The sequence below is a fragment of the Rhinatrema bivittatum genome, chromosome 3 (assembly GCF_901001135.1).
Source record: "Rhinatrema bivittatum chromosome 3, aRhiBiv1.1, whole genome shotgun sequence".
Classification (NCBI taxonomy): Eukaryota; Metazoa; Chordata; class Amphibia; order Gymnophiona; family Rhinatrematidae; genus Rhinatrema; species Rhinatrema bivittatum.
In genome coordinates, this window is record NC_042617.1 from 118,400,630 (window position 1) to 118,544,808 (window position 144,179).

The 144,179-nt window shown below is 44.0% G+C and overlaps 1 protein-coding gene across 1 annotated transcript; it reads right to left on the reverse strand.

Moving 5' to 3' along the window:
- Positions 1–21,323: 21,323 nt before the first annotated feature.
- On the reverse strand, positions 21,324–89,567 carry CEP68 (centrosomal protein 68). The gene is made up of 7 exons (XM_029593623.1): positions 89,311–89,567; positions 65,358–65,763; positions 62,629–64,116; positions 61,242–61,364; positions 50,098–50,194; positions 28,602–28,746; positions 21,324–25,028 (listed from the first exon to the last, which is right to left on the reverse strand). Coding segments are annotated over exons 2-7 (2,214 nt in total). The 5' UTR covers positions 65,718–65,763; positions 89,311–89,567; the 3' UTR covers positions 21,324–25,027.
- Positions 89,568–144,179: the final 54,612 nt, after the last annotated feature.

A 144,179-nucleotide genomic window follows, 5' to 3' on the forward strand; every position in this document is an offset into this window, starting at 1 on the left:
AGGGAAAAATAACCATTGCTATAGTTACATGATGTTAGGTTCCATAATAAAAGCTACCACCCAGGAAAAAGATCTAGGCATCATAGTGAATGAAATAGTCAGCTCAGTGTGCTGCAGCAGTCAAAAAAAAGCAAACAATGTTAGGAATTATTAGGAAGGGAATGGTTAATAAAACAGAAAATGTCATAATGCCTCTGTATCGCTCCATGGTGAAGACCGCACCTTGAATACTGTGTACAATTCTGGTTGCCGCATCTCAAAGATATAGTTGTGATGGAGAATGATAAAGGGGATGGAACAGCTCCCCTATGAGGAAAGGCTGAAGAGGTTTGGGCTGTGTTTGGGTGGTTTTTTTTTTTTTGGGAGAAGAGACAGCTGGGGTGGTGGATATGATAGAGGTCTTTAAAATCCTGAGAGGTCTTGAGTGAGTAGATGTGAATTGGTTATTTACACTTTTGGATAATAGAAGGACTAGGGGGGCACTCCATGAAGTTAGCAAGTAGCACATTTAAGACCTAATCTGAGAGAATTATTTTTCATTCAGTGCTCATTTAAGCTCTGGAATTAGTTGCCAGAGGATGTGGTTAGTGCAGTTAGTGTAGCTGTGTTCAAAAAAAGGTTTGGATAAGTTCTTGGAGAAGTCCATTAACTGCTATTAATCAAGTTGACTTAGGGAATAGCCACTGCTATTAATTGCATCAGTAGCATGGGATCTTCTTGGTGTTTGGGTACTTGCCAGGTTCTTGTGGCCTGATTTGGTCTCTGTTGGAAACAGGATGCTGGGCTTGATGGACCCTTAGTCTGACCCAGCATGGCAATTTCTTATGTTATATCCTTGGCTTGCTTGCATAGGTGTAGGGCCCAATGGCAGCAGGCCACCTAGGACTTACATATGTGCATCCATGTTGTTCTGCCTCTCCAGGCCTCCTTGTTGTGGTGGGAGAGCCTGCCCAATTGTACTCATCACAGATGTGTTGACCCTGGGGGGGGGGGGGCCTATGTGGAGGCCTCTGCTCACATGATCTGTTGTCTGCTTAGGAAGCTCAGTGCCAGATCAACTCCCTGGAGCTTTAAGTGAGCTGTTACTCTCTCTGGGCATTCTGGGATTTCTTGTCCCAGAAGGTGGTCCTGATCCAGACAGACAACCAGGTGATGTGGTACATCAACAAACAGGAAGGTATTAGATCGTTCCTCCTGTTCTGATTTGGTCATGGGCTCGGTCTCAGGGCATGCTGCTCCGAGCTGTGTACCTTGCAGGGGTGGAGAATGTGGTGGTGAACCACCCGAGTCAGGTCTTCCAACCACAGGAGTGGTCTCTGAATCCAGCAGTGGTGGACCAGATCTTCTGCTTCTGGGGAACTCCAGACATGGATCTCTTCACCTCCCCCCTGCAACAACAAGGTGAAAACTTCTGCTCCCTGTACAGGGGGATGGCAAATCAGCCACACACTCCTTTGCATGCCATTAGGGCAGGGGCCTTCTATACACATATCCTCCACTTCTTCTGGTGATGACTCTCCTGAAGCTTCAGTAGGACAGGGGAACCATGATCCGTGGATCTAGTTCCTGCTCCTGCAGGATCCCTATCTGGGACCCAACTGGTCTGGGCAGACTATGCCATCCCAACCTCAGGGCATTGTCCCTAATGGCCTGGATATTAAGTGGATAATTTTGCAGTCACTTGACCTGTCTGATGTGTCTCGGGTTCTTCCCCCTAGGAAGTCTTATGGCTTGAAGTGGAGGAGGTTTGCTGTGAGGTGAGAGTGTCATGGGTTAGATCTGTTCTGCTCTACACCAAAACTGCTTGACTATCTGCTACACCTGTCTGAGCTTGGCTTGAAGACTAGCTCCATCAGAGTGTACCTGAGTGCCATTAGGGCCTACCACCAGGGGGGGGTGGATGGCTTACCCATCTCTATGCAGCCCTTAGTGGGGCATTTCATGTGAGGTCTGCTTCAATTAAAGCTGCCTCTGCATCCTCCTGCTGTGTCCTGAGACCTTACTGTGGTGTTGGCTCAAATCATAAAGGATCCTTTTGAGACACAGCACACCTGTGCCCTGAAATACATGGCCTGGAAGGTCCTTTTTTTTTTTTTGTCATGGTCACTTCAGCATGCAGTGTCAGTGAGCTTCAAGTGGTGTTGTACCCACCATACACAAAGTTCTTTCATGATAGGGTCATATGCAGAGCCACTCTAACTTCCTGTCTAAGGTGGTGATGGATTTCCATCTGAACCAGTCAATCGTCCTACCCACCTTTTTTTTCCCAGACCTCATTTGCACCAGGACAAATGGGTTCTGCACAGTTTGGATTGCAAGAGAGCCTTGGCCTTCTACATGGAATGGACAGCAGGCCACAGGCAGTTCACGCAACTCATCTCATTTGATAAGAACAGGTTGGGAGTTGCGGTTGACGAGCAAACCCTATATAACGGGCTGGTGGATTTCATCTTTCTGCTATGTGCCAGTGGGACTACAGTATGGGGGCCATGTCAAGGCGCATTCTGTCAGAGCTATGGCGGCTTTGGTGGCCCACTTGAGAGCGATCCCTGTGATTGAGAGCTGCAAGGCTGCGATGTGGAGCTCCCTCCACACTTTCACTGCTCACTACTGTTTGGCTGACACGATAGTAGCTTCTGCCTGTCTGTCCTCCAGAGTCTTTCAGTTTAAAACCCAACTCTTCCCGCCTAGGGTCCTTTGTTTGGGTTCAGGCTGTTTCCCCGCTGTTACCAATAGCACCTGTGTTGTTGTGCCTGTTGGCACCTGGTTGGGTGCCTGTTGGTCTTGCTTGTTTGGGAACAGCCTTTAGCTAAGGATTCACCCATGGGTGAGGACTACCATCCTGCTTGTCCTCACAAAACCTGCCCGCAGAGTTGGGTTTCTCAAATGTTATATTTTTTTTCATAATTCTGTTATGAGACTGAAGAGGGACCCCACATGGATGTACAGATAGTGGCATGCTGGCAATGCTCAGTGTGCACATGTTTTCTGTGCCGGGCTCCATCTGATGTCACCTCTGTGTGAGGATTAACATCCTGCTGTCCTAGAACACCTGTTACAGGTAAGCAAATCTGTTTTCTTAAAGTTGTGTATGGTAGCAGCCATAGTAATAAAGGAAATGGACTTGGTGGTAGCCTGGACTTTAGTCTGTGGCTACAGGGCAGTATATGATTAATTAGAAATATTCAATTACATATGATGGAATATTTATTATAATTTCACAGAAACCTAATGGCTACATTAAAGAAGCTCAGCCTAGCTGTGCTTGGGTCTTGCCCCGAGCAAGATTTGAATGTAGAAGTCCTGCATCGCCAAGGCTCCAAGCAGAAACTATAGTCAGCAGTTAGAGAAACTGGGGATGAGATGCCACACTGCATGAACACCTGACAGTTGTGTTGGATGCAGGCTACCAGGTTTTGTTTTGTTTTTTTGTCAGCTCTTGACTAGAAAAACATACTAAAAATCTGAATTAAATGCCATATATAACAGTCTCCAATATAAAAAAAATGACTTTGCCTAGTGCAAAGCTCAATGCCCTGCGTCTCTCCATTGTGGCCTCTGCCAAAAAAAAAATTTTATTCAAATCCCTGACAATGCTTGCTTGCATGGTTCACTATTGCTGGACTTTGGGAATCAAGGCTGCTGGTGGCACTGCTGAAGGAGACTCCTGCAATCGGCTAGCCCACACAGGCAATGAGGCTGCTGTGTAGGAAAAGGCTTTTGCTCTCAGCTGGCCCCATGCGGGGAATGAGGCTGCTAGTATGTGCTGTGCCCAAAGAGACTACTGTATTAGCCATGCTGTGCTGCTGAAGAAAGAAGGCTTCTGTTGTCTGCACTGCTGAAGAAATGAAGTTGCTGCTTTCTACATCCTGCATATTTTGGGAAGTGAATGTGATCATGTGAAAAAGAGTATGTTTGTGTGAGATGCTGGCCCAAGGAGTAAGCTGCCTTTTTTTTTTTCTTTTTCTGCATGTTCTACAATGAGCATGTTTGTGAGAGACAATGTGTGTATGGGGGGGGGGGGGGAGAAGAGCATGTGTGTACTCTCACACTTGCATGTTGTGCAACCCCCCCCCCAATATTCACTAATCCAATCTCCCTGAGATTGTCATGGAAATCAGAATTCCCAGATATGGAGAGTGGGGGATCTTTTTAAATCCTTATTTGTTTTAATTATTGTATGTTATTTGATGACTGCTGTTTTGAAATATTTTATTGATGTTTGGGAATTTTTTTTTAATTGACTTTTTCATCAGCTGTTTTGAAATAAATTGAGTATGGTTTTACTGTTATAACTTGTATGTATTGCTTTTCTTGTTTCATGTGGAATGGTGATTCTGTTTTCCATTGTTGCACTTCATACAGTCTGGCTTGTAGTTTCTGCTCCAGTTTTTGTCTGTACATTTTTATTTATACTTTTGGTTTCTTCTTTGCTGAGGTTTTATCTATTTTCTGCATATGTGACTGAGGTGCGGCATTCTAATAACATGTAGTTTCTGTGTAGGGAGCTATAGCAGTTTGACTTGCCTCATTTTTCCCAATTGGAGATGTATTGGTGTTCCAGGGTCTAGTCTAATATTTGCAGTGTTGTAGGGTTGTTTGAGTGCTTGCTGTTAGTAAACTTCCCATACTAAAATAGCACTGTTGTAATCTACTTTTTTTTTTTTTTCTCAAATGAGTCATTGCAAATTTGGTTTCAGCATCCCATTAACATTTTTTAAATATCTATAATATTGTAACCCAAAAGCTCTATGTAAGTGACTGTGTGCTATACTGTGTGTGGATCTCTCTCAGCTGTGAGAGATCCATAAGTAAATATCAGTGAAGGGTATGGATAATTGAACTCCATAATAATTCCACAACACTGGGAAAATTAAGCAATGCACCCATTATACACATGCATGCACATATAGGTGCCAAAACTGGGAGATAGATGCACAAGTTGGACCAGAGCAGATTTTAAAAGCCACCTAGATATGTGCCTACTTGCTCCTATATGCACAAATGAAAAGTTAAAAAAAAAAGTGAGGCATGGGTGTGCCTGGATTTTAACTTGAAATTAGTGTGTAAATTCTTATGCATGTAGGCGTGCACCGGCATCCCCTGCCACATAACTTCTGCTAGGGCTGATGTGCAATTTTATATAATAAAGATAGCCTCATCCCTTTAAAACACTGCAGATCTCTTTAATGGGAAAAGAGAGGATATTACCCCGGGGGAGGGTGTGGAAATCTTATTCCATACCTGGGTGAACTGGCAATGGGGTTGGTGTGTGTCTGTTTTAAAAACAGCTCATGTGGTAAAGCTGCAAATGTGCACCCACTTAAAATTGTGCATGCAGTCAGGCTATTTTATAATGTGCGTATATGCGTGCATGTTCTGTTATAAAATGACTACATCCCTGGGGACAGGCAGAGGACAACGTGGACATGTGCCCCACCTATCTGTTTAAAAGTTACAATCGTCTTAATGGAATGCATATAGCTGCACATTCTGCTCAGACATTCCTATGCTTCATATTGATTCATGAGTGCATCACTCATCCTTAATGCACTGGTTGGTTCTGTTGATTGCTCAGTGCTATTGTCTGGGGTATGCTAGAATAGAAGAAACAGGGATGAGAGAGGGGAGGCAGGTTCAGGGGCAGTGTCAAATGTATGCAAATTAAGTGACTGTCAGGTCATCCCCTCCCAGTCCTCAAATGAGCATCCTGGGCTATGGAAAAGTTATCTACCCTGATGCGTAGAGAGAGAGGATATATGGGCATGTACCCTAGATCTTTCAAACACCTAGCAATACCCTTGGAGTAAGCTCAATCAAAAATGGAATAAAGGGTTGTGTGAACATACCACATGGCAGTCCACACACAGTCTAGTCACGTTAAATTAGTTTAAATGATTTATCATTGCTTTATCTCGGTGGTTCCCCAATCAACAACCCCCCCCCCCCCCAGCCAGTCAGATTTGCAAAATATCCACAATGAATATAATGAGAATTTGCATGTACTACCTTCATTACTAAATGAACATGTGTAAGCATCAGTGGTTCTCCATGAAAGCCTATATGGTGAAACATGGACCCTGTGCTGAAGAACTGATTACATTGCTGTGCCAAGATGTGAGTTTCTGAATGAGTGATAGTATGGTCATTCTAGGACAATGGACATATATGATTGCATTACAGCAGAAGAGTGGAACAGTTTATTAAAAATGCTTCTTTTAAGATACTCATGTACTCCAAAATTTGGGATACATAAGCTGTATTTGAGCTAACATGACTGAAGATTGTATTACATGAGCTAAGAACATGCCATACTGGGTCAGACCAAGGGTCCATCAAGCCCAGCATCCTGTTTCCAACAGTGGCCAATCCAGGCCATAAGCACCTAGCAAGTACCCAAAAACTAAGTCTATCCCATACTACTGTTGCTAGTACTAGTAGTGGCTATTTTCTATGTCTCTTATAACAGAAATCAAGAAAGACATCAGAAAAAAAGAAGAATGTTCCTTATTTAGTATAAAGAAAAAAAAGAGGTCCAAAAAAAAAACTCAGACTGTAGGGTAAAGGAAAAAGCAGTATGTGTTTCAATTTCTGAAAAGATTTAAATTAGCTTTCTTTTTTCGGGGGGGGGGGTTAAGTATTTTTTTCCTTTTATCTCTTGTAATTTTTGTTCTCATTTAATTACTTTTTGAATGCAAGTTTTACATGTATATTATGAAATCTACAACTAGTTAAAGAAAAAAATAAAGCTTTATTTTTCCAGGGCAAGGAAATACTATAAGTTTTTGGGTGCTTAGTAATAGATCCAACTGGATCCCTTCCAGCCCTATGCTCGCAGTATTTGAATGTTTAATTTGGAGGGATGTATGGTTAATAGAATAGATAGTGCCTAAGACATATAACAATCACTGAAGGGTGGAAGCAAAGGTTTGTTCAAATTTGGCATCTGACACAGACAGCAATTAAGAGAGCAAACAAGGGTAGAGGTAGGGGTTGTGCTTAGACAGAAAAACATATGTAATGGAAGTGTATAAACAATTGTTACATGAGGACTTCTGTAAACTTCTCTCTCAAGGGCCTATTACACAGATTTCCAAACAAGTTCAAACTTTGGTGCTCTAGGGGTAAGCCATAGGTTTTTTGACACCTAAAAAAAAAAAAAATCACATTCTTCAAGCTGAACTACATCCAAAGCACCTATTATTTATTTTGTTCCTAAAATTCACATCTATGACAGTACCACCTGGATGTCCCCATAGTCTCTGGTTTAGGTTCCCTCTCTATTTATGTTGACAATTTGTGAGACAGCTGGTACCTAGGATCCCCTCAAACATTTGTCAGACTGCAGCTCTGTTGTTAATTTAGATTATAGGCCAGAGTGGATTCTATGAACTATTCATACAACAGGAAAATTGGTTCTTACCTACTAATTTTCATTCCGGTAGCACCACAGATCAGTCCAGACTCCTGGATTTTTGCCTCCCTTTCAGCAAATGGAAACAGAGAAAGCTGCGTAGGCACCACCTCTTAACCTGGGGTGCCACCTGCATCTCCTCAGTATTAATCAGTACCCAAGCAGAAAATACTTAACCAAAAAGATTTCTATCCAATTAACTCTTACTATATCCCCGGAATGAGCAGAGGACAAGGAAAATTCTTAATTAAGAGCTATAACTTTAGAATGTGTCTTAAAAAGACTAATGAAAAACATGCCATTCTTCAGATTTAATCAGAGCTATTAAAGAAGACAGATCGCGTGGACTCTCTAAAATTCCTCTTCCCATGGGGTGGGACTCTGGACTGATCTGTGGTATTGTAGGAATGAAAACTAGCAAGTAAAAATCAATTTTCCTTTCCCTCTACATACCCAGATCAATCCAGACTCCTGGGATGTACCAAAGCTTCCCTAATCTGGGAGGGCCTGTGAGAGTACCGCTTGAAAAACACTTCTACCAAAATTGCCCATGGCTGGGGCCTGGATTTCCAAGTGGTAGTGTCTGGCAAAGGTATGTAAAGACTTCCAAGTAGCCACCCTGCAAATATCTTATGGCGAAACCTGTTGGCACTCTGCCCTGGAGGCCACCTGCAAATAGATAGAATGAGCTCTTAACCCCTCTGGGATAGGATGACCACGACAGATATACGTGGAACCAATAGCCTTCTTCAACCAATGCGCTATAGTGGCCTTTGACATTGTTTGACCCTTTTTTGTACCACTCCATAGCACAAAAAGGTGATCTGACAGCCTGAAACTATTAGTGACCTCTAGATACTGCAGCAAGGCCCTTCTGACATTCATATGTCTCAATTCCCTTGCATGAGGGGTAACAATCTCCAGCTTTGTAAAGGCCAAAAGCTCCACTGACTGACTTAAGTGGAATGCTGAAATTACCTTCGGCAGAAAAAGACGGCACCGTCCTGAACAAAAACTCCGCAATGCAAAATCCATAAAATAGGTTCCCTGCATGACTTGGCTTGAAGCTCGGACACCCTTCTGGCTGAACTAATTGCTACCAAGAAAACCACCTTCAAAATCAGATCTTTTATGGTGGCCCTCTTAAGAGTCTCAAACGGTGCCTCATATGCTTCTGAGGCCCAAATTAAGGCTCCCAGAAGGGCATACCTTATGAACAGGGGGGTGCACATGCTTCACCCAGCGAAGAAAACGCACCACATCAGATGCACAGCCAGAGTTGCTCCATGAATCTTGCCCCGCAAGCAGCCCAAAGCCGTCACTTGCACTCTCAGGGAACTAAAGGATAAACCTTTTGTTAGGCCTCTTTGTAAAAAGGCCAGAATTTGTGCCACCGATGCTCGCCGAAGAAAAAACCCCTGCTCCATATACCAAGACTCGAAGACTCTTCAAACCTGGACATATGCCAAGGAAGTAGAGGTCTTGCGAGCTCGCATAAGAATAGAAAGAACATCCTCCGGACATGCTTTTTTTCCTTAATTGTCTCCTTTCAAAAGTCAAGCTGCTAGACAAAAGCAATCCACTTGATCTGAAAATATAGGGCCCTGTCAGAAGATTTTGTAGATGGCCCAGCTTCAGGGGCTGGCCACCGCTAGGTTGACCAGATCCGCAAACCAAGGCCTTCGCGGCCACTCCGAAGCCACAAGAATCATATTTCCTGGATGGACTTCTATTCTCCTCACAACCTTGCCCACCAGAGGCCATGGAGGAAACACGTAGATCAGAATGTCATATGGCCAAGGGAGCACCAGGGCATCAACACCTCCCTCCTCCCCCAGCACCATGCTCTCTTCTACAACTGAAGAAATGTGGCATTTTGGCATTCCTCTGAGTTGTCATCAGATCCATATGAGGAGTGCCCCATCTGTGAGAAATGAGGGTCATTGCATCCTCCGATAGCTCCCATTCTCCAGGATCCAACCATTGCCGACTGAGAAAATCCGCTTGCGTGTTGTCGGACGCCACTATCAAGGCCAAATGCTGCTCCGCCCAGGACATCAGCAACTCCGCTTCCAGAGCAATCAGCCGACTCTTGCTTTCTCCCTGACTTTTGATGTAGGCCACTGTCATCACATTGTCCGACAGGACTCTGACAGCCTTGTTATGCAGAAGGGGAAGAAACCTCTCCAGAGCCAATAGCACTACCCTTGTCCCTAGACAATTGATGGACCAAGTCTCTTCCTCTGCTGACCATTGGCCCTGTACAGATTGGGACTGACACACAGCCCCCCAACTGGTGAGACTGGTGTCAGTAGTCACTACCATCCATTGAGGCACCTTCAAGGTCCACACTGCTTTTGAAATGGTCCTGGCCAAGACTGAACCAGGCGAACTCTGTAAGTGGCAACGGGAAATGAAACTGCTCTGACATCAGATCCCACCGGGATAGCAATGCTTTCTGTAGAGGTCTCATATAAGCAAATGCCCATGGGATGAGCTCCAAGGTTGAGGCCATGGTACCAAGGATCTGCAAGTAATCCCAGACCGTGGGCACTCGGCTGTCCAACAGGTTCCGAACTTGTGCCTGCAGCTTGATGATCTCCTCCATGAGAAAGACCTTGTCCACATGGGTAGCGAGGAGCGCGCCCAAAAACTCCAGAACCTGTGAAGGAAAAAGGTGGCTCATGGCCAGGTTCACGACCTAGCCTAAGGATCTCAAGTGGTACAAGACCACTTCCACTGCCTGTCTGCAAAGTTCCTCTGATTTCACTCAGATGAGCCAGTCATCCAGATATGGATGAATTTGAAGGCTGCCGCTACCACCACCATCGCTTTAGTGAAAGTCCTTGGAGCAGTGGCTAGACTGAATGGAAGAGCGCAAAAATGAAAATGTTTTCTGAGAATCATGAATCTGAGCTATCTCTGATGATCCTGGCAGAAACCGATGTGCAGATACACTTCCGTCAGATCCAGGGAAGCCAAGAACTCCTTGCTGCGCACCGCTGCTATGACAGACCTGAGAGTCTCCATCCGGAAACGTGGAACTTTGAGAGCCATGTTCACCTTCTTCAAGTCCAGAATTGGACGGAAGGTTCCTTCCTTCTTTGGCACCACAAAATAAATGGAATAACGACCCATCCCTTGCTCTTCCCCAGGGATGGGAACAATGGCCCCCAGAATTCTCAGTCTTTGAATGATCTCCTGAACTATCAGTTTATTCATTGGCGAAATACAGGGAAATACCATGAACAGGTTTCTTAGAGACTGAGCAAATTCTAAAGCATAGCCACGTCCAATCACACTTAGAACCCACTGGTCTGACCGTGATCTTGACCCACTCCTCTTAAAAGAGAGTCAACTGACCCTGATGACTGGGACCAAGGAGTGGGTCGGCCTCATCTCATTGTGTGGATTTGTCTCCGCTAGGCCCTTGGCCAGAACTGTCTTAGTTTGCTCTGTGTACGCGAAAGGTCTGAGACCAGGCCTAAGACCTCCCCAAGATTTGTCTCTCACCTGCGCCCGGAACCCTACTCTGATAGAAACGCCTTTGAGCCCGAAAGTGAGAGCAAACCAGCAGAAAACCTTTGGTGCTCTTAGCATTGTTTTCCGATAGTTTGTGCACCTTATCACCAATCTGCTTTATCAGCTGTTCTAAGTCCTCTCCAAAAAGGAGCTTGCCCTTAAAGGTGAGTGCACTAAGCTGAATCTTCAGTGAAACATCTGCTGACCAGTTTCGCAACCACAAGCGCCTCCTAGCTCAGACCGCAGACACCATCATCCTAGAAGAGGTACGAAGCAGATCATAGAAGGCGTTGGCCCCCGTAAGCCACCGCTCACTCTAATCGTTCTGCCTGCTCAGATTCCTGGGGCGAAAGATCTCTGGCACTCTGTAACTGTTGTACACATCTCAGGCTTGCTTGAAGCATAAAACTGCTGCACACTGCAGCTCAGATGCCCAGGGCAGAAACCTCAAAAATCTTCTTGAGGTACACCTCTAGTTTCCTATCATGGAGATCCTTCAGAGCCACTGCGCCAGCTACTGGGATGGTGGTTCTCTTTGTGACCGCTGACACGGAAGCATCCACCTTCGGCACCCTCAAGAGTTCCAGAGTCTACTCAGGCAAGTGATAAAGTTTGTTCATAGCCCTACTAACTTTAAGACCTGTCTTAGGAGTATCCCACACCCTGACCGTCAATTGCTTAACCATCCTATGGAAAGGAAAAGGCCAGGCCCCATAAACCCGCCATGACCAGATCTACCATGTCTGGGCCTGGCTCCTCCTGCAGAACTGCTATTCCCAACTCTGCCAGGACATGTGGGATCATAGCGCCCAGCTCTTATCTCTGAAATAGGTGAACAACTTTAGGATCGTCCCCTTCCATAGAAGGAATCTTCCCAGCCTCCTCCTCTTGATCTTGACCTCTGAAAGGAGGGGGGGGGGGGCCACTGGGAAGACTAGCCCCCAAAAGGGCACACTGTGGTCAGACTCCTCTAAGGAAAGGTCATCTGTGGTACCCCACACTCCTGGACCTCTGACTTTCCGGATCCTCGTGGCCCCCAGCAATCCCAATTCCTCAGTAATCCTACACCTGAGGGAGCAACTCCTCTTGGACTTACTGAAAGATATGCTTTGTGCAATAAAAGCACAAAATCTGGGGAAAAACAAGAAGGATCCCCCAAATCTCCCTCCAGGGGATCAGGAACCTCCCCCGACTGCTCTTCTGGGCCTCGTCAAGGCTCAAATCCGGCTGGCGACTGCGCTGGCAGGAGATCCTCTACCGCTCTCTCAGCAGCCTTAAAACAAGATGGCTACCATTACCACACAGTGGGAGCGGGTCACCCTCGTCCTCCAGAGCAGCTGGCAACCTGCCAGGGCTGCACTACTTGATCTATGAGGCTATAGCACCCTGCAAAGAACCCTCTCTGCTGGAAAGGCAGCAGGAGCATCGGCCGGCCCTGGAGAGCTGCGAAGATGGCTCCCCACAGGCAGAGCGGCGGCTCGCATCCGGCATGACACTGACTGTATGACAAGCACTGACAACAGCAAGCAGGATCAGGAGCCGCAATAACAATACAGCCTGAGCACCCTGTCTCAGGCTGCCTCCAGAGAAAAGGTGAGCAGCAAAAACCAACCATCACTTCCTGTCCCTTCATTTTTTTTTTTTTTTAAACTTCATGAAGAACAAGTGAAAAGATGACCTCCCTGACGATCAATGGCAGAGGCTTCTCACGATCCTTGCTGAAGGGGAGGGAGCCAGACCACCAGCTGTCACCCCTGCTGCACCAGAAAGAGCAATTTTGGGTTCCCAACCCCTGCTAGTCCTTAACCTACTACCAGGGGGGATGGTCCCACCAGGACCTACCAACCCCCTTGACCAAATCTCTTCTTTTTTTTTTTTTTTTAAAACTATAATCTTTCACTTCCTTTTTTTTTTTTTTTAACTCAGGTACAGAACCATAGGTTTTGCACCACCTCCATCTGCTGGAGATAGAGAAATACTGAAGAGATGCAGGTGGCACACCGGGTTAAGAGGTGGTGCCTACGAAACTTTCTCTGTCTCCATCTGATGGAAGGGAGGCAAAACCCAGGAGTCTAGACTGATCTGCATACGTACAGGGAATGCTCTATACCAGCGGTTCTCAACCGGTGTGTCGCGACACCCTAGTGTGTCGCCAAGCACCGGCAGGGGTGTCGCGTGTTCCCGGACTCTCCCGCTGCTCTTTCTTCCCTGCTGCCGTTGCCGCCGGGCTATCAGCACGTTCAAGCCCAGCGGAACGGCAGCGGTGCAAAAAAAAAAAAAAAAAAGCTGTGGCATCCGTGGCTGCCCTTTTCTTCTTCCCGCGCCGGCGCCCCCCGTGACCCGGAACAGGAAGTGATACGCGGTGCGCGGGAAGAAGAAAGAGCCGTGCCGTGTGAAAGTAGCAGCGGCCGCTGCAGCATCGGCCCCCGAGCAATTGAAGCAGCCGGTAATCGGGAAAGGAGACAGCAGCAGGAGCCTCCCGCGGCCGATGGGATTCTTCTTTCTTGGCCTGCGGGGACTGGAGGAGGCTGCGGCAGCTACCATTTGTGCTCGGGGAGGGGCGGGGAAGAGGACGTGAGTGAGAGAGAGAAGCAGCCAGCCTGCGTGTGATTGAGAGCATGTGTGTGAGTGAGAGAAACTGGTCAGAGAGCTGATGTGTGTGTATATGTGAGAGACAATGAAAGTGACCGCTCAAGGAGATGACTTAAGTGTATGTGAAAGTGTGAGACATTAGTCAGGGAGGTGACTGATGTGTGTGTGTGAGAGAGAGAAAAAGCATTGAAGTGAGAAATCTGGGTATGTGAGAAAGCATGGGTGTAAGAAGCCTGGTGTTACGGGGGGGGGGGGGGGGGGGGGGTGAAAGAAAGCATGGGAGTGAGAAGCCTGTGTGTGTGTGAGACACAGCATGTGAGGGAGAAGTCTGCATATCTGAAAGAGAACATGGAGTGGGAAGCCTATGTGCATGTGTGTATGCATGAGCGAGATCAGGTGACTGGTGTGTGTGTGTGTGTGTGTGAGAGAGAAAGAAAGCAATTATGGGAATGAGAAGCCTGTGCATGTGAAGAGAGCGAGCATGGGCGTGAGAAACCTGGGTGTGTGTGAGACACAGCATGGGAGTGAGAAGCCTGTATATCTGAAAGAGGAGTGGGAAGCCTGTGTGTGTATGCATGAGAGAGATCAGGTGACTGGTGTGTGTGTGTGAGAGAGAGAGAGAGAGAAAGAAAGTGATTATGGGAATGAGAAACCTGTGCATGAGAAGAGTGAGCATGGGAGTGAGAAGCCTGTATATCTGAAAGAACATGGGAGTGGGAAGCCTGTGTGTGTGTATGCATGAGAGAGATCAGGTGCCTGGTGTGTGTTTGTGTGTGTGTGTGAGAGAAAGAAAGTGATTATGGGAATGAGAAGCCTGTGCATGTGGAGAGAACAAGCATGGGAGTGAGAGACTGGTGAGTGTGTGTGAGACAGAGAAAGTGATTGAGAGTGAGAAGCCCGTATATGTAAGTAGAACACGGGAGTGGGAAGCCTGTGTGTGTGTATGGCATGAGAGAAACTGTTCAGGAAGGTGACTGGTGGGTGTTTCAAAGACTGTTTGGGAGATGATTGGTATGTGAGAGACAGAAACTGGTCATGGGGGCATGACTGGTATGGGGTGTGTGTGAGAGACATGGGCACTAAGGAAGAGGTCCATGAGTATAGAGCTTAGCCTCTACTGCTGCTTCTGCTGTGTGCTACGGCCTGCATGGAAGAGGAGTAGGAGAGCTGCTAGAGGGGGTAAGTAAAGGTGGCTTTTTAAGTTTATTTTTCTTGATTGACTGCCATTTTAATTATTTAATATTATGTGATGTCTGCTTTTTTTGAAATATTTTATTAGTGTTTGGAGAATTTTTAATAGTTTTTATGAGTTTTTAATTGTTGGATGTTATTCTGTTCATAGCTGTTTAGAAACATTTATTCTGCTTATTAGTATAGTTTTACAATTATTTCTGTTTGGGGATCTATAGCTGCTTGTTAGTTCTGTTTTCCTAATAAGAGGTGTATTGGTGTTTAGGGTCTGATGTAATATTTGTAGTGTTGCCTTTTCATAGATAGGGTTGCTCCTGTTTGAGTGTATTCCATAATACAGGTGTAACTGTGTGCGGATTAGTTTATGTGCATTACTACAGATCCTGGGAGTATGTTAGGTCGGTTCTGTGTCTGTTACCGAGATGAAATATTTTACTAGCATGTAAGAGTTTTATCAGTCTTATTTGTTGTGTTTTCTCAAGAGGACATGCATTGGTGGTAAACTGCTGTCTTTTCATAAGTAGGGCTATTGAGCCTGGAAGTAGGAGTTTGAGTTGCTGTTACTGAGATGACACCAGAACCAGAATATCTTTTTTGTAGGGTGAGTTGTATGGGGAATGTCATAATTCTGCTTTACATCCATTATTGTGGGTCAGGGGGGGGTTCCCGTGGATGCAAACTGTACTTTTACATCTAGCCCCGTGACGATCATGGGTCAGTGTGTCACACATGTGAGAACCATCTGTCAGGTGTGTCCCGACAGAAAAAAGGTTGAGAACCACTGCTCTATACTCTAACATCCCTCAAGAGCAGGCTTTACATGTAGTTAAGGATAAGTTAAGGATATATGATTTTGCAGATGATAAGAGTTTTTATGGAGAATGCCAGAGTTGGCATTAAATTACTTCTGTTTTCAGGACAAATATTACCTACATTTAAAGGGGACTTTGAGTGGCATGATGGTTCCTTCTATAGCATGCCAATACATGACTAATTTTGAGGCTACTTACATGTCAATATCCCCATATTGGAATAATATCCAAATGTGGAAACATTTCATAGATGACATTTGATATATGAAGCCATTTTGAACTTTGTGCAATGGCTGAAATTGTGTAAGCCTTACTTACAATTTACTGTGCAGATGAGTCGTGAGGAGATAGCCTTTCCGGACACCAAAATCATTGCTACTGCACATGGATTACAGACTACAATTTACAAGAAGCCCACCGATCATAACAACCTTCTTTAGTATTGGCGTAGTCATCCCAAGTTTAAGACAATAGATCAGTGGAGCAATTTTTGCACCTCTATAGCAAAATTTAAAAATATATCACAAGATATGTGACAATGCTTTGTGGAACAGGGGTACCCACAAGTTATACTGGAAAAAACCATAAGAGGGCACTATGCACACACTGTGAATGGCTGCTTCTACCACAATCCAACACTTCTATTGGACTTCCAGTGTGCATCAGCAGATTTTCATCTAAGTCATACTTAAAGTATATTTAAACATTTGCATATTTTACAAGAACATCCTGTTTATCAAACTAGACCTCAATTTGCCTTATCAATGAGGTAGACACTTAAGGGACAAGCTAGTGTCTTCAATGATAACTCTGGTGATTGATCAACAGGAGGCAGATACACAATAACAGTTCTTATGGCCAGGTGCTGTGAGTTATATATGGAGGTTTGGGTGTTTACATACCCTTCTTTAAACTTTTTTTTTTAACACTCTACAATGTACAAGTCTGCTCCTGTGATCTATGTCATAACGTGCCCCTGCAATTTATTGTGCATAGGACAAACAAAACAAAGTTAAGATTTGCATGGGAAAGCATTTAAGTTGAATCTGCAGTGCTCGCAGAGAGGCACCTATAGTGGATGATTGGCTTAGTATGGGGCATAATGAATGTGATCATCACTTCAGTTTTGGAGACCATATCACTACTTTATGGAGATGATATATCCGTCTATCCCATGCCCTCTTATGACAAGAGCAGCGTTGGATCTATGGCTGGCATACCATGTTACCTGAAAGGTTAGAGAGGTTGAATAGCAGACATTTCACTAATCACCACAACTGGTGCATAATTTATTTGAATGAAAAGTTGAGCTATAAACATTTTTCAGGTCTGTTTACATAGCAAAGGTTTATACATGGATGTGCTATTTGAAAGCTGTAGTTTCAGGAAAGCTTGGTATCCAATAGGGCCATAATAAAGTATAATGATACTATTTTTTATTTTGTCTTTTATTGGCTATTTTTTTGTGTGGTTTATTCCAGCTTATCTAAAATAGGATGTTTCTTCATGATGCATGCTCTATAGATAGCTAGAACAACACACTGGGGCGGATTTTAAAAGCCCTGCTCGCGTAAATCCGCCCGGATTTACGCGAGCAGGGCCTTGCGCGCCTATTTTCCATAGGCCTGCCGGCGCGCACAGAGCCCCGGGACTCGCGTAAGTCCCGGGGTTTTTTGTCGGGGGCGTGTTGGGGGCGGGGCCGATCAACGCAGCGTTTTGGGGGCGGGACGCAGCGTTTCAGGGGCGGACCCGGGGGCATGGTTTCGGCCCGGGGCGGACCGGGGGCATGGCCGCACCCTCCGGAACCGCCCCCGGGTTGCGTCTCGGCGCGCGTGGATTTACGTCTCCCTCCGGGAGGCGTAAATCCGTGGACAAAGGTAGGGGGGGGGGTTTAGATAGGGCCGGGGGGGGTGGGTTAGGTAGAGGAAGGTGAGGGGAGGGCGAAAGAGTTCCCTCCGAGGCCGCTCCGATTTCGGAGCGGCCTCGGAGGGAATGGAGGCAGGCTGCGCGGCTCGGCGTGCGCCGGCTGCCCAAAATCGGCAGCCTTGCGCGCGCCGATCCTGGATTTTAGCAGCTACACGAGTATCTACTAAAATCCAGCGTACTTTTGTTTGCGACTGGTATGCCAACAAAAGTACGCGACCGCGCATTTTTTAAAAATCTACCCCACCATGTTTAAGCTTCAGCGGTTGCATTGAGGCTCCCTGAAACAGCCAATATGGCAAACATGGACTATGGTGAAGTGATGAATAATTGATTACATAGATGTGTAAAGATGTTTCTGCATGAGTGAATTTTGAGAGCATAAAGACTGACAGCATGGTCATTCTACAACAATGGACATTCACCAGCACATTACAGCTGACAAGTGAACCAGTTAAAGAACTGGTTAAATATACAGCTGTTAAATAATAGTTAAAGTTATCTTAAGTTTAGAACTGTAGGGGTGCTTTGAAAATTTTTACTATGAAGCTATCATTACAAACACTAAGAAATTACACTGATCAGATGCTAGAATATATGTAAAAAGTATGTTAAGGTTTAACACTCAGTTATGATTTTTCCTTCTGGCTCACTTTACATGAAATCAAATGGCTTACAAAAATTCAGTCTCATTAGCATATATGCCAACAAATTAGGAAAATATTATGCAGATTCATTGGTGTATAGAGGTGACCTATTGAACTTGCTGTATCAATAACATTTTCTGAGATTGCTCCTGAAGTGCCTTGCTAGTAATTGCACTCTCCTGAAATATTCTTATAAAGGTCTTTCTCTTTTAGCTGCTGGTGGTGGGTGTTTATTTATAGCCCACAACACGAGTGATTGGGATACATAAGCCATATGTGAGCTAACCTTAAGGAAGATTGTATTACATAAGGTTTGTGGTTGAGAAATCTTAATTCCACCATTATATGAGAGTTTAAGGACTGCGTCTGACCACATATAAATTATTTTACAAACGTTTTTTGCATGTGATGATTACATCCTTAGATCCTAAAAAACCTCAAATTGCCATTTGAGCTGTGGATTTTATGAACATACTTTTTCACTTGTCTTAAATCCACCCACACTGCAAAATTTATACTTTTATAAGAAAGTGTAGATGCTAATCTTTGGATCTTTTTGATGGTAGGGTCCTGGTGATACAATATAACTTCTACTGATTGACCATTGTCTTGACTGCACTCAGAGGGATATTAAAAAGAAATGTAATTTTTTTATACCTATCCCCAAGCTCAGTGTCTTTGCATTACTTTAGCCTTGGTTTTCTTGGTTAGGTCTTTGAAATGCACTACCCAGAAGTACCAACAAACTGCTGAATTTATCTTATCATGCGAATCAGTAGTTTAACATAGGTGGGACCATTTACTTGGTGTGTTCTTTTGAAGGCAATTGGTTATACCAGAGCTTTAAGGATTTAGAATTGGTATAGAAGTACAAAGGGGGGATGGACCATTGCCATCTGAGCTAGTCCATGGCTTATTTATTTATTTATTTATTTATTTATTTATTTTTAACTCTACTTCTTTTGCTAAGGAATTCTGGAATATATTTTCACTTGTCAGTTGTGGAGTAGGATGTGTGGTTACATGGAACAAACACGGGTTTCATGCAGTTTACGTCCAGGCTATAAGGTAAGAAAAGATGAACATTTTGGAAGAGATTGTACACCTTCTATAGTCATGGTCTTCACACACTTATGGGGCAATTTGCAAACTTCACACTTTCAAGTATATTTTCAAAATACGTGTGTGGCAGTGCTGAACACATTTTCAAAATGGCCCGACCACACGTGTAGCTCCCATTATGCACAGAAGTGCCAGGGTTTTGAAAAGGGGCAGGCGGGGGCTGGCTGGGACAACGCCATTTTGCGCTGTTCCGGTACCTCGTGCTTCAACTCCGAAGAGGAAGTAAGTATGAAAACAAATAAAATTCAGGTAGATAAGGTAAGTTTTAGGGGTTGAGGAGGAGAGGGGAAAAGGAAGGTGGGATAGGGAAGTTCCCTCCCAGGCCTCAATTGGAGTGGACTGGGGCAGGCCTGCTCATGTCACTGCGTGGTTTTTACTAAAATTCCCCCCCCCCCCCCCTTTGCACATGCAACTAGGCTCCCACGTGCATGTTATTTATTTTAAAACTTTTATATACTGCTTATTCAATGTAGGTAGGCCTAAGCAGTTTACATATCAAAACATACATAGTAAAAACACAATGTAACATAAAATAGGTAAATATATATACAGTACATTAAAATATGGAAACAGTAAAAGTAAACGTTTCTTGAATTCCATAAAGTTAGGTAATAGTCTGAGATTGTCGGGAAGGGAGTTCCACAAGAGGGGCCTACAACAGAAGAGGCTCGGCATCTGGTAAGGTCCAATCTGGCCATCCATATAGTTGCTACCTCAAGTAAGCATTTGCTGGAGGATTGTAGTGGTCTCAAAGGTTGATAAACCCAGAGAAGGGTGCATTGCCAAATAGCTGAAGATTGTAAATTACGCTGTAAATAAGACAGAATTCGAGGTGCAGCATTTTGTGCTAATTGTAAAGGGTGAAGAGAAGAATCAGGTAGCCCTAGAAGTAGACCATTACAATAATCAAAACCAGAAAAAATTAAAGCTTGAAGGACTAACCAGATGTCATTATAAAATTTAAAAAAAAGTTTTAGATTTTTTAAGAGGTGAATTTTGTAAAAAGAATTTTTTTTTTACTACAGAAGAGATGTGGTAGGTCATTGATAATTCTGAATCAAGTAAGACACTGAGGTAATGGACCTTAGAGGAAATCAGAATAGGACAATCGTCAACTAGATGATGATTTGGAGGTTGATATGGTGATGATGGAATCGTAGAAAGATGTAATATTTCAGTTTTTGCTGTATTTCATTTCAGTCGATTGTGAGAAAGCCAGGTTTTAATAGAATAAATGCAAAGAGAAACAAAAGATAAGGTGGAAGACCAAGAATGGTTCTAAGGAATGAAAAACAATGTCATCTGTGTAGAGTTTTTAAATTTAACTCTAAGACCATCCAGAAGATGAATTAAAGGTAATAGATATTGAAGAAAATAGCAGATAGCGCAGAACCTTGAGGAACGGTGGAGGTGACGATATACCAGTCAGAATGAGAATGGCCAACGTTAACTCATTGAGGGCGATTAGAAATGGAAGAAAATGAAACAGTTGAGTGCAATGTCTTAAATGCCAATGAATTGAAGACCTCTTAAGAATTGATGGTCTCTGGTGTCAAAGGCCACAGAGATATCAAGTAAAACCCAAATGTAATCTGTGTTTGTGTCAAATCCGTGCATTATAGTGTCAAAGGTGGACAAGAGAAGGGTTTTGGTACTATGACCTTTTTGGAATCTGAGCTGGTTGGAGTGTTATAAAACGGCACTTCTTTTAAAATCTAGCTTTTAGCTGCAAAATCCACATTTTTTTTTTTTTTTTTTTAAACTTATGGTCTTTGTCCCGGGGCCACACTCTCTGCAGACAGTTGCACCTGCTTTTCCCATGGACAATGATGTGCATACAACTGAAAGATGCAATTTCTACACATTACTTTACTTTCCTCCCCCTACACACACCACTTTCTACTGTGGCTACAAATGTGTGAACTTTACCCTGGGAAATGTGCTACCTGAAAGTAGCCCAACCTGCGAAGTGGCAAACTGCTGTTTTCTCCTAGAAATGGTTTTTATATTATCACCCTTGGAGTACAGTAGATGGTTGTCATAGGAATAAATGCAAACTCCTTAAATATGTTCAGAAAGATAATAAATAGAAACTGGAAACTAGTTATAGAATACTGTTTTATATTCATCTCCAGCAACTGTTACAAAAATAGAAGCAGTAACACCACACAGAATGAAAATCATTACACACCAATTTTTCAGAAAAACATGACTTCATGATACAATAATTGTTTATATTATGGAGAATCTAGGGGATAGCTTGTGAGATCAGTTCACTCTACGACAGCTGTGTTCTGTTTTACATAAAAGTGAATTGCATTCACCTCAAATCACCCCACTGCAAACTAACCAATTTTTAAACAGGAAAAATGCAATATCTTAATGTGGAGCAATACTACTTTCACCTAGACAAGCACTTCACAAATATTGATACATTTTAAAGGTAGATCACATTCACTTTGCAGAAAAGTTAGTGTTTTTTCCTAGAACCTCATTTTTGGAAGCTGGCCACATCTGTTAGATTTGCTTTTGCTGTATGACACACTGCTTTTCTTCTCAATTGTTCTGGGAATGTGGTAGAAGCAGGCTTGCTCTTTCTGGTGATGCAGAGCAAGCAGACTAGTGGCTAAACCAATGAAACTTCTGGAAGTCTTAGCTACTTTGCTAACTCACACAAGAGGGACAAATCTGGTCCAAATGTAAAACTGAAGCTCACTCCCTCATCCCAGTATGCACTATACATGACTTTTTATATGACAGTAGAGAACATGTCAGTCGTTTTTGCTGCACAGTTAATATAGCAACATTTAGTCCCTCTCAGGCTTGCTGGTCATGTAGTCCCCTACTAATGAAAATCGGTGGCCAAATCTGCTTTTATGGATGCTGCTAGGCAGAAAGTTTGTTACATGACAGTGATTTTACTAACAGAACAAATATTTTGGCAGAAATTTTGTTTTAAAGAATAAAGATTGATCAAGGACAATCAAACTGCCCCTGCCTTACCCAGCTAAAAAAAAAAAAAAAAAAAAAGACACAGGGTCACAAGTAGATACTTCCAGGGGGCCATGGTTAGGTCAGTAAAGGGAAAGAACATACACAGATTACATTTTTAAATCTACACCTGTTATTGCTGGAGCAATTTTCAAAGCAAAAGTATACTTGTACTTTCCCTTTGCGAACAGGTGAAAAGCTCAAGTGGCAGAGTACCCACCCACTCTGGCTCACTGTGGGTACTTTTGAAAACTGCCCCATGGTGACTTTTGTACATAAGAATAAAACAATCTACACACAAGCAGGTGATGAGGAGCCTCATGAAAAAGCCTGTGGCTCTCCCTCTTAGTATTTGTAGTTCTCTGAACTATTTCAAATACATATTTTAATACATCAGAGTTGGTCTAAGCACAACAGATAGTGAGTGTATAATGTCTTTACACGACACTCTTCCTAGGATGGTCGAGTTTCATATACACCACATTTAAAAATATAAAATGGCATGCTGGGTCAGCTGCCTAGGTTTCTGTCTAGACAGTGGCCACTCCAAGGCACTTAAAAGGACCCAGCCAATCCCCTTTCTGTTGCTCACACCTAAAACCTTTGAAAGACTTTATTAAACAAAACATTTTATACGATACATTTCCAAAACGCTCCTATGTATGTGTGAACACAGGCCAGTAAAACAAGCTCAGGCATTCCAATACAGAATGTGTTTTGGCCAGGCCCGTCTCAAGCAGGCTGCTCCCAGGGAATTGTTTGGCGCAGAGCGGGCAGCCTCTCCTCAAAAAAACGTCTACACTGCCCCCACCCCTCTCTTTGCAGGATAGGCCTGGCTTGCCTGAAATGCCATTTGCATCAGATGGCCTAGGATTAGGGTGAAAATTCCCTCATCATTACTTCCACCAACAGAAATGACACTAAATCAGTTTCTGAAACCTGCTGCTCCACCTACTTAAAAATAAATGTGAATTTTACATCTATGTGATGAGGAGGAAACGTTCACGGACCGCTCCCGCTCCAGTGCTTCCTGCTTCTTATTCAGTGTTCACTTTTTCTATGCCTCAGTCATTTTTTATCGTATTTTCTTAAATGCATTTAAAAATGCATCTGTTGCAACTGCAGCAGTCAAAATGGTGGGTATTACAAAGCCCCACGCTGGCCATGTTGAGTACATCTTCCTCAGGGGTTCACGCCCTTCTTCTTACTGCTCAAATCACTCATGATGTCAGAAGTGCCAGCGTCGGGCTTTGTAATAATCATCATTCAACCACTGCAGATGCAACAGATAAGTTTTTAAATGCATTTAAAAAAAATATGATTAAACTATGATTGAGAACTAAAATGTGAACACAGTAATTTGAGTCACTAGTGGTCAAGGGATGTTGATGGTATAACCTCTATACCAAGTTGATTAAGTGGGAGCTGTGAATGAACGTTTCCTAGGCCGATGGATTTAATTCATATTTATTTTTAAGTATGGGGAGCAGCAGGTTTTAAAAAGTTGAAGTGACTTGATTAGCTGCTAGGATACTGTGTGCACATTTATAAACTAGCATTTTTTAGATTTCTGTATAAAACCTTATGTGCTGAATACAGTGTTTTTGGTGGCTTAAGTGTGTACAAGACTGACAACCAAACTCACATCAGCTCATTTCAGATGGAGCTATTTAAATAAAAATGCCTTTATAGCTAATGAAGGTAATTTTCATAAGAAAATATGTACATAAATGGGTTTTTGAATATTGCTACGATATGCCATTTTTTACACACATAACTCCTTTGAAAATTCACTCCTTTGTGTGTAGTCCACCCCACTATTTTTTTGAAAATGTGTATTTAAAATATTTGAATTATTTTTCACAAAGTTTCAGTGCTCTAATCATTTTGAAAAACCTTTTATGTTTCCTAAAAGAAAGATATGCACGTAGGTTTGGTTTATAAAACTGCAGCTAGAACTGCCTGCTAACCCAACAATACCTGTGAAGCCTATATTTACATAACCTGCCTTTAAAGAGTGCCAGTTGTATGCACCAAATTACTTCCTGTGACTAATAATATACACACTGTATGTGAACTCTGTGTAAAGAGTACCTAGCCCCAGACACTAACTAATTCAGCTCGCTGGGACATCAGGTGTTGGCTATGGCAGAGAACAGAAGACCTGACCAAGCTGAGGGTCCTAACTTGGCCCTGCGTCTCTGAAGGCCATAAATACATAGGTATGAACCCAGGCCCCAAAAATGTCTAGCTCAAAATCAACAGGTTTCCACCTTTCTTAGCTAATAACACAAGTTCTGTTCAATTCAGTATCTGTGCAGAGCCTACAGCTTGATCCCAGGGAACGCCATCTGAGCTGCATCTCTAAACTCGCCACATTTCATACCTCACACAGCAGAAAAGATGAGCATTTTGGTACGTGACTTCTGGTTCAACTGCATGCATCCAGGCCGCCTATCCAAGAACAGGAGTAGTGCTTCACCCCGATCAGGATTACTGAGTGCCTGGAACATGTGCACTCGGTTCATCAGTTCAGACACACATTGTAAACAAACATGGAACTAAAAGATAACATCCCCCCATGTTTGGGGACATTTCCCTTAATTAAAAGCTGTCCTATTTATTTAAACAGCATTCACCAAACCCTTCAAAAATAAGTTTGAAACTGTTTGCGTGGAGTCTACAAAGTTTTCAGTTAGAGTTTTGTTCATGTAGTTTAAAACCAATTCATGTGGCTGGGGCTCCAAAGGTGGAGCTCATCCGTCACACTTTCAGATTTGTTCTGACAAGCTGTGTGTCCTCTAGAGGCAGCATCTGAAAGAAGAAAAAAGAAAATTCATGTTTGTGCTTCTCAGATTCCTGAAATAGGCTGCTGGCTTTGTTCTATAAGTGAATATGTACCGCGAAGCACCTGCAGCAGTGAGGCCACTGGGACACTACCTTTGCATATAATAATAAAAATGGAGGCTTCTTGAAAGGTCTCTTTTTAAAACCAAAGTACATGAAAAACAAAATTCACACTTGAAACAAAAATTACTAACACGCACACACCACAGAAACAAACGTGAAAGTATGCCCCAAGCAGTTTCCTCCTGCTCCAATTTTGGGCTCCAGCTCGATCAGAACGGATTTTTATTGGGATGCAGCGGCACGGGTATTCATTTTCCCCGTTTTATTACCACCCCAGCCGCTGTAGTGAGAGTCCTCGAGCAGAAGCCACCTACTGGAGCACTCTCCACAAAAAAAATCATTCTGTCAGGGAGCTGCATCCATTCACCCAACTCCAGGACAAAATGTTAAAAGCTCCTGCTCAGTTTTATTTTGTGTTTGTTTAGCACAGTGTGGAAATCCCTAATCTAGTGGATAAAAAGGGGTGAGAACGTGCATAGAAAGCAAAATATTTAGTGCTTTCTTCTCATGACTTCTGGCTTCCACCAATAGATTTATTTCCATTCTGATGCCGGGGGCACGATTACCCCTTTGCTCCAGGAGTGCTGTAGATCCCACTTCAATGATGGCAAACTTATGACACGCGTGTTAAAGGTGAAATGCCACGACGTTTTGGGTGATACGTTAGCATCCGCTAACACCCAACTAAATTATAGGACCCCTGTAAGCCACCGGGCTCAACACTAGGCCCCATAGCAGCTATGCTAGAACGGGAGCCTCCCTCGAGGCTCTCTGCTCATTTCTCTTGCTGTTTCCTGCAGCTTCATAGGTTTCTGCTTCTCTTCAGCCCCCCCCATGGCTGCGAGCGCGTCTGCATTTTTTTTTTCTTTTCCCTGTGGTATCATTGATAGCTGGGGGACTGGCTCCTTCTTCCCATCACCACTAGAGTGGTGGGAAACGCTCCCATGGCCTTCCCTCATACCAGTCCCGTCTCTCTTGTTGCTGCAGGAAGCAACAGCAGACGTCCCACTGCTATTTCACCACAGCTGAAGGCCCCTCACTGATTTCGTCCCCACATCAGCTGATAGCCCTGCTTTGACCTCTCCTGACATCAACGTAAGTACATTTTTTTTAAATATATATCTAGAGGCTGCTTAAGAGGAGAGAGAGTGGGAGTGTGCAAGGTACCATGTTGCATATTTGACAGTGGGGACGAGGAAGAATGTGTGTGTGTGTCCGCAAGTGCAGGAGAGCGTGTGTATATATTAGTGGGCGCAAGGGTGCATGTGTGTGGATGTGTCAGCGGGTGCAAGGGAACGTTTGTGTGAATGTCAACGAGTTCAAGGGAGCATGTGTGTGTGGATGTCAGTAGGTGCAAGGGAGTGTGTGTATGTCTGCATAATTGCTGTTTTCATCTTGTTTGATTAATGTGCTGTATGAAACTTTTTAATAATGAATCTGTTTTTTTCATTATTAGCTTGTTTTACTCATTTTTCACTTTTTTATTTGACTTTTTTTTATATAAAATACATAGCATCATTAATGATAGGACTGCATTTTTTTGTAAATAAATGAATATATAAAGAATTGTGTCTGTTTTGTTCTTGGTGGGGGAGGAAACCACCAGCCACTTCTCCTGGGGACCCAATGCAGAGCGCTAAGGACGCACAAATTACCCATTGTGTGTCTCTTTTAGCAAGGCAAATCATTTGCCTATTGCATCGAATGCCCAGGACAGGTGGATGTGCGCGTGTTCAAAAAATGTGTGCCCAGTTTGGATGCACGTTTTTATGCACTGATATTACATTGGCTTGAAAGTTGTGAGCTACTTTGTGGAAGCCTTGAGAGCAATGGTCTGCTGTGCAACAGCGGCATGAGAGAGTGTCATGTGTGCTACTGCCACACAACATCCAGCCTCTATTTTCTATCTTAAATTATTTATTTATTTTTTTATATTATATTAACCCCTGCATTAGACTGAATGGCATCGTGGGCATGGTTGGCAAAGCCTGAGCTGAACAAGCTATTCTTTCCAAATGCTGAAACAGGAAGGTGAACTATGACACTGACGAGAATGGCAACAGAGCATCTGCTTTTCCTTCCGCAGAGCTTTTTCTGAATTTTGGCAGTGCAAGGATTCTGCAATTCTTGCTTTGAAAAACCCCTGGATAAATTACAAGTTTCCACAGTGAACACAACAAGATAACAGGCTATCCAGAAGAGAGGCAAACCTTTAGTACAGAAAGTCTAAAAATGTGCATGGGCAAGGAGCAATACTGTTAGCAATACTAGGTCCTGAAAAGCAAGGTGTTTTGAGAAAGTTGAAATGAAAGGAAAATGCTCAACTTTTTCCCAAAACAAAATTTCTTGGCATTACCCCCTATTGATGGTCAGGTAGTTTCCTCCCGCTTCTTTAAGATCTCAGTTCAGGCAGAACCAATCTCTTCTAGGACTAGAGCACCATGAGATTTCATTTGCTACTATGCAGGGTTTTCAATTTCTCTCCCCTTTACTCCAAGTATCTGAGCAACAGTCCTTCAGCTGAGGCCTCTGGAGTCCAGTAGGCAGGCAACCCAAGTCTGGCCAGTAGGGCTTCCACCTCCTGAGGCACGAGGGGGGGGGGGTGTTTCTATTAATACTGCTTTTGTAGCAACCCCATTAACAGCCAAACTTGGGTCTCAAACCCAAACCTCCTGCTTGGCAGGACATTGCACTGCCACTGAGCCAGCCCCCTAAAATTATATTTAAATATGAAAAAAAAAACCAAGGAAAAATACCATAGCAGACTCCAGACCCTCCATAAAAGAACTGCTGTACAATGGGAATAGTAAGTGTATGTACACCAAAGAAGAAAAAACAACTGATGTCAGGAGCTGTGAGATGATCTGTTCCATGACAATGTCATGACTGCTCACCTGTATGAGTACACACACTCTAAGGCACGCTACACAAAGGGAAGGACAATGGATGTTTTGGGCTATGAACAGGGCCCCCTGCTGTACTAGAATTCTGTGGCTTCAGCATTAAAGGCCATAGCCATGGTATCGCAGCAAACTATCTACCGGCCAACACTGCTCCCCCCCCCCCAGGTCTGTCCTCAGGGTCCTGGACTGAACCACTGGTTGTATATATGTTTATTAATATACCTACTTGCCTTCTACGTCTTCACTTTATTAACACCTGAACAGACATAATTAAAATTGCAGACAGGTCAGGCACTGATGGTCTAATAAGCAACTGGGCTGGAAGATGCAAAACCTGTTTGTCCAATGCAAAATCCAAACCAGAAGTCATGCATTATTTTTAACTTTAACTTTTCATTCTTTTTGCCTGCCCAACAAAAGCAGCTGACACAGACTTTGACCTAACACTCATTGTATAAAATGCACTTTTCTTGGAGTTCAAGAAATATTATCAAAGAATCACAGAAAAGCAAAAAGCTCAAACAATTTCACAAAAGCCAACCCAGAATCATATTTTAAGGATTCTGCCTCTTACCAGGCTGGATTCAGTTTCCTTGCCAGGGGTTTGCTATCACCAGAGATGGTATCCATGGCCGCTATCACAGAAGCATACAGCTGGTCCGCTTGTCTCTCAAGCTCTTCCGACTGTTTTGCAATCATTCCAAGGGCATCTCTCAGAACTAAACAATTAAGAGTCAAGCAAAAGAGTGAATTTTGTTATCAACAAACATCTGCTGCCAGTCATGAAAAGAAAAAGGTGTTAGTGATATTTCTCTTAACCTTATCCTGAGATACTTTACTTGTTGCTGAGAGCTTGAACATACAGCCTACCTGTAGATCAGAAGCCATTCCTATATGGCGTTAGTGAACAGGAACTTTGGGCCTACTACGAATGAATAAATATCTCCCAGTAAACACAGAAATACAGAATATAATGGCAGATAAATCTTACAGTCTAGTCTGCCTAATTTACTTCCTGTTATACCATAGACCCCGGATGATCTCTGGAAAAGCAGTCCAAGCCTACAGGGGAAACCACATACAGAAGCCCAAGCCCAGCAGCAAGAATAGTAATGAGACAACAAATGGGGAAGAGGAGAAATAGCAGTGGCAGTGCTGGAGCAGCTCTGATCAAGTCCCTGCAGCTGATCTCCTCCTACTTTCACAAGCTTCTGCTTTAAAATCAAAAGCGCAGCTCACAGAAAGCAGGGCGGGGAGGGAGGGGCAAGCAGATGCCAGGCCAGGGCACATGCCCTTGTTCAAGCTGTTCCCAAACTGCCATGGTGTACAGGGACAGGAATGAGAAGTGAAGGGGTGCGGATAGTGTCAATGGTGTAGCCGGGCCTGCAGCAACCTATAGGTCTGGCACTGCACGCTGGCTCCTGTAACATGCTAGTCCTCCCTAAAAGGGTGTTCCCTATGCTGCCAAATGTCATTTTTTACAAGCCTAGACTTCACATGCTCTAAACTTCTTACCAGGCCAAGCACCCGTCACATACATGAGGTATTTGTTGGAAGTGATTTGAGGGCCGGCTTGGAGGCTCGGTATCTCTGCTGCAGGTGGCCTGGATTTGATTCCCAGACCAGCCCTCGGCCTTCCTGACCCTGCTGTGGAGACGACATCCACAAGCCCCAGGAGGAAGGAGTACCAGTCAGTGCTTGAAGGCCAGCCTCAGGATCCAAAAAAACTGAATCCCGCAGGGAGCTGGGCTAGGAAAGGGATATAAAAAGTGATGGTGGAGGGGGAAGGAATCAGGTAGTTACAAATGAAGGCTCTTGACACCGTAGTCTACTAGAGACCGGTTCTGATTCAGCCTGAAGCACAAGGAGCACAAAGGAAATGCTGAGTCAAAAATAAAAAACGAAGAGAAAGAGGATTAAATTCTGAATGTTTATGAAAGATGGGTGAATGGTCAGAGGCTAAAGGTTGCAGCCTTGGCAATTGGCTCTACTGCTCCTAAGTTTCAAATATCTTAATTATTTTTCAGTTAAACATCTCAGCCTCTCTCAAAGGGAATGCTCTTTTTTTTTTTTTTTAAGATTGGAGGGCTGAACTGCAATTTTAAAAGATCAAAAGCCTACTTTTAATGTAAAAAAAAAAACAGTTTTCCAGCTTCTACTTTTTCATAAAATAAAGTATTCTAATAATAAGACCTCATTTACAAATTCTAGATTAAGTGACCAGTTTTCAAAGTGATTTCCACAAGTAAAAGGCGTTTTACCTAAAGTAAATCAACTGTCAGAAAACTTGCCCTCCCTGAATGTAACTAAAGTCTGCAAACGTACAAGCCCTTTTCCTTCACTGTAAACAGCACTGATAATAATCACAGACTTTGGCACCCAAAAATCACACTGAGATCCAATGTGGTTTCCAACTTCTTTACTGATAATTGATTAAATGACTGAAGAATATTTACAGCAATCAAATCATATTTTTAAATAAAGTCAAGGAACAAATACTGCAGAAGAAAAATTAATAAATTTGTGACCTTACTCTTTTTAGTAAAGTTTCTGAATTTATGGAAGCCAGTTCCTTAGTACTTGATCTCTTTCTCTTTCCAGTTACTCAGATTGAAATTAGTTCAATCTTCCTTCCACTTGCAATTTATCACAGCTTCTCACTATTGTAGAATGGTTAGAATAACGTCCCAGTTACTTATCCGAACATAAGTCCCAATTCTCATACCTTTCCTGAAGTCTCCTTAAATATTTTAAATCTCCTTATGACATTTAAAAGGTCTTTTAAAACCCAGCGCCTGCCTTGGGTGCCTCTTGCGCTTAGACCCCACCTCGTGCGGCCCACTGCAATCGTTGGCGACCCATTGGGGTCAGTGGAGCCCGCCAGCGTTTACCTCCACCGCATCTAGGCCCCTTCGACCGACCCTCTGCACCAGACGCCGAGGCCCGCCTCCAACCGGCGCTCCTGCACCCGACGCAGAGGCCTGCTCATCAAGCGATGACAGCAAGGTGCCAAGAAAGGTCTTTTAAAACCCGGAGCCTGCCTCAGGTGCCGTGCGCCGAAGGAGCACGACCAAGGAGCCAGCCCCTTTGCGCAGCCCCAGAGGCTCCCCCTCTCCCAACTCCACACTACATCCTTCACCACCAACCTTCTAATTTTCACCATTGTAAGAACCACCGCCCTCTCTCCCCTCCCTTCTGCCCCCACCCCCTTTCTCCCTTCAAATCCTCCCCGATATTAGCCCTGCTAACCGCCTAACCCCCCCCCTCACCAACAACCCCACCACATCACAAACACATCCCACCGCAGCTAATCATGCTTGCCCTCCCTATCCCCATTCTTAAACCTCAAACTCACAAACATAGACTACCCCATTTCTCAAGTCCTACATCACATCTCAGATCCCTTCTTCCTATCATGGTATCCCCACTCACACAATTCCTCGGCCTCACAGTCCTATCCCTCATTCTCTTCAACTCCCAATCCTTAGTTAAAAAAACTCCAATCCTTAATGACCTCTGTGCCATAACTGAAACCTGGCTCAAACCAACAGACTCAGTCCTCCTAAACCAACTTCCCATACACTCTTACGACATCTTCTCTATACCAAGGCTCAATAAAAGAGGTGGCGGTCTGCTACTTGCCGCCAAGAAAGGCCTTAAACTAAGATCCCTGAATGTCAATACCGCACCCAGATTTGAAATTAGTCTTTTCAAATCATCCAAACTATAAGTATGCTTAGTTTACACCCCCCCCCCCCAGGTCTCCTCGACAACAACCCCTCCCCCCTCATTGAATTCATAACTGACAACATAAACATAGACATCCCGGCCATTATACTTGGAGATTTTAACCTCCACTTGGACTCCATCCCTCTTTCCTCCATCTGCAAAACCTTACTAAACACTTTCACCGCCATGGGATTCAAACAAATTATCACCTCCTCTATTCACAAAGCAGGCCACTCCTTAGATTTAATCTTTGTAAACTCATGCATACTTTCCTCTTGCACCCCCATCCCTTGGTCAGACCACTCACTCATAAAAATCAATCCATAAGCAAAGCAACCACTCCCCATCCCACTCATAGCAACACCATTCATTTCAGAAAACCCTGCAACAAAGACGACCTAATTAACTCCCTCACCAATACCCTAGATAAACTAGACCTATCAACCACAGAATCGGCTCTCTCCTCCTGGAACAAGCTCACTAAAATTATTGCCGACAAGCTCTGTCCACTAATTACTAAAGAGATTAACCAGTCGCACAACTCCAAAAAGCCCAGGTACTCCTCTGAATTAAAACAACTTAAGCACAACCTCAGAACCAAAGAAAAGAAATGGCGCAAAGACCCCTCGGCCACCCAGCTGGCCTCATACAAATCCTCCCTTCACATCTACAGATCCACCATACTTAAAACCAAATGAGACTTTTAAGCTCTTAAAATTCATAACTTTCAATACAATGCCAAAGCTCTCTTCTCTTATGTTGCTGATCTTACCAAATCATCACCCCCCCCCCCCCCCAAATATCCAATGAGGACTCCAAAGCAAATGCGATGACCTTGCCCACTACTTCAATGACAAAATCACAAAACTCATTTTACGCTTTCCCCCATCCACCTCTCACTCAAACACCATCCCAAAAACCCAAATGCTATCATGAACTCTCTCGAGAACACGTCCGTTTCTGAAATAGATTCAATCCTAAAGAAATTAAATACTTCATCACACCCTTCTGATACTATCCCCACAAAATCCCTCTTAATTATCCCGAACACAATAGCCAAACCCATAGCTGAGATCATCAATTGCTCCCTCTCTCTAGGCATTGTACCAGTCACCTTAAAACAGGCCATAGTCAAACCTATTCTAAAGAAACCCAACCTTGACCCAGCTGATCCAACCAACTTCTGGCCAATTTCAAACCTACCCTTTTTAGCAAAGCTCATGGAAAAAGTAGTCAACCTCCAACTCTCAGACCACTTAGAAAAATACAATATCTTATCCCCTTCCCAATATGGTTTCCGTAAATTCTTCAGTACTGAAACACTTATCTCACTTTCAGACACCTTCCTCAAAGGATTAGATAATAGCCACTCATACATTCTAGCCTTCTAGATATATCTTCTGCCTTTGACACCATCAGCCATAACATCCTAATTGATCGTCTCACCGAAATCGGCATAACAGGAACTGCCCTTCAATGTTTTGAATCCTAGCTTGAAAATAGATACTACAAAGTCAGAATAGGTAATAGCGAATCCATTCCCAACTTAAATTGAGGCGTACCCCAAGGCTCCTCTCTATTCTCCACACTCTTCAACATCTACTTGCTCCCCCCCCCCCGATGCCAACTCCTCTCTGAATTAGGTCTCAATCACTTTATATACGCGGACGACATACAAATCCTTATCCCCATTACCAAATCCCTCTCCGAATCCCTCAAAACTTGGGAAAACTGTCTCACAGCAACCAACCATCTCCTCACAAACCTTCATCTCGCACTCAACACTTCAAAAACGGAACTCCTCATCTCCTCACACCTAAACACCGTAATCCCCCTGATATCAACTTCTTTTCCCCCGCAATATCTAGCACGCAACATGTACGCGATCTTGGCGACATTCTAGACAACCAATTAAACCTAAAAAAATGTATCCACTCCACCTTGAAAGAATGCTTTTATAAACTCCATGTCCTAAAAAAACTAAGACCCTCTCCTCCACTTTAATGATTTCCGTACTGTCCTTCAAGCCACATTATTCTCCAAAATCGATTACTCTAACTAGACTCGCTTCTCCTAGGCCTCCCCTCTTCATCCAAACGCTGCAAAACGCCGCCGCAAGAATACTCACTAACACCCGCAGAAAAGTCCATATTACCCCAATCCTAAGAGACCTCCACTGGCTCCCAATACCCTTCAGTATGCTCTACAAGAGTCTTTCCATCATACACAAGACACTACACAACCAAAATATACATTGGCTAAATGATTCCCTACACCTCCATACCTCCAACAGACCCACTAGATTGGCCTACAAAGAAACCCTACACATACCCTCCCCCTCAAACTCACACATCTTAACTCAACGAAAGAACGAGCTTTATCCATCGCAGGACCCTCAATCTGGAACTCCATGCCCCCCAACCTGGCTCTTTAAACATGCATTTGCATAACACCTTTTCTATTGCCTGCACCTCAACATCACATCCAACACTCCAGCGATTTCCCTCCACTCCACTCACACCTCATTTATTTGCTAGACTATCCACTTCCAATTCCATTTCCATGTAAACCGATTAGCATTATCCCTATCCCTTTTATTGTAATCTGTCAAACCAACCAGTTCCATGAAATGCTTTTAGCTTTGTTTCTCTTGTTTTTAAAATCTGTTTCCACTTCCATATTACCTGTTATGCTTTTTCCATATATTATTTTTCCACATAACCCGTTATGTATTCCTTTTAACCTGATATATGTTTTTATGCTATTTTTCATCATGTTCCTTGTACTACTTCCAATTGTTCCATGTAAACCGATATGATGTACAAACGAATATCGGTATATAAAAGCATGTCAATAAATAAATACATTTTCAGTGGCCACTCTTCTCTCAAATGAAGCACTTTGAGTCAGTATCAAACACAGTTCTTCACTACCTGCAGCTCCTTTCTTCTGGCAATGGACAGGGTCTATTTCTCCTCCGATGAAAACCTTTATTTCTCAGGCTAAGATGCCTCATCCCAGTAGAATGGAAACTGATTCCCTGTACCAAGGGCACTCAGATCCAGGTAGAACCAAAATTAAACTCTCTCAAAAAGGGGACAAAACAAACAACTCTTCTGGAATAAGTTAGAAAATAAATAACAGGAGTCAGAGAGCTCCTGCCTTCACAAAATCCAACTAAAAATCCTATGCTCTAAGAGGGTGCCTGGTGATCAAAAAGCCCAAGGCTACACCATATCAGTCTTCCACATGGGAGAGCAGCATCCAAAGGTTTTGTTTACTAAATCTCTCTGAACCTCCCCAGCTAGTTAGTGTGCTCCTTCTGGTAAGGAAACCTCTGGTTAGTGATACTTATTTTAATCTTGTTTTATTATGATTATTTACCTATGGTTTATTGTGTATGTTTTGTTGTGAGCCACCCCAGATAGGGGCGGCATATACATAAATTTTAACCATAACCAAAGGAATTTCCCCATCCTCCAGAGAGTCAGGATCAGCTTCATCATCAGTGCCATCCGGATTCCTATCAGGAGGACATGCTGCCAAATCTAGGTGTACTTCGGCACTTAACCGCCTGAGATTCTAACCTGACAGGATTGGATGGGGCTGAGTATTGCGCCTAAAGAAAGGATTGCAATCCTTGAAAAAATTCTACCCAAGAAAAGGAAGAAGGATCCATGCCACTGAGTTACTGTCCCCCGCTGACGAACCAGTTAAGGGAGTTCCAAGGTCAGGAGCCCCTCCAGAAATGACCTTACCCAGGCCATCATCAGGCTGGGAAGAACCAGGCTTAGTAAAAACAGAGGAAGGTCATTCTCCCTGAGCCTCTAAGCAGCGCTGGCACAAGTTAGAAGGCACTCCAGGCTGAGATGCCCAACTATGACAGGCAACTTAATCTGGTAGAATATGTGATCAAAATAACAAACTTAATAAAGAAAATCACATATGTCCAACGCAATTTGTGCAATTAGGTACACCCTCATATGTGAGCTCTTGCACATATCCGCTGCCACAGCGTTTTAACTTTTGTCCGCTTATTAGAAGTGTGACCACTCAGCCAACTTTAATCACGGGGTAACCTTCTTGGACTGCGTTTTCAAACTGCCGCTCTTTTAAACAACAACGTTAACTTTTTTTGAAATTTTTTTAAATCACTGAAGATAAATTCCATTTACTCCAACTTGAATAATGAAACTTTTTATGGAATAAAGAACTTATCTTTTTCCAGAGACATAAGCTAGAGCCCAGAGCTCGACCGCTCTGCTCATCTTTTCCTACCCACAGCACTTTTGATTTCCTAAGATTTTATTTAAACTTGTAGGTCCTCAACCACAAAACTATAGCACCCAAACCGGCATTAATTCTCTGCCAATCACACAAACCATCTGGATATCATATCACAGACTGGGACCATGAACATATTCAACAAATAAGGTGACGAGATTTGCTTCCCTCAAACATTTAACACCTTACTAATGCAAAAGCTAAAAGTTCCTCCAGCACTTTATTCTCATTCTACAGTGCACAATTTATCAATTTAACAAAAACAAACACCTCACCGATTTCTCCCCACAGCTGCTGTACCAGCTTACGCTGGCCTTTCAATACTAACACCACCCTTCCCCCTTTTCTCCCAACTCGCAGTCCAATCACAGACATAAATCCATTAGGGCATAACTGATTAGAAAGTACAATACCTTCATCATGTAACAAGGAATCAAAGACAAAGGAAGTCTGCCTCAAGTTCACTAATTAGATCATGAAGTATCTCAACTTTATTTTTTTTAGCAGATCTCATATTAATTGCCATAAAAAAACCCACTCAGGTCGTATGACTTTTGAATGGTCCCCCTTGCAAGGGAACCATTTTTAAAGACAGCCAAATCTCACCCCCTTACTGGCCCCCCTCAGAGCTACTGCCTCCAGTCCATATCTAACATGACAATGAAATTACTGAATTTTACATTACACTGGAACAGGGAGTATTTGCCATGACTCATCCCTACCAGTAGCAACTTCCTCCTAATTCTCCCATCAGCTTCCACATCCTTGCCCCAAACCACAGGAAAGGTATTATCGAATTTCCTGTCCTCCAACAGCCTCCAACACAATCACCTATTAACAATACCACAAAATCCAGAAATAAAACCACTCAAACATTTCAGTATACAGAATAAAACGACAAAGTGTAAAAGGCGCTGCTTATGCAAAACCCTAAGACTAATTAAATGACCACGATAATAAAACGAAGCAACCATACAAGCCTCTACAATCGATGCCTGACAGGATGCACACAGAGGAGCACAAAAGGGCATGGCTCCTTTGACATGACCCTTCTGTGGGTCTGCTTTTAACTCTGTGGAACTGGGGCCCGGACAACTGAAAGAAGCAGAAACATCAGGAGCAGGCCCAGACAGGCAGCTGGGGAAATTGGCAAACCCAAATTAAAAGTCCAGAAAAGGGTGCAATTCACGCTTCAGTCCCCTGGCTGAAGTACAAAAGCAGATGCAGACAGATTGGGAGGGGAGGGGGGGGGGGCTCTTAACACTGTGGACCCGGTATTGACGACCTTAAGTAGAGAACATGACAGCAAATAAGACCATAAGGCTATCTAGCATGCCTACTTTCATTCCTGGTGCAATGCCATATAAATCCCTGTTGATGTCTGGGTTTCCCTTCACTTCTTCATAGCTGTGTTTATCCAAGGCTCTCTTTAAGAACGTAAGAACAAAGAAAATGCCACACTGGGTCAGACCAAGGGTCCATCAAGCCCAGCATCCTGTTTCCAACAGTGGCAATCCAGGCCATAAGAACCTGGCAAGTACCCAAAAACTAAGTCTATTCCATGTTACCATTGCTAATGGCAGTGGCTATTCTCTAAGTGAACTTAATAGCAGGTAATGGACTTCTCCTCCAAGAACTTATCCAAGCCTTTTTTAAACACAGCTACACTAACTGCACTAACCACACCCTCTGGCAACAAATTCCAGAGTTTAATTGTGCGTTGAGTAAAAAAGAACTTTCTCCGATTAGTTTTAAATGTGCCACATGCTAACTTCATGGAGTGCCCCCTAGTCTTTCTATTATCCGAAAGAGTAAATAACCGATTCACATCTACCCATTCTAGACCTCTCATGATTTTAAATTCTGTTCCTCTGTTTATTACCACCACCTCCACCAGGTGGCTGCCGCATGCGTTGGCCACCCTTCCTACCAAGAGATATTTTCTAATATTACTCAGTTTAATCTGTTATTATGACCTGCTCATTCTGCTTGAACCTGAGGAAGGGAGCATTAAATTCTAAAAGATATTCAAGAAAAGTATTAAGTCAGTCCAATAAAAAGGTTATCGCCTTTTTTTTTTTTAATTTTGCCTCTGTCGGCCTTTTTTTCCCACAAATCTAAATAGAAAAGTATGACCTATTGGTTCATTGTCTCAGGGATATGAAAAGACAGTTAGAATGAAGGTGCTGCAATAGCCTTTGGAAACGAGTCATTCTTATTCTGCATACAATCATAGGAGGGAAGATGAATTCTCCTGCATGGTAAGTTAAGAAGTGTTAAGAGTGATACTATCACTATTTAGAGATACCCTGCATATATTAGGACTGAAACCATACATCTCAAACTGTCTCGTGCCATTAACCCTCAGCCAGTAACATCCCTGCACACGGTGCCTTCTATGTTCTGCTCTCTGCATCAGTGCTATGGGAAAGAGGATGTGGAAGAGCGACAACAGAAGGTGGGGCAGGCCACAGATTACCGACAGCCATGCAAGACCCATAGACCTTTTACCTGTTCCAGGGCAGCTTTGAATCCCTGACGTGCTGTACCTTAACCAAACACTAATCATTTATAAAAAGTCTTACACTACCTTAATTAAATCCAATTATATTCATAATAAAAACTATCAAGTAGCAAATAATTCAAAAATATGACATTTTCACAGAGAAAAGAAAGTGGCTTTTTTAAAATTTAATTTTCATTGCTTAAGAATAAATAATCTCTGTTACCACTTATCAAGCAATCCAATATGTCCCTTCACATCTCTAAAATAAGGAACTCTTTTCCTTGTCTCAGGCTTGAAAAACACTCCAAATCTTATCAACGTTTTTCATATTATTATGCCGCTTCGCCATCAACTTTTTCATCTGGCAAATATGTAAGAGTCTCTTATACACTGCTAACTTTTTGGGTGAGTTTTTGTTCTTCCAATGGGCAGCCATTTCACAACTTGCCACAAATAATATTTAAGTCACTAGACGATCAATCTTATTCAGCATCCAGCAACTGAAGCTGAAAGTAACAATACCATTGGGTCACTGTCCAAAGGTAAACTGTGTACTTAACTAAGGATGTCCCAATAAAACCACCAAATATGCCCTACTGATCTTCAATGCCCACATTCTCTCCAACAAAGATCATTGGCATCAGGAAACTGACCATAGCTTTTAACTTGACTGGGGTGTAACACCATCAAAAGTAAATTTTATATGAATTCTCTGCTAAGGAAACAGCAATAGAGGTTTTTCGAATTCTCCACTTTATGCTTTCCCAGTCTTCTTCAAGTGTACACCCTAAATCTCTCTCCTAGTACTTTTAATGTTTAAGTAGACCCTCCAGGGGCCTACTCAATACCCTGTAAATATGAGTTATAAACCCCTTTTAAAGGTAAACAGTTAATATATTTTTCATATAAAGAATATGCTCTCTCTAGCCAAGTTTTACCCAAATTCAGATGTATGTAAGTTCTTAATTGTAAATAAGCAACATGGTCCCCCTCTTCCAACTGGTATTTAGTTTTTAAATCAGCAAAACTTATCCAACACTGTGGGCTTAATATCTGCCCTAATCAAACAAGCCCTTTTCTCTCCCTAGTTTGAAACTGGTTTCTCCATTCCAACCAAAAACTCATATCGAATAGGCATTAATGGTGAATACCTGCCCCAAGACGTCATCCTATCTTTAATGGACTCCCATACATCTAATGTCCAGCTGAAAGGGTTACAGATAGCTTGAGATCGAGTTTGCCCTTTATACAACCAGGGAAGTATCTGGATTGGAATCCCCACCCGCCCCCCCGAAAAGTGCTCCTCAATATTTACCCACTGTTTTCTCATGGGTGATTTATACCATTCCAATATAGCCCAAATTTAGGCTGCTTTGTAATATTTCTCAATATTTGGGACTCCCAATTCCCCCCATTCGTTAGCTAAGTATATCACTTGCCTGGCGATTCTAGGCGCCTTCTGTTGCCATACAAATTCTAAAAATTTCTTTTGAAGGTCTCCTTTGGGAATACCCACTGGCAGCAGCTGAAACAGACAGCACAGCCTCAGTAGTACATTCATCTTTAATACTGCTATCCTTCCCAGGCAAGAAAGAGTAGATTTACCCCATTTATGGAGGTTCGATGTAATCTCCTTCACCAACTGTGTATAGTTTAATCTTGCTAATTGACGATAATCTCTTCCTATTTTCACTCCTAAGTATTTAATATAGTCTGTCGCCCATTTGAAGGGCAACTACTGCATAAACGCAATACTAAATCCTGGGGTGCAGAGAAATTGAGAATCTCTGGCTTGCTCATGTTCACCTTAAATCCCCAAACTCTTCCATATTGAGTGAGTTCTTCTACCAAGCCCAGTAAAGATATCAAAGGATTAGATAAATTGAACATGACATTGTCCGCAAAAAGCAAAATTTTATGACCTGCTTGTCCTGTATTTATCCCTTTCATATTCCCATTCTGTCTTATCCTTTCCACTGAAGATTCCACAACAAACGCAATCAGAAAGGGAGATAATGGGCACTCCTGCCTAGTACCCCTTTCCAAAGGAAACTGCTCCGAAATCCCACCATTAACTTTAACACATGCTTGGGAGCCATCACATCATTTTTGAACACACGTATGAAATTGAGATCCCAGGTTGCATTTCTCCAAATTTTTAAACTTAAACTGCCAGTGCACTCTATCAAATGCCTTCTTGGCATCAATCTCCAAAAGTAAGGCCACTTGGTTTATCTCTCCCGACGCTCATATGAGATTAAGAACACGTCTAATATTATCTGAAGTATCCTTCCCGACTATAAAGCCCAACTGGTCTTCATTAATTAATCACGGCATGATTTTTGCCAACCTATCCACTAATATTTTGGCTAAAATTTTTACATCAATATTAAGTAATAATATAAGTCGGTAAGATCCACATATAATACTCGCTCTATCTGGTTTTTGGATGACAGTAATACTCACCAGCCGCATCGATGGCAGCAACCCACTCTTTCCCAGCAAACTGTTAAACAGCCTACTAAGGGGATTAACAAGGAAGCCTAAAAATAGATTGTAAAATCTTGCCATGTAACCGTCTAGTCCAGGTGATTCATCCAGTTTTAGATTTTTAATGGCTAAGCCAACCTCCCCTTCTGAAATATCTCTAACATTTCCTGTTGCTCAGGTGACACCCCAGTTAAGTGTACTTCTGCTAAATAGTCCGTTATGTTATCATGGAGATTGTCCTCCTTATGGTACAAATCTCTATAAAATTTTTGGAATCTCTAAATTATTCAACAAGAATCATGTTCCAGGAACCCTCTTGTTTTTATCCCCTGGACCTGAGACCATGCTATCCGTTTCCTCAGTTTAAACACCAGGAGTCTTGAGGCTTTGTTCTCCTGTTCATATCAGGTCTGCTTAACCCTCATCAATTGGTAGTTAATCTGATCTAGCAACAGTGATTATAATTGGGATCGTTGCCTCTCTGAGCCGCTGTTTTGGAAGTCCCTCTTTCCTTATGTTGTTTTTCTATAATTGGGCTATCACTATTCTTAGTTCTGCCATTTTCCCATAGGAAAGCTTCATTGACTTTGACATTATCATTCAGTTGGACGTGGTCTTGTATTTCTTGTTAAATCTTTTGATACAGATGCTCATCGCTCAGCCATGTATCATTTAATCTCCAAAATTTACATGGTTGGAATGGACTAAATTTAGAAACTCAGCTCATATAGGCATATGATCTGACCAAACTCATGACTCTTTTACTTGCTCTAGTAAATTTGTCGCAGAACAAAACAGCATGTCTATGCGAGAATAAGAGTTGTTGGTATAAAAGCTGTTTGGAATAAAAAGAATAGTCTTTTGTAATGGGGAATAGCAAATGTTGCTTACCTGATGTAACAGGTGTTCTCACAGGACAGCAGGATGTTAGTCCTCACAAATGGGTGACATCGAGGATGGAGCCCACCACGGAAAACTTCTGTCAAAGTTTAAACAGAACTTTGACTGGCCCCTACTGGGCATGCCCAGCAAGGCACTGACCCTGCAGCCAGCAGGGGTCTCCCTTCAGTCTGATTTTCAAAGCTACAGGCAGTGCCTAAAAAGTAAAAACAAAACGAACCCAACACCGCGGGGTGGCGGGCGGGTTTCGTGAGGACTAACATCCTGCTGTCCTGTGAGAACACCTGTTACATCAGGTAAGCAACATTTGCTTTCTCACAGGACAAGCAGGATGGTTGTCCTCACAAATGGGTGAGTACCGAGCTGAGGATGTCCTGACTTGCACCAAATGCACCCAACGACGTGCAACAGGCAGTACAAGTGGGGTGGAATTTGGTAAAGGGCATCCGCACCCTACCGGGAAGGTGGAAGGGTGTTGGTACATCAGGTTGGAAAAAGGTTACGCAAGACAGATTGGCCGAAGATGGAGTCCTGTCTTCCAGCTTTGTCCAAACAATAGTGGGCTGCAAAGGTATGGAGAGAACTCCAGGTTGCAGCCCTGCAGATGTCAGGAAGCGGCACCGATCGAAGGTGTGCCACTGACGTCGCCATGGCCCTCACAGAGTGTGCTTTGACACGGTCTTGGAAAGGAATGCCAGCCTGCTCATAGCAGAAAGAAATGCAGTCCGCCAACCAGGAGGAAAGAGCCTGCTTACCCACAGGTTGTCCTAACTTGTTAGGATGGAAAGAGACGAATAATTGAGTGCTCTTCCTGTGAGAAACTGTACGGTCTAGGTAAAAGGCTAGAGCTCGTTTACAGTCTAGGGTATGCAGGGTCTGTTCTCCAGAGTTGGAGTGGGGCCTGGGAAAAAAGATAGGTAGTATGATGGATTGATTGATATGAAACTCAGAAACTACCTTAGGTAAAAATTTAGGGTGAGTACGGAGTACCGCCCGGTCCTGCAGGAGTTTAGTGTAAGGCGGATAGGTAACTAGGGCCTGTAATTCACTAACCCTGCGAGCTGAAGTGATAGCCAAAAGGAATAACACTTTCCATGTGAGATACTTTAACTCACAGGAGTGCAGAGGTTCGAAAGGAGGTTTCATTAGACGACCAAGAACCAGATTAAGGTCCCAGGATGGGGCCGGAGGCCGTAAGGGTGGCTTCAGATGGAGCAAGCCTTTAAGAAAACGTGTTACTAGGGGTTGTACTGAAATAGGGACACCCTGTACACCTTTATGGAAGGCGGCTACCGCACTGACATGCATCCTAATGGAAGAGGTTTTAAGACCTGATTCAGAGAGATGCCATAAATAGTCCAAGAATTTGGAAATTGGACAGGAAAGGGGATCAAGGGACTGAGAAGTGCACCATGATGTGTACCTTTTCCATTTGTATGAGTAAGACTTTCTTGTGGAAGGCTTTCGTGAAGCTATCAGGACTCGAGAAACGGAATCTGAAAGGTTGAAAGGCTGAAGGACTAACCTTTCAACATCCATGCCGTCAGGGACAAGGCTTGGAGGTTGGGATGGAGGAGGCATCCGTCGTTTTGAGTGAGCAGATGCGGGTCCTTTCCCAGAGGAATGTGCCTGCGGATGGAGAGATCCTGGAGTATTGGAAACCATACTTGGCGTGGCCAGTAAGGTGCTATCAGGATCATGGTTCCTCCGTCCTGGCGTAGCTTCACGAGAGTCTTTGACACAAGAGGAAGTGGGGGGAATGCGTAGAGCAGACCGGTTGTCCACTTGAGGGAGAATGCATCCCTCGGCCGAGAGTTCTGGCTCCGAATGAGAGAGCAGTAATCGTCCACTTTGTGGTTCTGAGGGGACGCAAAGAGGTCTATGCGGGGAGAACCCCACTTGTGAAACAGAGAGGTCGCTATCAGAGGATCGAGTGACCACTCGTGCGGTCGGAAGACACGGCTCAGCCGGTCTGCCAATACATTGTCTACTCCCGGCAGGTAAGTGGCCCTGAGGTACATAGAGTGGGAGAGGGCTTCCGCCCAGATCTGCGCAGCTTCCTGACACAGAAGGAAGGAGCCTGTGCCTCCCTGCTTGTTTATGTACCACATGGCCACTTGGTTGTCCGTCTGGATTAAGATTATCTGATGAAAGAGATGATCTTTGAAAGTGCGGAGCGCATAGCGGATTGCTCGAAGTTCCAGGAAATTGATCTGGTGTTCGGCTTCCTCGTTGGACCATAACCCTTGGGTTTGAAAATTGTCCACATGGGCCCCCCAACCGATGTGGGAAGCGTCGGTGGTTAGGATAACTTGCGGATCCGGTGGAAGAAAGGGTAAGCCCTGAAGGAGGTTGACCTGAGTCGTCCACCAAGTTAAGGATAGGCGCAGCGCTTGTGTGACTGTGATTATGGAGGACAGAGGCTGAAAAGCTTGAATCCATTGTTGTCGTAGAGTCCATTGTGTTACCCTCATGGCTAGTCTGGTCATGGGAGTGACTTGAACCGAGGATGCCATGTGTCCTAGGAGAACTAGGAATTGGCGAGCTGTGGCAGTGTCTTGAGACTGGAGCTGGTGAGCTAGGGACATGAGAGTTTGGACCCGTTGTAGCGGAAGGTAGGCCTTTGCCTGTAAGGTGTCCAAGTCTGCCCCAATGAAAGATAAGGTTTGAGATGGGACGAAGCAAGATTTCTCGTAATTGACAAGAAACCCTAAGGAAAGGAGTGTGCTGATTGTCAATTGTAGGGAGGACCGGGCAATCTGAGGGGTGGAGGCCCTGATCAGCCAGTCGTCCAGATAGGGGTATACGTGGACACCTTCCTTCCTGAGGAATGCTGCTACAACTACGAGGCATTTGGTGAAGACCCGTGGAGCAGATGCCAGACCGAAAGGCAGTACTCGGTATTGATAATGGTCGCGGCCTACGAGAAACCGCAGATATTTGCGATGGGATTGTGTTATCGCAATATGGGTATAAGCTTCCTTGAGGTCGAGGGAGCATAGCCAATCCCCTTTCTGCAGCAGAGGGAGTAACGTGCCCAGGGTTACCATCTTGAACTTTTCTTTTTGCAGATACTTGTTGAGGGCTCGAAGGTCTAAAATTGGACGTAGCCCTCCTGATTTCTTTGGAATTAGGAAGTATCTGGAATAGAATCCCTTGCCTCGTTGAGAGGGAGGAACGAGTTCTATAGCATTTGATTGCAGAAGAAGAGATACTTCCTGTTGTAATTGAGCCAAATGGCTGGATAGACTCCACGCTTGAAGCGGCGGGGAGTCTGCCGGAAGAGTTATGAAATTGAGGTGGTAACCCTGTGCGATAATCGCCAGTACCCACTGGTCTGAGGTAATCCGTATCCAATGCTGTAGAAAGTGGCACAGACGACCCCCTACAGGGATGTGGGGGAGTGGGATATGGCATGTGCTCCGAGTCGGGAAGTCAAAGGCCTGCCGCAGGCCCGGGGGGTGGGGCTACAGCAGGTCTTTGTTTCCGAGGTTGGCGTGGTTGAGGTCTGGTGGAGGATCGAGCCGGACGAGGCCTAGTCGACGGAGGGTAATAACGACGTGGCCGAAAGAATGACTTTTTGGAGTCCTTCTTAGGTGGTGGTTTGGAGGATACCTCAGATGGAACAGACGAAAGTTGTTTCAACGTCTCGTGGTGATCCTTCAATTCCGCCACAATTTGTTGAATCTGTTCTCCGAACAGATTATCCCCTAAGCAGGGTAAATCGGCTAGACGATCCTGAACCTCTGGGCGAAGGTTGGATGATTTTAACCAAGCCCAACGTCTGGCTGAGATGGCAGTAGCTGAGACTTTCGTGGAAGCATCGAAGATATCGTAGGCCGTTCGGATCTCGTGCTTCCCAGCTTCAAATCCTTTGTGAAGGAGGGCTTGAAGCTGTGGCTGGTATTGGTCCGGTAAGGTGTCAGCGTAGTCCTGCATTTGTTTAAGGATAGCTCTGTTGTACTGAGTCATATAAAGTTGGTATGAAGCTATACGAGATATCAACATAGCCCCATGATACACTTTCCTTCCCACACTATCAAGAAATTGGTTGTCCTTGATAGGGGGAGTGGAAGAGTGTGGCTTTAAACGCTTGGCTTTCTTTTGCGCAGACTCAACTACAACAGAGCGATGATCCAGTTGAGACTTCTGAAATCCTGGTGCTGACTGAACGAGGTAGGTTGAGTCAGCTTTTTATTGACTGGTGACACAGATGAAGGTGATTCCCAGTTTTTCTTTAAAAGATCCAGAAATACTTGGTGAATGGGGATGGAAGCGATGATCTTGGGGGCATCCAGAAATTGGAGCAGCTCCATCATTTGGTGCCTGTCATCGGTCTCAGATTGCAGCTGAAAAGGCACAACTTCTGACATCTCCTTTACAAAATTTATAAAGGAGAGATCTTCAGGAGGAGATCGTTTTCTACTCTCTGTAGGAGATGGTGGGGATGGTAAATCTGTATCTGAAGATGAATCATCACCCCAGGTATCATAAGGATCATGTAAGGTTTGCTGTCCTGAAGGACCTGGTAGAGGATCCAAAGGCATCGATGGAACCGGTGCTGCAAGCGGAACAGTGAACGGCATCGAGGGCTTCGGGGCCACCGATGGAATCGGTTGCCGATCTTGGAATCGATGGAGCCGAAGGATAAATCGGTGGAAAGGTATGTGAAGGCACCGATGGAACGACACCGGACGGAGGAATCCGGAACGGTGTTTCTCCTGTCGATGAATGTCCTTCCGGAGATGATGGTGTAGTCGGTGCTAATGAAATCACCGATGGAAGGGCGCGCATAAGTGCCTCCATACGATTTAGTATCGGTGCCAACGCTTCCACTATAGGCTCGGTGGTCGGTTCCATCCTCGGTGGCAGAGTCGGTGCTGAGGTCGGTGCCTGAGGCGGTGCCGGAATCGGTGCCGGAGGCGGTGCCGGTGGAGGCTGGAATCTTCGCATCGCATTCTCGATGGCCTCCTGGACCAGCCGGTCCAGTTCTGCCCGGAGACCAGGGGTAAGCATACCCGGCTCGACGGGAGAGGGAGGCTGAGGCAGGGCCGGAGGGACCACCGTAACCGGTGGGATCACGGCCCCCGCACCCCGGGAGGGTGAGGGTTTCCTCGGTGCCTGCGAACGAGACGTGGACGGTGCCAGGTCCGACCGAGGCTTTTTCTTCGGTGGCTCGGCCTGTTCAGAGGTCGATGGTTGCGGATCCTCGACGGGCCGAGACTTGTGCCGTCGATGGCGATGCTTATCCTTCCGATCTCCTCGGTCATCCGGGGAGGGGACAGGAGTCGACGGCCGAGAAGTCATCGATGGTGGACGGTCACCGGCGGGTTGGCGATGGTGGTGCAACTTCGACGGTGCCGGTTCCGATGACGTCGATGCTATCGATGGCGTTGGGGTGGGTGCATGGAAGAGGAGCCCCATCTTCTCCATCCTGGCCTTGCGACCCTTAGGTGTCATTAAGGCACATTTGGTGCAAGTCAGGACATCATGCTCACTACCCAAACATAAAACACAAACCCTATGGGGGTCAGTGATGGACATAGTCCGGGTACAATCCGGACATCGACGGAACCCCGTCGCCATGGCTTAAGGCCAAATTTAGGCGCGGGCTCAGTAAGTTCCCACAGGCCTCAAGGGCCAAAATCGACGGCCGCCGATTAAAAAAGGGAAAAAACTTACCGGTTTCCGCGAAAGTGACAAAAATTTGTCGAAGGGAGACCCCTGAGGGGCAAATTTTCTTCGGATAGAAAAATACCGAATTCCTGTCAGGAACGTGGTAAGAGAGCTCCTTTCACCGCGTGGCAACTGCTGCGCGGAAAAAAGAAGACTGAAGGGAGACCCCTGCTGGCTGCAGGGTCAGTGCCTTGCTGGGCATGCCCAGTAGGGGCCAGTCAAAGTTCTGTTTAAACTTTGACAGAAGTTTTCCGTGGTGGGCTCCATCCTCGATGTCACCCATTTGTGAGGACAACCATCCTGCTTGTCCTGTGAGAAAATATTTGCCAACTATCCAGTAAATGTATTAATTTTCCTCTATGTGTTATTGGAGACTGTCCAGAGGATTTAGAGTTATCCAGAGAGGGTTGAATGGTTACATTAAAGTCTCCTCCCAGGATCACAGAATCTTTTGCAAACTCCACTATCCATTCTATTAACATATAAAAAAATTGTTCTTGCTCTTACTTGGGGGCATACATATTTACTAAGGATACCTCTGTGCCTTGCATGAAAAAGCTGGGTACATTCTCTATCTCTCTGTACCTGTTATAATATTTATATTGAGAGAAGTGTGTAAAAGGATCCACAGACCTTTAAATTTTCTTATTATCGCATGAGAATACCAGAATAATATGTAATTCTGTTTTAATAAAGCTTCATCTTTTTTTCCTAAGATGTGTCTTTTGAATGAATGTGATATCAGTCGTTTGCCTTAGTAATTCCTTAAACAGGAGTTGCCTTTTATTGGGTGTATTCCAGCCCCTGACATTATTAGATGCTATGATAAAATGGTATCCCACCCTCTGCTTCTCTTCCATCAAATTTTCTTTGTTCTTTTTTCACCCTACCACCTCTTTCCCCCCCAAGCTATACTTCTTCCGCCCTCCATTTCCCCTTCCCCTCAACTACCCCCAAACCCAATTCCAAAACCCATCATCCCCTCTCCCTCTAACTCCAACTATCTTCCAACCCATCTCTGTCAAAGAACAGATCCCTATGGAAGAATGACCCCACCTTCCAGATGCAAAACAGTTCAATATTATGTTAAGTGTACGATCAATATAATAACAGATTCAAAACCAGTAAATAGGCATAGAAGTCTAAAATTTCCACCACATTTAGGTAATGACCATCAGACCTGAACAAGCGAACCCTTTAGTTTCCCCTAACAGGGGTTATCTTCACTAAAGAGATGCATAAAATGGAAAACATTAGCAATGCCAAATGTCCTTGCACACAAGCTGATATCCCTCAGGTCTTGAAAGCTTGATGATACTCTTTGCCAGCAGGAGAAAGCTTGTCTGGTCGCTTTTGAAACCCCTACTGATATTTTGGGATCTCCCTGAGGTATATCAGCTGTGTCGAGACCAGCCTCTTCCCTTTATTTAACTCTATAACTAGTTCTGCTCAGAGTGAATAATAAACCACAGGGGAAGATCCAGCGGTATCTCACATTCCGTCTTCTGAGTTTTGCTGTAATATTTCTTCTCCCTTTCTGTGTAGCATAGGTGGTGCCAAGTCACTACAGAGGGATAATTTATGTCCTTCCAAAAGCACAGTGCCTTGCATTATGACAATGTGCATAATTTTCTCTTTTACCGGAAAGTCATTCAGGCACACGACAATATCTCGGGGGAGATTACCCTTTGGAGGTCCCAAAGCTCGCTGTGCACAATCTATATTAATTCCAGGTTTTTCCACCTCTTCACTGCTCCCACCTGAGCAACATGGCTTTGCATACATGCTGTGTCACCAGAATGGCATCTTCATAGTAAGCCTCTTCAGGCAGGCCCTTGATCCGGATGTTATTTCGCCTGGATCTATTTTCGAGATCCTCGATCTTAGCAAAGATCTCTGGCTGGGAAATAGGGCTTTTAACCTCCAATATATGTAATTCATGCTCTGCAAGTTTCTGCTCCACCTCTTCCATACAGCCTCCCAGCTCTGTGAATACCCCCTTCCACTCTGTCTTTAGCTCCATGATTTCAGTTTTAACTGAAAAGATTTCTTTCTGAAGGTCCTGAAACCAACTTTTCCTCTCAGACTGCATAAGGGTTTGAATGGAAGATCCAGTTTTCTCTCACAGCACACTGTCAAGCTCTGCATCTAAGAAGACTTGATTTCTTGCTGCCTGTGACCTGCTCATGCGTTTTCCTGATGTGCTCCCCGAATCGGAGGAATGCTTAATTTCAGCCACTTTTTGACGAGTGCCCATGACAGTGGATTATCAGCAACCCGCACGCTTTATAAGTTGCATTTCAAATGAAGTTTAATCCATGGAAGATATATGATTTAGTAAGCATCTGATCAGAGCGCTCGTCTTATGCTGCCATTCCAGAAAATGTTACTTCCTCTTAGAAAATGGCTTTTGTTGAAACAGCTGCTTTGAAATGAGCAACATCAAGACTTACTAAGTAATTATAAGAAGAAAGTAAAGTGTTACCTGGCGAGTTAGAGGACATGCACTTTAGAAGAATCTCCCCGATCTTTAGAACACTGGTTGTCAGCGTCTGGTGTTTAGCTATGTCTTTCTTAAATTTCTGCCAAAAAAACAAACAAAACAAAAGTTAGGAGAATTTAGAACCCAGACAAGAAAAAGAGCAGGGAAGATGAACTAGTTTCTGTTCCTTAGAGATGGTTCCCCAGAAGTGGGTTTCAGGTACACTAGTAATCATTTCTATAGCACTATCAGAGGTGCCCAGCTTTTGAATAAAGGAAGAAGTTCATTTATTTGTATTTTTTAGCCAAGGCCATATATTGGATACATGGTAACAGACACAAGTTTGAAGTAGCACAAGTTTGAAACTTGTGAGCAGTAGCACTAATCGTCAAGACCTCAACTCCTATTCATGCATCTTTCATAAGCATTCAGAATTTGATTACCTTTAAAAAACAGAGTAAATCTTAAAATTTACTCACCTTGTGCTTAGACCTACAAGAACGCCTGGACTTGCAGGCTCCAGGAACCTGAAGAGTTCCCATTCAGGGAATTTAAATATCAAGAGGGAAAGGAAGTTTGCTATGAGGAAAAGTACATTTTTTTTTAAAACAAAGTAGCTAGGAAGCAGACATGAGTAGTGATGCTAAAAATCATGAAACTATAGGAAGAATGAAATATAGTCACTGGTCCTGCCACAATCTCCCATCCTCTTCCTATAACAATTTCTAAGCATGCCTTCAGCTAGACTTTTAGACTGTTCAAATTTAACAAAAAAGTACAGTTCCAGGCATACACTCAAAACAAATGACAGCCTTCAGCTCTGTAAAGAGAATCCTTGGCCAAGATCAAGTGTGAGCCTTTCTTGGCCCCTTAGACTGAAATCAAGAATCTGTACAACATGAGGTGTTGTCATCCTGCCACCCAAACCCAATGGGGAACAAGAATTTTATGACCATGGCCAAAGCAAAAGCATTAAACCTGTTAAAAAAAAAAAAAAAAAAAAAAAAAAAGGAAACAAATAAAAGAATCATCATCCTTGATACCAGATGCATGAACAGACAGTAGCTAGTGTTGAAGGCTTGACTACTGGCACTGCTGCTTAGGGATTTCACACTTATTCAGTCCTTTTCTGTTTAAGTTACTAGGCTGCAATCCTGGAACCTACCCAAAAGTATTTTTTTAAAAATATTTCAAAATGATAGCACTAAAGAAAGATAAAGTGAATGTTATAAAACAAGAAAAGCAAGTTTGCTTACCTTAAATAGTGTTTTCCATAGATAACAGGATGAATTAGGTGGCACGAGGCAGAGCTGTCTCTCATAGCTTGTATAGCTTTTAGCTCTACTGGGTATCCTCGATAGTTCCTGCGTGACTGAGTGTTCTTGAAGTCTCCTCACTCCATATCAAAGCAAAGAAATCTTCATTGTATAGAAAATTCTCTAGGGTGGGATCGCATAGTTAATTCATCCAGCTATTAACGGAAAACACAGTTTAAGGGAAGCAAACTTGCTTTTATTCCATCAATAAGCAGGCTGAATAATCCATGCTGAGTGGGGAGTCCCAAGCTAAGGGTTGCCACCAAGTGGTATCAGAAGGTTTTTTTTTTTTTTTTGCAACTCAAACTCCTTCATGGACAGCACTTTAAGTGGATGTTAACTAGAACTACACTGCCTGCCCCACTGAACTGTATGCATTTGCCAACTTGTCCAGGCAGCAATGCAATGTGAAGGTGTGCACAGATGACCAGGTAGCTGCTTTGCAGATCTCTTCGATTGGCACATTTCTGCACTATGGATGCCGCTGTAGCACGTATTTGGTGTACCCTTACTGGATGTGCCAGGGCAGGTGACTTGGAATGTAAACAGTATTGTATGCAAGAGGTAATCCAGTTTGAGAGGGTTTGTTTTGCCATCGACACTCCCAGCATATTGGGGTCATAGGAAACGAATAGTTGAGAAGACAGTTTATGCCCTCTGTTTGTAATAGGCCAATGCTTTTTTGCAGTCTAGGGTATGGAGTTGCTTTTCCCGTTCCTGTTTGTGTGGTTTAGGGAAGAAAATTGGAAGAGTGATGGCTTCGTTATGTGGAAGGCAGACATTACTTTCTTTGAGAACTTTGGGTGTGTGCGCGGAAGACCATCTGTCATGGAAAAATTGCAAATACAGAGGAAAATGAACTAATGCTTGCAATTCACTAACTCTTCTTGAGGAAGTGACCGCAACCAAAAAAAAGACTACTTTCCAGGTTAGGAACTCGAAGTCAGCTGTGTCTAGAGGCTCAAAAGGGGTCTCCATAAGTGCTGTAAGTACCACATTAATGTCCCAGGGAACTGGTGGCTTGTGTGTGATAGGATGCAAGTACAGGAATCCCTTCATAAATCGGGAGTTTAGCAGGTGCATGGAGATCAAAGACTCATTCTCTTGCTGATGATATACTGCTATGGCACTCAAGTACATCCAAGGTGATGGAGATACGAAAGCAACTGACGAGGCTCACAGGTGAAGGGATCAATGGAATGTTCTCCGCACCATTTGGTAGAAAAGTTCCACTTGAAAGCATAATTATGTCGAGTGGAAGGCTTCCTTGCTGAAACTACAGAATCTTGAATGTCCTGTGACAAATCTAAATGTGCGAGAGTCCTGCGTTCAACATACACACAGTGAGATTCATGGAGGGATTTCAAGCCCTGCAGGGATTTCATTGAAAATTGTACACGATATGCATACCATGGTTGTCTCAGCCACACTGGTGTAACAAAGATCATTCTGGTGCGATCCTGTTTGCCTCTACACGCCAAGAAATGTGACATTCTGGAAGCTGAGTTGGGCACAAAATCTGGTCATCTTTTCTTCGTATACATGTTGTGAGTCCTGAATACAACTGCTACCCAATAGCTTGAGAGGACTCTGAAGGCGTTCTTGACCTGTAATGCATCGGCTGAGAAGCCTGTGCATCGTAGCTAGACACAGTCCAATGCAGAGGCTCCTGCATCAGTTGAGCCTTCTTGCTTCATTCTTGGGACGAAGCCTCCTTGACAGAAGAGTGAGGGGGCTTGTCGAGTTCCTCCTTCGGTTTTGGCGGGACGGCATCTGGTGCTGGTCTCTTAATCGATGGAGTCTTTTTGTTGGACCTTTGATTCACATACTTTCTGGTGATGTGCTTCTTGTACCGTATGGGCCGTGGCTGTCACGCCATTTTAGATGCACCATGCATCATATGCTGAGGTGCACCGGAGTTTCTGCTCCGTGCACGGGTACCATATGTGTCGGTGGTCCTGGTGTTTGCCACTACCTCTTGGCGTTATGGCACCATGCATCTCTAGGTGCACAGAGGGAGATCATGACTGTGCTTTTGGCATGGGTGTCGACCCAGAGGAGGCTGGTCGGTGCTCTTGGCCCTGGACCTCCTTCACCCATCCAAGGGAGGAATGTGAGGATCTCCTACCTCCTTGGTCAACCCAGACAAGGAACTGCCTAAAGCAGAGGCACAGGAGGTTTCTGTGGGTAACAATGATGTACCTTCTGTCCGGAGCTGTGCTATTTTTTTCTGCCCTCTGCCTCTGGGTCCTGAGTGACATTCTGCTGCAGTCCAGACAATTAGCTTGATCACGATCAAGGCTCAGGCATAAATAACAATAGTTATGCCAGTCTGTTATGGACAGAACATGGCCACATGAGCAATATTTAAAATCTGATGCCTTATGCTGAGCCAAGGTAGCAATGAAAAGTGCTTTTTGGGGTTCGCTAACGCGAAGGGATGCTGAAGAGAAGTAACCTGTGAGAGACAGGGCTCCAACTGTCTGTACGAAAGTGCAGACAAACAAGATTAAGGAGACTTCTAGAACACTCAATTGTGCGGGAACCACCGCACAAGCCCAGTAGAGATATAAGCTGGGCAGATAAGAACTACATAGCCCATCTAGTCCCGATTTGTTTTCTCTTGCAGTGGCATATACCATAAGTGCTCTTTGGCTTTCTCTTCTCTTTACAATTAAGGATGTTTGGTTTTATTGTATCTTACACTTTTCTCTAATGGGATCATTAACACACTCACCAAGCAGTAAAATGCATTAAGACAGAGATAACAAGCAAAATCTGAAATGCCACATAGCACAATGCAAGTACGGTAAGGGGCTGCCTTGCATGCAAATCAAATTACATGGTTTGCATTCAAAGTTGGCAAGTCATCATTTAATTTAACTACACCTCAGAAAGTTATAGTTAATATTCTCCTGGGAGCATCCGAACACTAATGCATGTTCCAGAGCTCCTTGAGTTAAAGGGCCCACCTGAAATCTCTCCCCAGCCCAAAGTCAGAGTATCCCTAGGGGTTTATTCCTCCCTCACTGCTGATGGAGAAAGAGGACAGAACTCTTTAATGACATCTCTCTGGGCTAATAAAAGAAGTGTGGTTATGATCTAATCCCAGGAGCCTATTGTCAAAGCACAGTGAATATATGGAATTCCTCCAAAGCCCAATTCAGAATTTCTAACAAGGTACTGCAGAATGTTCAGAGTGTTAAGAGGTGACATTCAAGGAAAGCAGAGACATTTAATGAAGATTGATGAGCACTATTTGGCTATCTCACAAAGCATTTAGCTTCAAATTCCCTCATCGCCCTTGTCTTTCTGGGTGGGATCTGGACTAGTTTAGCAGGATTTGAGGAAAGAAAATTATCAGATAAGCATAATTTAAAATTTCTTCCTTGGACCAGTCATTATGAATGGGAATTACAAAAGCTTTCCTTTGCTGGGGCAGGAGGGAGACAGAGCTGTTTTCAGGACCCCTTACTCCAAAGTCTGCCTTGGCCTGCATATCCAGTCTAATACTTTGTGAAGGCATGTAATGATGACCATGTGGTGGCCCTGCAGATTTTATCTGGAGAGACTGAGAATGCTTTGGCCCAAGATACTGACAGTGTTATCAAGTGGTCTCTCAGCCCTACTGGGGGACTTGTTTGCCCGTGAGCATATAAGCTGAGGCTATCATCTCCTTGATCCATCTGGCTAGAGTGGACATGTATGCTGCTTTCCCTTATTGAGGAACACCAAACACAAATAGCTTCTCTGTCCTCCTAAAAGTGTTTATCTCCTTCAGGTACCTCAACAATAATGGTAAACATTTAGCCAATGAAGAGATTCATTTTTTTCTCTCTCTGCCATGAAAGGCTGGTAAAGAAACAGATTGGTTAATATGAAAGTCTGATACAATTCTAGGAAGAACAGAAGGTACTGATCAAAACATCACTGTGTCTGAGGAGAAGACGAAATAAGGATCTCTACATGAGAGGGCCTGCATTTCTGAAATGCACCTTACCGAGCAAAATGCTACTAGAAAGACAGCCTTCAGAGAGAGGACATTTACTAATGCCTTTTTATTGGCTCAAAGTGTGGCCTGATAAGGCCTTTAGGACCAAGTTATGGTCCCACTGAGCCACTAGGGGCCTGAAATGGTGGCGAGACTCGCTTTACCCCCTTCAAGAACCATTTCACATCTGAGTAAACTGCCATCTGGGCACAGCTAACTGTGCCCCATAGCAAGTGATCACTGCCATATGTACCCTCAGGGAACTAGCAGTCAACTGAAGGAAGTCTAAAATCTGTAGTATGCCCGTTTTCCAAAGGGAGATGCCCCGTTTGTTGCAAAACTCCTTAACAACTGCCAGACCTTAATGTACGCCAGCAATGTTGAAAGCGTACATTAAGGTCTAGCTTATGCTTTTAACATAGCTGAATAGTAGCCCCTGCAACCTAGCCCTTTTCAAGAGCCATGCCATAAGTGAGAATGGTTCTGGATTCTCCATTAGGATTGGCCCTTGCCAGAGAAATCCCTGCCCCTTTGGCAGGAGTAGTGGAGGACCAAGTAGCAGCCTCACTAGGTCTGCATATCAAGACCTCTTTGGACAATCTGCAGCCACCAGAAACAGTGTGGATGAGTGGTCTTCTATTTTTTTTTTTTTTTTATTGTCCTGCCCACCAGAGGCTATTAATGGGAAGACAAAGTAGGCTGGTCTGAGGCCACAGGCATAGGAAGGCATCTATGCTGCTGGAGCTTGGTTCTGCCCTTCAACTGAAGAACACCGTGACCTTGGCATTCATTCTTGTAGCCATTAGATCTACAACCAGGAGTCCCCAGTGATCCACTATCAATGGAAGGCTTTTGGACTCAACTCCCACTCCCCCAAATCCAGCTTCCTGCTGCTAAGAAAGTCGGCTTGGTAATTTTCCATCCCTATGTGTGTGTTGTCGAAAGTAGAAATCAGTCCACTTCTACCCATTTGAACAGCTGGGCTGCCTCTTGTGCTAGCACACGGCTGTGGGTACTGCCCCCCCACCTCCCTGCTTGTTTATGAATGTTTGACATTATCCAGACAGCTCTTCCCTTCAGTAATGGGAGGAAATAATGAAGCACTAACCAGACAGCCCTTGTCTCTAGTCTGTTTGTTGTACACTATGCCTCTGTAACGCTGCACCGACCGCAGTTCCCATCTCATGCACCTTATCTCAGTAGGCCCAGGCCCAAGATGCTGCATCAACAACACCAGCAGCTGTGCTGGTGCACCCCTCCCTAGTGACGTGCGCCCTTCGGATTCTTACAGGGCTATTGATGGAGAAACTTCAAGACACATGCAGATGACATCACAGAGCCAAGGTATTTAAATCCAGGTCCAAGCTTCTCTCTTTGCCTCTGCAACAGGTCCTCCTGCGGTTCGTTGCTTCGGATCCTGCCTTGCTCCAATCCTTGCCTTCTTCCTGCTCTTCCTTATCTGTCTACTGCCCTCCTTGCCTTCTCTGACTGATCTCTCATTGCCTTGACCCTTCCTTGATACTGACTCTGCTTCGATTACCACCTGCCTTTGACCCTTGCCTGGATATCACTGCCAGACTGCTCATCCAGCTGTGGACAATCTCATAAGCCCTGCCGGCTTCAGAACCCAAAGGTTCAACCTGTGGGGGAAGAGGCGAAGTCTGGGACCATGAAGAGGCGAAGTCTCTTCATGGTCCCAGCCAGTAGTGTGTCTGCCTGTTGTTGGCGTGGGCCCAGCCCGTGCCTCATGAGCTGGGTAGTATCAACTCCGCCACAGCCTAAGGACTCACATTCCATGATAGCCTCTTCCTTTGACCACTGCCTTTGGGCTACCTGGCCTTGGCAGCATATCCCCCATCCTCTTAGGCTGTCATCTGTGGTGACTACAATCCAGTTGGGAGGCTGCATTGCTATCCTTTTTAGTAGGCTGGGTTGTTGCAATTCACCAGCCAAGACTCTTTTTCACCTCTGATGGCACCTGAAGTCAGCGATGGTGATCCTGAAAAGCAGGTGACGAGCATGACAGGAGGGACTGCTGCAATGGCGTCATATGGGCTCTGGCCCATGGGACCAAGTCCAGAAGTGCTGACATAAGGCCAAGAAGCTGAAGTAATCTCATGCCCTGCATGCATCTTGCCTTTGAAAGACCTGCACTCCCTAGATCACTTTGTCAGCCTCTTAGGGGACAACATAACCTTTCCCTCCTTGGCATCGAAATGGGCTGCTAAAAATTCCACGACATGAACTGGATCCAGCTTGCTCTTCACAAGATTTATTACCCATCCTAGCTGCTGCAAAAACTAGACCACCTTTTGCAAGGACCTGTAGGTTTCTTAAGCCGACTTGGCCCTTATGAGCCAGTCATCCAGATAGAGGTGAACCATAATTCCCTGTTTGCAAACGGTTGCTGCCTCTACCACCATGACCTTAATAAAAGGTCCTGAACATGGTAGTTAACCCAAAGGGAAGCACTTGGAACTGAAAGTGCTGTTTCAACACATAAAACCTTAGTTGGCTTTGATGTGTAACTTGACTGGAAATATGGAAGTGTGCTTCTACTAAATCCAACGAAGCCAAATTCTTCCCCTCATTCACAGAGGCCATCACTGACCTTAACATCTCCTTATGAAAGTGGGGCATGTGTGGCCTGAAGAAGCCATCATTTTTTTGGTAAAACAAAACATACTGAATACACGCTCAACCCCTTTCATTTGGGAGCACCGGTGTGATGGATTAAAGGAGCTACACGATCAAAAGGATATAAACCGGTTGGAATCAGTCTAGAACAGTGGTTCTCAACTGGTGTGTCGCCAAGCACACGCAGGTGTGTCGCCATACTTCCCGGTCCCCTGCTGACCCAGCTGACCCAGCTGCTCCCCCTACCCGAGCAAAATAGGTTCTCCACCTGGGCTTAAAATGCTGATAACCTGGGCGGAACGCGGCAGGAAAGATGGAGTCAGCAGCACCGGCATAATCTCTTCCTCCCGCCCGCCCCCCGCCCCCCCCCCCCCCCCCGCGGCCCGGAAGAGGAAGTGGTGAGCTGCAGGTGTGTGCGCGGGAAGAAGAGACCATGCTAGTGCGGGCAGCGTCGACCCGAAGAAGAGAGGCGCAGACTGAGGAATGAACAGTGCAGCTTGGAGAAAAACAAAGAACAACATCAATCTCCACGGCCAATGGGACTTCTTCCTCAAGGGCTGAAAGTGAAGGAGGTTGCTGCTGCCTTTAGGGTTGGGAGGAGGCTGCTGCTGTCGAGTGAATGAGAAAGCATATCTGTTTGAGGTGCTGTGTGTGGGTGGGTGTGTGTGTGTGTGTGAGCATGAATGGAAGTGTATGACTGGGAACCTGTATGTGTAAGTTTGTGATTGAAAACCTGTTTGTGTGAAAGAGTATGCATGTGTGATTGAGATCATGTGTATGTATGCTTAAGAGCCTGTGTGTAAAAGTAAAAGAGAGACCATGTGTGTCTGTGTGTGAGTGAGATCTGGTTTAGGTGAGGAAGCATATGAGAATGTGATTGAGAGCCTGTGTGTAAATGAGAGAAAGAGAGAGCGCATGTGTAAGCATGTGAATGAGAGTCTGTGTGGGAGAGAAAAAGACAGCATGTATGTGTGCGATTGAAAGCCTGTGTGTGTAAGTGTGAAAAGACAGGCAGCATGTGTGTAAATGTGTAATTAAGAGCCTATATAAGTGCGAGAGAAAAAGCATGTATATATGTGAGTGATTGAGAGCCAGTGTGAGAGAGAGAGAAGAGAAAGTTGCAAGCAAACCATCCCTCCTCCTGCTAATTCAAAACAATCTCAGGGAACCTGGATATCAAAAGTTCCCAGGTATGCAGAGCAAAACATTTTTTGTATCATTATTGGGCCTGTGTGTCTGCTATTTTGAAATATTTTATTGGTATCTAGAAATTTTTTATATGAGTTTTTAATTATTGGATATTCCACTCATCAGCTGTTTTGAAATAATCTATTCTTTTTGTTAGTATGGTTTTGCTGCTATTGATTTTATATTTCTTGATTTGTTTTATAAGGACTGGTGATGTTTCTTTTTTCCTTTATTATACTGCATACAGAGACTCTGGCTTGTTGCAGTTTTCAATTCAGTTTTGTCTGCATGCTTCTAGTTATGTGTTTTGGTCTCTTTATTCTTTTTTAGGTGAGGGTCAGCACATGTGATTCAGGTGAGGTTTTCTGCTGGCGTGTAGTTTCTGTGTAGGGCTCTATAGCAGCCTGACTTGGTCCGTTTTCCTAATAGGAGATGTATTGGTGTCTTAAGGCCTGGTGTAATATTTCAGTGTTGCCTTTTCTTATGTAAGGTGGTTACTGTTTAAGTGCTGGAAATTGGTGCAGTTTTGGTGTGGAATGTTTACTATTTATGCAATTTCTGTTCAGACATTATATGTATCTTTCCCTTGTGTCATTCTCAACAATAAAAATAATACTGGGCCTTTATTTATTTTTTATTTCCGCCGTGAATCGTAATGAACAGTGTGTCACATATGTGAGCGTGGTCTGTCAGGTGTGTCACGATGGGGAAAAGGTTGAAAAACACTGGTCTAGAGGGTGGCTAATAAAATGGTCAGTGGTCTTCGTTTTAAAGCATATGGGGATAGAAAAAGATCTAAATATGTATACCTTAGGAAAGGCGAGAGAGGGGAGATATAATAGATACATTTAAATATCTCAAAGTTTTCCATGCACTGAAGGCAAGCCTCTTTCAATGGAAAGGAGGCTCTAAAACGAGAGGTCATGGGAAGAGGGTGAAAGGGAGTAGATTCAGGAGTAATCTTAGGAAATATTTTTTTGCAGAAAGAGTAGTGGATGCTTGGTACGGCCTCCCGGTGGAGACAAAAACAGTAACTGAATTCAAGAAAGCATTGGATAAATATAGGGGATCTCCAAGGGAGTGATGGGAACTGTAAAGCTAAATTAGATGTGTGGATAGGCATACAAGATAGAAAAAGGCCATATGAACTGCCATCATGTTTCTATAGCCCCTAAGTCTGTTACTGTTTTTGTCTCTATGGGAGGCCACCACCCTTTCAGTGATGAATTATTCTCTAATGCTGCTCCTGAATCTATGTCCTTTGAGCATCTTTTCCAGTGAAAAATGCTCGTTTCTTGCGCATTATTTCTTTCAGGTATTTGAATGTCTATCATATTTCTCCACTTCACCATCCCTTCTTCCTCAGGTATTCATATTTAGGTCCACTTTGGGCAATTTTTATATACAGCAGGCAGTCTAGATGTATTTTATAAATCTCATTTCATCATTCCCCCACACAGAAGCCAAGAGCACAGCACCAAAAATACAAAAGGATGCACCTTTCCTCTCTCACTTTGAGGTTCTTTTACCTCCCTTTGGGGTGTGCAGTATTCCATAATATATTCCCAGGCAAGCATCTCAGCTCTGCTGACAAGGTACTTTGAAGATCAGAGCTGCAAACAATCATTTTTCAGATAGAAAATGTAATGACAGCACTGATTGCTAGCAATACCGTTTACTACTAAATACTATATATAATTGTTCATTTCCAAGTAGCTTTAAACAGATACATTTTAAGATTAACCCAGATATTAATAAACAATGTTCTTATGATAAGATTACAAGCTTATTATTGTAAGGACCCCACTACACCATCTATGATCAATATTAATATTATGTCTTATAATGAATGAAGAAATTATATATGGAATTATCAATCACTAAACATTTACCCGGTATTGATACCTTCAATATTTTGTTTACCCACAGATTAAGAGTTTAGAAAACAAAACTATAGAATCAACTCTTCCCAGTTGTCAAGCACATTGGAAAAAAAAGCTGGAAGAAGTGTTTACCAGGTAAAGCTCAAGGGATGACTTGATGCTTTCAACCTCTGGCTTTGGTGGAATCCAGTTGTCTTTAACTTCTGCTACCTTATACAGCCATTCAATCAGTTCTTCCAGTTTATGGCAAAATATCTATTTAAATAAATACAAGAAGTTACATATCTACCAAAGGCATCTGAAATTCATTTACACATCTGAAACAATGACATATTCACTAGAAGTAGCTTCTGCATGCCCAGTTCACTGAGATACACTCTCTCACTTACAGATCCTTCAGCTTTCCTTACATCTCAGCAGGAAGGGATAAAATCCTAATTCCACTACTAAACACTGTGTATGCTGAAAGCTGCCTTTGCCTTGTTCCTTTTTCTGCTGCTTCCCCACCTCTCCCTCTAAGATAATTTCAGAATTTACAGAGACACAACATGCTATGTTAAACTGCCCACAAACAGACCATGGGCCTGATTTCTAAAAGATTTTTGGAACAAGGAGCAAACACTTTATATGGGCTCACGTGTTAATGCCCTGGGAGGAGAGGTATTTACTTGCTATTATTCCAACCCATTTAACAACGTAAAGAAATACAAGGGCTGCTTCGATGGTAGCAAGTGGTCAGGTCTCCCTGCTCTGTCGTCTTATGGGGCAATTTTCAAACAGTCCAGACTGGAACAAAAGACCACATGTACTTTTTACCAATTCTCAAAGCAAAAGTACATGTGTAGATCCACTTTGAAACTTCCTGCAGGTAAGAAGCACACGTGGTTACTTGCAATTGCTATTTTTGTGGGTAAAGCCTACTGAAAAAGTAGGCACGAAAATTTGGAAATGCAATCTACCTGTGTACTTGTCTTCCCCCAAACAATACATGCTGCCAGACAGCCACCTCTAACTTTGGCGAGAAGTCCATGCATCATGGAATGGCGTGCAGACTTTTAGCCGCACTGAGGGATGGCAATATTCACATGGGCAATTAACATAGGCAAGATGCTTTTCACATGTGTAAAATTGGTTTGAAAGTTGACCTCCCCGTGTGCAGTGGTTTGGCATTTTTTGGCACAGCAAATGTCAGCCAGCCAGCCATATGGATCCAAGTAGATGTTAAAAATAGTTAAAAGGTATAAAGGTTCAGTAACTGTATCAAGTATATAAGCAAAATTTACAGCTATTAAAATGTGTTTCAATTCCAGTGGATTCCATTTAGATTCTTTACCAGCAGAAAGTACATAGGCTCAATAATCTGTCCACCACTAACCATGCCAGGACATAATGCAACCTAGCCTTCTTCCACAGGTTATTCAGCTGGCCCATGAATAACTATGACTGTAAGACTCTGGCAAGGTGTTTATAACTAGACAAGCACCCCAAGAAGATGTTTCATTAAAGAATTTTACACTACCTTGATGCACTGCACAAGTGACTCATATTTTTGGTCTCGCCGAGTACACAGATGCTGTCCCTCAAATTCCGTGCAGTCCGAATAAGACATTCCATCTACCATGTCCCTGAGGGAGGAGACTGTCTTAAGTCTACTTCCTGAAGCGCCTTGTTCCAGGCCCATTTTAATTCCTTCCACATACGCCTCGTGGCCAAGAGCGCAGTAATCTACCATCTCCCCAGTGTCACCCCTGTTCTTTTTGTGGCTTTCTTTCCCCTCATGGTCTTCCACATATTCAAAGGAGAGATGACCTTTGCTACTTAGGCAGTGCGAGCGATCTTCTTCTGCATCATCAATCCCAGGATTTCGAACAGTTATCGAAATATTCATCAGCTGCCCTGCTAAAGTCTCTAACTCTTTGAGGCTTTCAGGCAGGGAAAGATATTCATCATCACTATCCCAGTCTTGCTTCAGTGGTAGGACTTGCGTTGTGGGTAATATACCATGCCTCGGTTTCTTTAATTTGTGCTCTGCAAAGCTGTCACCTGTACTACACCATCCTCTCTCTACTACATAATCTGATTGATAGGAACTCGACAGAGGGCCCTCAGCAAGAGGCAAGTTGCTCATCGAGTCTGTAGACAGATCTACTTTATCAAGCAAAGAGGAATATTCTCCCAAGGACACTTTGCCAGTAGATGCACGCTGATGATCAGAGGTTGATCTCGAGGAACCAGGTTTCTTACATAATGGCGTTGAAAATGTTTGTGGGGGGCTCATGTACTTACTATTTAAGCTTGTGTTGCTCACTGCAGGATGCTTATCCATAAAGGGAACACCTCCAGATTTCACTGTACTCTCTGGTGACACTGAAAGGCTATCAAGGTCTATGCCAGAGTCATGCAAAAAAAGGTCAGATACCTCGTTGCTCCTAGTTGTTTTCTTGGACCTCAAGTGCCTGGCATTTAAAGGATAAGTGTAATCAAGCAAGTCCTGATACTCTTCATTGGGGTTCCAATAGGGAGACTGCCGGTCTGGTGAAGGAGGTGAAAAGTCAGGTAACGCACATGCCCAGTAATTGGTCTGAAAGGATGACTTCTTTCCGTGATAGCTCATTTCCACATCGTCGTCTATCCTTTGTTGCAGCAACTGGTACGTGGATATGGGATCCCCAACAATATTAGCCTGACTATATAGGCATGGAGGACTAAGCGAGCCAGATGAAGTCGGGCATCTAGCAGCAGATAAGCTTCTTGATCTTGTTTTCTCTGGTTCCGAGGAGCTTATTTTGGGAGGTGGCACAGAAAGACTACATCTGGAAAATCTTCGCGTTAATGCTTCAGAATTGTGCATGCTTTTACTGTAAGGATTTTTAAGGTTGGATGAATAAGGTGGGAATGATGCCTGCATCTTACTGTAATCCATGTCATCCACTGTATGTTTTATAAACAGTGAGGGATGCCCATGATCCTGCAGCGAATCCCGAGTACTACCAATCTGCTCACCAAACTGGGAAAGAAAACAAAGAGGTTTCAAAATATTTAACTTTTTTCCCCGATCATGAAAATTCAGCTTTTTAGGACTTGTGCAGGAAATGCATGCACAAAACCAAGAAATAAAAAGGAGCATTTGGCTCAGAGCCCTTTGGCACATCCTGTGAATAAGTTGGCTAAGAAGGGTCTGACGTGGATGGGAGATCCATAGAGAATACCAGGCAGCCTGGGAAATGAATAAGCCATAACCCAGCAGTGTAAAGTGAATATCCAACCACCACCAAGAAATATAGGGAAGAGAGGAAATTTGGTGCAGAGGATACAATTACATTCTAAGCTTTGTAAAACTATTATAATACGTAATCATTCGGGGGGGGGGGGGGGGGGGGCCAGCACACACCATTCCAGACACATTGCACAAAACACAATGGGTTTTGGTTTATATTGGGGGTGAGCCCCCAGTGTGAAAAATCACTCTGTAACCCTGTGATCTTTAGGCTTGTGGGTGTGGCTTTTCTGTAACGAACAGCTCACATCTGATCAATTGATTGCTTTATAGTTTCTCCCCCCCTTTAATATGGCCCTTTTCCCATTAAATTGAAGGGGGAGAAAACCTAAGAAAGAGGGTAATATTTTTCATCTTTTGAAATCCGCATGCCCATGCCAGTAAGTTTGTTTATAATCTGTCATAAGGCGCGCATGGCACACGGAGTAATTTTTTTTATAGGATTCTATGTATCTAAAACCGTAGGAGTCACTGGCCCACTGCTGCTGACAAACTGCAAGAAACTGACCTGCTAGAATCTATCGCCAGTGCAGGAGAGTTTCAAAACCAAAATAGGATTCCATTTTAAAAAGAGAGAGAACATTTAAGTCTGTACATTGCATTATTATCAAAAGAGTTCTACAGACACACCACATGATTATCATGCAGTTAGTTTTCTGGTGAATTGTATGAAGGGCTCAGTGAAACATGCCAAGGTTTGACCTGTGAAGCCTGGGTTTAGACAGATTAATCTGAGATATGTCCACAAGGGCCTCCACTCTATTCTGAAGCATTTCTAGTACCCAGTATCTTTTAAATATCAACTGGTCCAATTTGTTTCTTCTTTTTTTCTTTAAAATGCACTCTTTCTACATCATTTCTTTTCACAAAGGGTTTCTGAAATAGTTCTTCCTACCCACACATGTATTTAGGAGCAACGAAGCACCATTATTCTATTAGCCAAGCACAAAGCACGGGCGCACTGCTCTCACCTGCCGTCCCCCAGCCTGGCACCACGCCTCAGTACGGCAGTCACGGGTCTCCGTCAGTGGTTTTCTCTCCAAGTAGTTTCCTTTTACTTTTAAAAATCCTGGCAAAGGTATTGGAGACACTTCTATACCATGTCCTGGCCTCTTCACACCTACATCAGTCAGCTTGTGCCACGTTCTAGGCACCCTCATACCCTGCACGTCTTCCCTTCTGCAGTGTGAAGGGTTGGCTTCCTCCAAGCGACAGCGTACGCTGTTCACCAGCTCAGGGCAGTCTGTCTCGAGCTCTGCATAGTTCCACCTACCGTAGGATTTCCCGTTTAGCAAAATGGCAGAAATGGACTTTTCCACCTCAGAGGCCATAATTTCAAAACTGCCCCAAGACTGAACAGCCAGAGCATTTGTCTCACTGAAAAAGAAAACAGAATCAGGGATTAGTTGTTCTCAAAATGATTTTACAGTGTATATTTCTTACAGCGACATTTCTGCAAAAAAACTGAAGATACCCTACTTCTTAAAATGCTTCTGTCCAAAGAGAATTTTAACCTGCAAATATCACAAGTGCCTTTCTCCCCACCCTCCCCCAAAAAGCATGAAAATATGAGCTTTCCACACTTCAGACGTGCTATATTCTATAGCAGTGATGGCTAACCTATGACACGCGTGTCAGAGGTGACACGCCGAGTCGTTTTGGATGACACGCGCAGCGTTTCAAGGACTATCAGGAATTTTTTTTTTTTTTTTAATCGGCTGCGCTGAGCCTTTTCTTTTTCAGCTGCGCCGACCCTTTAAAATGTGTTTTTTAGTTTCCCCCTACCCTCCACCAATGCCCCCGGGCGCAGGGAGGCTCATGCGTCGCAGCGATGAGGCTCAAGACAAAGATCGCGTTCAAACGCGCTGATGCTCCTCCTTCCTGCCTGTGTAAAAGTTGCCGGAGCCGCGTGGGCAGGAAGGAGGAAGAGAATCAGCGCGTGCAGAAGAGGAGGAGCCGCCGCGGGTCGCTGCGAATCCCAAGTCGCAGCGGCCCAAGAAGAGGAAGAGGCCCGGTAGCAGGGCTGCCGCGGCCCGAGAAGATCAGGGCCGCTGCAGAGCCCAACCTGCGGCGACCCGCAAAGAGGAGGCCCAGAGGTGAGAGAGAGGCTGAGGGTCCGTAGAGTGCGTGTATGAGGTGAGTTGAGAGAGAGGACCTGAATGTTTGCAGAGACAGCATGTGAGAGCCTCTGTGTGTGTGTGTGTGTGAGAGAGAGAGCATGTGCCAGTGAGAGCCTGTGTGTATGAATGATTGTATGAGAGAGAGCATGTGCCAGTGAGAGCCTGTGTGTATGAATGATTGTATGAGAGAGAGCATGTGCCAGTGAGAGCCTGTGTGTATGAATGATTGTATGAGAGAGAGCATGTGCCAGTGAGAGCCTGTGTGTATGAATGATTGTATGATGTGCCAGTGAGAGCCTGTGTGTATGAATGATTGTATGAGAGAGAGCATGTGCCAGTGAGAGCCTGTGTGTATGAATGATTGTATGAGAGAGAGCATATGCCAGTGAGAGCCTGTGTGTGTGAGAAAGAGAAATGCATGTGAGAATGAGAACCTGTGTGTTTGAGGGAAGAAGATGGAGAAAAAAGAAACAGAAAAAAAGACAATATAAAAGGAATTGGCAAAAAAATAAGAAAGGGAAGGTGAAAAAAAAGCCTGTGACCAACCAATTAGAAAACTAAGATCAGACAGCAAAGGCAAAAAAAAAAAATTACTTTTTAGTGATTGGCACATGTAATCTTTGGGAATGTGCAAGAATAGCACTTTCTCTACGGATCTCACAATGTACGAGATCAGCATGGAGAAAGTGGAAGCCCACGGGGCCTGCACAGAGGAGGCAGCAGAATGGACTTCAGTGTCAGTAGCAGCAATCGGCACCTCCCCAATAGCCACGCAGCAGCAGTGACAGTGGCAGCAGAGGAATGAGAGAGGTTCCGAGGTTGCTGGCAAAAGAAAGAGAGGGGGGGTCTGCCTTTAGTGTGTGAATGTGAATGAATGGGACTCTGCCTGGGGGTGTATGTGTGTGAATGCATAGGTGCCTGCCTGGGTGTGTGTGTGTGTGTGTGAGAATGAATGTGTGCATGCCTGGGGGATGGGGAGGGAGTGTTGTGAACATGAATGGGAGTCAATAAAAAATCAACTGACAGATGAAGTTTGTAACGCTTGCTTGGACTTGAAGTGTACGAAATACCAACCTTCAATTGAAGATTTAGCCAATGAAATTCAGCAACAAAAAAGTCACTAAGCAGGTAAGGTAAAGAATTATTTGTTTTTGCTTTATTAATAAATACAGTATATATATTAAAATTATAACTTTGTATTATTAGAGCTACAAATATCACAAAATTATGGATTTTTCTAGAAGTGACACACCACCCGAGTTATGCTCGGGTTTTTTATGAATTTTGACACACTGAGCTCAAAAGGTTGGCCATCACTGTTCTATAGGCTCAAAGGCAGTTAATCACAGAAATGAGGATATAGTAATAGAGCAAGCACAGCAGGAGCGCATCACATGCAGTCATTAGTCATTTACAAGTTAAAGCCTCTTTCAGGCTCTCCGGTTTCACTGCTTTGTGCTCCAGTGTCATGGCTACAGGCCGGCCCCTTGCCAAATTATCATTGTCATAAAGGTGGAGAGATTCTGGAAGAACAAATCTCTCTTCCCCAAGAAAAGGAGTCATTACCAAGTTCCAATATTACTGACTCAGCAAAAGGCATCAGCCACCCAAAGATTAACCAGCAACGTTCTCTAAGTTTGGATGATTTGAAATTCAGAGACATTGGTGTGGGTCTAGCATGTTGGTTGGAAACTCGTTTACCGCAGAGGCAAAGCTGCTTTGTTGCCTTCTCTTCCATATCTAATGAACAAACAAGTCATGACATGCCCAACTGCTAGCTCGGACCTAAGGAATGTGCCTTATTCCACACTCCACAGCTTCCAAGTGTCAGAGAGAATAGAAACGCATTCAAGCAATGCTGCGAGAGCAGCTGAAGACTGCTTTTAGAGCCCTGCTTATCAAGAGACATGGGAGGCCAGCTTCGTACAGAGCTAGTTTGATGGAGCAGTTTAGGCTCAGCTTACCACTGCTGTCACCTTTTAGGATTCACTTACATTTCCTGGTAATGGCATCTTTACCTCATTCTATTCTGACCTGAGGAAGAGACTATCAGGCTGATTCAGTACGGTGCACTCAGGCCGAGTGCACGTTAGCCCCCGTTTGGATGCGCGTTTTCCACGCGCTATTATTACCCCTTATACAGTAAGGCGTAATAGTGCGTGGAAAACGCGCGTCCACCCCACCCCCCCTCGAAACTAATAGCGCCCTCAACATGCAAAAGCATGTTGATGAGCCTATTAGTTAGTCCCGCGCGATACAGAAAGTAAAATGTGCAGCCAAGCCACACATTTTACTCTCAGAAATTAACGCCTGCCCAAAGGCAGGAGTAAATTTCAGCCGGCACCGGGAAAGTGTACAGAAAAGCAGAAAAAAACTTCTCTCTACACCCTCCGACTTAATATAATAGCAATATTAAGTCAGAGGCCCTCAAAAATAAAAAATCTTAAAAAAAAAAAAAAAATCTGCCCAAGGGGTTGGAAAACGGACGCTCAATTTTGCTGGCGTCCATTTTCCGAACCCATGGCTGTCAGCGGGTTCGACAACAGACACCGGTAAAATTAAGCGTCGGCTGTCAAACCCACTGTCAGCCGCCGCTTCTGCCAATAAGGAGGCGCTAGGGACGCGCCAGTGTCCCTAGCACCTCCTTTTTACCGCGGGCCCTCATTTACATAGAGAATCACGCGCCCAGGGGTTAAAGTACGCCACTGAAAAATAAATCTTTGTTCCTGTTATCACAATTGAATGGGATGCATTTTATTAAAGTTAGAGGAAAACATAGCTCAATAAAGGGATAGCACAGTATATCAACTATTGTGAGAAAAAGGGTAGGTTTGACGAGACCTTAGAGGGAAGAATGAGCAATTGGGAAGGAATGGGTGGTTAGATGTGGTTTGTGAGAGAGAGGATCCCCACAATATGAAGTAGTTGGATAGATAGAGTGTGAGGTTTGAGAATTATGTCTTGAATCATTAGATATAGTTTGTCATGTATTGGTATATATTATTGACGAAATGATTCCTCATGAATTAGTGGTGAGCAGAGCTTGACACTACGGTAACAAGGGCAGAGAGTTGGCTTTCAGCAGGATATTTCAATCCCGTGTATATTTAGTAGTTAAAGGGGATGTATCCCCAGTAAAACATTTTGTGGAATTTGTATGTAGGCGGGAATGACGTAGGATACTGGGTGGTATCAAGACAAGTGGGTGTGTTTTACATTGCTCCAATGAGAGGAGAGAAAACCGGGGGAAGAAATGATTGGCTGAGCACTGATCATATGGATGGTTTTTAAAGAACGGGTAGAAATGACTTTTCACCGCGTTCGTATACCCGCAAGGAGAGAAGAAGGGGGTAGTCTGAGGCAATATGGAGAGACGAGTGATTTGGTTTATTTTGTGTTCAGAGAGGGATAAGGAAAATCAGTGAGCAAGTATTAAGGCTCATGTTGTGTATTTGTAGATTCGATTCTTGAGTTTCATGTTCTACAAATGAAGGAAAAAGAATTATATTAAATATATGTAGGCAAACGGAGAAATACCGAGATAGGGCGATTTTGAACCTCCAAATTGGTAAAGAGAGTACTATGAGGCTTTTGCGTTTAGTCTTTAAAGGTGAGTAAGAAAAAATCCTTATGGGATTATAGGGTTTAAACAATTCTGCAAATGGTTGCAGTTAAATGTGGTTTTGTTTTCAGGTCTGTGGCCGTGAATACAGCGGTGGCTAGAAGCAAGAGTGTTTAGTAAAGATGAAAAAATGCGAGAACGGGTAGGTTGCTTAAGTATGTTTGGTGTGACAATGAGGGAAGTAGTACGAGGTATTGGTAAGGAGAGCACTATGAGTTTTTGGCGATTAGCTTTTAGAGGTGAAGAAGAATTTTCTATAGGAACATAGGGATTAATAAATTGTATAAATGGCTGCCGTTAAAAATGGTTTTGTTTTCAGATCTAAGGCTGTGGGAAAAGCGGTGGTTAGAAGTGAGAGCTCTCAGTAAAGACGAAAAATTGTGAAGCACAGGTAGGTTGCCCATAAATATCTGGGGTAAGAGGGAGGAGAGGTATGAGGAATAAAGGCTTGGATGGGGCTGATTGAAAGAGTTTTTGAGTGAGAAGAGTTATTTTTTTAAGAACCAAGGCTGCGTTGCAATGGAGTCCTTTAATGATGTGGGTAACGCATTATTAAGAATTTCTTTAAGATTAGTAATATAATTTATGAAATGTTAGATCATTAATGGGAGAGGTTAGAACAGTTACCTGTGATAAATTGGAGATATCTTGTAGAAGGAGGAATTTGAATGACAATTATCTGATAAAAATTTTTTGAATATTTTAAAGCAAACTTTTTTTGGAAGATAACGTGTCTTATATATTAATGGTGCAGATACAGAACTTGATGATGTACAACAAGAAATTTGAACCTTAAAGAAGACATTTTGATGTTTCTACCACAGAAGTTACACTTCCTATATTGAATCCAATTAAGATTAAATCCATGGTGTGACCATTATACATTCCCCTGATGAAGCCGTTAAGGTGAAACGAGGGCCCGGTTGGGATAAATGAGGTTCGGTTGGGGATCAACAAAGATTAAAAAGGGATTGCATTATAAGGTTCATTGTATTAGATTGTATGCAGATTCTATGGTATAAGTAACAATGTTTCAGTGATGTAAATTAACATTATATAAGACACATTGTGAACTTTGAGATTGTTTTTAGATATATGTATGTTTGTTGTATAGATTATTTATGCTTGGAATATAATAGAGAGAATATATAACATGAGAATGTATGTGAATGGGTGTGCTTGAGTGTGAATGAAGGCTGATTTCAGCATTATATCAAGTCAAGAAGCACTTTTGATGCAATATAAATGTTTAGTGTAGATTTTAGGTAAACTGTGAGTGAAGAGAACTGTTCACTTTTTGATATTTGTCTAAAAATTCTCAATAAAAAGATTAATCTGATTATAAGAATAGAGCTTGTATTTCACTCCAAAGGGAGTTGTTTTGGTTTATGTTTAACATTAAACAAGCATTAGGGAAAGTGCGATATTGCCTTAGAATTTGGGTATATATATATATATATATATATATATATATATATAAATAAATAATACACGCACTACTGCAAACATTAAGGGAGAAAAAGAGACAGTGATTTTTGTTTGTTTGTTTGTTTTTTTTTAATATTGCTCCTTTTTCGGTGCTCCATGAACACTTTTTTTTATTTAATTTCTTTTTCATGTCAAGCAACCACCTCCCTTTCCTCGGTCTTCCGGCTCATTTGTACCCTGTCCCAACTCTGCTCACAGCCATTAATGACAGGTCTGAAGTCCAGGTGCCATGGACTTTCACTTCTGGCAACGCAGAGAGGTTTTCACCATGTTTAATTCCTCTCCCTTCTAGGCCCTCTAACAGCAGCATAGTCCAGGGTTTCCTGCCGGAGCCCCGAACAAACAAGCCAGTAGATGCCGCACTCGTGCAACTGCCAAACACCTCTAGAGGCGATGAACGCTGCTTCCACAGCAGCCTCAGCCCTAGCCAGCCTGAGAAACAGAAGCAGATGCAGAGTCCCGGAACTGATTCTGGGTCTCCCATACAGCTAGACTAGTTTTGCCTTTTCTTTTAATGGTAACTATGAAAGACACAATGAGCAGAGAATTTATTACCCTCCCAGTCACAGACTGGGTCATACTGGAAAAAAAAGGCATTTTATTTCCATGCTGCCCAGAGATCGGTACCAGACTCTAAGCAGCTTCATTTATTACTGAAGCTTTCTTAAAAGATATAAAACGGAAGTGTTTACCAAATAAAAAAAAAAAAAAGTACAGGAACAGCAAAACTATTCTTGGACAAAGATTGCTACAAGTTAATAAAAGCTGCAACGTACTGATAGATTTTACCATAATGTGTGTTCTCACAGCAAAGTCTGCTGAATTTCCATCTATTTTTATACCCTAACCCTCACCTGCTATGGCAATATATCTGTTTTTAGCATCAAAGCGTCCACATGATTTGGAGAAGTCTCAAGAAACGCTGGAAAACATACCCTGGTGACCTCTTAAGAACTCTGCACTACACCATGGGGCAATTTCAGAATTGGGCTGTAGCATTATGTTCAGCTTGATAAAAATCAACATGATCAAAGCCAATAAAAAAAAACAAAAACAGAACTGAAGGTGATTTTCTTCAGTGATTCAGGGCTTAGTGCACGGCAGGCAAGCCCTTCTCCACACTCCCCTGAGGTTTTCAAGCCCCTGCATGCCTACAATAGTCTATTAAAGTTAAACTTACAATCTCTTATCATAGGATCTTTTAACTTCAAGGTAAAATGTACTATATCTCTCTTTTAAAAGGAGTCATTTATTTAAATTGAAAGTGATTTTTCTCTGTAGATTTGGAGCCATGCCACCTCTGATCCCCCCTGCAGAGTGTCAGTGATTTAGTTGAGAATGATGTGCTTTGTTAAGTACAGTGGCCCTAATTTTAAAACCAAAACACAATTTTAACTTCAGCCTGTCAACTAAATTAATTTAAGTCACCCTAATGTATTTTAGTTGACAGGCTAATGTTAAAATTCTGTTACATTGACCTAAGTTAAGAGCTCGTACATGACCTAGAAACAAATATGATGGCAGAAAAAGACCATATGGCCCATCTGTTTAATTTATCTAGCCCGTACAATATCCATCACTCCCTTGGCACTTATCCCGCTTTCTTGAATTCATATACTGCTTTTAGCCTCCACCACCTCTACTGGGATGCCATTCCATGCGTCCATTATCCTCTCTGTAAAGAAATATTTCCTAAAGTTACTCCTGAGTCTACCCCCTTTCACCCTCATCCCATGACCTCTAGTTTTAGAGCCTCATTTCCAGTGAATGAGGCTAGCCTCCTGTGCATGAAAATTTATTTATTTATTTATTTATTTTTTGTTTTTATATACCGGAAGTTCCTGTATACAATACATATCACTCCGGTTCACATTTAACAAAGATAACTATCGCCGGGGAGGCGGTTTACATGGAACATATCAAATATAATGAACGGATAATAATCAAAGAACAATCTATTATGAAACCACTAAGATTTAAATGTTTATCATATCTCCCCTATCTTGCTTTTCCTCTAGGGTATATGTGTTCAGATCTTTAAGTCTATCCCCATATGCTTTAAAACAAAAACAACTTATTTTAAATAGCCACTCTCCGGACTAACTCCTTTTATCCTTTTGAAGGTGTGGTCTCCCGAATTGTATGCCATATTCCAAATGAGGTCTCACCAGGGACCTATACAGGGGCAACATCACCTCACTTTTTCTGCTGACCATTCCTTTCCCCTTGCAGCCAACCATCTTTCTGGCTTTTGCCACTGCTTTATCTACCTATTTGACTACTTTAAGATAATCAGATACAGACACAATCACCCCTAGATCCTGTCAATACTGTACTGCTCCCTCGGGTTTTTGCATCCAAATTGCATTACTCTGCATTTTTTAGCAGTAAATCTCAGCTGCCGGTCTCTAGACCATTCCTCAAGCTTTGCTAGATCCCTCCTCATGTTTTCCACACCTTCCTCGCTGTCCACTTTGTTGCAAATTTTGTCATCAGCAAAGAGACAAACCTTTCCCAACAATTCTTCAAATTCCACTATGTCATTCACAAAAATGTCGAAAAGAACTGGTCCCAGGAATGGTTCCTGAGGTACACCACTAGCAACAACCCCCTCCTCAGACTAAACTCCATTCACCACTACTCCTTGTTGCCTCCCACTCAGCCACTCTAGGTTCCATACCAAGGGTGCTCAATTTATTTAAAAGTCTCCTGTGCAGAACCATGTCAAAGGCCTTATTGAAATCCAAGTATACTATATGTCTAGTGCTCTCTCTTGATTCAACTCTCTGGTCACCCAATCAAAGAAATTGATCAGATTCATCTTACAAGAGTTACTGCTAGTAAAGCCATGTTGCTTTGGATCTTGCAATCCACTGGATTCCAGTAACTGCATTATCCTCTGTTTTAGCAGCGATTCCATTAATTTGCTCACCACAGAGGTCAGACGAGCCTCCTCCTTACTTCCACGTTTATGAATACAAAACTACATCTGCCCCTCTCCAGTCCTCTGGACCTACTCCCGACCTACTCCCGACCTAACGAAGCATTGAAAAGGTCAGCCAGTGGAGCTGGCAGCACTTCTTTAAGTTCCCTCAAAACCCTTGGATGTATCCCACCTAGCCCCATCGCCTTATCTACCTGAAATTTAGTTAGATCTTCACGATACTCTGGTCTGAAAATCGATTTGAGTTTTACCTCATTTCTGTTCATTCTATGTGGTCCTATTCCAGGCCCTTCCACAGCAAAGACCAAACAGAAGTATTTGTTAAACAATTTTGCTTTTTCATCATCAGTCTCTACATATTCCTCCCCTTCACCTCTAAGTTGCTCAATGCCACTTTTGCACATCCTTCTATCAATAACATATCTGCTGCATGTTATCAGGATAAACTGTTCCTTTATACTACTCTTTAGCTCTGGGTAGTACGCTTCTTTTATAATCTCTAGTATCCACCGGTCTGTCCACTTGTGATAAAAACCTCAATCTTCCTCTCACCTGTGGAAGCATCGACTGGACCCTCACACCGCTATTGTGTTCCCTTCGGGAGCTAACCTCTACTGCTCGGGTCTCTAGAGTCATGCCTGGCCTCCAAAAGGGCTGTCAGCACTACCTGCCCTCCCCATTGTGCTGGAACTTTGTCCACCCAGACTGTCTGGTGTCTCTGGGGCATTGTCTTCCCCTAACACCTCTTTGTTGTCTCCTGCTTCGATCTTCCAGGAGCCTTAGCGGTTTGGCTTCCAGGCTCTTCATGAGAGATTCTAGGTCTTCTCCAAATAATAGTTTTCCCTTAAAGGGGCATTTACTCAGCTTGGCCTTGGATGTGGAATTTGCTGCCCAGCTTTTTAACCATAGGAGGCATCTAGCCATCACGCTTGTCGCGGCCTGCTTGGCCAAGATCCTAATAAGATCGTAGAGGGCATCAGCCACATACGCTGCTATGGACTCTTACACCATCTCCTTCCACCTGCCTTGCGGGGGTGCTACAATGTGCAGAGCAGAAACCTTGATGTGTAACCCCCAAAGATCACTGAGCAGACTATTAGGCTAACAACTAAAATTCTTTCCAGAGGAGTGTTTCAATCCTCCTATCCTGCAGGTCCCAGAAGGGCCACACCAGCTTAAACTGGGATGGTAGTCTTCCTGGTAACCACTGACACCACTGCATCCACTATGTCTCTTCCCATCTACTCTATTACATGCAATCTTTCCATATTATTTTTACTCCGTAGTCTCAAGTCTGGCATGCACCACTCTGCTGAAATCATATCCTGGATTGCAGAATGATTAGGGAAATGTATAGGGAAAGCCCTTGCTGGTTTTTTAATGCCCATGAGCATAGGGTTATCTTTTGGCTTGATGTCTCAGGACTGCTCCTCTGCAAGCCTAAGGATTTGGGAGACTTTAGAAATAAGGTCTTCTAACTCATCTGCCCTAAATAATTGGACCACAGAGTCATCTTGCTCTGGCCCTGGGTCCTCTTCCTCCTTGGTCTCTTCCAGGGAATCCCCCTGGAAAAATCTGGTTCATCCAAAAGTGGCTCGGGCATGGGCCTGATTCCCCTGGATTCCAGCTTCTTTTTCTTTTCTTGAAGGGGGGTGTCTCGGGGATTTTGCCTTTGGGGCTACTTGAGCCCATAGGTTTCCCTTTCATCTCTCTGTAGGCCTTGTACATTAAAAGCACAAAATCCGATTAGAACTCCTCCCCCTCCTCCGATGCTACTGGAGAGTGTTGGGAGCCTGAGCAGCGACAACAGATTCAGCCGCAGGCACCTTTGCTACTGGCTGGGAGAAGGGAACTTGGCAGGCCATGCCGTTGCAGTTGGGACACAACAGGCATTTCCTGCCCCTTTCCATCCTACCTGCCGGCGCAGGAGTTCAGGGGACTTCGGGCCAGATCCCACGGACTTAGGCTCAAGGTCAACTTACTGCTGCCACTTCTGTCTCTTCCTTTCGTCGCCCAGGAAATGCAAGGCCAGGGGCTCATCATCTATGTGGAGGAAGGGAAAAGTGACCCTAGGAGGGCCGTCAACCCATGGAGGCATTCCCGACCCAGCCCAGGTACTTCCCCAGGGAAAGTGAACACAGGGAGGCCGTTGCCCCTTCCCAATCCCTCCTGCTGAACCAGCTACACCTACCATCTGCTGAAGGCAGAGAACTATTGACTCCTTCCCTGATGAACCAACCTATATGGGAGAGTGCCTCAGGGAAGAGGTCTGGACCTCTGCCTCCTCTGCTGGTAGGGTGACAAAACTCACTGTGAAGACTGGTCTGGCAGGATGACAAGGAAGTTATTTTAGTTAACTAGTTAAGAAGTCCTAAGTTAAGAGGTCTTAATTTTAATATCAATCAACCAACTAAATTCATTTGTGTTAAGTAGCTCTATTAGTTTAGTTGATTAACTGATGTCAAAATTGCACTAAGTTAAAGGGTCTAATGTTACAAAATCTTAAGTAGAGCTAAGGAAGTCTTAAATTATTTTAGTTGCCCTAAGTTAAATGATCTTAAGTTAAATGCCCTAAGTTAAGTGGTCCCAACTGGATGTACATTACTTTCGCTGAGCAGTGGATAATAGAACTGTGTTAAAAAGTCTTAATTTATGTGACCCTAAATAAAGTATCCTTAAGTTAAGAAGTCTTAATTTTAAAATCAACCCGTTTACTAAAACAACATGTTCATTTAAGCAGTCCTAAGTGTTCCTAAATGGGTATAAGTTACTTTAGTTGACTAATGCGCTTTATTCTAAAAGGTGATTGTTTGAACTATTTTAAAGAATGTCAGCCATCCTACTAAGAACATAAGAACATAAGGCTTGCCATACTGGGTCAGACCAAGGATCCATCAAGCCCAGTATCCTGTTTCCAACAGTGGACAAGCCAGGTCACAAGTACCTGGCAGGATCCCAAGGGGTAGATAAGATTCCAAGCTGCTTATCCCAAGAATAAGCAGTGGATTTCTGCAACTCTCCCTCAATAATTGTTAATGGACTTTTCCTCCAGAAACTTGTCCAAACCTTTTTTTAAATGCAGTTATACTAACAACTTTCACCACATCCTCTGGTAACAAATACCAGAGTGTAATTATGCGTTGAGTAAAAAAATATTTTCTCTTAGTTTTAGAATTTAAAATTTAATATTTATTGATTTTCAATATTCACTTCCAGTAAATATAATACATTACGTAGAATAACATCCAACATAGAATTTTTAACAAACAGACTTTTCATCTCTTACTCAGTCATACATCTAGTTCTTATCTACTATTCCAAGAAATATGGGGGAGTCATTTAAACATGGCGGTTTACAAGAAATTTTTTTACATTTTTATAACATATTTGACCGTCGTGTGATCGTAGCGGGAATTACTAATAGCTTCGAAAACTACAGGTTCTGGGGGTTACTAGGCTCAAGAAACCTCTGTAATTGGGCAGGTTCAAAGAAAATATATTTCACATTTAAATGTTTAATTACACATTTGCTGGGATACCTCAGACTAAAACTGGAACCCTTAGCCACAACATCGGACCTGAGAGCCAAAAATGTTTTACGTCTCTCTTGGGTGACACGTGAAATATCCGGATATATCCAGATTTTACTCCCGTGGTATACTTCCTCCCTATTTCTCATATATCTCTTTAGTATAAGATCCCTATCTGAGGGAAAAGTGCATTGGAGAAATAACGTCATTCTACTCTTGATTTCTGTTTCAAAGGACATTTCCAGAATCTGAGTCAGGTTCAATACATTTTCTTCTTCTTGAGATGATTCTTTTCCTTTCTCTTTTTCTTCCTTACTCGGTATATAATATACTTTTGAAAGCACAGGTAGTCCTTCAGTAGGAATCTTCAATATCTTTATCATGTATTCCTTAAGCATGTCATACGCTGATATTTCTTTTATGTATGGGAAATTCAAAACCCGAAGGTTTAAATATTTAGTTTGATTTTCCAGATTTTCTAATTTCTTCACACTTATATTCTCAACTCTCATGATCTCAAATTGTGCCTTTTCCATTTTTCCCATACGTTGATCCATTTCTTGCAGGGTGTTAGTATGTTCCAGTAGGTTTTTCTCCATTTTCAATCTTATTATTAGACTGTAGAGTAATATTTGTCAAATCAATAACTGCTTTCTCCAGGCCCTTTATCGCATGCCATAGCGACTCCAGCGTTATCGTCTTCGGCAGTTCAGCAGGAGTGTATGTTCCCAAAAGAGGCCTCTGGGCGTTTTCTCCCCCCCCCCACTGTAGTTTCCCCACTCACAATCTTCCTGATAGCGTTTTCCTCATCGTCTTTGCTGGCTTGGGGTAAGTTGCCTTGCAAAGTTTGTCCAGTTTCAAAAATTCCAGGCAATAATTGTAGATTAGGTATACTCACCCCCGCAAGCACAGCTTCGGACGGAACCGGGGAGGGGGGGGGGGTTATCGGAGCGCCGGGACTAAGGGTGACCTCTTCAGCCAACGAGTCCGACATCCGCCCCAAATAGAGGCTCGTAGCGGCTGCTTCTACCGGCGTTTTTCCTGCTACCTCGGCGGCGAAAAAGGTCTCGATCCGTGGCTGGCCAGCTTCTGGGATTGGCGATGAAGATGTAGCTATCGCCTCCCGAAGCTTGGCTTTCCTCTTTGAATGTGGCATTTTTTAAAGCAAATTTTCAAGAAAAGCGGAGCGAGCGTCCTTCGCAGCCTATTCACACGGCGGCCATCTTAGACTCTCACCTGAATTCCTCTTAGTTTTAAATGTATTGCCCAGTAACTTCATTTGTTGTGTGCCCTCATCTTTGTACTTCTTGAAAGAGTAAACAACTGATTAATGTTTACTCATTCCATTCCACTCTATTTTACAAACCTCTATCATATCTCCCCCTCAGCCGTCTCTTCTCCAGACTGAAAGAGTCCAAACCTTTTTAGCTTTTCTTCCTAGGGAAACTGTTCCACTCCCTTTATCATCTTGGTCACCCTTCTCTGTACCTTTTCTAATTCTGCTATATCTTTCTTGAGATGTGGCAACCAGAACTGAACACAATACTCAAGATGAGGTCACACCATGGAGTGATCCAGAGGCATTATGATACTCTCTGTTTTATTAATAAACCTTCTAGCTATAAACTGTTCTTCAGTTCTTCCTTCCCTTGGTAAGAGATTCTATAAAAAAAAAGTCATGCTGTCACAACTGGTGGATCTTCTCAATGATGGAGTTTTTCAATGATAATCAGATTTTGAATAGCCATGAGCGCAGAAACTGCTCATTTCTGTAGTTGATTTTATGCGAGTTTGACCAGGGGCGCTCTATCATTGTAGTACTGTTAAATGTTTCAGCAGCTTTTGATTCTCTCTCTCATTCTATTCTGTTGTAGAAGCTAGTGTAAATAGAGTTCAGTGCTACGGTCAGTCATTTGTTTGCTTTTTTTTTTGAACGAGTAGTATTAGCATGTCCGGGTGGGTCTGAGAACCTCTGCCGGGGTACTACAAACTCAGGTGGGCCTCAGGGGTCATCCTTGCCAGCAAGGCTATTTAATATATATCTGCACCCCTTTGATACAGATTTTAAAAAAAATTCCCAGTTCTTGTAAAGTATATGTTGATATATAACTGCTGTTTCCTGTCACCAGAACTGTGAGGGAAACACTTGCGCAGGTTTCTAGTATTTTGCATGTTGTAAAATTAATGGATGAGGGAGAAATAAAGCACTGCAACAATCCAGAGACGACAAAATAAAGGCTTGAATAACTGACCTAAAATCACATTTATCCAAGATTTACTTAAGTCGCCATAATTTCCTCAGTTTAAAAACCCAGCTTTAACTATTGCTTTCAGCTGTTTTTGAAAAGTAAAAACTGAGTCAAGTTGAACCTCCAGATCCCTAACATCAGAATCAGAAAAGGGAACCACCAAGCCTTCACAAAACAACTGCTGAGGAGAAACAGTAGGTGGAGAACAAGAGATCCATAAGACTTCGGTCTTAGCAATGTTCAGCAAGGGTCCAATATTGGCCTGCCAGACTGCCATCTTAGGGCTTTGCAACTGTTAAATGATGCAGCTCCTTTGGCCTCTGGATGTCTGCTTAGAGTGCATATTTCTCCAGTTGTTAACAAGCCCTCCACCGGCTTCCCATTGAGCAAAGGATACAATTTAAGTTAGCCACAGCTAAGACTTGATTTTTTAAAGTGAACTTAGAGTCCAGTACAAAATTCAGGTAGTGAACTTGAGTGCTGAAGGGAAGGGTGGTCTCTTTGAGGGCTACCTTAGTAATTACCAGGTTAGGGTCTTTTAGTACCCATGCACAATACTGTATTTTGCAGATTTAGATTCAGATTATTATGGTTCGGCTAACAGGAGCTCTTCTCCCTGGCCTTCATTTAAGGTGGCTATCAATTTGTCAGGATTAAGGCAAATGTTAATTTAAAAAATATCAATATTTATTTACAATAATTAATATTCCACCTATTACCAATACTTCTGTTCTAGGTGGCTTGCAAAAACAAACAGAATAAAATACCGTATTTTCCGGCATATAAGACGACCCCCAACTTTTCCAGTTAAAATATAGAGTTTGGGATATACTCGCCGTATAAGACTACCCTTCTGTGTCACTACATAACCATACTGTATGTGGTACCCAGTATACAACAACCAGCCAATCACGGCAAGCGATGTACCTTACCGGCGATTGGCTGGTTGTTGTATACAAATCCTGCTTGGATTGGTCAGCTCTCCCTGCTTGCCCAGCCCTCCCTGTCTCCAAGACTATCAGAGTGGTAACGCATCCCTCTGGCCCACCCTTGTATCCTATTACCGGTAGCTCCTTCTCTGCCTCTCAGATCTCGCACCTGAGGACTGCAGTGAAACGGTGCAGTCGTGCATGTGCGAGATCTGAGAGGCAGAGAAGGAGGTACCAATAATAGAGATGTGAATCGGAACCGGTTCTGATTCCGGTTCACATCGTGGGTTTTTTTTCATCCGGCCCGATCGGGGTTTGTTTTTTTGTTTTGTTTTTTTTTTTTTATCGGCTGCGCCCGAGCAGATAATCAAAAAACCCACCCCCGACCCTTTAAAACTAATCCCTCAGCTTACCCCACCCTCCTGACCCTCCCCAAGACCTGCCAAATTAATTAAATACAACCCCCACCCTCCTGACCACTCCAAGACCTGCCAAATTAATTAAATACAACCTCCCACCCTCCTGACCCCTCCAAGACCTGCCAAATTAATTAAATACAACCCCCTACCCTCCTGACCCCTCCAAGACCTGCCAAATTTATTAAATACAACCCCCTACCCTCCTGACCCCTCCAAGACCTGCCAAAAGTCCCTGGTGGTCCAGCGGGGGTCCAGGAGCGATCTCCTGGACTTGGGCCGTCGGCTGCCAGCAATCAAAATGGCGCCGACGGCCCTTTGCCCTTACTATGTCACTGGGGTCGACCAATGGCAGCGGTAGCTCCTGTGACATAGTAAGGGCAAAGGGCCGTCGGCACCATTTTGATTGCTGGCAGCCGACGGCCCAAGTCCAGGAGATCGCTCCCGGACTGCTCCTGGACCCCCGCTGGACCACCAGGGACTTTTGGCAGGTCTTGGGGGGTCAGGAGGGTGGGGGGTTGTAGTAAATTAATTTGGCAGGTCTGGGGGGGGTCAGGAGGGTGGGGGGTTTTGTTAGATTTTTATTTTTTTTTATATTCGCTCCATAAGACACAGACATTTTTCCCCACACTTTTGGGGGAAAAAAGTGCATCTTATGGAGCGAAAAATACGGTAATTATTCGCCCTATAAGACGACCCCTGACTTTTGAGAAGATTTTCAGGGGTTAAAAATTCATCTTATACGCCGGAAAATACGGTAACATACAATTAAAATCCTATCAAAACAAACTCATGATTATTAAAATTGTAAAAGTCTCCCAAAACAAATAAGATTTGAATAACTTTCTAAAAGATTTATAATCCTGCATTGGATGGAACTCTAACTGACTTCAAACAGCCTTTATACCAGGAATAGTGATTGCAGTGAGTGAATGCAGTGAGTGTTTTGGGCAATACCAGGTAAACAAATCTTTCAAATAAGCAGCACACGAAATACCAAAACAAGGGTGGCAGCATTTTTTTCAATTACGCCAACTACAGCATCTTCACCCCTTTTTGTGATTGTCCTGCTTTTGCCACAATTATTCTGGCTTGCGTGATCTCCTGCCTTGATTGTCAATCAGTAGGATCCCTAAAAAATTCACTCAGTGTCTGCAACTCATACAAATGCTGTGGTGCAACTGATGCACAGACTAAAAAAAAAAAAACCCAAACAACTAAAACACATCAAGATGATTACACCCTCCCTTAAATCCCTATACTAGGCTCCCAACATACTATCAAATCAAATTCAAAAACCTGGCCTTGACCTTAAAGACCCTCAAAGGCTATGACCTGCTCAGAGTTGTCAGCTGAACCCATATAGGGCTTCCTGCTCTTTGCAGTCAGTGCCACAAGCCTATCTGTTCCATCGCCTACAGAACTGCAAGAGAGCCTTGTTAGCAGCAGTCCCAACTGCATGCAACTCTCTGCCAGTTAACATCAGGTCAAAATCAAATCTGATGATCTTCAGGAACTACTGAAAATATGGCTTTTTGAAACTGCTTTCCATACAGTATGAAATTGCTAGCTGTGCTTTCATGTGAGGCAGTCTTTGATCCTGAAAACTATTTTAATGTGCACTAAACTTTACTCCCAAGGGAGAGGGCGGGTAAATAGCAGGCTAACATTTAAGTGAACTACAGCAGAACAAAAAGAACTACAGCAGAACTATAGCAGCTATGTAACATGAGTTGCCAGCCCAGGAAAACCAGAGTGAGATTGGAAAGGTTGCCAGACCTCTTACTGTGAAGTTGCTTAAATGACCATTGAATAGATGAGTCAAAGACTCAGGTAGGGGATTTGCATATCACAGCCCCCTTGACTATTGCTAGTAACTTGCAATGAAACATCACTTTAAAAACAAAGGATAGGAAAATCCTAAATTACAGAACTTTGACTGAAAAAGTACTACATTGTAGAATTCGGACAGAAAGGGATTTGTGAGAGAAATGTACTGAAAAACAGTAATAGGAAGCAAACAGATTCTCACCTTAATAAAGAGAGTCAGAAGCCCTGGGTACCTAGTTCTCAGACAACAGAAAAAGGGTCAAGCAAGATAGAATATGTACAAGTCTTTCTTTCTCCATAATCTTGCCTGGGCCTTTTGACTGAAAGAAGGTGATCCCTCCAGGCTGGGTAATAATAAATGACTGACCATGAGCTTAGCTAAGCTGAAATCACTGAAAGCTGAGACTGCTGCGAGCCTGAATCGCTGAGCCAAAAGCAAGCCATGAGCTTACTGGAGTTGTGAACCCAAGGAAGGGAAAACCCTCTTACCAAGGAAGAAGAGCCAAAGAATAGCTTCAGATAGGAAAGTGACCCTGGGTCCCCCTCAAGGAAAGGGATTCCAGCGGTAGATCGGGAGGTGACCCCAAGTCCACTGCAAGGAAGGGGACCCTAGTGGCAGACCGAGAGGCAGAGTTGAGTCCAACCAGGAGGGAATGGCCCCCAGAGGCGGACCAGGAGGCTAAGTCAGATACCCCAGGGAGGGCATGAACTAGGAGGTGGAACTGGGTCCCTCCCAGGAGGGTGGTGACCTCAGCATTGGACTGGGAGATGGAAGTAGAGTCCTCTAAAGAGGGCACAGACCTGTCAGTGGAGCAGAAGGGGGTACAAAAGAGATGGCAGCGGTTTAGACTCAATGGAACATCCCCCACCAGCCCAGTTGCAACTTTTCACATGGGTGAGACTTGGGATAAAAGGGGGGAGGATAATAATACTTGATTAAGCGAGTATGCAAGAGGTCCCTTCTATTCTATATGGTAGTATACTGTGGGAACCAACAACCCCAAATAGCCAAATATTAAATGTTCTTGCTATCTTGTAGAAATGTATATAGCTGCATGCCCAAATCTAAGTGTGCTGTCTGATATCCTATTAGCGATGCACAGTCATGTAGAATTGTATGTAATCATAAAGTCTAATAAACCTGTACATACTGCCAGCCTTGTTCACAGTCCCATTTGTTTTCTAGGGGTGAAGGGAGGGAAATCCTGCCCACTAACATCTTCTTCTCCAGATGGAGGCACCAGGAACCAAAAACACGAGGACTGATGGAGTCTGCCCTGGGGGGGGCTTCCACCAGGTCTGTCACAGACCCAGGAACGCCCCCGCAAGGTATGAGTTTAAGCGGGCGTTACATTATGTTGCTTTCTGACCTCTAACACGCTCCAAATGTATAACAAGCTAAGTGTACTGCAAATTACTTCTCTCTCTGCTACTCTTCTATGCACCTTATACAATGTATATTGATTTGTTATAATATGCTCTAATCTCTTTTGATTGAAAAACATGGAATAAATGATGATTAATGCTGTATTGAGAAATCCTAAATTAAATGGCCTTAAATGGACGTACATGATTTTGACTGGTTGATATTAAATTGTGTTACATGATCCTCTCTGTACTGCTGATTCCTGGGGGATGGGACACGTATCTGAGCTCCTACCATTGGCAACCCTTCCACCGGTGTTTGTATCCACAGGAAGTTGGAGCTCAGATACGCATCCCACCCTCAGGAATCAGCAGGACGGGAAAGGATCAAAAGACTTTATGGCCACACCAAAATCTGTCCAGAAGAATAGCCAGCTCACATCATGCAAGATCCAAAGATTACATCTAAAAGCAGGGTGAAATAATTTGTCTACACAGTCACTAGCAATATTGAGGTGGGAACCAAGATGCAAGCAATGTGGAATTATTAATGAAGATCCCCCTGATGAAGCCTGGGTTCCGGGTGAAACAAGGTCCTTTTTGGGGCAGGATTTAATTGCATATCTTGAATGTTCCCCCGGGGGTACACCAGCAAGGGATTTCAGTGCATCAAAAGTAAAAATGTTCTGTTTTAAGACTTACTATTTATTTATTTTATTTAAAAATGTTTGTATACCACCTTTACAAATAGAGATTTAGTCTAAACGGTTTACAGATTTAAAACATACATAATCTAAATAAAGATTCATCAATAAAACGATAAATCAGACAAAAATCTAATAAAACATAAATTTCATAAACAAAGTGCGCCTCTGGGATATTATGGGGTGCCTTAACTGTTAAGGTTGTAATTGAGAAATAATGAAAAAGAAGAAGGGGAAAGAGGTAAGGGGAGGGAGAAGAACGAGAGAGGGAGGGAAAAGGGGAAAAAACTAGGAATGGATTGTTGGTTGAACTGGTGGAAAAAATCGTGGTGATATTGCGTAAGAGTGTATTGTGAATGATCATTTTAAGAAGGAAATGCTAAAAGCTTTTTGGAACAAATAGGTTTTTAAGGATTTCTTAAATTGTTGCAGCGATGGTATAAGTCGCAAGGAATCCGGTGGGGAATTCCAAAGGCAGGGACCTGCTACAGAAAAAGCTCTTTTATGGGTAAATTCAAGTTAGCTAATTTGACAGTAGGTACATCTAAGAGATTTTTTGATAGAGATTGCAGTTGTCTAGCTGGTTTATAAATACGTAGAGTCGTACAAAGCCAAGTTGAAGAAATATTATGGATGAGAATGTGAATAATTGTTAAAACTTTATACATAATTCTAAATTTTATAGGAAGCCAGTGAAGGGAGCAAAGTATAGGTGAGATATGATTTCTGCAAGATGAACCAACAAGAATTCTAGCTGCTGAGTTTTGCACTAATTGTAATCGGTGTATTGAGGAGTCGGAAAAGCCAATGTAGAGGGCATTGCAGTAGTCTAAACCCGAAAATATTAATGATTGCAATACTGTACGAAAATCTTGTGGAAATAATAAGGGACGTAAACATTTCAAAAGATGAAGTTTAAAGAAGGATTTTTTAATGACCGTAGAAATGTGTTTTGTCATGGATAAATCAGAATTGATGATCACTCCTAAAATAGTGACATTATTTTGAATCGGAATGGAGGAACCATTGAAAAATAGGTCGGAGGGAGGGCTGATTGTGGAACAGGATACGGATGTTAAGTAAAGTAATTCAGTTTTAGCAGAGTTCAATTTTAATCTATTATAGGAAAGCCAAGTACTAATTGTTGATAAATAAAGTGTAATAGTTAACAAAGTATCTGACCATGAATTCTTATAGGGGACTATTGTCATCAATACAAATCTGGACTCAGCAGCATTCCTTGGATGGTTGTCTGGGGACATACCAGTGAATTGTTATAATGTATTAAGACTAAAGACATTTTGGTCTCAGCGTTTCAAAACTGATATATGAATTATTAGCTTCAGGACTTTGCCATGTGGTGAACGGGACTATTACCAAGTTCATAGCAATGGTTAACTAAGTCAAGAAGTGTCATATGAAAGAGTAGATTAAGTATTTTTACTGTTAAATCTATATGGGTATTGGAGCATTAACAAGCATTATTTTATAATGAGGTTTGTGAGTGAGTGTGGTGTGTAAGTATAAATATTGTGATTTTTATGAATTTAGGAATATGGTTGAGTATTGTGGAAAACATTTGTTTAATAAAGTAGAACAATAAAAGGGTATAATTTTGCAGGTAGGGAGTGGGCAATTTTATTGGAAATATGTACACACACATACACACATATATATAACACACACACACACACACACACACAAAGACAAAGAAGAAGCCTGACATCAGCTCAAGGCTCCCTTCTGACATGGCTTGTGTTTCTCCAGAATCACATTAAATGCAAGGTGTTCATTTCAATCTGAAACATAGAAACACGATGGCAGAAAACTACTATTACAGTTTATCTAATCTGCCCACCCACACCAACTATTTAGCTTTACAATCCCTATCACTCCCTCAGAGATCCCCTGTTTATCCCACGCTTTCTTGAATTCAAATACTGTCCCCATCTCCACCACTCCATGAGGAGACTGTACCATACATCCACTACCCTCTCTTTAAAAAAAATATTTCTTTAGATTACTCCTGATTCTCCTTTCATCCTCATCCCATAACCCCCTCATTCTAGAGCCTTTCCTATGAAAAAGGCCCACCTTCTATGCATGGAATCCTTGGAGATATTTAAATGTCACTATCATATTTTCCCTATCTCACCTTTCCTCTAGGGTTTACATGTTCTGATCTTTAAGTCTGTCCCCCAAATACTTTAGAACAAAGATCACTGAATTTTAGCAGCTACCTCTGGAGCAACACCAACTGGTTTACAGCCTTTTGAAGGTGCAGTCTCCAGAACTGTATACAGTATTCCAAAAGAGGTCTAACCACAACTTATACAGGAGTAATATCACCTCCTTTATTCTGCTAACCAGTCCTCTCCCTTTACAGCCAAGCATTTTTCTGGCATTTGCTATTGCTTTATTTAGCAGTTTGGCCACCTTAAGATCGTCAGATCCAATCATCCCTAGATCCTGCTCTTATTTTGTGCTTAGAAGAATTTCACCCCTTATACTGGGTTTTTGCAACCTAAGAGGCCAATGCAATATAAACGTGCTAAAAAAGGGCGCTCACCTCTCCTGGGCACGTAATGCAATATGCTAATAAACTGCCATGTTAAAAAGGACACTTTAGGGGAAATTGTGTGTCCCTAGCATATCCTTGGCTTCGAGCGCCCAGGAGACATGGCTGTGTGCGGGTTAGGAAAACAGATGCTCAATACGAGCATCCGTTTTATCCCGCAGCAGCTAATGACCAGCACAATATAAACAGCCTGGAGCTTATATACTGTGGGTGTACATAGTATGCCCAGAAATGTATTTTTTCAGGTAAGCCTTTTTAATTTATTTTTCATGATGATGCTTTCTGCAGCTCCTCCTACTTTGTATTGCGATGATGCTAAGTAGGAGGGGCCACAGAAAAGCAGTATTTTTTATTCTTAAATTGAGCCCTTGACACATGCAAGACTTTACACCTGCTCCGGGGCAGGCGTAAATTGTGTGTGTTAAAAAGTATGTCGGGCGCACAGCAATTTTTTTGCATCAGGGGTAATAGCTAATAACCTCATCTACATGGCATATATGTGTGATGAGCGCCATTAGTTACGCATTTGTTTGGAATGGCATTTTTGGACGCGCTAATTCCATTACTGCATCAGGAGTTATTCTAGCGCGCTAAGCGCACTATATTGCATAACTGCATTTTTTAGCATTAATTTTAGCTATCAGACCCTTGATCATTCTTTGAGCTTCACTAGATCCAGTCTCATTTTTTCCTCACCTTCCTGTCTATCCTGTTGTAGATTTTGGTATCATCGGCAAAAAGACAAAACCTTTCCTGATAGTCCTTCTCAAATGTCGTTGAACAAAATATAAAACCAAATTTCACTCATGCCTCTTATTTCTTATTACTCTTTTACTACTTTATTATTATTATTACTACTATCTGAAGATGCACAGAGAAACCGGAAAAATAAAACTGTAATTAAACCTTTGCAAATAGTTTTCCTAGTCAACATATGAAGGCATTTATCCTAGACTGCCAGTCCTATCCACCCAGTAGCCCTTCTTGCCCAGGCCTAAGTGCACTCCTAAATCGCCTCCAGCCCCAAACCACTGGAGATTGTCACGGTCTCTCTCGTTCTTTCTTTCTTTTTCTCTCTCTGCCCCGTCCTCGGCAGCCTCCAGAGGCGTCCGACGGAGCCTACCACCGCCGGCGACTAAAAGCACTCACCCCGCACAGCCGCACCGACCGTCCTCCTCCCGCGCTCGCGCAGCTCCGCCGGCGTCCCTCACAGAGGGGCAGACTCAGAGCCCGGTTTGCGGGGCGGCCGCCTCCTCTCATCCCGCCAGACATCCCCAGCAGCACCTAGTCATCGGCCTCCTCGCTCGCCGCGCGTCCATCGGCCTGATCGGCGCTCCTTGCGTGCACTCAAGTCTGCGGCCGCACTCACCACTGAAAACTAAGAGCTGGGGAGCAAGAGCCGAGTGCTTTTTGTTGGGGGAAAAAAAACCAACCCAAGAACAGAACTTTATTGATACTAAACATACAGAACACTGCCGCACAGAGAGGCGGCGGGGGCGTTGGTAACATACCGTAATCATATTGCTCAACACAAACCAGAGCAAGTAGCATGACATCTGTCAGGCTCGGCGCCATGGTATGTCAGAGCTCCGTGCAAGTTACAACTTCCCGCTTCAGGCCATGGGGTGATAACAGTTCCCATTCCCAAGACAGGACAGGTCACAGGCCTAACTCGGAAGACATCACAGTTCAGTCACAGCAGAGAATGTATCAAGTTTGTAGACGCAGCCTGCTGTGGCTTGCCATACTTCTTTTTAGTGCAAGGGTGGGCAAACAATGGCCGGCCAACCCAGCCCGATGAAGATTTATTCCGGCCCTCCTCCTTCTCCTCAGTTTGCCCCATTAGATCCGGCCTGTTGGCATCGTCAATGTCATTAACAATAACTTATATCACACCACAAATCAGAGGGCCTAAAGTCATTATCCACACTTAATTATCATTTATTGACAAAATATTTCTTATAAATACATTCAATTTGACTGTTCTTATATTACCTACTAGGACCCTTACCAAAACACTCTTAAAATCACACTCATGCTTTACCCTTAAATACCTTCATTCATACCACACATATCTCACTCGTTCCCCAATCATTCTATACATAAAATATATAAAGTGCTAGAAATTCCTTTGCATCTAATGCAATTACAATACTAAATACATCATTTTTAATACTTATTTAATACATCATTTTTTAATACTTATTTTTTAATACTTACTAGACTAATTTACAGTAGTATAAGAGCAATTTACATCATATGTTTAAAAGTATATGGGGACTAAGTGTGTCAAATATGTATTAAAAATGATGTATTTAGTATTGTAATTGCATTTCATGCAAAGGAATTTCTAGCACTTTATATATTTTATGTATAGAATGAGTGGGGAATAAGTGAGATATATGTGGTATGAATGAAGGTATTTAAGGGTAAAGCATGAGTGTGATTTTAGAGTGTTTTGGTAAGGGTCCTAGAAGGTAACATAAGAACAGTCAAACTGAATGTATTTATAAGAAATATTTTGTCAATAAATGATAATTAAGTGTGGATAATGACTTTAGGACCTCTGATTTGTGGTGTGATATATATATTGAGTTTTCGGAGGGCATGCAGGTGTGTTGATCAACAATGACTTGACATTGGAGGTCTTTGCTGATGACTTTGACCTGGAGGTCGGTGGCCAGAGGTGATGTCCCCATCAGAGGGAGTAGCAGGGCAGGAAGAGGAGGAGTATCACCCTGCCAAAGAGAGGCCCATGCGGCTGCCGGTGGGCCCCATCTCACTGATGGCGAAGAAAAGGCCTCTTTCTTTAGTTCGCTCAGCGGTGCAGAAGCTGCGCTCAGTTTATATAGAAACATAGAAATGATGGCAGAAGAAGACCAAACGGTCCATCCAGTCTGCCCAGCAAGCTTTCACTTTTTTTTCCTTTTTTTTTCTTTTTTTCCCCAAACTTATCTGTTACTCTTGTCCCTTGTAAGTGACTTTTTTGTTCTATTTCCCTTCCATCCCCGCCATCGATCTATTTCCCTTCCACCCCCGCCATCGATGTAGATAGCAGTGCTGGAGCTGCATCTAAGTGAAGTATCTAGATAATTAGTTAGGAGTAGTAACCGCCGTCATAGCAAGCTACTCCCACGCATGTTTATCCAGCCTGTGCAACTCAGTCCTTGTTGGTTGTTGTCTGAATATAAATCATTTTTTCAACATTCCCCCTGCCGTTGAAGCAGAGATCTTTTCATCATTCCCCCTGCCGTTGAAGCAGAGAATTAAGCTGGATATCATTGAAAGTCAAGTATCAGGCTTATTTGGTTTGGAGTAATAACTGCTGTATCAAGCAAGTTACTCCCCTGCTTTTATGCGGATGCATAAAAGCAGGGGAGTAACTTGGTTAAAGCACCATTAAGCTTTAACCCGTACGCCCTATGGCATCACTTCATATTTATTTCCTGCCTTATCTTCTTTCCAGCTTGTTGCAAGCTTCCAAGTTCTCTTCCCTGTTGATTGTAACTTTGACTCATTCCTACTTACTGTTTATCTTTCGTTTACTTGAATAGTTACCCCAGTTTTTTATTCTTGTTAATTGTAAACCGATCCGATATGGTTATTTACTATGAAGGTCGGTATATAAAACTGTTAAATAAATAAATAAATAAATAAATAAATAAATAAATCATTTTTTTCACATTTCCTCTTGCCGTTGAAGCATAGAGCAACGTTGGAGTTGCATTAACCGTGTGTATGTTTATTGAATAAGGATATTAATCTCCAGGTAGTAGCTGTCATTCCCACAAGCCGCCCCCATGCTTGAGAACTGAGCCCATCTCGTCATCCAGTAATTCTCAACCGATGTGTCACGACACACCTGTGTGTTGCCAAGCACCGGCAGGTGTGTCACATGTTACCCAGACTTCGGTTGCTTTTCCCTCCCCTTCCTCCACTGAACGAAAGGCAGTCGTTCTTCCATTGCTGCTGTTGCCACCCTGGCTATCAGCACATGCAAGCCTGGATGGAAATAGCAGCAGTGTTAGTGGAAGCTGGCAATTGCAGCTGGCCTTTTCTTCTTCCTGCCCCCGCAGTCCAAAAGAGGAAGTAATGTGCAGTGGGGCACACAGGAAGAAGAAAGGACTATACTGCATTGAAAAGTAGGGGCAGGACCATTGGCCCCAAGCAGTAGCATTGGCCCGGATCAAAATTAGAAGCAGCCAGAAATCAGCAAGGGAGAAAGCAACATTAGCCCCCTGTGGCCGATGGGATTCTTCTTTCTTGGGCCACAGGGGCTGGAGGAGGAGGCTGCTGTAGCTACCATTTGTGCTCAGGGCGGGGGGAAGAAATGAGAGCGAGAGCCGGCCAGCCTATCTGTGTGTAAGTGAGAAAGAATGTGTGTGAGTGTGTGTGTGTGTGTGTGATTGAGAGAGTGTATGTGCAACTGAGAGCCCGTGTATAAGTAAGAGAGAACATTGTGTGATAGCCCGTGTGTAAGTGAGAGAAAGCATGTACGTGATTAAGAATGTGTGTAAAGTAAGAGAGCATTGTGTATGTGTAAGAGACTGGTTGGGAAAGTGACTGGTGTGTGTGTTTGTATGAGAGAGAGAGAGAGAGAGAGAGCGCATGGAACTGAGCAGCCTGTGCATGGAAGAGAATATGGGAGTAAGAAGCCTGTGTGTGTGAGCGAGAGAGAGAGAGAGAGAGCGAAACCCACCTCCCAAGGGAGACGGAGTTTAAAGAGCATGCTACCATTTAAGTGAACAGCAGAGAGAAAAAGGGGACAATGCAGCTATGTAACTTGAGCCGCCAGACCAGGAAACCCAGAATGAGATTGAAAAGTTTGCCAGATTCCTTACTGTGAAGGTGCTTAAATGACCACTGAATAGAGTCATAGACTCAGGTAGGGGATTTGCATGTCAAAGTCTCCTGGACTACTGTTGGTAACTTGCAGTGAAATATCACTAAATCAAAGGATAGCAAAATCCTAAATTACAGAACTATATCTGGAAAAGTCCTACATTAGAGAATTCTGAATGAGAGAGGGATTTGTGAGAAAACATACTGAAAAACAGTCCTAGGAAGCAAATTCTCACACTGACTAACAAAGGGAGTCAGTGTGAGAACTGGGTGCCCAGTTCTCAGACAACAGAAAAAAAAAAAAGCCAGGCAGGATGGTCCTGACTGGATCTTGGACTTTTGGCTGAGAGAAAATGACCCATCCAGGCTGGGAAACAGCGAATGACTGGCCATGAGCTTAGCAGAGCTGTAAACCCAAACCAGGGAAAAACCTCCTACCAAGGGAGATGAACTGAAGGACAGCGGCAGATCTGGAGGTGGAGTGGTCCCCCAAGAGGAAGGGGACCACAACAGCAGATTGGGAGGTGACCCTGGATCCCCCTCAAGCAAGGGGACCCCAGTGGCAGGTCGAGTGGTCCCCCAGGAAGAAAGGGACACCAGAGGCAGATTGAGTGGTCCCCCAGGAGGGTGTGGACCCCAGTAGCAAATCGAGCAGTCTCCCAGGAGGAAGGGGGCCCTAGAGGTAGATTGGGAAATGACTCTGGGTCCCCCTTGAGCAAGGAGACCTCAGTGGCAGATCGAATGGTCGCCCAGGAGGGTGTGGATCCCAGCAGTAGATCGAGCAGTCCCCCAGGAAGAAGACCCCACTGGCAGGTCCAGAGGCACAGTTAGGTACCCGAGGAGGGTGTGGACCCCAGCAGCATTCCAGGAGGTGGAGTCAGGACTCCCATGAGGCTGTGGACCCCAGCGATAGACCGGTAGGCATAGTCAGGTCCCCAAGAGGATGTGGACCCTAGCATTGGCACAGATCTTCCAGCAGAGTGGAAGCAGCATTGATATGGTAGCGGTCTAGATACAACGGACCTCCTAGGCCAACACTGCCCACCTGCCTAGTTGCATCTTTTCACATGAGTGAAACTTGGAATAAAAATGCGGAGGATAATAACATTTGATTAAGCGGGAACTCAAGAGGTCCTTTCTATTCTATATAGTGGTATACTGTGGGGGCCAACAAATCCAAATTGCCAAATATTAACTGTTCTTGCTTCCTTGTGAAATGTATATAGTTGTGTGGCCTGAAACTGTTAACTATGAGTAGGTAACTGTGCTGTTTGACATCCTGTTAGTGATGAACATAGTCATGTAAAAATGTATATACTTATATAGTCTAATAAAGCTGTTTATATTTGTACCTACTGCCAGCCTTGTTCATAGTCCCATTTGTTTCCTGGGGTGAAGGGAGGGAAATCCCACTCACTTTCACCTTCCCCAGGAGAAGGCACCAAGTGCCAAGAACGTGAGGACCGATGAAGTATGCCCTCCAGGAAAGCACCGTGAGGCAAGCAGTCAAGAGAGCATTACAAAAGTAATTATGTGAATGAGAAGTCTGTGCGTATGGAGAGAGCGAGCATGTGAGTGAGAAGCCTGGGTGTCTGCGGGGGTTGTGAGTGAGAAGCCTATATATGTGAGAGAGAACATGGGGGTGGGAAGCCAGTGCGTGCGTGTGTGTGTGTGTGTGTGTGTGTGTGTATGTATGTGCATGAGAAAGAAAAACTGGTCAGGGAGGTGACTGAAATGTATGAGAGAGACTGGTCGGATAAATGATTGGTGTTTGAGAGATAGAAACTGGTCATGGGGGTGTGACTGGTGTGTGTGTGTGTGTATGTGTGTGTGTGTAAGAGACAGAGAGACAGTTGTGGATCCTAAGGAAAAGGACCCTGAAAACAGAGTTTCAGCAGCTACTGCTGCTTCTAGTGTCTGCTTCTGGTGGGGCGACGTGCTCAGGCATTTGCTGCAGCTCCTGCTTTGGGCCTCGATCTATGCCCTAGGTGAGGCCCCATCTTCAAGCTTAGGTCCAGACTTGATGCATAACTTTAAAACGAAACAAACGAATAAAGTTTTTTCATTTGGGTGAGGCCCTGATGTTGTGGGTCTCGGCCATGGAGGACCACGACCAACCCACCCTACCTTTTGCTCCGTGAACCGCCGCTTCTCCCGGTCAGTGCGGCCCCTGCCGTGTCAGGGGCCGACCGCCCGTGGCCTGCCACACAGCTCGGTCGCTGCCATCCTGTCAGCAGTAGAGCTCTCCCTAGGCACGCACGGGAGGCTCCGCCTCTTAAAGGGCCCAGGGCGGGAAACTCCAGGCCAGCCCTCTCCGATGACGTCTGGAGACAGGGCTATATAAACCAAGCCTCAGTCCCTTGTTGGTTGCCTTTGCAACAGCTCGTCTCCTTGGAGTGCTAGTTGCTGCATTGATTCCTTGCCTGATTCCTGCCTGAAGTCCTGCTCCTGATCCTGCTCCCAATCCTGCTCCTGATCCAGTTCCGTCCTTCGTCCTCCTGCTCCTGTATACTTCCTCATCTTGATCTACTGGTACCGACTCTTGGCTTGTGTTATTATTTGTGATAATTGTGGGTGGATCTTTGGGCCGGTGGCAGATGACCACGCCCATGGGGGTGAGAGAAGGAGATCATGTGTGTATACAACAACCTCTTCCTCTCTTCCTCTCTGTCTGCTAATCCATGACAATTTCGTGGCATCTGGAAATCAAAAGTTCCCAGGTATGGAGAGTGGGGAACTTTTTAAAATCTTTAGTAACTTTAATTATTGGATTTTATATGATGTGTCTGATTTGAAATATCTTATGGGTGCTTGGAACATTTTTATATGAGTTTTTAACTATTTGATGTTATATTTATTAGTTGTGTTGAATTATGCTTTTTTTTTTTTTTGTATGTTTGCTAGTTTGGTCCTCTGACTGTGGGGTATAATTGCCAGTGTGACTGCCCCCCCTCGCTCTGCTCATGAAGTTCTAATGGGGACTCTGGCCCTCGGCTCCGATAAGCACCAGTAATGTGACCCTCTTTAAATAAAGTTTGCTCACCCCTGTTTTAGTACACTATGCAGCAAATAATTCAGCCCAACCTGATTGGTCGGTATGGTTGATTGTATTGATGGCTTAAGATGTAAGTTATTGTTTTATTGTTTATTATTAGTGTTTTAGTATAATCTGTTTAGCACAGTTGTTCTGCTATAAGTGGAATATACATTTTATTAAATAGTTTCCCCAGGTACATGCAAGAAGCAGCAGAAGCCAAGAACTAGTATAACACCCCACTACTATTATAGAATGTAAACTTTTCTTTCACCTAATACTAAAGGCTATCAGGGTTTACAAGTATATCTTCTCTTTAAGATGGGTTCTAAAGGCTAATTTGCTCAGTATATTGGCACAGTTCTTAATAAAAGTCAATGTCCACACCAGTTGAATTGTTTCTAACTTGCTGAATTCTTTTGGCAATATGGCAAGAAACATAATTCTCCTAGGACAAACAGGATTTTAGTCCTCACACATGGTGACATCATCTTATGGAGCCTGGCACAGAAAATTTATGTCAAAGTTTCTAGAACTTTGATTGTGCCCTGGGCATTCCCACACATGCCATTATACCCCGTGTCCACGCGCGGTAATGAGGGGACCCTTCAGTCTTTCTGCGGAGCCCTTAGGATATGGTTTGTGCCTCATTCTCCTGTTCTGAGCCTTTTGTGCAATTTTTTCCAGTACATGGGACTATTCATCGTGGGGGTTCCATGGTCTTCCTCCTCATAATTTCCGTAGGTAAGGGTTTTCGGTCAGATTTCTAAGTTTTCTTTTATTGCTGGTTTCCTTTCCTGGGTGGTGTGCCATCAGTGCCTGCCAGCCATCAACTCACCATTGTCAGAGTTTGATTTTGCATCCCTTTTGTTTCAGCCAAATATGTCTATTGGGGTTCAGCAATGTCCCCAGTGCAAAATGACCATGTCATGGTTGCTCATGACAGATATGTCCTTTGCCTGAGGGCACAGCATAGTGTCAAGGGGTGTTGCAAATGTGCAAACATGACCCTGAAAGAGTATCAGTTCTAACTGTAACTTATGGAGAAATTTTTCAGGCACCAGAAAATCAATTCATCGGCATCTGAGGCATTGAAACTCAGAGCGGCAGCGATAAAAGGAGTGACATTGACTCAGGGGGACCATCAATTCTCTTGATGCTGTCAGCCGCTAGGGAACCCAGAGACAGGCTACTGTCTGGCTCTTCCTGGTTGAAGAAGGCAATGTCTTCTCCCTCTTTGACTTTGGCATCAAGGTGATCTCATGCCAAGTATTGAGAGAAGCCGAAGAAGCATTAGCCTCCATCGATGCCCAATGCCAGGAGCAGAGACAGTCCAGCACATGCTGAGAAACCCCATAAGCAGTCCCAAGGAGAGGAGAGCTCATCCTCTATATAGGCCAGGGACTTGCAACAGTCTCCACTGGTTCTGTCTGCCATCAATCTGCTTCTCAGTTTTGAAGGGGATGGTGGTGTTGGCATTGGTGATCTTTGAAGAGGAGTTGGATAAAAAAAAATCCAGCAGGCCTTGTAAAAGTCACTACAGGGTCTCAGTGCTGGTGCATCGAGGGCACAGAGGCAGGCACCGTTGATCCTCCAGCCTCTGTTTGATTCCTTTTGGGTGCTCAGAGCTGAGGCACCGGTGCTTGTGCCGGTTCTGATACTGAACCCTAGAGGGGCATCAGGATTGATGACTGATACCTCATTGCTGATCTCTGGTTCCTCGAGGGAGGAAGTTTCCCTGGGCTATCGGAGCTCCTTGAGATCCAGGCTCAAACAGCCAAGCGTCTTACAGATGGAGAGAAGATTCAGACGGCCAAAAGAAGAGCTAGGAGAGTACTGAAATCCCTCTCTGTCCAACTTTCAAATTTTAAAATAAAAGGAGGTGAGACATATGAATAAAATGAAAATAAATTAAAGGGGGTGAGACATATGAATCCATCATATGCGTGTATATAGGTTATACACGAGCAACATTTTAAAATCAATCTCTATGTGAACTTCCAGGTGGAAGGATTTCTGTTGAAGAGTACATTTCTTGTGAGTACTAAAAAGAAAAATTGAAGGGAATTAATGTTATGAATTGTCTCTCAGATGTTTTGTTATACCTGAAATGTTGCATCAACTGATTATGGGATTGAGATCAGAACTGGACTAATGAAATCCTGGTCAAACAGTAAGTTAGCAACCAGTAAAGTAGAGTTGCTTATCTGTAATAGGTATTCTCTGAGGACAGTAGTATGTTAGACATCATCCGTCCGATGGAACCCAGCACAGAAAATTTATGTCAAAGTTTGTATAACTTTCAGTGTGCTTCACTGGGCATGTCCATGCGACATCCCTTTAGTTTTGTGTTTTAGCATTGAATTAAATCAGAGATGCCAACTTCAAGAGGAGGACTGACATCCTGCTGTCCTTGGAGAACAGCAGTTACAGGTAATCAAATCTGTTCTCTCCAAGGACAAGCAGGATGGCATTGGGAATGCTGCCCAATGCCATCCTGCTTGATGGCATTGGGCAGCATTCAAACAACAAATGCCAATGGGCTCAACAATATTTTTGTTGGCAACAAGCCTTATTTTTTTTATACTTAACTTATAAGGACAGCCTGGAACAAAAAGAACAGTCCTTAGGAGGGAAAAGAGTTGGATTCTAAACCTCAAACAAATTCCGAAGGACAGATTGGCCAAACCTATTCTCACATTGGCCATCCCTATCCAAACAATAGTGAGATGTGAATCTGTGGAGAAAACTCCACATTGCAGCCTTGTTGATCTCCTCCATGGGGACTGATCGTAGGTGAGCTATTGATGTTACCAAGGCTCAGAAAGAGTGAGTCTTGACATGGCCCACCAGATTCAGTCCCACTTGGGCACAACTGAAGGAGATGCAATGTGCTAGCCAAATAGTCTGTTTGGCAACAACAATCCCTAGCTTATGTCAAAGGAAACAAAAAGTTGGGTGGACTTTCAAAGGGCTTTAGTTCAATCCAGGTAGAAAGCTAAAACTCTCTTGCAGTCCAAACTGTGCAGTGCTTGTTCCCCTTGGGTGGACATGTGGCCTGTGAAAAAATGTTGGAAGGTCAATGGAGTGGTTAAAATGGAATTCTAATACCACCTTAAGCAGGGTGAGTGCGTAAGACTACCCTGTTGTAATCAATTTTTTGTATAACCTGTGTACAAAAGTGACCGCTACCAAAAACATGACATTCCAGGTCAGGTACTTCAGGTCACAGGACTACAGTGGCTCAAAAGGAACTTTCATCAGCTGGGACAGAACAACCTTGAGGTCCCAAGATGCAGCAGGTAGTCTGATAGGAGGTTTCAAATGAAGCAGGCCCCGCATAAATCAGACAACTAAAGACTGCACTGTATATAAGTATATAAGATTTGCCATACTGGGTCAGATCGAAGGTCCATCAAGTCCAGTATCCTTTTTCCAACAGTGGCCAATCCAGGTCATAAATACCAGGCAGAATCCCAAGGGGTAGATAGATTCCATGTTGCTTATCCCAGGGATAAGAAGTGGATTTCTGCAACTCCAACTTAATAATGATTTATGGACTTTTCCTCCAGGAACTTGTCCACACCTTTTTTAAATGCAGCTCCACTAATAGCTTTTACCACATCTTCTGGCAATGAATTCCAGAGCTTAATTATTATGGAATATTTTATCTTATTGGTTTTAAATGTATTACCTAGTAAGTTCATTGTGTGTCCCCTAGTGTTTGTACTCTTTGAAAGAGTAAACAACCAATTAATGTTTACTCATTTCACTCCACTCATTATTATATAGACCTCTATCATATCTCTCCTTTATTTACAGTTAGTACTGAACTTGTTCCAAATAGTCCTCTAGTCAATTGTGAATGTTTTGTCCAGGTCTATGCATGCTAAGTTACTTCACCACCATTCCAATATGAGTCTGGCTCCACCGTGAAGTCTGCAGCCATTGAGTTGCCTGAACACTGGGCTTTTCCCGGCAATCTCTTTTTTAATCTCCAGAGGACCAATCTGGATCCTCGGAGAGGGAGGAGGGTGCAGGGCTAACACTGGTCTGCGGCTTCCTCAATTTAAGCCATCCTGTGGCCTCACCAGCAGGGCAGAAGCCTGGCAGCCCCTGGTTCAAATCCCAACAAATCACCTTTTTTTGGCCCCAACAGTCACCCTCAGAAGGCCAAGGGCACATCACTTGGCTGCTAATCCCTGTGGGGTTAGCAGCTCATTCTTGTGGAAGGCTGGGGTACATATAGTGCATATATGTTACTGGGCTCAGTGATCAGTTTAATGATAAATCTTAGAGGGTTTTAGTGAGCTCAATGATAATGTAAGGGTATACCAGGTCTTGATACCAAAATTACAAAGATATACAATATTAATGGTTAATTATTTTAAGGGTAGAATATTACTGTAAAACTGTTCAAACTTATTTTGGATGTTTGCACTTGTATATTCGTTTAACCTATAATATGCACAAATTCTTACTGCAGTCCCGGTTCTTGCAACAATAAAAGTAGTGTTTTGTGGGATGTGGGGGGGTTCACCCATATAGCTAGGGCTCATGACACTAAATCCAGAATAGATTTTCTGCTAGTTTCCGAGTCATATATTCCTTCTTTAAGTTCTTCAGATATAGGCCCGATTGTGATATCGGATCATGGGCCAGTTTCATGTGTGCTAACTAATCTAACATCTTTTTCAGGAAAGCTGGAATAGAGGATGCCCAGATGGTTGGCTCAAGATAAGAAATTTGAGAAATCTTTAGCTAATAAATGGGATGATTGAGAGAAATAATCAACTCATGGATGACCCTGTTCTTTTTTTGGGAGACTGCCAAGGCAGTTTTGAGGGGAGGCATTAGCTATACAATAAAACAGAAAAAGGAGCTTGATAATGATATTTTATCTCTCACCCGCAGACTGCAATCTCTCCAAGGTCGCTTGACAACTGACCATTCTCAGCAGACCAAACAAGAGTTCTGGACAACCTCCAAACTCTTAAGTGTCAAATTTCATCAAAGAGCCACTTCTTCCCTTTCCAATTTGTGGCATAAGTTTTTTTTATATGGAAGCAAACCTGGGAGAATGTTGGCAAATTTGGTAAGAGCCAAGCATTCATCATCTTTTGTTACCAACATTAAAAACTCTAGGGTCACTTCAGTTACTTCCTCTCAGGAAATTACAGCATTTGGGGATTATTACCATCAATTGTACTCAGCTGAGGATAGCAATATCGCGAATTTGGAAACCTTTTAGGGGCGAGTAAACTTTCCTAAGTTGCCCCCGTACATGTGGAATCCTTGAATAAACCCATACATATTCAGGAAATTCAACAGGTGATTGTGGATCTTCTCTTGCTGAAATCCCCGAGTCTGGATGGCCTAACAGCCCGATATTATAAAATTCTTAAGGAGAAAGCACCTATGGCTCTTAAGATGTTATTTGATGCAATGGTCCAGTTGTGGCGCATGCCTGACTCCCTTAAGAGTACTAACATTATAGTCCTGCCGAAACCAGGGAAGGATCCATCATTGGTCACATCTTACCGCCCAATCTCTCTTTTGAATTTGGACATCAAGCTCTATGCTAAATTGATTGACAATAGGTTTAGGATGATTTTGCCTACTCTAATTAATAAGGGGCAATTGGAATTTGTTTATGGAAGATGAGCGGTTTTAAATGTTAGACGGGTCCTTACCTTACTGGAAAATTGGAAAAGATTGGGAGTTATAGACCCTGTCCTAATTAGCTTTGACACGGAAAAAGCATTTGACAGGGTCTCATGGACTTTTCTAGAACGTATCTTACCCATGCATGGGTTTCAAGGTTTCATACTTGAGGCTATTCAAGTTTTACACTTCAATCCAGAAGCTAGAATATGAGTGAATAATTCTTTTTCTCAATCCTTTCCCTTAACTAGGGGTATTAGACAGGGGTGCCCATTGTCCCCCTTATTGTTTATTTTGACTCTTGAACCTTTAGTGTTGTCACTTATTGATAAGATAATTGCAGAGGAGAACTTGACTAAATTTCCCTTTAAGGTGCTATTATTTTCAGATGATATTCTGCTTTTTCTACCTAAGGCATGGGAATATTTGCCCCATATGCTGCAGTTATTTACTCTATTTGGCAGCTTCTGGATCTTTAGGGCACCCTACAACCTCTCTAGCAAAATTTCCACTTAAAATGGGATCTGGGTACCCTTAAATATCTAGGATTATATGTCCATAAAGATCCGGATATATGGTACTCCTTAAATCTTACACCCTATATTTTAGGATTTCAGGAGGCATGTGACCAATGGATGCACTTCCCTATTTCATTCGTGGGTCGTATAGCACTCATAAAAATGATACTTCTTCCTAAATTGTTGTTATATTACAGATGCTTCCAATTATACTCTCCCGTAGGGATGTATTGCTGCTTTCGCAAATTTGGTTGAACTTTGTTTAGAAGGGAAAGAAGCCCCGGTTGTCCCATACAAACCTCATGATCCCGAAATAGAATGGGGGGGTTCCCAATATTCGTTTTTATAACATTGCTTGTAACTTGCACCCAGTATCTGGATTTAGAAAAAGCATTGGCTGCTCCCCTCTCAGTATGTTCTTCATGCCCCATAGAAATCCCTTCCCTCTTACTTGCTTAACTCATTATGGATTAAAGTGGCACAAGCTGCTTGGAAAGTTTTACGAGTCTCTTTGTCATTACCATAGGAATAAGTCATTTGTAATGCCACTCAGAGGCAATCCTTGCTTCCATCCTGGTGATGCAATGGCTTTCTACAGAGAACTTGAAGGAACTCAAAAGGCATTGATATTACCTTTTATTAATCTGGTCACTAAGAAGGTTCATGCATTCTCTCATTGTACCTCTCATTTGGGGTTTACATCACACCATTTTCTTTATTATTTGCAAATTCAAAGTTATATCATGTCCAATTTTCATTTACAAAGAGACCAATATACTTCAGGGACTTTTCAACATTTTTATTTGGTATGTACTGGCATAAAACATAGCTTTAAACAATTAACCCCTAATGTCGCCTTCTATTTTTGGTATGAGAAGGGAACTTGTGTACTATATAACAAATAATTGTGAATCCCCACACCTCTTATTATAATCCTTTGGTTGCGCAATACTAATTGACCGTCATAATAGGCGTCATTGTGTGACAATCCATGCCAATTCAATCACTCTGCCTTATATATAATCATAGGTCAGTCCATATATATCTTTTTTTAATTTTTCAGTGCTTAAGTGCTCCGTGTGTTAAAATCATCCTTTAAATATTCACTTCAATATTCACTATATCAATCTTCACTGTATTTTTAACAATTTAAAGCTGTCTTCATGATGCTTCTAGATACTTAGCTTTTGTTAGATGTATTTCTGCTAACAGCCCGAGTTTCTCCGATGGTCCAAGCAATGTGACCGATATCACATTGCCGTGTCTGTGCCCACACGGAGCACTTAAGCACTGAAAAATTAAAAAAAGATATATATGGACTGACCTATGATTATATATAAGGCAGAGTGATTGAATTGGCATGGATTGTCACACAATGACGCCTATTATGACGGTCAATTAGTATTGCGCAACCAAAGGATTATAATAAGAGGTGTGGGGATTCACAATTATTTGTTATATAAAACATAGCTTGTCAGGATTGTATAGATTTTTACACTCCATTCAATCCTATGAGCTATTGGTCTTCCAAACTACAGTTTAGAGTATGGAACTACGAATTAACATAGATGAAGATGACTTGTTTGGCTGTATTAATTCTTTATATCGTTTCTCTGAAGGAGTAATGTTTTGGGAACTTCAATTTAAACTACTGAACAGACTGATATATTTTTTATTTTATACCGACATTCAATCTGAGATATCACATTGGTTTACATTCAGGTACTATAGGTATTTCCCTATCCCCAGAGGGCTTACAATCTAAGATTTGTACCTGAAGCAATGAAGGGTAAAGTGACTTGCCCAAGGTTACAAGGAACAACAGTGGGACTTAATCCCTGATCTCCTGGTTCATAGCCCACTGCTCTAACCACTAGCTATTCCTCCTACTGTGATCAGCAATTCCAGGCTTTAAGGCTGGAATTGCTGATCACAATAGGTGTCTTAAAGGTGGACATACAGCGGCGACGTTGAGCCACGGTTTATGGGAGTGTCTCTGAGGCACCCGTTGTAAACAGTGGAAGCACAGGATCACTTGTGTCGAAAGATAGTCTGTGCAAAATGGATGCACACACACTGCCTGCTCTGGCGTATGCATAGGCGTGGTAATGGAGGGAAGAACGAGGCCAACATCACCCCCTATAGATGTAGACCAAGGCTAATACAGCACTTCACTCTCCCAGATGCACAGTCACACATGTGTTGGCCCTTTTTTTGGGGACAGACTGCCTCCAGCAGTTTGTGCACCTACACATAGGCAATGAGAATGTTCCTGGCATGTTTATTTATTCATTTAGACATTTTATATACCGTCACTCTTTGTAAAGATCACAATGGTTTACAAAAATAACATTCATAACTATACATCAGCATGTAATGACTTGGGTTACAGGGTTAGATTTCGTCAACAGGCATTAACATCTAACAAATGAAGTGTTCCACTACATATTAACTAAGGATCTAGAGCAAAAGATGTGAAGTATAGAAAATAAATTAATATAACAAATTTCATATTTTGTTCAAGTGCATAGAGCTTTTTACAATCTCTTTACATTTGCTCTTCATGTAGCAATTACAATTAGTATCTCTTGTCCTTCTTGTAGTCAATCTCTACATTCTGTTGTTTTAAGTTAGGTTGTATGCATTTTTTAAAAGCCATTTTAGCTCACATTTAAATCGCTTTCTCTCTAGTATCAGTCGCAACATCTCAGGTAGAGAATGCCAAAGTTTTGGCCCCACTATGGAGAATATATGCCTGTAATCCTCTATCATTGATGTCTGTGGCTGCCTGGTCCCTAACTGATAATGATAGTCAGAGTCCGAACTACACAGCATGACAGACATCTGTGGGAAGCATATATGACAAGCACTTTGTCAGAGGTACTGACATGGGCCCCTCAAGCCCTCAGAGGGCAGGAAATGCTTGTCTTGCAAGAGACCAGCACAGAAAGTGCATAAGCCATCATGCCAACCACATGACACCTCTGGGAACAGTTGCCTCATACAGGTTTGCAAATGAGGCAGATTGTAGGCTCCTGAGGTCATTAGCTGACAACAGCTTCTCTAGCCTTTATGCTATACACAGAGCTGATGATTGAGAGTCTATCAGCCTACCTGCCCTGCTCACCACTAACTGTAAAAGTGACAAACACCACATGAGACACAGCCTATAGGACAGCAATTCTTCCAGCTTGGCCACAAGTCCTGCCAACCATGTGGATCAGCTAGAGCAGGGGTCGGGAACCCATGGCTCGCGAGCCAGATATGGCTCTTTTGAGGGCTGCATCTGGCTCGCAGACAGTCGCCACACTTTCCCGCTGACCCAGCTGCTCCCCGGTCCTCCTCCGCCTGGGCTTAAAATGCTGTCAGCCCGGGCAGAACGCGGCAGGACAGCTGGAGTCAGCGGCACCGGCGTGCTCTCTTCTTCCCGCCCCCCCGCGGCCCGGAAGAGGAAGTGGAGAGTATCGGGTGCGTGCGCAGCAAGAAGAGGCCACGCTAGTGCGCTCGGCATCGGCCCGAAGAAAAGAAGACTGCAGCGCGGCTTGGAAGAAAATGAAGAGGTTCAACCGCGGCCGATGGGACTCCGCCTCCGCGAGGGCTGAAAATGAAGGAGGTTAGCGTTGGGAGGAGGCTGCTGCTGCCGCGAGTTCCCGGGGTGGGGGCCGCGGTTGAACCTCTTCATTTTCCTCCGAGCCGCGCTGCAGTCTTCTTTTCTTCGGGCTGATGCCGAGCGCACTAGCGTGGCCTCTTCTTGCCGCGCAGGCACCCGATACTCTCCACTTCCTCTTCCGAGCCGCGGGGGGGTGGGGGGGGCTGTGTGTGTGTGTGTGTGTGTGTGTGTATGTGAGTGAGAGATTGCATGTATGTGAATGATTGAGAGCCTGTACATGTGAAAGAGAGTATGTCTGTGATTGAGAGCCTGCCTGTGAGAGAGAGAGCATGAATGTAAGTTTACCATTGGGAACCTGTATGTGTAAGTTTGTGATTGAAAACCTGTTTGTGTGAAAGAGTATGTGTGTATGATTGAGATCCTTTGTGTGTGAGAGAAATCATATGTATGTATGATTAAGAGCCTGTGTGTATAAGTAATAGAGAGAGCATGTGTGTCTGTGTGTGATTGAGAGCTGGTTTAGGTGATGGAGCATGTGAGTATGTGATTGAGAGCCTGTGTTTAAATGAGAGAGAGAGACCATGTGTGTCTGTGTGTGATTGAGAGCTGATTTAGGTGAGGGAGCATGTGAGTATGTGATTGAGAGCCTGTGTGTAAATGAGAGAAAGAGAGGACATGTTTGTAAGCATGTGAATGAGAGTCTGTGTGTGAGAGAAAAAGACAGCATGTATTTATGTGATTGAATGCCTGTGTGTGTGTGTAAGCGTGAAAAGATAGACAGCATGTGTGTAAATGTGTAATTAAGAGCCTATATAAGTGAGAGAGAAAAAACATGTGTATATGTGAGTACTGAGAGCATGTGTGTATAGGTGTGTCATTGAGAGCCAGTGTGAGAGAGAGCGCTGGTATGTGACTGAGAGAGGAGAAAGTTCCAAGCAAACCACCCCACCTCCTGCTAATTCAGAACAATCTCAGGACACCTGGATATCAAACGTTCCCAGGTATGCAGAGCAAAAAAATGTTTGTATCCTTATTATTTTTCATTACTGGGTCTTTGTGTCTGCTATTTTGAAATATTTTGTTGGTACTGGAAATGTTTTATATGTGTTTTTAATTATTGGATATTCCACTGATCAGCTGTTTCGAAATATGTTCTTTTTGTTAGTACAGTTTTACTGCTGATGATTTTATATTTCTTGATTTGTTTTATAAGGATGGGTGATGTTTCTTTTTTCCTTTGTTACACTGCATACAGAGACTCTGGCTTGTTGCAGTTTCCAATTCATTTTTTTCTGCATGCTTCTTGTTATGCGTTTTGGTCTCTTTATTCTATGTTAGGTGAGGGACAGCACGTGATTCAGTTGAGGTTTTCTGCTGGCGTGTAGTTTCTGTGTAGGACTCTATAGCAGCCTGACTTGGTCCGTTTTCCTAATAGGAGATGTACTGGTGTCTTAAGGCCTGGTGTAATATTTTCAGAGACTTATTATACTTTAAAAGTGTGATCTTACATAAAATGCACACATTTACTTGTATTTAGTTTTAAACATATTGTATGGCTCTCATGGAATTACATTTTAAAATATGTGGCGTTTATGGCTCTCTCAGCCAAAAAGGTTCCTGACCCCTGAGCTAGAGCCTCCAACCATAAAACCCCTGAAAGGTGGTGAATGACCTTGGAAACAGACCATTCTGCAAGTTTTTTTGCCCCAGGAGTCCTCACCCTAAGTGCTACAAATAGCATTAGGGATGTGAATCGTTTTTCTAATGGATGAAAATATTGTACAATATTTTCAAATCCGTCAAGTATCGGGGGGGTCCCCGAAAGAGATAGGAAAACCCCACAAAATTTTTGTGTGGTTTTCTTATCGTTTTGGGGGGGGGGGGGGGGAAGAAAGGGCACACAAAAAAGACCCCCAAACCCACCCCGACCCTTTAAATCTAATTATTTAGAATCCCCCACCCTCCCGACCCAAAACTTTCCTAAAGTACCTGGTGGTCCAGCAGGGGTCCTGGGAGCAATCTCCTGCTCTTGGTCCTGGGAGCAATCTCCTGCTCTTGGGCCATCGGCTGACACTAGTCAAAATGGTTCAAATGGCCCTTTACCCTTACCATGTGACAGGGGCTATCGGTGCCATTGGCTAGCCCCTATCACATGGTAGGAGCAATGGATGGCCCGTGCCATTTTTAAAGATGGCGCCGGCCGTCCATTGCTCCTACCATGTGATAGGGCCATCGGTGCCATTTTGTTTACTGATGGAGAATAAATCCTGAGAAGCGCTGAGGTACACCCCTAAGTATTTAATCTGGGAACGGGCCCATCAGAATTTAAACATCAAATGATGGACCCTTGGTCTGACCCAGCCTGGCAATTTCTTATGTTCTTATATTAGATTCATTAGAAACTATTCTGTGATGTTGACATTTCTGAGGTGACTTACAAATACAGGTGAAGGCATAACATCTGATTCCCAATCCTGCCTTCACATAGTCTGACCAGCATCCTTGTGTAGCTTCCCCAAGAAGCTAAACTAACCAACATGACATTTCAACGACCAAGGCCCTCACCATCTGAACATAAGAACATAAGAAATTGCCATACTGAGTCAGACCAGCATCCTGTTTCCAACAGTGGCCAATCCAGGCTACAAGTACCTGGCAAGTACCCAAAAACTAAGTATATCCCATGCTACTGATGCTAGTAATAGTAGAGGCTATTTTCTAAGTCAGCTTGATTAATAGCAGGTAATGGACGTCTCCTTCAAGAACTTATCCAATCCTTTTTAAAACCCACCTACACTGACTGCACTAACCACATTCCCTGGCAACAAAGTGCAGAGTTTAATTGTGAGATGAGTGAAAAAGAACTTTCTACAATTAGTTTTAAATGTGCTACATGCTAACTTCATGAATTGCCCCTTAGTCCTTCTATTATCCAAAAGAGTAAATAACCGATTCACATTTACCTGTTTTAGACCTCTCATGATTTTAAACACCTCTATCAGCAGTCTCTTTTCCATGCTGAACAGCCCTAACCTCTTTAGTCTTTCCTCATAGGGGAGCTGTTCCATCCCCTTTATCATTTTGGTCACCCTTCTCTGTACCTTCTCCATTGCAACTATATCTTTTTTGAGATGCGGCGACCAGAATTGCATACAGTATTCAAGGTGCGGTCTCACCTTGGAGCATTATCCATTTTATTCAGCATTCCCTTCCTAATAATTCCTAACATTCTGTTTGCTTTTTTGACTGCTGCAGCACACTGAGCCAACGATTTCAATGTATTAATCACTGTCAGGCCGATTCAGGAAAACACGCGGGAGAGCTGGCGAGCGCCCACTCTCCTGGCGCGCGCACAGGCCACTCTCCTGGGCACGCGATTCAGGAGGTGGCCTATGCAAATTAGGGCCCGTGGTAAAAGGAAGCGCTAGGGACACTAGTGCGTCCCTAGCGCCTCCTTTTTGACAGGAGCGGCGGCTGTCAGCGGGTTTGACAGCCGACGATCAATTTTGCCGGCGTCGGTTCTCAAACCTGCTGACAGCCACGGGTTCGGAAAACGGACGCTGGCATAATTGAGCATCCGTCTTCCGACCTGCGGGCCGACTTTTAATTTTTTTTTTTTAATTTTTACTTATTTTTTTACTTTTGGGGCCTCCGACTTAATATCACAATGATATTACGTCGGAGGGTGCACAGAAAAGCAGTTTTTACTGCTTTTCTGTGCACTTTCCTGGCGCCGGCAGAAATTAACGCCAGCCTTTGGGCAGGCATTAATTTCTGAAAGTAAAATGTGCGGCTTGGCTGCACATTTTACTTTCTGTATCGCGCGGGAATAACTAATAGGGCCATCAACATTCATTTGCATGTTGTGGGCGCTATTAGTTTCGGGGTGTTTGGATGTGCGTTTTTGACGCGCTATTACCCCTTTCTGAATAAGGGGTAAAGCTAGCGCGTCAAAAACACGCGACCAAATGCGGGTTATCAGTGCGCTCCACTGGAGCGCATTGTACTATATCGGCCTGTATGATGCCTAGATCTTTTTCCTGGGTGGTAGCTCCTAATATGGAACCTAACATCGTGTAACTACAGCAAGGGTTATTTTTCCCTATATGCATCACCTTGCACTTATCCACATTAAATTTCATCTGCCATTTGGATGCCAAATTTTCTAGTCTCACAAGGTTCCCCTGCAATTTATCACAATGTGCTTGTGATTTAACTATTCTGAATAATTTTGTATCATCTGCAAATTGGATTACCTCACTTGTCATATTCCTTTCCAGATCTGTACATGATAGTTAACATTTTGCCTAGGTAGGTGTAGCAGGGTGCATCTGTGAATGGGTGCATGGAACCAGAAGGAGATATGCTAGCTTGGAATAACCTGTGACCATTGCAGGAATGCCACAATCTTGCACATGTGCTTTACTAAAGGCTGGAACTGAGGGCCGTCTAGGAGAGCACTCTGATGTCAGCACTGGCTCTGAAAAGGTTGAGGCAGTGCTGTCAGCAGTGTCTTTGCAGGCCCATATGACACAAAGAATCCCAGGTATAGGTGCATAACTTCACATGCCCACAGTTGTCAGCCATGGGATGAGGTTGTAAAATGGCAACTCATTGATACCTTAAACTGTCTCTACCTGTAGCTTTAGGCTATGCCTTTAAGCTTCAGAGCTACTTGAAATTTATAGGATTTCTAGAGCTGTTTCTCTCCATGTTCAAGGCCTAGCTGGAGATTTATCACACCTATGGCACTATCTCACCTACATGTGAGGGCTATGACCAGGTCCTGGGGTAGGCCAGCCAAGCAAAATGCCGCAAGCTAGGCCAAGCTAGGTACACTGTGTTTGTAGTCCTGCACAGCTCTCTTGCAACACAATCCTCTTTTAGACTCATTATCAGTCAGAAAACATTAGGCCAGCCACATGTATTTAGTGTTATCTTAACTCTGACTACAATTTTTCAAGTTCAGTCTACTGCTCCATTGTCAAGATGGCCTAGGTAGGCATACGTGGTTTCTGTTACATACTGACCCAGACAGAGGAGCAGTGACTGAAAGAAAGATGATAGAGAGGAGAGCAGCTGCAAAAAAAACTCTACTGGCCCCCCTTCCATGGAATGAAAAGGGGTAGTTGATGTGGGAAATATGCGCTTGCCAGCAAGCCATTTCATCAGGGTTTAAACACTAACTTCCCTTCTCCCTGACATTTGCCTGAATAAAAGCATCACTTGTGCTTAAGTCTCTGCCTGGGAAAGGATACCTGACTTCATGTATTTCTCTGGCTTATAATTAATCCTGATAGCCTGAAAGTAGGGCTGGGTTTTCCCTAGTCAGAGGCAGGACAAAGTCAGGAGGTATAGATTTCAGCAGCCAATGATATGATCCGTGCACACCCCCTGAGCCAAAGCCAATGGTGTAATGACTCGTCTGTTGCTATGGGAAAGTAGCCAATCATGTAATGACACATCATCTGCCTTTGTATGAATGTACAATAAAAGGAAGAGCCTCGTGAGGGCTAAGCCCTTTTTGCCTTCTCTTCCTGCCTGCGATGAAAGCTGCATCAAGTGTGTTCTTGGCCTCCATACTCTACGTCTCCCTTCTCCCTGACATTTGCCTGAATAAAAGCATCACTTGTGCTTAAGTCTCTGCCTGGGAAAGGATACCTGACTTCATGTATTTCTCTGGCTTATAATTAATCCTGATAGCCTGAAAGTAGGGCTGGGTTTTCCCTAGTCAGAGGCAGGACAAAGTCAGGAGGTATAGATTTCAGCAGCCAATGATATGATCCGTGCACACCCCCTGAGCCAAAGCCAATGGTGTAATGACTCGTCTGTTGCTATGGGAAAGTAGCCAATCATGTAATGACACATCATCTGCCTTTGTATGAATGTACAATAAAAGGAAGAGCCTCGTGAGGGCTAAGCCCTTTTTGCCTTCTCTTCCTGCCTGCGATGAAAGCTGCATCAAGTGTGTTCTTGGCCTCCATACTCTACGTCTCCCTTCTCCCTGACATTTGCCTGAATAAAAGCATCACTTGTGCTTAAGTCTCTGCCTGGGAAAGGATACCTGACTTCATGTATTTCTCTGGCTTATAATTAATCCTGATAGCCTGAAAGTAGGGCTGGGTTTTCCCTAGTCAGAGGCAGGACAAAGTCAGGAGGTATAGATTTCAGCAGCCAATGATATGATCCGTGCACACCCCCTGAGCCAAAGCCAATGGTGTAATGACTCGTCTGTTGCTATGGGAAAGTAGCCAATCATGTAATGACACATCATCTGCCTTTGTATGAATGTACAATAAAAGGAAGAGCCTCGTGAGGGCTAAGCCCTTTTTGCCTTCTCTTCCTGCCTGCGATGAAAGCTGCATCAAGTGTGTTCTTGGCCTCCATACTCTACATCTGGTGAGCCCGACAGTGATGATAAACTCCATGCTTATTTCGGCTGGTCATAGCTTAAAGGTACGTACCGTTCAACAGATTTGCAATCGTAATAATTTAAAAAAAGTACTTCTTAGTAATTTTTAAAGTATTTCTCAGCAAGTTTGTTCCCCACACTCGTAAGCATGGGCAGTGATTTGACTGTACAGCAGAGGCTACATGCCAGGGAGCTGCAGCAAATCATCAATAATCATTATTTCATCACCAGAAGAAAAATAGCGCAAGTCAGCCTGGGGGACTTAGAAAAATTAATAAGTGAAATAGCTTGCCGTTGCCCTTGGTATTCAATGGAGTCTGGAACTCTAAATACTCTAAATACCCAGGAATGGATTTCAATCGGCAATTGTCTTCATATGGCTCCCAGAGCTCCCATAAAGCAAAGATTAATCTGGCAAAAATGTACAGAGGCCATCGAACACATAGAAAAAAAAAGTTTAAAGACAGCAGTTTCAAACCATGTGCTTTTAGAAGCAGGCAGACTCAATCAGAATACCCTTCCCCCACCCTATCTTCAAAATCCCTCAGAGCCAGCAAATTCTTTGTATCCTTAGCTCCCCATACCTACACCCAAGGCACAAGCCATTCACACATCTCCGCCCTCTTTAGAAAACCAGCTCTTGAGCACAATTAAGCTACAACCTGGCATGGGAGGGGTGGTCCGCATGGGGTTTCAGCAGGAGCAAGAGAAAGAAAACCTTACAGAAAAAGAATTGTTGGAAGGACTTCAAGCCTTCCCCATCACAGAAAAGAACTATGAACAAAGGGGGACAGAAAATGAAATAGAACATCTGGGGACACACACTCACATGGCTCCTGTGGCTTCCTCTGCGTCCACCTCAGAGAAAAGGCCCCAGGAAACTGAAAACACTGAGGTCAGAAAAACTAGCCTTCCTCCATCTTGCCTGCAACCCCTTTCCCCCACCAACCACTCCCTGTACACCCATTTGCCATTGCCTGAGACAGTCATTAATTCTGCATCATCAATTTGTCCAGGTAAATTACCATCTCAAACCACTGCTCCCAGTAACAATTTATGTGCCGCGGTCAGCATGGGATTTCACCTAGAACATGGAAATCTCACAAGGGAGGAATTATTGAAAGGGATTCAAGCCTTTCCCATTACAGAAAGAAACAAAGAACTAGGTGTGGCAGCAATAGAGTTGAGTGCCATGAGCAGTGACTATGCCCCCAGGTCTTCAAAGAAATCAGTGTGTAAGACCTTGGGCCAAGCAGCTGCACTCCTGCGTTACAAGCAAAGAAAATATCAATATGAAAAAAAGGATTTAATTAGACTCCTGCGTTACAAGCAAAGAAAATATCACTATGAAAAAAAAAATGGTTTCTCTTTACAAACAGTACAGATTTGGAAAAAAAATGGTTTCTATTAACAAACAGGACGGATTTGGGAAAAAAAATGGTTTCTATTAGTCTTTGAATTCAGTTACAAAAAATCTGCATACTTTGAGAGTATTTCCCCCACAAAGTGAATGCATAGCCTTATGTTAAAACTGTACTGAAATTTGAATAATATTCTGTGTAAATTACATGTGAAAGTTTCCCTTTTGCAAAATTAATTTGGCTCACATTTAAAATGACTCCATTTCTCTGAGATTTAAGTTTATAGCTTGAATTGCCAGTGCACAGAACTTCTACTTTTATTGTAATTTGCCCTACAGGAGAAAAATAGTATCTGTCTGCATGGAATCAGCAAATCCTCTGTTAAACAATGCTATCTTTAAGTTCCTATTGACTGAAGGATTAACTCCTTGGGTGTAGTTCTTTTCTTTTGAGAAACACTGCTCCTCCCCCCCCCCCCTTTACTGTAACTCTTGCTTGCCACTCATGGGGGAGGGAGGGAGAACTTTTGAAAAGAAAAAAAACTGGACTTAGTACTGCAGTTTCTCTCTCTAGTTTATATATTTGTTATAACTTTTCTATATTTGTTATAACTAATACTTTTCTTTAACTGTGCTTGCAGCTTTCAAAGGGGGGCACGAGACAGTTCAGATCTCCTGCTGATCCAAATCTTTTCCCTCAACTTTCAATGCATTACTGCACTAGCCCTTCCTCTCAATCTTTCTGTTAATCTTTTAATACTTTCAAACTTTAGCGTGCAGCAGACAGAGCTGAGCGAACAGCATGTTTAATTTCCTATTCTAATAATTATATGAAGAAATTCTATTCTGCTATTCCACATTGAAAGTAAGCTCAGAGTATTATTGATTGCAACCTGGAACAATAGTTGCAATCTATAAAGTAATGATGGGGTCTCCACTAGGAGGCGCTATGTTATTCTACAAGTTATATTATATTATTTTTTTAATAATTCTGTTGTATAATAGTTTTTATTTTTCAGGCCTACAGACCTTCTGTATTAAGGAAACTTCAGTTTTATTTTCTTTTTCACAAAATTTATACAGAATTCTGAACCTTATAATTTTTACTGATAGAGGTTGCTACATATAAAGCAATCCCTCCCAAGCCTTTTCTTGCAAATCCAAATTGATTTTATTAAATTGAATAATAGAATTGATTTCTTCAAGGTTAAAAAAGTAAGAATTTCACTTTAATCCTTACCTTAGTAATTTTTTGCTGTATGCCAGTTTTTAATATTTTCCAGATTTACAGCCTTCCTGCCATGAGGAGATGTGAAGATGAACACTTTGCAGTTTATTTTAACATTTTTCTAACGCCTTTTGACTTTTGATTTTTGATCCTTGATCTAATTTTGTTTTTGATAACTTTTTGATAAGATTTTTAGCTCAAATTATGTGTTATCTGTTGTCTGTCTTGATGCCAAGAAGACTATGAATGAATATTTGCAGAATGAATATGAATATGTGTCAGTTTTGTGTAAATGCATAATGAATATGAATATGTGTCAGTTTTGTGTAAATGAATATTTGCAAGATGAATGAATATATGTCAGTCTTGTGTAACATATGTTTAATGTAATGTCTAATATACTTGTCATTTGATTCAGCTTACAGCAAATGACTTTTCCTTTAAATGATTAATTTACACTTATTGCTATTTTACTGAATGAAAATTGATCACTGCATAAAAACTTTCTTGATAATGGGGCTACCCTCTGTCCTGAAAACTGATAATGGCTCTATTTACTGCAGCCATTCCTTTACATGAATGTTGTCAATAATTGAACATTAAATACGTATTTGGCATCCCCTACAACACCACAGGGCAAGCCATTGTGGAGAGAGCAATCATACCCTTAAGAGCTCTGGACCAAACAAAAAGAAAAAGGAGGGATTTCCCCCTAAGAAGGACTGGCTGAACAAGAACAAAGTATTGTTTTAAATCACTTTAAATCATCTAAACATATCAGGTTCACATAAGAACACAGCCATGAATAATCATTATGGGACTAGGGTTAGTTACCCACAGCCATCAGTTTTGTATAGAATATTTAATGTCTGGTTCGGTCCCGTTCCCTTAAAATGGGGAACGAGGATATGTTTCTCTGCTTGCTTCCACAGGTATCAAGCCGGGGAAAGATGGAAAGGTGTCCAGGTCTACAGGACCCGATCCCCAACTTCTCCCTGAGCCTCCACAGCCCTCAGAAGGACAGAGACCGGACTCCTTGCAAAAAGCAGCACCACATGACCTGGGGACAGATCAAGGCCCTATCCAACCAATCTGCACAACTCTTGGAACAGCAAGGCCTTGAGAAAACTCCAGAGAACTTATTAGCCGCCTTTTCTTGCCTGAATGCCAACTCATTAACAATTGTGTTCTGCATCCTCCTCCTTTGCCTTATTTCTCCAGCTATGGCGATTTCAGAACAAGGACTCTGACAGAACTTTTCACACCTGTTGAATCGAACCGACTGTTAGATCTGCGCACACACATGCCAACCCAAGCCTGCGGAGAACGACTGATGCATGCTGTACCATTTAACCTTACAGTATGGACTAATTATCCTTTACAGAGAGGTGTTTTCATTAACTCTCCAGTTAATAATACCATACTACACATTGGTAGCTGTATTCAAGAGACTGCCGCTCTTTGTTGGGACTATGATACAGGGGATGGGAAGGGAATTCAGGTGGGAAATATCCATATTGTAACCGAACATTTGTATTAATCACTGAACACTTGCATAATTATACCACATATGTATGCAATTGGCAGATTTCAGGATGTGCAGTGGGAGACCCAAGCAAGTACAGAAAGTATAGAGGGGATGAAGGATTTACCTTTTGTAGTTATATAGCCCAAATGATAACCAATGACATGTCCACTATCTGTTAGGAAACATATGGATGTTATGTGGGCGTAGAGCATATATGTACATTTCCCCAAGATGGAGAGAGATGCACTTTAGGCTACATCCTCCCCTCATACTATGCAGTCAAAAATTTACCCAAAGCAAGGCTCTGTAACAAAAGGGAGGCGATAAATAATCCCATAGAAAAGTATACAGAAACTCAGATAGCTAGAAGCCTGTTTCCCCCAATGGGGACAGCTATGAATTACAGAGACTTACATGTCCTAGCTAACTGGACGACTGCCATATTTAATCAGACAGTCCATGCATTAAAACTACTCACAACAGAAGTCTCTCAGATTAGAGAAGTAGCATTACAGAACAGCTATACCTTAGAAACCATTTTAGCCTTAAAGGGTGGTGTTTGTGCATTAATTGGATCTCATTGCTGTGTGTACATATCAGACTATAAAGCAAACCTCACACATACCATTGAGCAGATAGAAACCATGGTTGCTGATGCACCACTTTCAGACAGAATACCAACTTCTCCATGGGACTGGCTATGGTCCTGGCTCCCTGATATTTCTGGTCTCAAAAGGGTGATTTCTATTATAATTACTGTAATTGTCTTAATTATTTGCCTGTGATGCTGTATTCAGTGCATACCCAACCTCATATCCATATTGAAACCTTGCTCTCAGCCCGAATACAAAGATGTCTTGTAAGATGCCTAATAGGGAATCATGAGCCCTGCAGCGTTGGCACACCACCTGCACCAGCTCTGGGTGATATGGAGATTCAGAAGCTCATCGGCAGCTGGCACACCACGTCGAATTAGCTTTCTTCTCTCCATAATCCCCCTTCCCCTATTTCCAGCCCATACCAAGACATAACAGATTTCAGTAAGGGTCTAAAGCTTTACTGAGCTGCCTAAACAAAAACAGAAAGGGTGAGATGTGGGAAATATGCGCTTGCCAGCAAGCCATTTCATCAGGGTTAAACACTAACTTCCCTTCTCCCTGACATTTGCCTGAATAAAAGCATCACTTGTGCTTAAGTCTCTGCCTGGGAAAGGATACCTGACTTCATGTATTTCTCTGGCTTATAATTAATCCTGATAGCCTGAAAGTAGGGCTGGGTTTTCCCTAGTCAGAGGCAGGACAAAGTCAGGAGGTATAGATTTCAGCAGCCAATGATATGATCCGTGCACACCCCCTGAGCCAAAGCCAATGGTGTAATGACTCGTCTGTTGCTATGGGAAAGTAGCCAATCATGTAATGACACATCATCTGCCTTTGTATGAATGTACAATAAAAGGAAGAGCCTCGTGAGGGCTAAGCCCTTTTTGCCTTCTCTTCCTGCCTGCGATGAAAGCTGCATCAAGTGTGTTCTTGGCCTCCATACTCTACAAGTTGAGGCCTAACAGGCAAAGTAGCGTTCTATGAGGCTTTGCCAAAGTTGGCTGCCACTCAGCGTGGTGTCCTCGGCTTCTGCGGGTGCACTTGGGGGATCCAGAAGTATCTCCATTGGTATCCCATGGCGTAGAGCGAGATTATGGAATACAAGCAGAGCAGTACTATATCTCCTACTTTGGGTGGAGCATACATTAAAGCTCCACCCATTTTGTCCAAACAGCAAAATCTACTTTTTAGAACTATGTGCAAACTATGATACAGCTATGATACATAAGGCCTCATTGTACCTTGTCTCTACCAGCGTGTTGGGAATAGCAACAGGGGTGAGAAGCCAGGTTCTGCATCTGTATCCCAAATCTCCTGCAGCAAAAACAGTATGAGGGCATCGTTCACACCATGGTCACATTGAGATCTGGCTGCCAAACCACAGCATGCTATAAGACAGTAGAAGCTTATCTAGCCTATTTCCCAACCCGAAGTGCATGCCACCATTTTCTGTGACACTATATGACCAGTATAGGCAGTAGTTGAATCTAGGTCAGATCTTCCAGACTAGTAAACCGCATCTGGGAATTCCACCAAATTTTATTTATGTATTTATTTATTGCTTTTATATACCGACATTCGATCGAGATATCACATTGGTTTACATATAACTAAACAAATAAAACATGATCTGCTTATTTTACATTGTAACATGGTAACTGATAAGAACGAACATATGACTAAACAAATAAGACGCGATCTGCTTATTTACATTGTAACAGGTAACTGATAAGAACGAGGAAGAGAAAAATTTGCATGGAACGTTATAACATTGCACCTTGGGAGATACTATATAGGATACTATCTAAGAGTGTCTTAGGAAGGATAAATGTGGAGGGGTTCTTGAGGGAGGGAGGATGGAAATGCTGGGTGAGGGGGCAGGGCAGTGGGTGGCAGCGGTAGAGGTATCGTTTTCAAGGGAGGGTTGAGTGCGGGGGGGGGGGGGGGTGTTAAGTATCTGGTGGGAAGGCTTTTCTGAAGAGCCAGGTTTTGAGATGTTTTTTGAATACTTGAGTGGAAGGTTCATTTCTGAGAGGGGGTGGGAGGGAGTTCCAGAGTGCGGGGCCAGCCACGGATATGGCTCGTTTGCGGGTTGATGAGAGGTGTGCTGTTTTGGAGTTTGGAAAGGCTAGGAGGCCAGTGTCTGAGGACCTGAGGTTTCTTTGTGTGGAGTATGGGAGTATGGCATTGTTTAACCAATTCATCTCGTTGTTTATTTTTTTGTGGATGAGGGTGAGGGTTTTGTATTGAATTCATTGGTTGATGGGAAGCCAGTGAAGCTCTTTTAGTGTGGGAGTGATGTGGTTGCATTTTTTTATGTTTGTTAAGGACCTGGCGGCGGCGTTTTGTAATAGCTGAAGAGGTCTGATGGTGGCTTCGGGGAGGCCAAGAAGTATTGTGTTGCAATAGTCAATTTTTGAGAAGATTATTGTTTGCAGGATTGTTCTAAAATCTTGAGCATGAAGAAGGGGTTTGAGCTTTTTTAGTGTTTGTAGTTTGAAGAATCCATCTTTGATCATGTTGGAGATGTGGTGCTTGAAGTTGAGTTCTTTGTCGATAGTCACTCCCAGATTTTTTGTAGATGGTGTGAGTTGCACCCCTATGTTTTTTATGGGGGTGTTGATTTTGAGGGGGGCTGAGGGGTGATCATTGGAGATATGTAGGAATTCAGTCTTGTTTTGGTTGAGGCAGAGTGATAGTTGTGATAGCAGAAGCGTTATTTTTGTGCTAATTTGGTTCCATCTGTCTCGGGTGCATTCGATGGTTTCGTTTATAGGGAGTAATATTTGAATGTCGTCTGCGTATACAAAATATGTGAGGTGTGATTCTGATAGGAATTTGCAAAGTGGAAGGAGGTATATGTTGAATAGGGTGGATGATAGGGAGGATCCTTGTAGGACACCGTGTGTGATAGGTATTTGGGAGGATTTCGATTCATTTATCTTTACATTGTAGGATCTGTTTTTGAGATATGATTCGAACCATTTGATTGTAGTGTCTCGTAATCTGATTTCTTTGAGTCTGGTGAGGAGTGTTCTGTGGTTGATGGTGTCGAAGGCGGCGGATAGGTTGAGGAGTATCAGAAGGTATGATTGACCATGGTCGAGCCCTCTGAGGATGTATCGGTCAGTGTAAGAAGGAAGGTTTCAGTGCTGAATAGTTTTCTGAAGCCATGCTGTGCAGGTTGTAGGATGTTGAAGGTTTCAACGTGTTCTGTCAGTTGATTGTTGACCATTTTTTCTAGGATTTTCACTAAGAACGGGAGGTTGGATACTGGTCTATAGTTAGCTGGATCAGATTTGTCGAGTTGGGGTTTTTTGATGATTGCTTTGACTATAGCAGTTTTGAGTTTGTCAGGGAATATTCCTTGTTCGAGTGATAGATTAATGATGCCGGTAATAGGTTTGGTGATGGTCTTGCTGATGAGCTTTAGGGTTTTGATGGGGATGGGGTCTAAGGGGTAGGTGGCAGAGTTGGTTTTTTTGATGATGGGTTCAATTTCAGTTGATACAACAGGTGTGAATTTTGACCACGTGGAGTTGAGTGGGTGATATTCTGTTGCTTCGGGGTGGGCTGGGGCGGGGGAAGCTTGGCGATAATGGTGTTGACCTTGTCTTTGAAGTAGTGTGCTAGCTTTTCGCTGGAAATGGTGGGGATGTCCAGGGCTGAGTCATTTTGATTTGGGTTGGTTAGGTCTTTGACGTAGGAGAAGAGTGTCCTGGGGTTGAACTGGTATTCGTGTATCTTTGTTGAATAGAAGTTTTGCTTTGCTGTGTTGATATCTGTTGTGTATTTGTGAAGAAGGGTCCTGTATTTGTCCTTCAGTTCTGGCATTGGGGTTCTTCTCCATAGTTTTTCTGTTTGTCGTAGGATTCGCTTTGTGTTTTTTAGGTCAGGGGTGTACCATGGGGATTTGTGATTCGTTGAAGTCTTGATTTCTTTTCTTACTGTGGGGCATAGTGATTTGGCTATATCCTCGTTGATGGAGATCCAGGTGTTCGTGGCGGTGTTGACGTCATTTTTGTTGAGGTTCTTTAAGGCTTCCGGTAGTAGGTCGGCGAGGTCATCACTGGAGCATGGCTTGGTGAATTCGATGATGCGCTTGTTTGGTATTATTGGGGTGCGTTGGAGTTGCAGTTGGGCTTGAATAAGACTGTGGTCCGACCATGGGGTAGGGTTAGCAGTGGGTGAGCCTAAGGAGGAAATTTTGCTGTTGATGAAGAGTAAGTCAAGGGTGTGACCGGATTTTTGAGTGGGGGTGTTGATAATTTGGGAGAATCCAATGGCGGACATGGTTGAGAGGAGGAGTTTGCTGGTGGATGAGGGGGGGTTGGTGTCTATGTGGAGATTGAAATCCCCCAGAATAATGGCTGGCTCCTGTAGGTTGATATGTGTGGTTATGGTTTCGATTAAGGGGGAGAGGTTGTGCTGGAGGAGACCGGGGGGTGCATAGAGGAGGAGTATTTGGAGGTTTTTAGATTTAAATAGGTTAGTCTCGAAGTGGGGGGGGGGGGAAGGTTTAGTGTATGGGATGAGAATTTGTGTTTTTTGTGTGCTAGGAATTGTAGGCCGCCTCCTTTTCATTTGGGTCTGGGGATGGAGAATAGGTTATAGGTGTTTTTGGGTAGTTGATTTAGAAGAATAGTGTCGGTGCTTTTCAGCCAGGATTCTGTGATGCAGAAAATGTCAGGTAGTGAGTCAAGGAGCAGGTCATGTATGATGGGGATTTTTTTGGTGATTGATTGGGCATTAATGAGGAAGAGGGTGAGAATGGTGAGTGCAGACCTTAGGATGTTGGGTTTGGTAGGGATGTTGGTGAGGTGTCTGATGGGGATGGTTTTTTGGGTGGAGGGGTGTTTGAGGCGGTGGGGGAGTTTGGGAATGTAGCATGGTGTCGCCATTGCGGGAGATTGAGGTGGGCGGGTATGCACCTAGTTGGTTAGGAATTTGGTCAGGGGATAGGGTGAGGGGGTGGTTAGGTGGGGGGTTAGATGGAGGGGTACAGGGGCAGCACAAAGGGGCGCACTAAGGGGCAGGCCCCTTAGTCGCGCCCCTTCGGTGCGCGGCGCCTGGGCCTAGCAGGAGGCTTTAAAGGCCTTTCCCTGCTCTCCACCTCTCGTGGGTGGAGCTAGGGAGGGGGCAGATTGGCGACGTGCGCTGCTCTGAGGGAGCGGGTCGATTGAGACCTTACCCCCCGACGGGATGGCGCCGATCGTGCGGCCTGGGGTCCTTCTGCTGCTGTTCCTCCGCTTCTTCTCCCTCTCCGGCGAGGCCTCGGGCGTCCTTCAGGTGGGTTGGGGCCGTCTGGGAGGCTTGTTTTTGCCACGGCGTGGGGTCGGAGCTGCGGTCGGGTCCCGCGTCGATGGTCTGGTTGGCGTCCGGGTCGGATGGCTGTGTCCGGCGAGGTGGTGGCCAGCGATGGCGGCTGAAAGGGCAAATGTGTGGCAGCCCCTCACAAGCAAGCTAAGGCTACTCATTCATAGCAGTCATCAAACCCTAAAGCAGTACATCAGAGCTACCACACCTGTCCTAGCAGAAAAACCTATACCTCATGGTCTAAATGTGCAAGTCCCTGTCTGCTCTGCAGTATGTACTCCAGAGATACAAATTTGTCAGCCCTGACACAGGGAATATTCTAGGCCCCAAAATGCACAGGCTGCTGCTTCTGGTTTACCTGTATGAGGGCAAGACAAACTGTGCCTGTCATCCTGGCTGACTCATCACTGACAGGGCACACCTGATCTGTGAGTACCAGCAGTGTGGACACTTAAAGGTTGTGATTAACCATGAGATTTCAGTGAGGTTTCAACTGCTCCAAATGGGAGGAATGGAAAAGGCCACTGTTTAAAGTGAACCCATAGAAAGTGTGTAGTGCCTGCTCACACTAAGCTTTATGGCAAGTGCATGGTTTGGCCTCACAAGATTAGCAGGCCTCTGGAGCATGGGGGCGAGAAAACCAGGCCCTGGAACAATGGCATGCAAGCCACTTGTCATGTCAGCAGTGCTGTTACATCCCCCACAATGGCCATCCCCCATGTCCGTGCCATTTGCTGCTAACACTTAGCCCGAGATGGAATAGAGAAAGAAGCATCTCTCTTACCTACGAGCCAACCGTGACCATAGAGGCCATCCTCAAAATTTTCATATAGGCCCGACTGCTTAAAGTATAAAGGAATAGTGTGTGGCTCCCGGGTACCTGGCCACCATGTCGAAGATGTGCATTCGAGTGTCACAGACCACTTGCTCGTTGAGGGAGTGGAAGATCTCTTCCCTGTCACGGGGTGGGATGATGGCTATGTGAGCGCAGTTGAACACTAAGAAAGTTAGCGATGGCATAAAAGCCTCTCTTCAATTCCATTAAGTCCTGCTGTCCCGAGGGAATGCTGTGTATGATTCATGCAGTCAGATACAGCTGTTATGACCTGGCCCAGACAGTATGAAAAAGTGGCTTGGGACATTCCCCCCACGACCCCTACTGTCATTTGGAAGGAATCGCTTGCCATGGAATGCAGGGTGGCTAGTAGTATGGTCAGGCCCAGCATAGCGTGGGACCTTTTGGTGACCAGATCCAGATCCCCTCACATTTCTTCATATAGTTCCGGAATAGCCTGAGAGCTGAGGCTATACCTGCTAACCACATGATCCCCTGGCATGCCCAGCAATGAGGCTTGTGGAGGAAAGATGCGTTCCCTGTATCTCCACTGCTGTGCTCGCCTGTGTGGCAAGCACTGCCATGGGCCCCAACCCTCTCACTCTGGGGCCAGTGACTTGGGCTCCGGTGCAGGGACTTCCCTAGGAGGGGATGGAACTTCCCTTGCCTGTTCTTGTGGTTGTCTGTGGCGAGCCTCCTTAAGCATTCAGTATTCCCCAACAAGTAAAATTGCCACAAACATTATGGGGTAGATTTTAAAAGAAGCGCGATCAGCCTACTTTTGCTTGCGCATCAGACTCAAGCAAAAGTACGCTGGATTTTAGTAGATACGCGCGGAGCCGCGCGTATCCACTAAAATCCCGGATCGGCGCGCGCAAGGCTATCGATTTTGTATAGCCTGCGCGCGCCGAGCCGCGCTGCCTCCCCCCGTTCCCTCCAAGGCCGCTCCGAAATCGGAGCGGCCTTGGAGGGAACTTTCCTTTGCCCTCCCCTCACCTTCCCCTCCCTTCCCCTACCTAACCCACCCGCCCAGCCCTGTCTACACCCCCCCCTTACCTTTGTCGGGGGATTTACGCCTCCCGGAGGGAGACGTAAATCCCCGCGCGCCAGCGGGCCTGCTGCGCGCCGGGCCGCGACCTGGGGGCGGGTACGGAGGGCGCGGCCACGCCCCCGGGCCGTAGCCACGCCCCGTACCCGCCCCCAAAACGCTGCCGACACGCCCCCGGAACGCCGCGACGACCGGGCCCGCCCCCTGACACGCCCCCGGAACGCCCCCCTCCGAGAACCCCGGGACTTACGTGAGTCCCGGGGCTCTGCGCGCGCCGGGAGGCCTATGTAAAATAGGCTTCCCGGCGCGCAGGGCCCTGCTCGCCTAAATCCGCCCGGTTTTGGGCGGATTTAGGCGAGCAGGGCTCTGAAAATCCACCCCTATGGGTTTAGGAAGACAGGCCAGGTAAGAACAAGTGTTTTTTATTGGCCCAGGAGGGTATGGTAGGTGTATCTGATACAAGACCTCTTTTTATCGCGTGTGATAATAGCCACGATAATAGCTGTGATCCGCGATTATTCCACGGGTGTGCAAAAAAAATTTTTTTTACCTTGTACCACAAAAATGTTTTTAAAAAGGTGTAGATATTTCTAACATTAAATCCCGTGTTAGTGTGCGTTAAGCTATCATGGAATGCAGTAGGCCATCTTAATTTGCATTAACTCCTCTCACATGCATACTAAATTTAAATTTGCATGCTAGCTTGCATGGTGTATTTATTGCACATGCAACGTGCGGTAGATCCCATTTAATGAGCGTTCTAACGCACTTTGATGAATGACCCTATTAGTTTGTACCTGAATTCTCTGAAAGTACTCAAAATTGGTATTTTCTTGGCACAGGTACTATTGCTGGGTATCTTTTCAGGTTGAATCAAATACATACATGTGTGCAGCTGAACAGGAGTCAGCATGGAAAATGAACAAAACTAAAGTGGAAGGTCCAAGGCAGGGAAGGGAAGGAATGAGACAGTACTAAGTAAAATGGTGTTTTTCCAGTGTTTATTAAATAAAACCTTTTTTTTCCTCCATCAGGAGTATTATCGATGTTTATCAGTTAAAACCTAAAATCAGAAGCCCAACTATTTGTAGCGGGCCCTACAGTCATGCAACCAACAAGTCCTGGCTTCTCCTGTGTCAGCTAGATCAGTGCAGGATAGTTGTAAGGGGGAGGTACCAGTCAAATACAGCCCCTCCCTCTGATGGTGCTGGAATGGCCGTCCCCCTGGAAAGGTTTTATAGCAGCACTCTGGCTAGAGATCTGGGGGCAGTGTGAGTTAGTGGAAGAGTAGAAGAGAATTTTGTCTTGTTTGGATTTTGGACCTGCTCTGAAACAGCCTAAGAGTTGGGTTGGGGATCTGCTTTTCCTATCCTCTCCCTAGTGGGAAAAGTGTGCATCCCGGGAATATTTTGGGTTTAAAAAGACTTTACTTTGTAGGAAGCCTGGTGAGACCCTGGGAAACAATAAGGAAGGCTGTCTACGAACACTGAGGGTAACAAAGTGGAATAGATGTCAGATGTCCGATCAGAAATATTTATTCTATGGAGACGTAATTCTAAAAACGAGCCGGACTCTGGCCAAGTTTCGCCCTTACATTTGGTGCTGCCTCAGGGACTGCTTGCAATAAGTACGAAAATGATCTTTTGGCGCTGTTTCACTCAGTGAATGATCTGTCACTCCATATCAGCGATGCTTGGGTTCAATGCCACTGACATTAGCAGTGCTTCAAATTGTTGTCTCTTTTAGACCAGTCAGTACTAGCTATGTTTTCGAAGCAGCTTAGCTGTATATTGTTTATGCTCATGTTGGACGCAAAACCTAATAGAAAAATACAAGTTGAAAATTTTTTGTCTTTGGTAGTATCACTGTTGTCACCAGTCTCCGCTCATTCATTGAGTGAAACAGAGCCGACAGATCATTTTCGAACTTATTGCAAGCAGCCCCTGAGGCAGCCCCAAATGTAAGGGGCGAAACTCAGCCAGAGTCGGGCTTGTTTTTAGAATTACGTCCCCACAGAATAAATATTTTTGATCGGACATCTGGCGTCTATTCCACTTTGTTACCCTGGTGAGACCCTGTGCTCAGTCCCTGGACTCAGGGAGCGGGGAACCCCGTTTATGGGGGGCTGCACAGGTTAGGGAAGATCTGCCCCTCTTTATCCTCAATGAGTACGGAGGACGGTGGTGTGACCTGGTGCCAGGACACTCCGCTGTTTAACCTCATTATTGGGAAGATATTAATTTGAAAAGAACTGGGAGAAGTGTTTAACTGCCCCTCTTCCTACCTGTCGAAAGGACACTGGAACTACTGTTCCAGTAATATTCCTCCCGCAAGGAATCCAAGCACCATGAAAGTCTAAGAGAACTATGAATTGTGAATAACAAAATAATCCAAAATACTGAGGACACCACACACAGGAGTCTTTGCCCTGGGGAGAGAGAGAGAATTTAAGCTCTCTCTGCAGAGACGGTAACATTTTTGTTTTTACCAGCTTGGAAAGGGTTTCCCGCCCAGCTAAAGGATTCCTTGCCCATTTGTCTACATCTCGGGGGGAAGGTAGAAGTTACCTTGCCTGGATTAAGATATTCCTGCATAGATAGAGAAGAGAGATTGAATAAAGGACACAATCTGAGAATTCTTTGGTGCTGCAGTTTAAGTTAATTCTGCCATAATCCAAGGGTGATTTCAACAGTAAAGGCTTTATTTTTGGACACTAACTCAGTGACTCCAGAGTATTTCTCTTCTACCTATTGCACCCACGATGCGAACCCACCCCCCTCCCCAAAGGGGGGCATAAAGGGAAAATAGCTGTTTATCAAGGTCACCCATTACTTGGGGCCATGAAAATAGAACCTTTCCCCCCCCCCCCAACAAAGGATCCTGACCCTCCTAGGGGGAAAGGGTAACATGTTAGAGCTCGCCAGGAGAGAATTCACCCCCGAAACAACAAAATGCACTTTATTTATTTATTTATTTGAAATCTTTTCTATACCATCGCTAAGTTATATACCATCGCAATGGTTTACATGTAGGCACATATTTAATGTAAGTAAAAGTGTACTATAGAACATTCTAACAGGTGCCGTCAAAGGTTCGGTTACAATATATCATTAGACAAAATCATTTTTAGAGAAGTGGGTCATGACCGAGTGTACTGAAAGTACTTTTACGGGTAAATTTATCATGCATAGTGTTATCAATATGCTAGATGTGATGTGGGGTTCATAGACTACTCTACTTTGCTGCATTGGGGTTACACAGTATTCAAGCAAACTCGCCTAAAAATCATAACGTCATCCCTTGTAAACTCACTGACGTGAAGCAGAAACTAGCGTGTGCACTAAATACCCAACTGTACATATGAACAGATGAAAAGACAAGACAATAAGTAACATTTAAGAAAATGAAGAAACCAGGTATAGAGGTACACAGGCACTATACGAGTGAGTGTGCTGGACCGTAAACCAAAGATAGCAACCTTAAGTGTATGTTGAATGTGATATGATTTGCTTGGGGCACCTTATAAATTGAAATAAATAATTTAATAAATTATCATGACTGGATATCTATATAGTAATAAATACTGTATGAGTTTTGCAGTCTATATACTCTGAATGTTTATGATCATTCATTTTTTTCCAAATTAATGGCCAAGCTGGCAACATACCCTGAATATAAACTGGTTGTAGAGGAGATTTTAATATAGTAGCTAATAAGCCATTTAGGAAAACTAAGATTGCAGATCCTTCTCTAGAGATAAATTTTATGATGGTCAAGGAGTTGGGTCTGGTGTACATTTTGAATATTTTTTTTAATTCTGGTGAATCTAACTATACTTTCTACTCAAATCTCCATAACAGCTAGTCAAACTTGGATTGTTTGTTGGTGTCTGAAGCATTGTTCTCATCTGGTATTTCAGCAAAAATAGACGTTATTTCATTGTCTGATCATGTCCCAGTCTCATTTCACAAGTAAATAGAAGATGTCAAAAGCCAATATCGGGTTCTGTCTGTTGTGCTGGAGGTGGACCCTTGGCCTGGTGCAGGATTGGTACAGCCCTCTGGTCAGACCCAGAGTGTGCCTGCCACCAGGAGGCAGAGCAAACAAGGAGACAGAGGCTAACTGAAGCTTCACCAATAACAGTCCGGGGTTTCCGCAGGTTGAGCCTTTGGGTACCCAGACCGCCTAGACTTAGGTGGGCCTCTGGTGGTTTCCCGGAGAGGTAGCGGAGGGGTGTGCCCACCACGAACAAGGGTGAGCGGCTGTTGCAGAGTGGATGGACTAGACCCGAACTGGAAGCTCCGGAGACCTCAGGTAGGTAACAGTTCAGGAAGGTTTCTCCAGGCAAGACAGGCAGCACCTGCGGGTCTAGTCACATGGAGGCCGTGGTTGGTTTCCAAGCAGGTTGGTCTAATAGTCACGGAAGGCCAAAAGAGTGTCAGAGTGAAGCGCAAGGGTCAGAGCCAGAGTATCAGTCCAGGAGAAGTCAGCCAAAGCAGGGGTCAATACCAGAGTCAGTCCAAGCATAGTCAAAGCAAGCGAGGATAAGTTCCAGGCAGCAGACAAGAGAATGGTCAGGCAGGCAGTGGTCAGTACCAGAAGTCAGTCCGAGAGGTACTACCTGAGAAGGATACAGGAACACACGGAGCCACTGGGAATGGAGAGACACTGGAACAGGAGAACACTGGAACATGATTAGACAAACTAGCACACCAACGGTGTTGACCCGATTGCCAAGGCAGGGATCAGGGGACTGAGCCCTGCTTTTTATAGAGGGCTCAGGTGATGTCATCATGGCGCGCCGTGGAGGAGTTTCCCATGCTTGGCCCTTTAAATGGCTGGGAGTTCAACCCGCGCGTGCTTAGAGGCGGACCTGAAGCCAGCATGAGGAGTCGGGAGAGGTAGAGGGCCTTGAAGGCCTGGGAGAAGCCGCAAGACGCCGTGAACCTGGGAGCTAGTGGTGGCGGCAGCCTCGCGAGGTGAGCAGGTCTGGCAGCGGTGGCAATGTGGCTGGAGCGCATACAACAGTACCTCCCCCCCCTTACCGGTCTTGACTTCTCAGGGTGGTCTCTGTGGAAGTCTTGGAGCAGGATATTGTCAAAGATTTTGTGATAGGGTTCCCAAGAGTTCTCCTCCAGCCCGAAAACCTCCCATGACAGGAGGTACTCCCAATGACCACGACGGGTCGAACATCTAAAACCTCTTTGACCTGTAGGGTGTTTTCAGGTTCTTCCGTATGCTGTATCGGTGGAGGAGGCCTTCAGGAAGGCCAGGACAGGACTAAATGCTTAAGCAATGACACGTGGAACGTATGTGGATTCCCATGGAAACAGGGAGTTGTAGCTGGTAGGTGACTGCTCCTATGCACTGAAGGATGGGAAACAGACCAATGAATCTGGGGGCTAGCTGTTGAGACGACAGATGTAGACGAATGTGCTTCGTACTGAGCCAGACTTTCTGGCCAGGCCGGAACAGTGGTGTGGCCCGACGATGGACGTCTGTAAAACGTTTGGCCCGCTCAGCTACTTGGCATAGTCTCTCCTTCACTTGGTTCCAGAGCCTGCGAATAGTGTGTGGTATGGACTGGGCTGCAGGTGAGGGTACGCTGAGTGGGACCGGTAGGGGTAGGTGTGGTTGGTGGCCAAAGACTACCACAAAGGGTGAGACATCTGTGGCAGAGGTGATATGGGTGTTATGAGATAGTTCTGCCCATGGCAGGAGGTCCACCCAGTTATCTTGCTGGTCGTTGACATATGATCACAGGAATGTTTTCAAGGAGCGATTTGTCCTTTCGGCTTGGCCCTGTTTGCTTGCGGATGATAGGTTGATGTTAAGTTTAATGTAATATTGAACTTTTTACAAAGAGGCTCCAATATTTAGCAGCAAATTGAGGCCCACGATCAGAGACAATTTCTTGTGGTAGTCCATGCAGACGAAATACGTGGGTTAAGAAGAGTTTAGGTAGTTCTGGAGCCGAGGGGAGACCTGGTAATGGGACAAAGTGGGCCATTTTTGAGAAACGGTCAATGATGACCCAGATTACAGTATTTCCTTTTGAAGAAGGCAGATCCACGATAAAATCAGTGTAAAGACTTGACCAGGGTTCGGTGGGTGCAGGAAGAAGTTGGAGGAGCCCCCATGGGTGACCAGTCAGGGGGGGTTTCCTGCGCGCAAACTGGACAGGAGTCCACGTATTCATGAGTCCTTTATCATACTAGGCCACCAATAGTGTCTTTGAAGCATCTCGAGGGTCTGGGCTCGTCCTGGATAGCCTGCCAGCTTAGAGTAGTGAGCCCAATGGAGCACGCGCTCACGGAGTCGGCGGGGGACCATCGTCTTCCCGGCTGGTACCATGTTGGTGACTGCAATTGATATGCATGCTGGATCGATAATGTGCCTAGGAGTCTCGGGTGTGTCTTCCAGCTCAATGGAGCGAGAGAGCACATCTGCATGGAGGTTTTTTGCTCCTGGGCGATAGCGGAGCTCGAAGATGAAGCGTTCAAAGAACAGGGCCCACCGAGCTTGTCTTCCGTTAAGTAACTGGGCCTCTTTTAGGTGCTCTAGATTCTTGTGGTCAGTAAATATTGTGAATTTATGTTGTGCCCCTTCCAGCCAGGGATGCCATTCCTGGAGGGCTAGTTTCACTGCTAGGCGTTCAGGGTCCCTTATAGTATAAATTTTGTTCTGTGGAGGATAATTTATGTGAGTAGAAGGAGCATGGTACTAAAGTTCCCTTAGTGGAGTATTGACTCAAGACTGCTCCTGCTCCGATGGTGGATGTGTCAACTTCGACGATGAAGGGATGGTTAGGATCCGATAACGTAGACATGGACCGGTATAGAAGGCTTCTTTCAAGGCGTGGAATGTTGACTGGGCCTTGGGACTCCACACTCAAAGGTCACGTCCCTTCCTAGTCATGGCAGTGATTCGTACAAGGTTATACGCCCCTCGGAGATCCAATTTTGTAAAGATTTGTGCACCCTGCAGATGATCGAATAGTTCGCTAATAAGTGGCAGTGGATAACGGTTTGCAAGTTACTGCGTTCAATCCTCTGTAGTCTATACAATGTCTTAAACTTCCATCTTTCTTCTTGACGAAGAAGAACCTGGCTCCTTCGTGGTTCAACCAAGTCCCTTCCGTCCGTATGTTGGTAGATGCTGGCCTGAAGATCAGCAGGGCAATGGACAAGTAAACCCACTGCTGGAAGAGGATCTTTACTTTAATGCTCCCAAGGTGGATGCTGCGGTGTCAGCGGATACCAAGATGACCATTTTGGCGACTGGCGCTACTGTTCTTAAGTATCTCCAAGATAAGAAGTTGGAAGTGTATCTCAAGAAGATCTTTGAGGTCGGCTCTGGGTGTGAGGGCTGCCATGTGCAGCAGTTTTATGTTGAGAGCAGATCTTCACTGGGTGCAGCAGTTACAGACGGACAAGTCCTTGTCTGACTCGGAGGCCCTGCAGGCTGAGCGGCTAGAAACTGTGGTGGCCTACAGTGCAGATGCGCTGTATGATCTGCTTAGAATTTCGGCCAGATCTATGGTATCAGAGGTCTCCGCTCGCAGACTTCTTTGGCTGAGGAATTGGTCGACGGATGTTTCTTCCAGGGCGCAGCTGGTTTCCTTGCCATTTAAGGGCAAGTTGCTCTTTGGCAAGGACTTGGAGGACATGATTAAATCCCTGGGGGGAAAACAAGGTCACAGCACTCATGGAAGGCCAGCACTCATGGAGGGCCGCGCAAGGTGAGCAGGTCCGGCTGCAGTGCCAATATGGCTGGAGCGCATGCAACAGTACCCCCCCCCCCCCCCCCCCCCCCCGGCTAGGCCTCCCCCTTATTGATCTTGGCTTCTCAGGGTGGTCTCCGTGGAAGTCTTGGAACAGGATTTTGTCAAAGATGTTGTGGGAGGGTTCCCGAGTGTTCTCCTCCAGCCTGAAACCCTCCCATGACAGGAGGTACTCCCAATGACCACGACGGCGTCGAATATCTAAAACCTCTTTGATCTGTAGGGTGATTTCAGGTTCTTCCGTATGCTGTATCGGTGGAGGAGGCCATCAGGAAGGCCAGGACAGGACTAAAGGCTTAAGCAATGACACGTGGAACGTGTTGTGGATTCCCCTGGAGACAGGGAGTTGTAGCTGGTAGGTGACTGCTCCTATGCATCAAAGGATGGGAAACAGACCAATGAATCTGGGGGCTAGCTGTTGAGACGGCAGATGAAGATGAATGTGCTTCGTACTGAGCCAGACTTTCTGGCCAGGCTGGAACAGTGGTGTGGCCCGACGATGGACGTCTGTAAAACGTTTGGCCCACTCAGCTACTTGGCATAGTCTCTCCTTCACTTGGTTCCAGAGCCTGTGAATAGTTTGTAGTATGGACTGGGCTGCAGGTGAGGGTACGCTGAGTGGGACTGGTAGGGGTAGGTGTGGTTGGTGGCCAAAGACTACCACAAAGGGTGAGACATCTGTGGCAGAGGCGATATGGGTGTTATGGGATAGTTCTGCCCATGGCGGGAGGTCCGCCCAGTTACCTTGCTGGTCGTTGACATATGATCGCAGGAATGTTTTCAAGGAGCGATTTGTCCTTTCGGTTGGGCCCCGTTTGCTTGCGGATGATAGGTTGATGTTAAGTTTAATGTAATATTGAACTTTTTACAAAGAGACCTCCAATATTTAGCAGCAAATTGAGGCCCACGATCAGAGACAATTTCTTGTGGTAGTCCATGCAGACGAAATACGTGGGTTAATAAGAGTCTAGCTAGTTCTGGAGCTGAGGGGAGACCTGGTAATGGGACAAAGTGGGCCATTTTTGAGAAACAGTCAATGATGACCGAGATTACAGTATTTCCTTTTGAAGGCAGATCCACGATAAAATCAGTGGAAAGACTTGACCAGGGTTCGGTGGGTGCAGGAAGAAGTTGGAGGAGCCCCCATGGGCGACCAGTCAGGGGGGTTTTGCTGCACGCAAACTGGACAGGAGTCCACTATTTGCGAGTCCTTTATCATACTAGGCCACCAATAGTGTCTTTGAAGCATCTCGAGGGTCCGGGCTCAACCTAGATGGCCGGCCAGCTTAGAGTCGTGAGCCCAATGGAGCACGCGCTCACGGAGTCGGCGGGGGACCATCGTCTTCCCAGCTGGTACCATGTTGGTGACTGCAATTGATATGCACGCTGGATCGATAATGTACCTAGGAGTCTCGGGTGTGTCTTCTGGCTCGATGGAGCGAGAGAGCGCATCTGCATGGAGGTTTTTTGCTCCTGGATGATAGCGAAGCTCGAAGTTGAAGCGTTCAAAGAACATGGCCCACCAGGCTTGTCTTGGGTTAAGTAATTGGACCTCCTTTAGGTGCTCTAGATTCTTGTGGTCAGTAAATATTGTGAATGTATGTTGTGCCCCTTCCAGCCAGGGATGCCATTCCTGGAGGGCTAGTTTCACTGCTAGGAGTTCAGAGTCCCCTATAGTATAATTTTGTTCTGTGGAGGATAATTTATATGAGTAGAAGGAGCATGGTACTAAAGTTCCCTTAGTGGAGTATTGACTCAAGACTGCTCCTGCTCCGATGGCGGATGTGTCGACTTCGACAATGAAGGTACGGTTAGGATCCGGATAACGTAGACATGGACCGGTATAGAAGGCTTCTCTCAAGGTGTGGAATGTTGACTGGGCCTTGGGACTCCACACTCGAAAGTCACGTCCCTTCCTAGTCATGGCAGTGATTCATACAAGGTTATATGCCCCTCGGAGAACCAATTTTGTAAAGATTTGTGCACCCTGCAGATGATCGAATAGTTCGCTAATAAGTGGCAGTGGATAACGGTTTGCGAGTTACTGTGTTCAATCCTCTGTAGTCTATGCAATGTCTTAAACTTCCATCTTTCTTCTTGACAAAGAAGAACCCGGCTCCTTCATGGTCTAACCAAGTCCCTTCCGTCCGTATGTTGGTAGATGCTGGCCTGAAGATCAGCAGGGCAATGGACAATTAAACCCACTGCTGGAAGAGGCTCTTTACTTTAATGTTCCCAGGGTGGATGCTGCGGTGTCAGCGGATACCAAGATGACCATTCTGGCGACTGGCGCTACTGTTCTTAATTATCTCCAAGATAGGAAGTTGGAAGTGTATCTCAAGATCTTTGAGGTTGGCTCTGGGTGTGAGGGCTGCCACGTGCAGCAGTTTTATGTTGAGAGCAGATCTTCACTGGGTGCAGCAGTTACAGACGGACAAGTCCTTGTCTGACTCGGAGGCCTTGCAGGCTGAGCGGCTAGAAACTGTGGTGGCCTATAGTGCAGATGCGCTGTACGATCTGCTTAGAATTTCGGCCAGATCTATGGTATCAGAGGTCTCCGCTCACAGACTTCTTTGGCTGAAGAATTGTTCGACGGATGTTTCTTCCAGAGCGCAGCTGGTTTCCTTGCCATTTAAGGGCATGTTGTTCTTTGGCAAGGATTTGGAGGACATGATTAAATCCCTGGGGGGGAAACAAGGTCCACAGGTTGCCAGACAATAAGCCTAAAGGGAAGAGCTCCTTCCCTTCTTGGTCCCATTTCCAAGGAAATCTGAGTTTTCGGGCGTCCAGATCATCGGGATCCTCCTCAAGGCAGGAGACAGTCCCTTGAGGTAGAGTGCATACACTCAGTCTTCTTGCCAACCTAACTCAATAGCTAGTGTCCTAAACTTCACTGTATATTCAGTGAGCAAGTGTGAGCCTTGACGGAGGTGGAGTAAGTGATGGCCAGTGACCGCCTGTCGGCCTGGGTCCTCGAAGGTACGTCGGAAGACGGAGATGAACTGAGGGAGCTGGCGAAGGATGGCATTAGAATGCTCCCAAAGTGGGGAAGCCAATGCCAGGGCCTTCTCCTCAAGACGTGAAAGGATGAATGTGATCTTAGTTGCTTCAGCAGGAAACAGCGAGGGTTACAGTGAAAACTGTATATAACATTGATTTATGAAGCCTCGACAAAGGCGTGGATCCAGGAGGGTCAGCGGTGCCCGTGAGGGTAAGGTGTGGGCAAGACCCCCTAAGTTGGCCATGAAAGATTCCTTCAATTGAGAACCTAGCTTTTCTACGAGGAAGCCAATGTTTCCAGGACCTGTTGTTGTTCTCGGACATGATTAGACAGACCAGGGATGGCCTGCAAGGCGGGAGACTCCGCCGAGTCCATGGCCTTGGCAACTTGTTCTGCTGGAGGTGGACCCTTGGCCTGATGTAGGATTGGTACGGTCCTCTAGTCGGACCCAGAGAGCACCTGCCACCAGGAGGTGGAGCCACCAAGGAGACAGAGGCTAACTGGAGTTTCACCAATAACAGTCCAGGGTTTCCGCAGGTTGAGCCCTTGGGTACCCGGACTGCCTGGACTTAGGTAGGCCTCTGGTGGTCTCCCGGAGAGGTAGTGGAGGGGTGTGTCCACCACGAGTAAGGGTGCATGGCTTTTTCAGAGTGGATGGACTAGACTCGAACTGGAAGCTCTGGAGTCCTCAGGGAGGTAACAGTTCAGGAAGGTTCTCCAGGCGAGACAGGCAGTGCCTGCGGGTTTAGTCAAGTGGAGGCTGAGGTTAGTTTCCAAGCATGTTGATCTAATAGTCACGGAAGGCCAAAAGAGAGTGTCCAAGTGAAGCACAAGGGTCAGAGCCAGAGTATCAGTCCAGAAGTCAGCTAAAGCAGGGGTCAATACCAGAGTCAGTACGAGCGTAGTCAAGGCAAGCGAGGGTCAGTTCCAGGCGCCAGGCAAAGAGAATGGTCAGGCAGGCAGAGGTCAGTACCAGAAGTCAGTCCAAGAGGTACTACCTGAGAAGGATACATGAACACACGGAGCCACTGGGAATGGAGAGACACTGGAACAGGAGAACATTGGAACACGATGAGGCAAACTAACACACCAACGGTGTTGACCCGATTGCCAAGGAAGGGATCAGGGGCCTGAGCCCTGCCTTTTATACAGGGCTCAGGTTATGTCATCATGGTGCGTCGTGGAGGAGTTTCCCGTGCTTGGCCCTTTAAATGGCCGCGAGTTCCGTGCGCTTAGAGCTGGACCCAATGCAAGTGTGGACACCGAGCCTCGGCGTGAGGAGCCGGGAGAGATAGAGGGCCTTGTTGGCCTGGGAGAAGCTGCAAGACACTGCGGATGCTATGAGCTAGCAGCAGCAAGGCCAGTGCTCATGGAGGGCCGCGCGAGGTGAGCAGGTCTGGCCGCGGTGCCAACGCGGCCGGAGCGTGCAACACTGTCCTGGACAAAGGTATCATACCTGGAGAGGCTAGACCCCAAGGTGTAGTGGTGAAGCCTGGGAATTGGTCAGGAGCCAGGAGTTGGTGATGTAGACCGGATGGTAGATGGGGAGTCAGGACCAGGAGTCACTGAGACAGGAAAAGGATCAAAGACCGGACAAACAGAATATTCATGGGGCAGACACAAAGGAGTTTGTTGGAACAATAAAGGTGTGTCTTCCTGGTGTTGCTTTTATGCTGGTCTCAGTTTGGGGCATACCCAATGCTGCTCCAATGGGGAGCCTACAGAGGCATATCTAGCTCTCTCAAGTATAAGGATAAATATTTTATGACTCTCTGCCAAGCCAGCAGCCTCTGGAACTCTGCAGCATGTTTCGAACCTGCAGTTACTAGGGTCATGGGATGAAACCTTGTTGACCCTGAAAGAATTCCCTCTTGGGGATTTAGGTCTTAGTTTTTTGAAAGCTCTTAGGTAAACAGTTCTACAAAGGCAACCTATAATACTTTGGGGATGTGAAGACTTTCTAGGAATTTCATTTTAAATACCCCAGGATTCACTTGCGCTTTAAACTGGATAGGTCAAGTACCCCCAGGATCCTAAACCCACCTTAGGGAAGCAAGGTCATGAGTATGTATGGGACCAGAATCGGGCCTGGCTGTAGCCAGAAATATTTGTGATTAGAGTGTCTAGAGCTACTGTCCCTGATGCAACTAGCAGAATAACTAGAGCATGAACTAGAATTGTTGGACATAGAGTCACTTGATTCAAAATCTCTGGTGTGGAAGCTGGAACCACAGAAACAAATAGAGTGAGAACTGAAATGACCAGAAAAAGGGTTTGAAGGAATGGCTTTTTGCACAGGCCTTTGATCATTGGTATTCTTTTCTATTTGATTGTTCAGTTTCCCATTAATTTTATTTATTTATTTATTTAGCACTTTTTTATATACCGAGGTATAGCAGGGTTGCCTTCACTCCGGTTTACATACAAAACAACAAGTTACATTGAACGATTTATTGATTATTTTTGATGCAAATTTTATTTCCTGATTTTATTTTATGGACTTTGATTTTATTGTTAATTATTTTATGTGAGGTCAAATTTGTTTAAAATGAAATTATGCATGTTTTTAGAATGTCAAACACTAAGACTGGTAAAGTTATGCAGTATTTCAAATATAATAAACTATAAATCATTAGAGACAAAATAGACTGGCACTCCAGCTGGTAAAGTTGAGGGCCTGGTAAAGCCCTCTTTAAAATTCTTTTTCAGGTTTCCCCATGGAGTCTTGAGTTCCGACTCAACTAAAGAATAGTTTCTCCCACATGGAGTTTCTGCCCCTGGAAGTGAGTCAGTTTGGCAATCACAAGGTCTTAGAGTTCTGGAGCAAGGGCAGATTCCTTCAGGACAGCAAAATATAGGCTCTAGAGAACAACTGCTAAAGCTTCCACATGTTCTGCTTTGTCTAGAGTAGCAAGGCACAGAACTGATGTGATAACTGAAACTGGAGCCAGGATCCCTGATGCAGGAGCTGAAGCTGCTGAGACAGCTGGAATTGGAATCGCTGGTATAGGAGCTAAAACCAGATCTGCCAGTGCAAGAACTGGAACCACTGAAGCAGGATTCAATGGTGCAGGAACCGAGACTGAAGCTGGGAACACCAGTGCACAAACTTTTGCTGCTGGGACTGCTGGGATCATTGGTGCACAAACTGAGGCTGGAGCTGGGGCCAAGGACACTAATGCAGTGAGGAAGCAACCCATCAGTAGCCCCCTTGCTAAATACCTCTGGATACTGCAAGTACTTCTTGGGCAGTTTTCCTACTTCCTCTTTGGTTACTGAACAATATTGGACCTCTGAGAAATTTGCATTAGGGTCTGTTTCCTTTGCATCTGTATTGGACATAGAGGTCTGTTGGCAGAACATGGATGGAAACATTATCTGCTTATGTGGTTCTAGCCAGGGTAGTCTCAGAGCAACCAGAAAGTGTGGAGCACGAATGAAGTCAAAACGTGGCACCTCATGATGGTGCGTCATAGGCATATGAAAATCAGTCTCTATGGTCACTAGTGCAGGTGCAGGTGCAGGAACAGGAACAGGAGTTGTAGAAACAGCTGGTGCTGGATTCACCAGTGCAGGAAGAGAAGCTAGAATTGGATTCATCAGTGAAGGAAAAGGAGCCGGAGCTGTAGAAACAGCTATTACTGGATTCGCTGATGCAGGAACAGGAGCAAGAGCTGGACTCACAGTTGCAGGAACTGAAGCTGGAAAGACTGTTGGAGCTAAAACTGCACCTAGGCGAAGATTCCGAAGCTGCTGGAGTCGGCGAAGAAGTCGGTTCAAGAATCTCTTGAAAATCTAGAGTTCGTGGAATAGGTGGATCAGCTTGAAACAGAATCTCTGGAACAGCTGGCTCAGTCAGGAACAGATTTGCTGGACGAGCTGGCTCAGCCTGAAATGGAGGCACTGAATTTGCTTTTGCAGCCTGGAGCGGAGTCACCAGAGGAGTTTCTGCAGCCAGAAATGGAGTAACCGGAGTAACTTTCCATACTAGAGGATGTGTTTGTTCCCAAACTCCACCCTGATGGGGACAATCATAACTTGGAGGCCTAGGTGGGCAGTTACCTTGTTGCTGCGTTCCATCTTGTTCTCGCACAGTCCCATGGACACTAGAAAATATGTCACCGTATCTCTTCCTTGTACTGTCAGTCTTCTTGGGAAGTGGCATACGTGGTTCGAGGAATGGCTGGCTAGGCAGGGCCAGCTGTCCACCTTGGCTGGAGTTTTCGGATTTGAGGATATCCACCTGTAACAGGGTGTCCGATTCTGCCCCCCTCTAAGTTGTTTGCTTTTCACTTGCATGGCATCTGTGGCTTCAGTTGGTCTGAGTGCCTTCATTGTGTATCTGGGGTCTCAACAGACCTTTCCCTTGTGTGATGTCAGTGTAGTGTCAGTGAGTTGGGGGGGGAGGGGAGGGTTACTGAGGGAGTATAAAACCCCTGCACTCATATGATGCAGGAGGCAGAAGATGGTTTTCAAGAACTGGAGTTTTGAAGTGGGAGCTGTCTCTTCCCAGAGAACTACCATTGGGCAAGGTCCCTCCACAGGGAAAATCTGGGGAGAGGAGTATGTTCCTGCTCAGGAAAGGTTGCTGGAACCTGAGGGAGAGAGGTTGTCCAGGTCTTGCTGACGAAAAGGGCTAAGAAGGGAAGATCCTGGGAGTCTAGAGTTGGAAAAGAAGAAGTGTTCCCAAAGGGAATCAGCATCTGAAGAGACCCAAGGGAGAAGGGGACCTGTCAGAGAACTGAACAAGTGTTCTGGGAGGTGCCAGAGGAGAGGCATCCTGCTCGGGAAAATCCACAGAGTCAAAGACTGATCCAGCCTAAATCAAGCAGAGATTCCAGTAAGGGAAGAATAGAAAAGAGATTTCAGCTACCGGGAGGACCTAGGGTGGTTATCACATCAGGGTTCTTGAACCTAAGAGCTTACATTTGTGGAAAGAGTATGTGAGAAGAGACTGTATTTGAATTTTTGCAACAATTTTGGACTTTGTATCGGTGGTATATATGCTGTCCTATAGTGTTCTTATTTGGACTTTGGTTTTCCTGTCAATAGTTTACAGTATAGATTTTATTTTTTTTTTTAACAACTGCACAGGAGTGAAGAGTTTTGTTTGGTGTGACTGGACTGCTGTGCAGAGCCCCTGAATGAACAAAATACTAAAGGCCCTGTGCAGGAACCTCAGGAAGTCATGGGGCCTTGCATGGTCCATGATCTTCCTCGTGTGCCCCCATGCCCAAAAGCTGACCGGGACAGAGGCTGCACATCTTTTGATGAAAGGTATGGAGCTGGGCCTGCATTGCATAAATCACTTTCAATAAATTAATGGGAAAGAGTCAACATGGTTTTAACAAAAGGAAGTTTTGCCTTACAAATCTCTTAGATTTTTTTGAAGGAGTTAATAAACATGTAGTTAAAGGTGAGCCGGTTGATATAGTATATTTGGATTTTTAGAAGATATCTAACAAAGTCCCCCACAATTCAGGAAATCAAAAGGACTTGGGGATAGGAGGAAGTGCCCTATTGTGGACTGATAATTGGTTAAAAGACAGGAAACAGAAGGTAGTACTAAATGGTCAGTTTTCCAAATGAAGAATGTTCATTAGTAGAGTGCTACAGGGATCTGTGCTATTTAGTGCCTACATAAATGATCTTGAAAAGGGAGCGAGAGAAGTGATCAGATTTGCAGATGGCACAAAGTTATTCAGAGTTGTTAAAATGGCAGCAAATTGTGAGGAAATTCAGAAAGACCTTGTGAGACTAAAAGACTGTCAACCAAATGGCAGATGAAATTTAATATGGAAAAAGTGAAAAGTGATGTGCATAGGGACAAAGAATCCCAACTGGGTTCTGTACTGGGAGTCACCACCCAGGAAATGGTCCTTGGAGTCCTTGGGAAGATAACATTGAAATCCTCAGCTCGGTGTGCAGTACTGGTCAAAAAGCAAGTGGAATGTTAAGAATGATCCAGAAAGCAATGGAGAATAAAACAGAAATTGTTATATTGCCTTTGTATCTATCCATGATACGACTACACTTTGAGTATTGTATACATTCCATGGAACTAACAACCAGCAGATTTATGCTGGTTGTTAAATCATACTGGAATGCAAAATCAAACTGTGAAATCTTCTGCCAGAGGACATGACATGGTCAAGAAGACTAGAATAGCAGCATTGTAAAAAAGAACATTAAGAAATTGTCAAGCTGGGTCAGACAAGCTGACATCAAGCCCAGTATCCTGTTTCCAACAGAGGCCAAACCAGGCCACAAGAACCTGGCAATTACCCAAACACTAAGAAGATCCCATGCTACTGATGCAATTAATAGCAGTGGCTATTCCCTAAGTAAACTTGATTAATAGCTGTTAATGGACTTCTCCTCCAAGAACTTATCCAAACCTTTTTTGAACCCAGCTACACTAACTGCATTAACCACATCCTCTGGCAACAAATTCCAGAGCTTTATTGTGCATTGAGTGAAAAAGAATTTTCTCCGATTAGTCTTAAATGTGCTACTTGCTAAGTTCATGGAATGCCCCCTAGTTCTTCTATTATTCGAAAGTGTAAATAACCAAGACACATCTACTCGTTCAAGACCTCTCATGATCTTAAAGACCTCTATCATATCCCCCCTCAGCCGTCTCTTCTCCAAGCTGAACAACCCTAACCTCTTCAGCCTTTCCTCATAGGGGAGCTGTTCCATCCCCTTTATCATTTTGGTTCCCCTTCTCTGTACCTTCTCCATTGCAACTATATCTTTTTTGTAATGTGGCGACCAGAATTGTACATAGTATTCAAGGTGCGGTCTCACCATGGAGCGAAATTTGGATACATTTATGGAGGAAAAGCCTATAAAACTTTATTAGCCAGACAAATTACAGAAAGCTATAGCATTAGCTATCCCTGAGAGTGAGTAACAAGAAACAGATAAACTGTTTGGGATCTGCCGGGTTCTTGTGACCTGGACTGGCCGATGTAGGAGACTGGATGATGGGCTTAATGGACCTTATTTTGACTCAGAATAGCGATGGGGATGTAATTCACTGACATCACTCCTAGTCCTCTATGAGTATGTGCTTGGCAGTATTGCTTCATGACAATGCCCCCACCAACCTCGCATTTTCTCATGATTGTATTGGCAGATTATTTATTTAAATAACTTGTGAAAGCATGGACAGAATTTTACCACTAGCAAGCTGGTCAACAAAATGTTGCCTTGGGAGACTGATAGTAAACTTTACCCATAGAAATACAAATTTTTCAAGTGCAGTTATGTTTTTCTCAGCCTTGGCCTACTGCCTCTCAATATTGAAAATATTAGTGAAGAGTAAAAGGAGGGTAAGGGTATTTATTTGCACAGCCTGATACAATATGTATATTTCTGTCATATAGCTGAATGAAAATGTCTGCCTATTTTCAGAGAATCTTTTTCTTCCCCATATCTCCTTTATCAACTGATTCTGATTCAATTTGAAATGGAGTCATTTTTTTCTTTTTTCAGACGTCATTCATGTTGTAAGGCCCTAAGTCGTAGCTTAGTTAGCCTATGCTTTAGTTCAGCACTTCTTAGGAAGGAGCAATTAAGAAACAGCAAGAGTGAGACAGAGATAGAAGACTCCTTGAGAAGTCATGTATGCAAATGCTCATAGTCTGTCTAACTCATTGGCCTGGAAGTCACAATGGTAGAAGAGAATAATACTGGTTATCCTGACTTCAGTGCCAGGAAAAATAGTGGAAAGTGTTCTAAACATCAAAATCACAGAACATATAGAAAGACATGGTTTAATGGAACAAGGTCAGCATGACTTTACTCAAGGCAAGTCTTGCCTTACAAATCTGCTTCACTTTTTTGAAGGAGTTAATATACATGTGGATAAAGGTGAACCGGTAGATGTAGTATACTTGGATTTTCAGAAGGCATTTGACAAAGTTCCTCATGAGAGGCTTCTAGGAAAAGTAAAAAGTCATGGGATAGGAGGCGATGTCCTTTCGTGGATTGCAAACTGGCTAAAAGACAGGAAACAGAGAGTAGGATTAAATGGACAATTTTCTCAGTGGAAGGGAGTGGGCAGGGATCTGTATTGGGATCCGTACTTTTCAATATATTTATAAATGATCTGGAAAGAAATCAAAGAGATAATCAAATTTGCAGATGATACAAAATTGTTCAGAGTAGTTAAATCACAAACAGATTGTGATAAATTGCAGGAAGACCTTGTGAGACTGGAAAATTGGGCATCAAAATGGCAGATGAAATTTAATGTGGATAAGTGCAAGGTGATGCATATAGGGAAAAATAACCCATGCTATAGTTACACAATGTTAAGTTCCATATTAGGTGCTACAACCCAAGAAAGAGATCTAGGCGTCATAGCGGATAACACATTGAAATCGTCGGTTCAGTGTGCTGCGGCAGTCAAAAAAGCAAACAGAATGTTGGGAATTATTAGAAAGGGAATGGTGAATAAAACGGAAAATGTCATATTGCCTCTGTATCGCTCCATGGTGAGACCACACCTTGAATACTGTGTACAATTCTGGTCACCGCATCTCAAAAAAGATATAGTTGCAATGGAGAAGGTACAGAGAAGGGCTACCAAAATGATAAGGGGAATGGAACACTTCCCCTATGAAGAAAGACTAAAGAGGTTAGGACTTTTCAGCTTGGAGAAGAGTTGGCTGAGGGGGGATATGATAGAGGTGTTTAAAATCATGAGAGGTCTAGAACGGGTAGATGTGAATTGGTTATTTACTCTTTCGGATAATAGAAGGACTAGGGGGCACTCCATGAAGTTAGCATGTGGCACATTTAAAACTAATTGGAGAAAGTTCTTTTTTACTCAACGCACAATTAAACTCTGGAATTTGTTGCGAGAGGGTGTGGTTAGTGCAGTTAGTGTAGCTGTGTTTAAAAAAGGATTGGATAAGTTCTTGGAGGAGAAGTCCATTACTTGCTATTGAGTTGACTTAGAAAATAGCCACTGCTATTACTAGCAACATGGAATAGACTTAGTTTTTGGGTACTTGCCAGGTTCTTATGGCCTGGGTTGGCCACTGTTGGACACAGGATGCTGGGCTTGATGGACCCTTGGTCTGACCCAGTATGGCATGTTCTTATGTTCTTAATGTGATTGCAGTGACTGAATTACAGGTCAGTGATAATCAGAACTGGGCAGTGAATATCTCAGGCGATACCCTTTACAGGAAAACAGGATAAGGCAGGAAAACAGGATAAGGGGAG

Bases quoted from the DNA above. Each gene is read 5' to 3' on its own strand.
- CEP68 (XM_029593623.1), bottom strand. From the start codon at position 65,717: ATGGCCTCTGAGGTGGAAAAGTCCATTTCTGCCATTTTGCTAAACGGG. The intron at 50,195-61,241 runs GTAAACACTTCT...TTTTTTTGGCAG, and splicing joins CATCCCTTGAGCTTTACCTG to AAATTTAAGAAAGACATAGC. The intron at 28,747-50,097 runs GTAACACTTTAC...TTAATTGTTTAG, and splicing joins CATGTCCTCTAACTCGCCAG to TTCTGAGAGATGCCCTTGGA.